This window comes from Zea mays, chromosome 3 (assembly GCF_902167145.1).
Source record: "Zea mays cultivar B73 chromosome 3, Zm-B73-REFERENCE-NAM-5.0, whole genome shotgun sequence".
NCBI lineage: Eukaryota > Viridiplantae > Streptophyta > Magnoliopsida > Poales > Poaceae > Zea > Zea mays.
The window spans coordinates 123,982,740-124,126,918 of NC_050098.1; the positions used below are offsets into that span (position 1 = coordinate 123,982,740).

The window sequence follows — 144,179 nt, forward strand, 5'->3', positions numbered from 1 at the left end:
GTCCTGAGCAGGGCCCAGAGGAAGGAAGTACTACAATGGATCAAGATGTTAATGTTCCCTGATGGGTATGAAGCTAACCTTAGTAGGGGGGTGAACTTATCTACCCTGCGAGTCTTAGGGATGAAGAGTCATGACTTCCACATATGGATTGAACGAATTCTTCCGGCGATGGTTCGAGGCTATGTCCCTGAGCATGTCTGGCTAGCGCTTGCAGAGTTGAGCTATTTCTTCCGCCAGCTTTGTGCAAAAGAGTTAGCTCGGACCATGATTGCAGACTTGGAAAGGATGGCACCCGTGTTACTGTGTAAGCTGGAGAAGATCTTTCCACCCGGCTTCTTCAATCCGATGCAGCATTTGATTATTCATCTCCCGTATGAGGCACGAATGGGGGGGCCCGTGCAGGGACGTTGGTGCTATCCAATCGAGAGATGTCTAAAGAGTATCCGAAAGAAATGTAGAAATAAATGCAAAATCGAGGCTTCCATTGCAGAGGCATACATACTGGAGGAGGTGTCAAACTTCACAACAACTTACTATGGTGACAAACTGCCGAGCGTGCATAATCCACCCCCTCGTTACAATGATGGCGGCAATGAATCGAACCTCAGCATTTTTCGAGGGCAACTCGGAAGCGCGAGTGGTTCGACCACCAAGACCCTGAGACATGAAGAGTGGCGCCATATCATGCTATATGTATTGACCAACCTTGAAGAGGTGACGCCATACATGGAGCAATTTCTTCATGAATTCTGGCGTCGATCAAGGGACCCAACTCCACAGGAATATGATACCCTTCTTAGAAAGGGTGCGGGAAATGGATTGCCCGATTTCATTTCCTGGTTTAAACATAAGGTACGTGCTTAGTTTGTTATTCCAAGTTGCTCTTACGTGCGAATAATATAACAATCTAGCGTGTTTGAACTTGCAGGGCCAAAGAGAGCCGTCTATGAGTGCTGAGTTGAGACAAGTAGCCAATGGCTTTGCCTATAGGGTCAAGAAATTTTCTGGGTATGACGTCAATGGATACCGTTTTCGCACAACAAGCTACGACCAAAGTCGGCCCAATCGAAAAACCACGTGTTCTGGAGTCTTTACGCCCGGGCTTGATGAGGTCGAGTATTATGGAACAATTGAAGAAATATATGAACTCAATTTTTATGGTTCCAAACCTCTTACTCCAGTGATATTCAAATGTCATTGGTTTGACCCTGAAGTTACGAGACGGACACATTCTAATCTTGGGCTAGTCGAAATTCGACAGGATTCCACCTTATCAGGAGACGATGTCTATATTGTGGCCCAACAGGCCACACAAGTGTATTATCTTCCATATGCGTGCCAAACGAAACAACATCTTAAGGGTTGGGATGTGGTGTATAAGGTATCACCGCACGCTAAATTACCTGTTCCAAACGATGAAGATTATAACTTAGACCCGGACACATATGACGGAGAGTTCTTCCAAGAAGATGGGCTCGAAGGGCAATTTGAGATAGACTTAACCGAAGCGATCGGAATGGAAGTAGATATTGAAATGGTTGTTGATGACGAGGATGATGAGGTGCAAAATGAGAATGACTTAGAAATACTTGAAGGCAATGCCAATGACGAAATTACGCCTTCAGATGATGTTGACTATGAAATGGTTCATAGTGATGATGACACTTATGATCCGGCTAACCCGGACACATATGAAGATTATTTTTAATCGATGTAATGCTATATTTCATTTATTTTGCATATGTTTCTAAATACATATTTTTTTATCTGTGCTTAATTGTTTACTCTTAATTGCAGGTTGTTGGACAAAGATGGTGGGCGGTGGGACGAGGACGAGGAGGGGGAGGGGGAGGGGGAGGAGGAGCACCCGTAGGACGGAGGAGGAGGCGCAGCAGGACGACGCCGTACAGCAGCAGGTGGAGCAGCAAGCCGCTGTCGATGCGGCACAGCAGGACGACGACGAACCAGTCCAGCCCTTCGCCGAACCAGTCCAGATGCCCACCTCGTTGATGATCTGTTTTGTGATGATCCAGACTTACCTTTATGAGTGTTGGTGATGTTAGTTAAACTTTATCTTGTGAGATACTTGGTGATGTTAGTGATGACGCAGACTTATATCTGTTTTGTGATGATCCTTACTTATATTTGTGAGACTTTAGTGAGACTTTGTGATATATATGGTGTTCACGATAAATTTGTTCATTCTGTGATGTGATTGATATATAATGTGATGTGAATCATATATATCTTTTGTTTGTTTGGATGGAACAACAAAAGCAAATAAAAAAGGGACATTCTGGTCACTTTGCCGAGTGTAACACTCGGCAAAGGGGCGCTTTGCCGAGTGCTATGACCATGGCACTCGGCAAAGAAGGCAACCTGGGAACCGGTAAAGCCATCTTTGCCGAGTGCTGACAATGGCACTCGGCAAAGAAGGAAACCTGGGAACCGGCAAAGACATCTTTGCCGAGTGCCATTGCCAAGGCACTCGGCAAAGGGACTGGCAAAGGGGCCCACTGGAGGGTTCTTTGCCGAGTACCTGTCCAACAGACACTCGGCAAAGAAGCCTCCTTTGCCGAGTGCCTACTAGAGCTCTCGGCACAGGGACTGGCAGTGGGGCCCACTGGGTCAGTCTTTGCCGAGGGCCTCTCGAGCAAACACTCGGCAACATTAACCTCTTTGCCGAGTGCCACAGACGGCACTCGGCAAAGGATCCGTCACCGTTACTTGGCGCCGTGACGGTGACTTTTCTTTGCCGAGTGCCCGACAAATAGTACTCGGCAAAGAGGTTGTTGCCGATGTACAGTTCACCGAGCGTTCTTTGCCGAGTGTTACACTCGGCAAAGCATTTGCCGAGTGTAAAATTGCCTTTGCCGTGTGTCTGAGACACACGGCAAAGGAGCTGATTCCGGTAGTGCACAGAGCTCTTCCATAGTCGTTTCCAAGTCGCATTATGCTTTCCCCTCTTCGCGGGAGGAGCTCCATCGCTCACAACAAGGGGAGCACATGACACCTCATCTAATGCCACAAAGTAACCTATCTCGCCTTCGATATTCGAAGACTCCTCTAATCAAAAAACTTATAAAGCTCATCGGAGTCCATTGAGGGACTCTGACGATTCAACGGAGAAAACAACTACACATAAAACATCTTCTAGTGCATCAAATGCATTCAAGTCACTGTACCATGTAGCCCCGAGCATCAAAACCTGCGCACGCACCAAATACCATTCAGTATACCTTACACTTTGTATTACCACAACATCAATTCTAGGTAAACAACTTGACCGCCCCTCAATTGTGTCATCTCTTCATTGTGGCGCCACCGAATCACCTCCTTACACATCTATCGTGGGGTCCTCGACCTATGAAGTCATTAGCTTGATAGCCGCATCAAGGTCAATCAGGATCCCAACCTCAGTAGCCCTCCATGCCTAACATAGAAAACAATGTCATCATCACACAACCAAGGTTGGAAATGTTTACACTAAAACCAGACAGACTGCATGCTCCATCCCTTGTCTTGCCCTCTCCCACACGACGGCGAGGCCAAATGATCCCCACATGTGGTCAGAGAGCATTCCAGTGAGCCTTCACAGGGCATGTTGAAAGTTGCCTAGAGGAAGGTGAATGGGCGAAACTTGAAATTGATCACTTAATACAAAAACTTTGATCCCCGGTTAGGTGTTAGAACAAGAGGTAAAGCAATCGAAGTAAGGGAGAGAAGTTATTCTTGCTAATGTTTCTCTTATGATCATGGAATTAACTTGGGAGTAACACAAAATGATTCAGATAACGATCAAGCAAGAGAATTTCGAGAGGAAGAGGGCACACAAATCACAATAAAAAACAACACAAATGACATGACAATTTATTTACCATACTTTGGTTTCCAAATGAAACCTACATCTCCGTTGAGGTGTCCCAAGGGATCGGGTATCTTTCAACCCTCTCAAGTGATTCCATAGATCGAGCTTGGGTCCTCTCTTTACTCAAATGAGAGACAGAAGTCTCTATTAGGATCACACAGTCCAGAGTCACTCGCTAGCTTTACAATGGATGGGAGTAAAAAAATCCAAGCTCAAGAGTACAAGAACACATCACACACTTTGTTTCTAACCGTCACACAAGGCACTACCGCTATCTCAAAATCAACTTGCTTGAATGTGGCACTTGGAAGGCTTTGGAACATAGGAAGTGTTGATCTAGTGATTGGATTTGAATGCTCAACTCTTGTGTTTTGAGTGAGTTGGTTGGGGTTTATTTATAGTCCCCAATCACTCAAATAGCTGTTAGACTTAAATGCTGAAATCTAAAATTTCTGTGTGTGCACCGAACCTTGAACGTAGTTGGTCTGATATGCCACTCGGTCATGTCAGACTGTTGTTGCAGGTAGCCATTTTGATGGGGAGTAGTGTCAGACTCACCAGACTGGTCCAGTGCATAACCGAACCCTACCACAATAGTCGCCACATGAGCTAGCCGTTGGATGTGGAACTTTGATCGTTGAGTCCTGATAGGTCTGGTGTGCCACCGGACTGGTTCAGTGCGCCAGTGTCTTCAGCTCTTCAAAACAACCACTCTAGAATAGTGGTTCAATTTGCCATTGGACTGGTCCAGTGTGCTAGCCAACTAATGCCCATTTTCTGACCTCTCTCTGTACTTGGTCCGGTGCACCACCGAATCGGTCTAGTGTGCGGTAGATAGACTGACTTAACTCTATTTTGAGCAATCTTTTTCAATTTGATTTGTATTTTTTGAGGGTGTGCCTATGACTTAGGCAAACATATCCAAAGACTAGCCAACTAGTCTAAGTCATGGGATTTGATCATTTTAATTTCTCTAACTCATATTTTAATCTAGCTCAAACATAGCTCCAAAAGTAACAAAACTTAAACCTGAGCTTTGCAGCCTCTCTAGTTTTTCAAATATGTTCCCATCCCAGTGGTATTTAGAACTTATGCAAGCTGTTGAACTACCAATAGTTCATCTTCTCCAAAATGTACCCCTTTTCTAGCTAGGTTTGAGCTGTTTCTGACTTAGAATCTCGATTGCTAATCTTATGAACCTATGATCATAAACATAGCAAACTAGTTAGTCCACATATGGTTGTGATGGTCATCAAGCACCAAAACAAATCTAGAGATGGATTAAACCCCATTTCCCTTTCACATGTCCTCCATCATAAACATCACGATCAAAGGTGCACCCAGAAGACCCAAACCACTCAAAGTGGTTGCAGCCAGACATGAAGTAGCCAAGTCTTTGGGAAAGCCCACCGATGCGGCAGCCAAACCAGACTCGTCGCCACCGCACATAGGCCTCACGGGCACAAGAAACTTCAACCATGACTTGGTTTTTATTCACTAGGGGTGCTTTTTGATTAGATGTCCCTTCACCTATGGCACTGCCCTTTGCAACCTCCTTCCCCTTCACTTTCGTGCCCAAGTTTTCATCAACATCATCATTCGCGTCCTCAGGATATAGGCCATAAACTAAAGAATTTAGCTCAAAGTCCCTATTCAGCTGAATATTAGAGCCATAGATATCCATGCTCTTCGGGAGCTCAAGCTTCTTGGCATACTTCCCAATAATCTGGTTAGCCTCCATCTCCACCCAGCTTATGAAATCTACATCATCTCAATCATCTAAATTAATAGCGAAGGCTGGGCTCAACATCATAATATCCTGGTCAAGAATTTCACTCTTAAGTGACATAAGCCTTCGCATAACCTCCCCCACCCGTCCAGCCATGACTTGACAACCACAAGTCATATGCAATAAATTCCTCCACCTGGTCGTGCCCGCTGCTATAAGCCTTCACGTGCCTTAAAGAGACCTCATTGGCATCCCGTTCCTTGACATTGAAACGGGGAAGGCCCTAAAGTTATGTGCCACCATCTCGCTCAAGGGCACCTACGACAAGTCAATCCCCCTCGCTAGGGTTTACAAAGAACCACGAATTGGTCTGATTTCCACACCTATTCTTCACATAGGGCACAATCTCCAGCACCTCGCCTGAAGTCTTACCCATCTTCGACGTAAACGTGCAACTCCCAAATTGATTCACCTTGTCAGCCAGCATCCATATTTGCCAATGCAAGCAATAGTGCTTTGTGAATACCTCGATCGAAGGTTCCCCACCATATGTAGTGGTCACCTACATGAACTTCACTAATGCCACCAAAGCGTTCGGTGTCAACTGATGCAACTGAACACCGAAAAGCTCCATGACATTGATGAAGAATCGATGGCATGGCATTCATACTCTAGCATCGAAGAAAGCTTTGAAGACAACCATCTTCCCCTTAGGATCAGTTGTCACCTTCGATTTAGGGACACAACTAGTCCCTGCCCCAAAAAACCTAACTTGTGGAACTCTTTCACTCATCCCGATGAGACGCTCGATCGCTTGAATTCCATAGTCTCGTCTCATTCCCAACCACTCGTTAGGCGCTTAATCCTCTCGACGGCAACGACAACGCGCTCGCTATTATTTCTGACGGTTTTGATGATCACGTCCCCACCTCACAACTGGACGACGATGAGGAAGAGGATGGCATCATGTACCGACATCGGCAACGAGTAGTCTTCTTGGCCCGAGCCAGCATGTGCCATGACGATGGAGACGGTGGATGACAACTGTGACTGGTGATGAGCAAGTGAGAGAGAGAGTGTGTGTGTGTGAAATGCAGTAGTAGGAAAAGTTAAAAACAACATCGGACAGAAGAAGAAAATACATGCCCCTTTTCCCTTTTATACAAAAAACTCAACACCTCAAAAACACAAAAGTCGCAACAGGAAAAGCCATGTCGATCAAATCAATGACTTTATCACACTGCAATGGTCATTTTTTATCACCCCCGCATGACTCAACTTGTGACAGAGGGCAGCGTTCGTCCAACCCCTTCAAAGACTTCGGGATCGGCTCATCAAGTTGGTGAAAGGGAAATGTGCCCTTGGGCCATTTCTATAATGTTTTGGTGATTAAGTGTCCAACACATAGTAAGTGAGTTGCTATGTGCCAAACAAGCAAGAAGTGCAAATCATATAAAAAGGTATGTTTCTAGACTTAGTAATTGGTTTTTGTATACTAATGTATTTGTCTAAGTGTTAGAAACAGAGCAGAGAAGAAAAGAAACGAATTGCAAAAGACTTGGTTGTGTGCAGCCAAAGTCCAGCTCGGCCTAGCACACTGGATTGTCCGATGGTGCACCGGACAGTGTCCGGTGCGCCAGGCTGGTCTCCGGCGAAATGGCTGCTCTCGAGAATCGACGGCGGTGTACGACTATAATTCACCGGACTGTCCGGTGAGTCATCCACGGCGAACTCGTCGCCCTCGGGAAAAGCAAAGGGGCGACGTGGCTATAATTCACCGGACTGTCCGGTGGTGCACTGGTCTGTCCGGTGAGCCAATGGTCGCCTGCGCCAATGGTCGACCGCGCAATCTTCGCGCGACACGTGGACTGCTCCAATAGTCAGCTGGTGCACCAGACTGTCTGGTGGGCACCGAACAGTGTCCGGTGCGCCAATCAGCCCATTGGAGCAACGGTCGGATATGCCAAATTTAAAAGAAGATCGCGCACCGGACCATCTACAGGACTTGTCCGGTGCGCCACTCGACAAAAGGCAAGGATAGCCTTCCAAGTTGGTCTCCAACGGCTCCTAGCTGCCTTGGGGCTATAAAAGGGACCCCTAGGTGCATGGAGAATATACCCAAGCATTCACTAAGTATTCTCAAGCATCCAGACTCTGCTCCCGCGCATTTGCTTCGTTGTGTTAGAGATTTGAGCTCCATTCGAGTCGCGAACTCCCTGTGTGGTCATTTGAGCTCGAGTCTTCACTTGTGTGCGTGGGTGTGCTGCGTATTTGAGTCTTGTGTGTGTTGCTCTTCCCAACCTTACTCTTGTGCGTTCTTTGTGATCAATATTGTAAGGGTGAGAGGCTCCAACTTGTGGAGATTCCTTGCAAACGGGAAAATACTCTAAGGAAAATACCGTGGTATTCAAGTTGATCATCAGATCACTTGAAAGGGGTTGAGTGCAACCCTCGTCTATTGGGATGCCACAACGTGGAAGTAGGCAAGTGTTACTTGGTCGAACCACGGGATAAAAATCGCATGTCTTGTGTTGATCTCTTTGTGATTGTTTGTGTTCACAAGAACTCGCTTCAAGCTACTTAGCCGTACTAACACTCATAAATAAGTTTTGTGGCTATTAGTGTTTGATTTTTACAGGATCACCTATTCACCCCCCTCTTGGTGCTCTCAATTGGTATCGGAGCTGTACTCTTCACGTAAGGGACTAATCGCCCGAAGAGATGGATCCTAAGGGAAAGGGGATGGTGGTCAACGACAAGGAGAAGGAGTCCATCTTCAACGAGCCAAGAGATGACAAGCCCACTGACTCTGGCTCGAGCCACAAGAAGAAGGATGGGAAGAAGAAGAGGTGCATCAAGAAGATCATCTACTACGACAGCGATGTATCTTCTTCTTCACCAAGAGACGACGACGATGACGATTCTTCATCAAAGAAAAAGACGGTTAATCAAAACTATTCCTTTGATTATTCCCGCATGCCGTACAATTTGAATGCACATTTACTCTCTAATCCTCTAGGAAAACCTCCACACTTTGATGAAGAGGACTACTCATTTTGGAGTCATAAAATGCGTAGTCATCTATTTTCTCTCCATTCTAGCATTTGGGAAATAGTGGAAAATGGAATGCATTTTGATAGTACGGATAACCCTGTGATTATTAATGAGCAAATTCATAAGAATGCACAAGCTACTACTGTGCTGTTAGCATCTCTTTGTAGGGACAAGTATAATAAATTAAGTGGCTTGGACAACGCCAAGCAAATCTGGGACACCCTCAAGATCTCACATGAGGGAAATGATGCTATAATGATTACCAAAATGGAACTGGTGGAAGGCGAGCTAGGGAGATTCGCCATGATCAGGGGAGAAGAGCCAACATAAACCTACAATAGGCTCAAGACCCTGGTCAACAAGATTAGAAGCTATGGAAGCACAAGATGGACGGACCACGACGTCGTCCAACTAATGCTCAGGTCCTTTACGGTTATTGACCTCCATCTTGTGAATCTTATCCGTGAAAATCCCAGGTACACAAAGATGACGCCCGAGGAGATACTCGGAAAATTTGTAAGCGGACGCATGATGGTTAAGGAGGCAAGGTATGTAGATGATGCCTTTAACGGCCCTCTGCCCGTCTACGAGCCGCAGCCCATTGCGCTTAAGGCAACTAGCAGCAAGGAGGCACTACCAAGTAAGGTAGCTCAAGTGGAGGCTGCCGGCCTCAACGAAGATGAGATGGCGCTTATCGTCAAGCGCTTCAAGACCGCACTTAAAGGACGCAAGGAGTACCCCAACAAGAACAAAACAAGGGGAAAGCACTCCTGCTTCAAATGTGGTAAGACTTGTCATTTTATTGTTCAATGTCCCGATAATGAAAATGACTAGGGACAAGAAAGACATGGGAAGAAGGAGAAGAAGAAAAGCTATAGGAAGGCGAAAGGCGAGGCTCATCTTGGAAAAGAATGGGATTCCAACTGCTCCTCATCCGACTCCGACGATGTGGGACTGGCGGCCTCGGCCTTCGACAAGTCTTCGCTCTTCCCCAACGAACGCCACACTTGCCTCATGGCTAAGGAGAAGAAGGTACATGTTCGAGATACCCCTAAGTACACTACTTCTAGCGATGATGATTCTTCCGATGATGAAGTAGATTACTCTAGTTTATTTAAAGGTTTAGATAGAGCCAAAGTAGAGAAATTTAATGAATTAATTGATGCTCTAAATGAAAAGGATAGACTTTTAGAAAAGCAAGAGGATATTTTGTATGAAGAACATGATAAATTTGTTAGTGTTCAAAAATCTCTTGCTCTAGAAATTAAAAGAAATCAAATGCTATCCTTTGAGTTGTCTGCATGCCATGAATCTGTCTCTAGTTTAAAGAATTTAAATGATGAATTAAATGCTAAGCTAGAGGAGGCAAATGCAACTAGATCTTGTGTAGAACATGTAGTGATTTGCAATAGATGCAAGGACTTTGATGTTAATGCTTGTGATGAACATCTTATTACTATGACTAAATTGAATGATGAAGTGGCAAGTCTTAATGCTCAACTTAAGACTTGCAAAAATGATTTTGATAAATTAAAGTTTGCTAGGGATGCCTACACTGTTGGTAGACACCCCTCAATTAAGGATGGACTTGGTTTTCGAAGGGAAACCAAAAACTTAACAAGACAAAAGGCTCCCATTCTCACCAAGGAGAAAGGGAAGGCCCCTATGGCTAGTAGTACTCAAAGGAATCATGCTTTCATTTATAATAGGAAAATTTCTAGTCATTCCAATTATAATAGGAGTTATGATCATGATGCTTTTGATTCAAATGCTATGTTTGCCTCTAGTTCTACTTTTGTTAATGGTAGAAGTAGGCCTAGGAGAAATCATGTTGTGCATCATGTGCCTAGGAAAGTGTGTAATGAATCTACTACTTGTCGGGTACCGTAATTAGGGGTACCCCAAACACTCCTAAACACGGCTGGTAAGCACCCTCAGCACAAACTGCAAAGACTGATGGGCATGGTTCAGGTCAAGGCCTCGTCTACCAAGGGACGCAATCTCGCCTCGCCCGAGCCCGGCCTCGAGCGGGAACAGCAGTACCGGACGAATTCACGCCTCGCCCGAGGGCCTCCTCAGGCAGTGGGCGCACCCTCGGCTCGCCCGAGGCCCAGCTCGGGCAGGCTTCGTCGAGAAGCAACCTTGGCCAAATCGCCTCACCAACTGACCATATCGCAGGCGCATTCAATGCGAGGATCGCCTGACACCTTATCCTGACACGCGTGCCTCAGTCGGCAAGGTCGAAGTGACCGCAGTCACTTCGCCCTTTCACTAACCGATCTGACAGGAAAACAACGTCGCTCACCCCGCTCCGACTGCTGTGCCAGCCACCCGGGCAAGGCTGACAATAGCAAGTTCAGCCTCAGGCGCAACAAGAAGCTCCGCCTCGCCCGACCTTAGGCCTCGGCCTCGAGAGGAGGTCTCCGCCTCGCCCGACCCCAAGACTCGGCCTCAGCCTCAGCCTCGGGAGGAATCGTGTCCTCGCCCGACCCCGGCCTCGGCCTCAGGAGAAGTCTCCGCCTCGCCCGACCTTGGGCTCGGACCGACCGCGCCACAGGGGATACATCATTACCCTACCCCTAGCTAGCTCAGGCTACGAGGGGACAAGACCGGCGTCCCATCTGGCTCGTCCCGGTAACAGGTAATGATGGCTCCCCACGTGCGTCCATGACGACGGTGGTTCTCAGCCCCCTACGGAAGCAAGGAGACGTCAGCAGGATCCCAGCAGCACCACCAGCTGTGTTTTTACAGGGCTCAGGCACTTCTCCGACGGCCACGTTATCGCGTACACAGGGATCTAGCACCTCTCCGACAGCCACGTTGGCATGTACAGGGCTCAGGCACCTCTCTTAGACACGTTAGTGCATAGCTACACCCCCATTGTACACCTGGACCCTCTCCTTGCATCTATAAAAGGGAGGTCCAGGGCCTTCCTGCGGGAGGGTCGCGTGAAGGGACGAGCAAACGAACAGGCTCATTCTCTCTCTCTCGCGAACGCTTGTAACACCTACTACGAGCATCCCCTGGTGCGAGATAACACGAGCCATATTTTCCCCTTGTGTTCCATCTTGCGCCAACCCATCTGGGTAGGGGCATGCAACGACAAATTTACCGGTTGGCTTACGGACCCCCCGGGTCCGAAACGCCGACAGTTGGCGCGCCAGGTAGGGGTCTGCTGCTTGTTAACGAACAACTTCCTGTTGAGTTCCAGATGGGTAGTCTTCAGCAACCTCTTCAGCCCGGGACGGTGCTCCGCTTCGGGAGTCTCGAGTTCATGTCCCTCGACGGCAGCTATGACATGGTACTCCTCCCCCCGCAGCGCGACAGCAACAACGACAGTCGTCCGATTGCCCAGCGGCGGCGAACTCGACGACGTCTTCCCCCCGTGGCGGAAGAGCAGCATCCGGGTTTGCCCTGCCACCCTCCTCGCCGCAGGAGGAGGAGACGGGGCAACCGTGGCCAGGCAGGAGGCGGCACCTCGTCGGCTGTCGAGCGAGTCGACGACGCCGGCACCCCAGCGGGGGACATGTCGGGCGTTGTCCTCGCACCAGAGACAACGACGAATGTCGTTTCCCCGCAACGTGCCAACCCCAAGCGGACAGATGACGCCAGCACTCTCGTGAAGGACTTGCTGGGCATTAGCCTCGTACCTGAGATAACGGTGCAGTCTGTCCCCGACGCGACTTCCCCACCGTCCATCGACCAAGAGGTACCGTCCGCTTTCCACCCTGTGCCTTTTAGATTCAGCTTCGATCCACCAAGCGACCCCGCTTCGGTGAGCGCTTTCGTAAAGGCATACCCTAACCTTCCGGGGTACCACATGTGGTCATACTGGGACCGACTGACGGCCGTCTCAACCTATGGGCCCCCGGGTTCCAAGGAAGAGGACGACCCCGACTCCGGTTGGGATTTCTCCGGGCTTAGTGATCCCAGTGCCATGCGAGACTTCATGACCGCATGTGACTACTGCCTCTTCGGTTGCTCTGATGATGGCCACAGCCTTGACGACGAGGGTTGTGGCCCAGGTCGCGAATGTTTCCACGTCGATCAGGGGGATCACGATGAAGGCAACCACCTTGGTATGCCAGAGGATGACGATCACCCTGTGCCTGCTTCTCGCGTTGACATCCCGTGGGAGCTAGCTGTGGTCCCAGTCCCTGCGGGGGGTCAGGACACACAGCTCGAGCAAATCCACGAGATGCAGGCCAAGCTCGACGAGGAAGCAGGGCAACTTGTGCAGCTCCGGAAAAACATCAAGCAGGATTGGGCAGGCCGAGCACTCACCGGAGAAGCACGTTATCGGGCTCGGGATGTCCAACGCCATATCGTTGACGATGCCAAGGCAAGGCTGCCCCCGGCTTCCAGTGGGGTCAGCCAGAATCTAGCTGCAGCGGCAATACTACTCCGAGCAATACCGGAGCCATCCACCACCGAGGGGCGGCGTATCCAAGCAGAACTTAAGAATCTCCTAGAGGATGCTGCGGTCCAACGGGCCGAAAGCTTTGCCTCCCGAAGGCAAGGGTGCCCCCGGAGCATTGCACAACGACTTCCTGACTCATGCGAGAGGCCTCGGTCCACACCGGGCGCACGAGGGACGCGACGCCTGCAGCCCCGGATCGCCTCGGCAACGAGCACCACCACCACGATCGTTGAGCCCGCCTCGACGAGAAGGTGCTACCACCCTAGGCGCGGAGGACGCTACGACAGCGAGGAGGATCGGAGTCCCTCGCCCGAACCACCAGGTCTGCAAGCCTTAAGCCGGGCCATACGACGGCGCCGTTCCCGGCTAGGTTCTGGGCCCCGACTACCATCACCAAGTATTTGGGGAAAACAAGGCCGGAGTTGTGGCTTGCGGACTACCGGCTGGCCTGCTAGCTGGGAGGAACGGACGACGACAACCTCATCATCCGCAACCTCCCCCTGTTCCTCTCCGACGCTGCCTGGGCCTGGCTGGAGCATCTGTCTCCCGCGCAGATCTCCAACTGGGACGGCCTAGTCAAGGCCTTCGCTGGAAATTTCTAGGGTACGTACGTGCGCCCTAGGAACTCATGGGATCTCCGAAGCTGCCGCCAGCAGCCAGGGGAATCCCTGCGAGAGTACATCCGACGGTTTTCAAAGCAGCGCACCGAGCTGCCCAACATCACCGACTCGGACGTCGTCGGCGCGTTCCTCGCCGGCACCACGTGCCGAGACCTGGTGAGCAAACTGGGGCACAAGACTCCCACCAAGGCGAGCGAGTTGATGGACATCGCCACCAAGTTCGCCTCTGGTCAGGAGGCGGTCGAAGCCTTCTTCCGGAAGGACAAGCAACCTCAGGGACGGCAGCAGGAAGACGTCCCCGAGGCGTCCGCCCAGCGGGGCACGAAGAAGAAGGCCAAGAAGAAGTCGCAAGCGAAACGCGACGCCACTGACGCAGATCATGTCGCTGCTGCCGAGCAAAGGAACCCTCGGAAGCCTCTCAGAGGGGCCAACCTGTTCGACAAGATGCTCAAGGAGTCGTGCCCCTATCACCAGGGTCCCGTCAAGCACAACCTTGAGGAATGCGTCATGCTTCGGCGCTACTTCTATAAGGCCGGGCCCCCGACGGGAGATGGCAAAGGCCAAGACAACAACAAGAAAGAGGGCGACAGGGAAGAGGAGTTCCCCGAGGTCCACGGCTGCTTCATGATCTACGGTGGGCAAGTGGCGAACGCCTCAGCTCGACACCGCAAGCAGGAGCGCCGGGAGGTCTGCTCGGTGAAGATGGCGGCGCCAGTCTACCTAGACTGGTCCGACAAGCCCATCACCTTCAACCAAGGCGACCACCCCGAATGTATGCCGAGCCCAGGAAGGTACCCGCTCGTTGTCGACCCCATCATCGGCAACGCCAGGCTCACCAAGGTCCTCATGGACGGAGGCAGCAGCCTCAACATCATCTACGCCGAGACCCTCGGGCTCTTGGAGATCGATCTGTCCACGATCCGGGCCAGTGCGGCGCCCTTTCACGGGATCGTCCCCGGAAAGTGCGTCCTGCCCCTTGGACGACTTGATTTGCCCGTCTGCTTCGGAACTCCCTCCAACTTCCGAAAAGAAACCCTCACGTTCGAGGTGGTCGGGTTCCGAGGGACCTACCACGCGGTGCTGGGGAGACCGTGCTATGCCAAGTTCATGACCGTCCCCAACTACACGTACCTCAAGCTCAAGATGCCAGGCCCCAACGGGGTCATCACTGTCGGATCCACGTACCGACACGTGTACGAATGCGACGTGGAGTGCATGGAGTACGCTGAGGCCCTCGCCGAGTCCGAGGCCCTCATCGCCGATCCAGAGTGCCTCTCCAAGGAGGTGCCTGATGCGAAGCGCCACGCTGGCAAATTCGAACCGGCTGAGGCGGTTAAGTCTGTCCCTCTCGACCCCAGCAACGACGCCTGCAAGCAAGTCCAGATCGACTCCGAGCTCGACTCCAAATAGGAAGCAGTGCTCGTCGACTTTCTCCGCGCAAATGCCGAAGTTTTTGTGTGGAGTCCCTCGGACATGCCCGGCATACCGAGGGATGTCGCCGAGCACTCACTGGATATCCGAGCCGGTGCCCGACCCGTGAAGCAGCCTCTGCGCCGTTTCGACGAAGAAAAGCGCAGAGCCATAGGCGAGGAGATCCACAAGCTCATGGCTGCAGGGTTCATCAAAGAGGTATTCCATCCCGAATGGTTAGCTAACCTTGTGCTTGTAAAGAAGAAAGGTGGGAAGTGGAGGATGTGCGTAGACTACACTGGTCTAAACAAAGCATGTCCGAAGGTTCCCTACCCTCTGCTTCGCATCAATCAAATTGTGGACTCCACTGCTGGGTGCGAAACCCTGTCATTCCTCGACGCCTATTCAAGTTATCACCAAATCAAGATGAAAAGAGTCTGACCAGCTCGCAACTTCTTTCATCACACCTTTTGGCATGTACTGTTATACTACTATGCCATTTGGCTTGAGGAATGCAGGTGCGACATACAAAGGTGCATGAACCACGTGTTCGGAGAGCACATCGGCCGAATGGTCGAGGCTTACGTCGATGACATCGTGGTCAAGACGAGGAAAGCCTCCGACCTCCTCTCCGACCTTGAAACGACATTCAAGTGTCTGAGGGTGAAAGGCGTGAAACTCAATCCCGAGAAGTGTGTCTTCGGAGTCCCCCAAGGCATGCTCCTGGGGTTCATTGTCTCTAAGTGGGGCATCGAGGCCAACCTGGAGAAAATTGCGGCCATCACCAACATGGGACCTATCAAAGATTTGAAAGGAGTACAAAGGGTTATGGGATGGCTTGCGGCTCTGAGCCGCTTCATCTCGCGCCTCGGCGAGAAAGGATTACCCTTGTACCTCCTCTTAAGGAACGCCGAGCGCTTCACTTGGACCCCTGAGGCCGAGGAAGCCCTCAGAAACTTAAAGGCGCTCCTTACAAACGTGCCCATCTTGGTGCCCCCCGCTGCGGGAGAAGCCCTCTTGATCTACGTAGCCGCAACCACTCAGGTGGTCTGCGCCGCGATCGTAGTCGAGAGACGAGAAGAAGGGCATGCACTGCCCGTCCAGAGGCCGGTCTACTTCATCAGCGAAGTGCTATCCGAGACCAAGATCCGCTACCCACAAATCTAGAAGCTACTGTACGCAGTAATTCTAACACGGCGAAAATTGCGACACTACTTCGAGTCTCATCCGGTGACTGTGGTGTCATCCTTCCCCCTGGGGGAGATCATCCAGTGCCGAGAGGCCTCGGGTAGGATAGCAAAGTGGGCAGTGGAACTCATGGGCGAGACAATCTCGTTCGCTCCTCGGAAGGCCATAAAATCTCAAGTCTTGGCGGACTTCCTGGCTGAATGGGTCGACACCCAATTGCCGACAGCTCCGATCCAACCCGAGCTTTGGACCATGTACTTCGATGGGTCGCTGATGAAAACAGGAGCAGGTGCGGGCCTGCTCTTCATCTCACCCCTCGGGAGACATGTGCGCTACGTGCTGCGCCTCCATTTTCCGGCATCAAACAACGTGGCCGAGTACGAGGCTTTGGTTAATAGGCTGCGCATCGCCGTCGAGGTAGGGGTTCGGCGCCTCGACGCTCATGGCGACTCGTGGCTTGTCATCGACCAAGTCATGAAGAACTCCCACTGCCGCGACCGGAAGATGGAGGCCTACTGCGACGAAGTTCGGTGCCTGGAAGACAAGTTCTACGGGCTGGAGCTCAACCACATCGCTCGACGGTACAACGAGACTGCGGATGAGCTGGCAAAAATAGCCTCAGGGTGGACAACGGTTCCCCCGGACGTCTTCTCTAGAGACATACATCAACCCTCCATCAAGATCGACGACACGTCCGAGCCCGAGGAGGCCTCGGCCGCCGAGGGTGAGGCCCTGTGCGTCAAGGGAGAGCGGAATGGGGTCACGCCAAACCTGAACTGGCAGGCCCCGTACCTGGAATATCTCCTCCGAGGAGAGCTGCCCCTCGACAAAGCCTAAGCTCGGCGACTGGCGCGGCGCACCAAGTCGTTCGTCTTACTGGGGGATGAAAAGGAGCTCTACCACTACAACCCCTCAGGCATTCTCCAACAATGCATATCTGTCGCCGAAGGACAGGAGCTGTTGCAAGAGATACACTCGGGGGCTTGCGGTCACCACGCAGCACCTCGAGCCCTCACGGGAAACGCCTTCTGACAAGGTTTCTACTGGCCGACCACGATGGCCGACGCCACTAGGATTGTACGCTCCTGCCAAGGGTGTCAATTCTACGCAAGACAGACGCACCTGCCCGCTCAGGCCCTACAGACAATACCCATCACCTGGCCGTTTGCCGTGTGGGGTCTGGACCTCATTGGTCCCTTGCAGAAGGCACCCGGGGGCTTCTCGCACCTGCTGGTCGCCATCGACAAATTCTCCAAGTGGATCGAGGTCCGACCCCTAATCAGCATCAGGTCCGAGCAGGCGGTGGCGTTCTTCACAAACATCGCCCATCGCTTTGGGGTCCCGAACTCCATCATCGTCGACAATGGCACGCAGTTCACTGGGAAGAAGTTCCTGGACTTCTGCGAGGACCACCACATCCATGTGGACTAGGCCGCCGTAGCTCACCCCATGACGAATGGGCAGGTGGAGCGTGCCAACAGTATGATTCTGCAGGGACTTAAACCGAGGATCTACAACAACCTCAACAAGTTTGGCAAGCGGTGGATGAAAGAGCTACCCTCGGTGGTCTAGAGTCTGAGGACAACGCCAAGCCGAGCCACGGGTTTCTCGCCGTTCTTTCTAGTCTATGGGGCCGAGGCTATCTTACCCACAGACTTAGAATACGGTTCCCCGAGGACAAAGGCGTATGACGACCGAAGCAACCAGACCAGCCGAGAAGACTCACTAGACCAGCTCGAAGAAGCTCGGGACGTGGCCTTACTACACTCGGCACGGTATCAGCAGTCTCTGCGACGCTACCACGCCCGAAGGGTCCGGTCTCGAGACTTCCAGGTGGGAGACCTGGTACTTCGACTGCGACAAGACGCCCGAGGGCGCCACAAGCTTACTCCTCCCTAGGAAGGGCCGTTCATCATCGCCAAGATTTTGAAGCCCAGAACATACAAGCTGGCCAACGATCAAGGCAAGGTCTACAACAACGCTTGGAACGTCCAACAGCTACGTCGCTTCTACCCTTAAGATGTTTCAAGTCATTCATATACCTCGCTTTCTTTACATACATAAATAAAGTCTAACCGTCAAGGAAGGATCAACCTTGCCTCGGCAAAGCCCGACCCTCCCTTGGGGGCTAGAAGGGGGGAACCCCCTCTGTGTCAAAATTTTCCTCGGAAAAGTCTTTTGCTAGAACGTCTTTCGTGCCGTTTCGACTGCTTCGATAGCAGGGTCCTAAAAACGACGAGAGTACACGTAAGCGGCAAGGCTGACCGAGCCGAGGGACTCCTACGCCTCCGGGATACGGATACCTCACTCATCACCTTCCGCGAAAAGTAACTCACGCTCGGATAAGCAATTCTGCTACCGAACAAGTCCTAATGCTTGAAAACTTTTCTGCCAGAACGACTTTCGTGCCGTTTCGACTGCTTCGATAGCAGAACCCTAAAAACGACGAGAGTACACGTAAGCGGCAAGGCCAACTGAGCCGAGGGACTCCTACGCCTTCGGGATACGGATACCTCACTCATCACCTTTCGCGAAAAGTAACTCACGCTCGGACGAGGGATTCTTCTACCAAACAAGTCCTAACACACGAAACAAGAGGAAAGAAAACGCAGCTTTATAATCCGGCGTTAAAATGTTTAGGCCCCAGCAGCCGCGAAAAACATACGCATACTATAGACAAACTGTTCCTGCAGGTTCAGACATCGGCAGGGGGAGCAGCAGCACCCTCGGCGACGTTTCCACCCTCGGCGGAACCTGGCCCAGCCTCGGACGGCGATACGGGCGGAAGGATCTCCACCCCGAAGGAGGACGCCAACACCGCGCTTGGGCCCTCATAGCTAGGGTCTCCACCAGGGTCCCAGCCCGAGCGGACACCTCGGCTGGCCGCTCTGAAGCCTCAGCCAGCTGTCCTCCGAGGACCTCAGCCCGGCTCACGGCCTCGACAGCGTGACTCCGAGGTTGGTCCCGCTCGTGGATGACCTGGCCAAGCTCCAGTCGCCGCTGCTTCACCTCCTCGGCCTGGGAAGCCACGTGCTCTCGGGCCGACGAAGCCTCTTTTCGAGCCAACTCCGCCTCTGTCCACGCCGACACTGCTGCCTCCGACTTCAGCTCATCGCAGAGCAGCCGATGGTTCTAAAACTGAGCAAGAGAAGCCTTCAGCGGCAAGGCCGACCGAGCCGAGGGACTCCTACGCCTCCGGGATACGGATACCTCACTTGTCACCAGGCAACTCACGCTCGGTTAAGTGGTTCAGCTAGCCGACAGGCAAGTCCTAGTGCTCGAAATGAGGAAGAAACACGGCATCACGCTCAAATGCCCAAATGTTCAGGCCTCAGCGGCCACAATGAACAAACACCCATACTCAGGGTACTATTACAAACGGAACTCCGGTTCCACTCCCGAGGGTACGAACAACCTCTACACCAGAGGGCCTGCGGGACAACAAACTCCAGGTGGCTCGCCGGCGACCGCTCCACCGGCAGCGATAACAACCTCCGCCTCAGGCGGCTAAACAGCAGCAGCGATGACCTCAGGGCAACGGTGCTGTGAAAAGGCCCTCGCCCACGTACCCACCCGAGGGGCGAGGACAAGCCATCAAAGCCAAAGAGCCGGAGGTCCGACCGTAGGTTCCGCCAACGGTCTCGTCGGCGGAGAAACCTCCTCTGGCTACCACCGCCTCAGCACCGACGACAGCGGCCACCTGCCCACCAACACCGCGCCAGCGAGCGGCAGCCACCCCAAAGCGCACCGACAGGTCCTCACTCCCGCTCTTGCCACAAGAACGAGAACAGGACCGTCCTAGAACACGAGTACCGCCCTCGCGGCGTACGACGTGTTGTGCGACCCCCCGGTGCAGCCCACGACCGTCGCCCGGTTGGAAGACGGATAGCTGCACCCTGTCCTAACAGCAGCAATTTGCCTTCCCCCGCGTAGCTGGAGGACGCCTCCTCCGCAGCGCTGCCAGCACCACAGGTGGCGAACACCCTTCTCCCCCGATCACTGAGGGAAGGAGCGGGCCGCTACCCGCGTGGAGGCAGGCCCCAACTCGGTGCGCCCTCCTCCCAAGCCCGGATGATGAACATCCTTGAAGCTGAGGGCAGGAGGGAGGCCACAGCCCGGCTTGCTCTCCCCCACCGCGAAGCTGGTGGTCATCATCTTGGATGACCATTGGTGAGGGACTGCAGTCGGGCTGCATGATGAAAATCCTTGAAGCCGAGCGATGTCTGAAGAGCGCCAACCCCCGCGGGGTCGCGCTCCTCCAACGGCAGCAAGACGAAGGCAACACGGGTGCACCCCATCCGGGGGCTCGGAAGGTGGAAGGGCGCAATGCATGAGGGGAGTGCGGAGGCATGTCTACTGCCCGGGGGATCGATCCCTTTTTAAAGGCGGCTCTCCCCACTCGCATTCTGAGCGCTATGGGCAAAGTCTTCATCGATGAGCTCCAGGGTTCCCACCCTCTGACGTGGGGCTGGGTCCCACATGTCATGCGAGCTGACCGGAAACAGAAGAAGCCAAACTACTGCACGCGAAGCAAGTAACCGCCCCGCGGTTATAAGCGTTCCTCCATCCTCGCCGAAACCAGCGGGCGAAAGGGCGGACCGCTATGCAAGAGGCGTGCAATCGCACCACGGTTGTGCACCCCTTCGGCTTCATCGCATCCGGTGGGTCAGCGTGAAGGCCCGGGCCCGCAGGTCATGCAACGGGCGCAACGGTTACTGCGTGCCAGGAAACCGCACCGCCACTCGCACCAATGCCGCGTCTTCTCGAGTGCGGGACCAGCGCCGCGACTCGAGGCGGCCCTGCGCATGACCCAACAGTGCCAATCGAGCACAACGATCACGGGTCAGTCAGCCGCGGGGGGAGCCGCGACGGTCGATATGGCCAAAAGTCGGCCGGCAGTAATTGCAGCAGCAGACGAGCAGAAGCAGCGGTCAAATCGCCTGCAGGCTCGCGCCCCCTCCTGAAGCGGCAAGAGAGCCCTCTCCCACGGCATGAAGACGACGTGCCCGTGTTCCATTCCTCGAACGACTCGAGCACGTGCAACGGCCGCCCCGCGAATCGCCCGTCCCGTCGCATTAACTCCTCGGCAGGGCAAGCGACACCTTTGGTAGGCGAAGCGGGCGTCGTTTCGCCTCCGCCATGATGACTGCGTCAAAAAAGGTGTGCCACGCCATTTAAATTCGTATCCTTTTCCTCTTCCTCTTTCTCTCTCTTACTACAGGGACCGGGAAAGGGGATATTTTGAAAAGGACCTTCTCGGCGAAGGAAACGGCCCCCCGAGCCCTCCTACTGATCAGGGGTTCGAAGGCTGGCCCCTTGGAAGGGTTCGACAGCCGCCCTAGAGCACTCGGGCTCCGAGCCTATTACTGATCAGGGGTTCGAAGGCTGGCCCCTCGGAAGGGTTCGACAGCTGCCCCAGAGCACTCAGGCTCCGCGCCCATTACTGATCAGGGCTTCGAAGGCTGGCCCCTCGGAAGGGTTCAACAGCCGCCCAGAGCACGCAGAGTGAGGGATGACTCTAGGTACGTCCGTTACATGGCCGAGGCTCGGGCTACGCTCCCGAGGTACCCTAGGACATTTCCGAGACCAGCAGGAGTGATTTTGTAACGGAATCCCACCAGAGGGAGGCATCGAGCCCTCGGACCCTATCGAATGGGTTCGGGTCTGGCAAATCACCTGCAGGTACTTTTGGAGCGCGCCTCTGGGCCACTAGCCGACCCTTATCGAATGGGGCACGGGCGTCCACTCGGATCACCCGTTAGCAACTCACTAGAGACACCATGTTCGGCGCCCTTCGAGGGCAACATGGCGCTTCCCCCCTTCCTCCTTGTGGAAAGGCGACGAAGGGGCGTATAATAAAAGTCGAGACAGTCCTTGATCGTCCTCTCGCTCCGCGCAGAGGCTCGGAGGCTGCTCTCGCAACCCGGCTACGGCCAAACCGTTGACAGCGTCAACAAACCAGCCTAAAAACTCGAAACCTGACCATGCACCCGGGCTACGACCAGGCCGCATGAGGGAACAACAAGGCCGGCCTAGGCATCACAAAAAGCATTAAGACCTCAAATGAGTCAAACCACTCCTCTGAGGCCTCGGGGGCTACACCCGGCGGGTGCGCTCGCGCGCACCCACCGGAGCAAAGTATAACCGAGAAAGGTCGGTCCTGATATGACCACGCCATTAAGCAACATGTTACAACCCCCAAGTCATACTACATCAACTCAAGTACAACCAACATCATCACCAACCCAAGTCTTTGATGGACCAATTACACGTAGCCGAGCTAAGAAGCTACAGCAAGAGGTGCACGCGCTACTTTATGAATTTCATTTAAACACTAATGAGAATTTTATGCTACCTAAGTCGTGTATGTTGATATTACTTAGGTTCACCAAAGAGGAAGGACAAAACATATCAAGGGCGAATCAGCAAGAAGAGCTATGTCCGAGTGAGTCCAGCGCTACAGAACCGTCCAGAAGAAACAGTCATATCTTTTAATTCCCAAAAGCTATGAAGGCCCATAAGTACTTTTTGGAAAGCTCTTGAAGTCTAGTTTCCAATGCTTCTAAAGCCGACTTAACCACATCTACCAGAAAGGCAGCCGACCTACTTTAGTGCCGACTGGTCAGAAGGTCAACAGTCAGCTTGATGACTAAGTTTTTGTATTAAACTGCATCATTCTACGAAGTTTCATTAACCATGCTATATATGGTGAGAAAGCTTATCAAGTTAGCTTTCCAATGCAACCAGTCCCACGTCATTTGAAGATTCCTAGAAGAAGTTATTATCAAAATACTGAAGGCTGCGCAGAAGTCAAACAGCCACACGGAAATCAACTCTGCAGATCTCCCGAAGAGGCTCCTTCACATTAGCTCGTGAAAATACTTTTGTTTTGTGTTTATACCTCGCTAAGGCTGGTTGTTACTAGTATAAATACCCCCCTATGTCTAAGATGTAAGGCAGCTTATGATAATCTAAAACAGAACCCCTTTGTTCAGCTGTGTGCTAACAAATATTGAGAGTGATCTCTACCCCTTTGCTCTTGTGAATTCCTTCGCGGGATTGCAGAAGCGGCGGCTTCATCCGCTCCCAATTGGTGCTCCCACTCCCTTCGAGGTCTCCTCGATTGATTGTAGGCTGTGTTGGTTGGTTCTTTGAGAGTGTGGTTGGGTGAATCCTCGATTCAGGCTGCCGGTTAAAGACGGTGGTTGGCTTCGAGTTTTATTTGTCAGGTTGCACTAGTTATCGCTGCTTGCAGCAAGTTATCTTGGCTTCTTTGAAGCTAGTTATCTGAAGATTGATCTTACGTCGTGAAGATCGGGCATCGTGACGCATCATCTGGTATCAAAGCCTCAGTTGCCACGGTAGGATTCTTTACCCTTAGCTACATATATTTTGTGATCGTCCTATCCACCAAAAAGCCATAAAATATTTTTTGCCATAGCCCTTTGTTTCAATCTGTTGTTCCAGTGAGTTTTGTTAAGTTTCAGTCCTTAGAATCTTTGTTTAGTTGCTGGTCACTCTATCCTTTGTGTTTCCTTTGAGCCTCTTATATATATCTGAAAATATCCACAAAAAGGAAATTCTGGAAAAAAAAACCTCATCATTTCCTTCGCGTTAACTTTGATCCTGTTTAAGTTATAGCTGCTGGTTGAGTTCTTTGTTAATTATTATAAAGTGTGCAATATTCTATCAGATCTCTGTGTTTAGTTCTATAAAAAAAAGTATCAAAAAAAGTGCCAAAAAAAGTGTTGAACAAGATTGTGAAAGAAAAGTAGAACAGTCAATTTGTTTATGTGCACAAGTGCTGAAAGTTTTATCAAGTTGTTCAACCTGTTTGCTATTATCATTTGGTGCAAAATTTTGGTTGGATCTGATTGCAACACTTGCATTCCAATCATACTCCTTGTCTGCATCAAATCTGAAATTTCTTGCACGTGTGTTTGATCTATTTACATCACTCGAATCTTGTGGTCAGCACTAGGCAGGGAACTTCTAGTCGGATGGTTATTTAACTTAACAACAACTAGAATTCAGATTGTATCCCTTGTTTATTAATCCCCACCAAGCTCCACATATAAGTCATCGTAATCGGTACTCTGGTCTTGTATTCGCTTAACCACCACTTTCTTGTTACCACCACACATTTTCTTGCAACCCGCAGGGAACTCATAAGAGCTTTGGTTGGTAAGAGTGGTGAGGTTGTGAGATTCTATATAGCTTCATATTCCACCTATATTTGTTGCCTTGTTGTCACTAACTTCGCAGGAAGATGGATCCCAACGTTGAGATTGAAGAATGTGTCACCCTGATACAATTCAATGAGCTCAAACAAAGCATAGAAGCCAAGCAAGATCTGTTGGCACAAGATCTTCAGACACTTATGGCTGAAATCAGAGGTCGTCGTCGACTCCCCGACGGTGTAAGAAACCATGATGAAGATGGGGAAGAAGATGAAGCAAATTATTCTAGAAGAGCAAGTGAACATGGGAGGAGAAATCAAGGTGCTGCACATAGTAGAGGAAGAGGCCGGAATCGAAGAAATAATGACAATGAAGAATCTGAATTTGGGGATGATGATCAGTCCCGACATCGCTATGGTCGTCGTCATCATAGAGGCGTCAACCAAGAAGATAGATTTGGAAAACTTAAGTTTACCATGCCAAAATTTGATGGTAGATCTGATCCTGAAGATTATTTCACATGGGAATTGAAGGTGGAGAAAATCTTCCGCCTACATAATTATTCAGAGGAGAAGAAACTTGCAATGGCATCTCTTGAGTTTGAAGGATATGCTCTGATTTGGTGGGAGCAACTTCTTCGTGATCGTGAAGAAGATGGAGAGGACCCTATTATTACTTGGCAAGAGATGAAGCGAGAAATGAGAATTCGTTTTGTGCCGAAGCATTATCGGCGTGATCTTTTTGATAAATTGCAGAATTTGAGGCAAGGAAGTTTCTCTGTTGAGGAGTATTATAAGGAGATGGAGAAGGCCATGATTAGAGCCAATGTGTATGAAGACGAAGAGCAAACCATTGCACGTTTCATGGCTGGGTTACACCGCAACATTCAGCGTATTGTTGAGTTTCAGCCGTACCAAAGTCTTATTGATTTGGTACATCAAGCCACCAAAGCTGAACGACAGCTGCAACAAGATGCTAAGAGCAGCAAGCCCTTGTCATATGGTGCACGAACCATGACTGGAGGAAGCAAATCGATCTCAAGGTTTACTGCTGCATCCTCAGCAACAAAAGGTTCAACTGGAGGCTTGCGATCCAATATTCAAGGCAATTCTAGTGGAAAGAACGGTGCTGCTCCAAACACGAGTTATAAACCAGCAGCCTCCACTTCAACATCAGTGGGTTCAACAGCCAAGAGTAGTGGTATTCAGTGTTTCAAGTGTGGAGGTCGTGGTCATGTCATAAAGGAGTGTCCAAATAATCGTGTGATCCTTGTGACTGATGATGGAGAATATACATCAGCTAGTGAAGAGGAAGCTGAAGCAGGAAATGAAGATGACATTGATAAATCTGAAGAACAAACGGGATGTGAATTTGAGCATGGTACTACTCTTGTGGTTACACAAATCTTGAGTGTTCAAATGAAAGAAGCTAAAATTGGACAGCGACATAATCTTTTTCAAACACGAGCAAAAGTGCAAGACAAAGTAGTAAAGGTGATCATTGATGGAGGGAGCTGTCATAATCATGCAAGTCGTGAGATGGTTGAAAAGCTTGGTTTGAAGTTGCAGCGACACCCTCATCCATATCATGTCCAATGGCTGAATGAATCGGGAGATATCAAGATTGGTTATAAAGTGAAAGTTTCGTTCAAGATTGGAGAGTATGTTGACATAGTTGAGTGTGATGTTGCACCCATGTCTGTGTGTCACATGCTGCTAGGAAGACCTTGGCAATATGACCGATATTCTCAGCATTGTGGAAGAACAAATCAATACACGCTAGATCTGAAAGGGAGAAAGTTTGTACTCAAGCCTATGACCCCTCAACAAATCATGGCTGAACATTTACAAAAGAAAACTGAAATTAGTGCAGCAAGTAGAGGAGGAGAAGAGCAAAAGAAATTGAGTGCCATCCACAATTCGGTGAGCGAGTGCTACAAGCCAAATTCAAGAGATAAAAGGAAGGAAGAGGGAGAACATCTAGTTATGCTAGCCACAAAATCTGAGATGAGAGAAGTGAGGAACAACCCAAATCAAGTACTCTTTGTACTTGTGAACAAAGATGTTTTGATTTCTCCTAACGACATAACATCTCTTCCTAGTGTTGTGGCTGATCTTTTGCAGGACTATGAAGACGTATTTCTACAAGAAACACCGGCTGGACTACCTCCAATTCGAGGGATTGAGCATCAAATCGATCTTACTCCAGGGGCTGCACTTCCTAACCGTCCACCATATCGAACCAATCCCGAAGAAACTAAGGAAATACAAAGGCAAGTACAAGAACTTCTTGATAAAGGTTTTGTTCGTGAAAGCTTAAGCCCTTGTGCTGTTCCTGTGATTTTAGTACCTAAGAAAGATGGATCTTGGAGGATGTGTGTTGATTGTAGAGCTATAAATAATATTACCGTTCGCTATCGCCATCCTATTCCACGGCTAGATGATATGCTTGATGAATTAAGTGGTTCCACAATTTTTACTAAAATTGATTTGAGAAGTGGATACCATCAAATAAGAATGAAAACTGGAGATGAATGGAAGACTGCATTTAAAACAAAATTTGGGTTGTATGAATGGTTAGTAATGCCCTTTGGGTTGACTAATGCTCCTAGTACCTTTATGAGATTAATGAACCATGTTTTAAGATCTTTCATTGGAAAATTTGTTGTTGTCTACTTCGACGATATTCTAATTTACAGCAAGTCTTTTGATGAACATGTGAAATACATTCGACAAGTTTTAGATGAGCTAAGAAAGGAGAAATTATTTGCTAATCTTGAGAAGTGCAGTTTTTGCACAGACCATGTTGTGTTTCTTGGCTTTGTTGTTTCAGCAAAAGGAATAGAGGTGGATGAATCCAAGGTGAAAGCCATCAAGGATTGGCCAGCTCCAACGAATGTAAGTCAAGTAAGAAGTTTTCATGGTCTTGCTGGTTTTTATAGAAGATTTGTGCGAGATTTCAGTACCATCGCTTCTCCTTTAAATGAATTGACAAAGAAAGGTGTTGAATTTAAATGGGGAAACTCACAAGAAGATGCTTTTCAAGAATTGAAGAAACGTTTGACTGAAGCACCTGTACTTATTCTTCCTGATTTCACTAAAACTTTTGAAGTAGAATGTGATGCTAGTGGGATTGGGATAGGAGGAGTTTTAATGCAACAAGGAAAACCTATAGCATATTTTAGTGAAAAATTGGGAGGTGCTCAATTAAATTATTCTGTGTATGACAAAGAATTGTATGCTTTGGTCCGAGCGCTTGAAACATGGCAGCACTACTTATGGCCAAAAGAGTTTGTTATTCATTCCGATCATGAAGCTTTGAAGTATTTGAAAGGGCAAGCCAAACTGAACCGTCGCCATGCCAAATGGGTTGAGTTTATCGAAACATTTCCATACATTGTGAAATATAAGAAAGGTAAGGACAATGTGGTCGCTGATGCCTTGTCTCGAAGGAATGTGTTGTTGAATCAACTAGAGGTAAAAGTTTTGGGTCTTGAAAATTTGAAAGAAATGTATAATGATGATCCTGAATTTTCAGAACCATACAATCATTGTAAAGATGGAAAAGGTTGGGAAAAATATCATATACATGATGGATTTTTGTTTAGAGCTAACAAACTTTGTGTACCAAATTCTTCGGTTGGATTGCTTTTATTGCAGGAGTCACATGGAGGCGGTCTAACAGGTCATTTTGGACAAAGGAAGACTTATGAAATGCTCAGTGATCATTTCTATTGGCCCAAGATGAGGAGAGACGTCATCAGATTTGTGGAGCGTTGTGTCACCTGTCACAAAGCTAAGTCAAAATTGAACCCTCATGGTTTATATACTCCTTTACCTGCTCCTAAAATTCCTTGGGAAGACATAAGCATGGATTTTGTTTTAGGACTGTCGATGACTCGAAAAAAGAGAGATTCTATTTTTGTTGTGGTTGATAGATTTTCAAAAATGGCTCATTTTATTCCATGCAACAAGAGCGACGATGCTTCACATGTTGCTAATTTGTTTTTCAGAGAAATCGTGAGACTACATGGAGTGCCCAAGACCATCGTATCTGACCGTGATGTGAAGTTTGTGAGCTATTTTTGGAAGACATTGTGGGCAAAGCTTGGGACTAAACTTTTGTTCTCCACCACATGCCACCCCCAAACTGATGGCCAAACTGAAGTGGTGAATCGTACATTGTCAATGCTGCTGCGAACAATGGTAAAGAAGAACTTGAAGGATTGGGAGGAATGTTTGCCACACGTGGAGTTTGCTTATAACAGGACAGTACATTCTACAACTAATTTATGCCCCTTTGAAATTGTATATGGGTTCAAACCTATTGCTCCCATAGATTTGTTGCCCCTTCCATTGCAGGAAAGAACCAATATGGAAGCTTCCAAGCGTGCTGCATATATAAAAAAGATACATGAGAAGACCAAGGAAGCAATTGAGCTCAAAGCAGTGCGCAAGGCGGCAAGTATGAACAAGCATAGGAAGAAAGTGTTATTTGAGCCGGGGGACTTGGTTTGGATTCACTTGCGCAAGGAGCGTTTTCCTGATCAGCGCAAATCCAAATTGATGCCACGAGGGGATGGTCCATTTCGTGTTCTTGCCAAGATCAATGATAATGCATACAAGATAGATCTTCCACCAAGCTATGGCGTGAGCAACACGTTCAATGTTGCTGACCTCTTACCATATACAAGCGAAGACATTTCAGAGTTGAGGACGACTCCTTTTCAAGGGGAGAAGGATGATATGACCACGCCATTAAGCAACATGTTACAACCCCCAAGTCATACTACATCAACTCAAGTACAACCAACATCATCACCAACCCAAGTCTTTGATGGACCAATTACATGTAGCCGAGCTAAGAAGCTACAGCAAGAGGTGCACGCGCTACTTTATGAATTTCATTTAAACACTAATGAGAATTTTATGCTACCTAAGTCGTGTATGTTGATATTACTTAGGTTCACCCAAGAGGAAGGACAAAACATATCAAGGGCGAATCAGCAAGAAGAGCTATGTCCGAGTGAGTCCAGCGCTACAGAACCGTCCAGAAGAAACAGTCATATCTTTTAATTCCCAAAAGCTATGAAGGCCCATAAGTACTTTTTGGAAAACTCTTGAAGTCTAGTTTCCAATGCTTCTAAAGCCGACTTAACCACATCTACCAGAAAGGCAGCCGACCTACTTTAGTGCCGACTGGTCAGAAGGTCAACAGTCAGCTTGATGACCAAGTTTTTGTATTAAACTGCATCATTCTACGAAGTTTCATTAACCATGCTATATATGGTGAGAAAGCTTATCAAGTTAGCTTTCCAATGCAACCAGTCCCACGTCATTTGAAGATTCCTAGAAGAAGTTATTGTCAAAATACTGAAGGCTGCGCAGAAGTCAAACAGCCACACGGAAATCAACTCTGCAGATCTCCCGAAGAGGCTCCTTCACATTAGCTCGTGAAAATACTTTTGTTTTGTGTTTATACCTTGCTAAGGCTGGTTGTTACTAGTATAAATACCCCCCTACGTCTAAGATGTAAGGCAGCTTATGATAATCTAAAACAGAACCCCTTTGTTCAGCTGTGTGCTAACAAATATTGAGAGTGATCTCTACCCCTTTGCTCTTGTGAATTCCTTCGCGGGATTGCAGAAGCGGCGGCTTCATCCGCTCCCAATTGGTGCTCCCACTCCCTTCGAGGTCTCCTCGATTGATTGTAGGCTGTGTTGGTTGGTTCTTTGAGAGTGTGGTTGGGCGAATCCTCGATTCAGGCTGCCGGTTAAAGACGGTGGTTGGCTTCGAGTTTTATTTGTCAGGTTGCACTAGTTATCGCTGCTTGCAGCAAGTTATCTTGGCTTCTTTGAAGCTAGTTATCTGAAGATTGATCCTACGTCGTGAAGATCGGGCATCGTGACGCATCAGGTCCCCTCACAGAGAAATGCGGCAAAGCCTCCAAGCGAGTACCAACACTCCCTTCGAGGCTCGGGGGCTACTGTCGGGTACCGTAATTAGGGGTACCCCAAACACTCCTAAACACGGCTGGTAAGCACCCTCAGCACAAACTGCAAAGACTGATGGGCACGGTTCAGGTCAAGGCCTCGTCTACCAAGGGACGCAATCTCGCCTCGCCCGAGCCCGGCCTCGGGCGGGAACAGCAGTACCAGACGAATTCACGCCTCGCCCGAGGGCCTCCTCAGGCAGTGGGCGCACCCTCGGCTCGCCCGAGGCCTAGCTCGGGCAGGCTTCATTGAGAAGCAACCTTGGCCAAATCGCCTCACCAACCGACCATATCGCAGGCGCATTCAATGCGAGGATCTCCTGACACCTTATCCTGACACGCGTGCCTCAGTCGGCAAGGTCGAAGTGACCACAGTCACTTCGCCCTTTCACTGACCGATCTGACAGGAAAACAGCGCCGCTCACCCCGCTCCGACTGCTGTGCCAGCCACCCGGGCAAGGCTGACAACAGCAAGTTCAGCCTCGGGCGCAACAGGAAGCTTCGCCTCACCCGACCTTAGGCCTCGGCCTCGGGAGGAGGTCTCCGCCTCGCCTGACCCCAAGACTCGGCCTCAGCCTCGGCCTCGGGAGGAATCGCGTCCTCGCCCGACCCCGGCCTCAGCCTCAGGAGAAGTCTCCGCCTCGCCCTACCTTGGGCTCGGACCGACCGCGCCACAGGGGATACATCATTAGCCTACCCCTAGCTAGCTCAGGCTACGAGGGGATAAGACCGGCGTCCCATCTGGCTCGTCCCGGTAACAGGTAATGATGGCTCCCCGCGTGCGTCCATGACGACGGTGGTTCTCAGCCCCCTACAGAAGCAAGGAGACGTCAGCAGGATCCCAGCAGCACCGCCAGCTGGCACCTCTCCGACAGCCACGTTGGCATGTACACAGGGCTCAGGCACCTCTCTGCCAGACACGTTAGCGCATAGCTACACCTCCCATTGTACACCAGGACCCTCTCCTTGCATCTATAAAAGGGAGGTCCAGGGCCTTCCTGCGGGAGGGTCGCGCGGAGGGACGAGCAAACGAAGAGGTTCATTCTCTCTCTCTCTCTCGCGAACGCTTGTAACCCCTACTACGAGCACCCCTGGTGCGAGATAACACGAGCCGTATTTTCCCCTTGTGTTCCATCTTGCGCCAACCCATCTAGGCAGGGGCACACAGCGACAAATTTACTGTTTGGCTTACGGACCCCCCGGGTCCGAAACGCCGACACTACAGTTTTCCATGCTTGCAACACTTCTTTTGTTCTTTCATGTAAGAATGCATAAGTAGTGGCTAGGAAGTTGGGATCCAAATGCAAGGGAGACAAAACCTGCATATGGGTTCCAAAAACTATTGTGACTAACCTTGTAGGACCCAACAAGAGTTGGGTACCTAAAACCCAAGCTTAAATTCCTTGCAGGTTTATGCATCCGGGGGCTCAAGCTGGATTATCGACAGCGGATGCACAAACCACATGACGGGGGAGAAGAAGATGTTCACCTCCTACGTCAAGAATAAGGATTCCCAGGATATGATTAACTTTGGAGATGGGAATCAAGGCAAGGTCAAGGGTTTGGGAAAGATAGCCATCACCAACGAGCACTCCATATCAAATGTATTTCTAGTAGAGTCACTTGATTACAACCTTTTGTCTGTAAGTCAATTGTGTCACATGGGTTACAATTGTCTTTTTACAAATGTTGATGTATCTGTCTTTAGAAGGAGTGATGGTTCATTAGCTTTTAAGGGTGTATTAGACGACAAACTCTACTTAGTTGATTTTTTGAAAGAGGAGGCCGATCTAGATGCATGCTTAATAGCTAAGACTAGTATGGGCTGGCTATGGCATCACCATCTAGCACATGTTGGGATGAAGAACCTTCATAAACTTCTAAAAGGAGAACATGTGTTAGGTCTAACCAATGTTTGTTTCGAGAAAGATAGACCTTGTGCAGCTTGTCAGGCAGGGAAACAGGTGGGAAGCACTCATCACAACAAGAAAGTGATGACAACATCAAGACCACTGGAGCTTCTTCACATGGACCTCTTCGGACCCGTTGCCTACCTTAGCATCGAGGGAAGTAAGTATGGTCTTGTAATTGTTGATGATTTTTCCTGCTTCACTTGGGTGTTCTTTTTGCAGGATAAATCAGAAACCCAAGGGACCCTAAAGCGCTTTCTAAGGAGGGCTCAAAACGAATTTGAGCTCAAGGTGAAAAAGATAAGAAGCGACAACGGGTCTGAGTTCAAGAATCTGCAAGTGGAGGAGTATTCTTGAGGAAGAAGGCGTCAAGCACGAGTTCTTTGCTCCCTACACACCACAGCAAAACGGTGTGGTAGAGAGGAAGAACAAGACCCTTATCGACATGGCGAGAACGATGCTTGGAGAATTCAAGACGCCCGCGCGGTTTTGGTCGGAAGCTGTGAACACAGCTTGGCACGCCATAAATCGGCTCTACCTACATCGCCTTCTGAAGAAGACCTCGTATGAACTCCTTATCGGTAAGAAACCCAATGTTTCTTACTTTCGTCTATTTGGGAGCAAATGTTACATTCTGGTGAAGAAAGGTATACATTCCAAATTTGCTCCCAAGGCAGTAGAAGGGTTTTTACTAGGGTATGACTCAAATACAAAGGCGTATAGAGTCTTCAACAAATCATCGGGTTTGGTTGAAGTCTATAGCGACGTTGTATTTGATGAGACTAATGGCTCTCCAAGAGAGCAAGTTGATCTTGATGACATAGATGAAGATGATGTTCCGACGACCGCAATGCGCACGATGGTGGGTGATGTGCGACCACATGAACAACAAGAACAAGATCAGCCATCTTCCTCCACAATGGTGCATCCTCCAACTCAAGACAGTGAACAGGTACCTCAAGAAGAGGGACATGATCAAGGAGGAGCACAGGAAGAACAAGTGATAGAGGAAGACGCACCATGGCTCCCTCCAACTCAAGTACGAGCGATGATCCAAAGAAATCACCCCATTGATCAGATTCTGGGTGACATAAGCAAGGGAGTAACAACTCGCTCATGTTTAGCTCATTTTTATGAGCATTACTCGTTTGTCTCTTCTATTGAGCCTTTCAGGGTAGAAGAGGCCTTGCAAGATCCGGACTGGGTGTTGGCCATGCAGGAAGAGCTCAACAACTTCAAGAGGAATGAAGTATGGAGCCTGGTGCCACGTCCAAAGCAAAATGTTGTGGGAACCAAGTGGGTGTTCCGCAACAAGCAAGACGAGCACAGGGTGGTGACAAGAAACAAGGCTCGACTTGTGGCAAAAGGTTATGCCCAAGTCGCAGGTTTGGATTTTGAGGAGACTTTTGCTCCTGTGGCTAGGCTAGAGTCTATTCGAATTTTATTAGCCTATGCCACTCACCACTCTTTTAGTTTGTTTCAAATGGACGTAAAGAGCGCTTTCCTCAACGGGCCAATAAAGGAGGAGGTATACGTGGAACAACCCCTGGCTTTGAGGATGACAGGTACCCCGACCATGTGTTCAAGCTCTCTAAGGCGCACTATGGACTTAAGCAAGCCCCAAGAGCATGGTATGATTGCCTTAGAGATTTCTTAATTGCTAATGCTTTCAAGGTTGGGAAAGCCGATCCCACTCTTTTTACTAAAACTTGTGATGGTGATCTTTTTGTGCGCCAAATTTATGTCGATGACATAATATTTGGTTCTACTAATCAAAAGTCTTGTGAGGAGTTTAGCAGGGTGATGACACAAAAGTTCGAAATGTCGATGATGGGCGAGTTGACCTACTTCCTTGGGTTCCAAGTGAAGCAACTCAAGGACGACACCTTCATCTCTCAAACGAAGTACACACAAGATCTTTTCAAGCAGTTTGGGATGAAGGACGCCAAGCCCGCGAAGACACCTATGGGAACCGATGGGTATGTCGACCTCAACAAAGGAGGTAAGTCCGTTGATCAAAAGGCATACCGGTCTATGATAGGTTCCTTGCTTTATTTATGTGCTAGTAGACCGGACATTATGCTTAGTGTATGCATGTGTGCTAGATATCAATCCGACCCCAAGGAATGTCACCTTGTGGTCGTTAAGCGAATTCTTAGGTATTTAGTTGCTACGCCTTGCTTCGGGATCTGGTATCCAAAGGGGTCTACCTTTGACTTGATTGGATATTCAGACTCCGATTATGCCGGGTGCAAGGTTGATTGGAAGAGCACATCGGGGACGTGCCAATTCCTAGGAAGGTCCCTGGTGTCTTGGAGTTCCAAGAAACAGACATTCGTTGCCCTATCCACCGCTGAGGCCGAGTATGTTGCCGCTGGATAGTGTTGTGCGCAACTACTTTGGATGAGGCAAACTGTGACGGAACCTCCCAAGTCATTAGGCCCACCTACAGTTGTCCTTGTCCAACGGACCTCAGACAACCCTGTAGGTGCCCCTGAATCACTTGACAAGTTCGGTATCTGCTTTTCTTACCTTTCCCAAGAGCGTTTCACCCGTCACGCAGACATTACAAGCATCGGAGTTACGAGAATGCGGAAGCGATTACATGAACTTACCTTTATTTTAAAAGTAAGACGGAGTTATATATTACAGATCAGGATATAACCTATGAGTGCATAGTATTATTATTACACACCAAGGGAGGCAAAAACCCCTCCCGATAAGTTTTAAATAAAAGTTCTTATGGAGGATCCTTTCCTCCCGCAGCTTTAAATAAAAGTTGGTTGCTTCCTCACCTAAAAACGATGGGGAATAAAACCCTAAGTATGGAATTACTCAGCAAGTCTTACCCGACTAAAGAAAAGACTCTCAAGGGTAGCTGGTATAAGGGAGTCAAGGTAAGGTTTCTCAATAATCAAAGACTCTGTTTTGCAGAAATGCTTACTAAAAGTGGATCCTTAAAAATCCAGTTTTATTTGTCAAGTCAAGTAAAATTACCTATAACTAGAATTCTTTCTACCCTAGTTCAATCACTTGACCTGCACTAGCCAATTTCTTAACAACCCATCATCTTTACTAGAGTTCTACGTATAGGGCAGTGACCAAGTCTTCATAACCGAGAAGGTACGGCGATCCGAATCGATTATACTCAGCTGAGGATCTCCGATCACACGACATATGTAGCACTTAACCCTTGCATATGTCAACCCGCCACCGGGGTTCTTAAGACCGGATCAGGTTCACGTCAACCGAGAGCACAGATACACCACCGTCAGCCTCTTGCGGAGGGTACACGCTACTCTCGCCATTGCTCCACTCCCATTGCATGTTATCTTATTCTGGCCTTAGTCTGCCGAGGCAAAGCTTACCCATGACGAGGCATGTGACCAGTTAAATGGTCCTCGGTCAGCAAGCCTACATCGAGACGGTCCTTAATCGACTCAGACGGAGACACTATACCGAGACTCTCTTCTCGTGCAAGTCACCCGCCCAGTCTCAGCTTAATTATTTCAAACCCAAAGTTTGGTACCTGGCAGAGGTACATCTTTTCCGATGTTGAACCCATCATGGCCATGATGGATCCACCATCAAGTTTTATTTTCGAAAACATCCCACCCACCTTCGCCACAACATCTTTTGTAAAAACAAAACATTTTGTTTTTCTAAAGCAAGGCTAAGCATCAAAATCTTTTTGTAAAACAAGGATTTCAAGGAAGGTAATCAAATCCAAGGAAGGTAATGCAGGAAATGTTTTAGCAATCAACTCCTATCACCTAATGCATCAAGCAAGTGAAAAAGATTTTTAAAACACAAGGAGGTGGCAAATGCACCGGGGCTTGCCTTCGTATATAGGTGAGTCAGGCTCGGATCCGCAGATGTCAAAATAAAAACAATTTCCTGCCTGATGTTCCGCAGGTGGTGGTGGTGAAGTCTTCTCTTCTTCTACTTCAACTTCTTCCTCGTTTTCTAAATATAACCACACATATATATATATAAAAGAATGAATGCCATGTAATGCTCATGAAAGTGCAAGAATAGTAAAGGTTTATTTTTAAAATCTTGAATACAACTTTCCTTCACGGAACTCCGAGAACTTAGGGTTTCCGGAGTCAACAGTGAAGTTCAAAGAGCAGGGGGTGGGGGTTTTGGGTTCTAATTATCAAACAAGGTCCAAATCATACCAAAATCTACCCAAGGCTTCTAAATATTATATAAAGGTCATCTAAAAAGTTTGGGGATTTTTGGAATTATTATCTATTTTCTAAAAATCCAGAAACAATGTTTTAGGATATTTTAAATGCTCCAAAATTCCCTATTTGATCTAAAAATCATGAAACTACTTTATTAAAAACCTAGGAAAATTGGTTTGACATTTTTATCACTTTTCTACAATTTTCTGGAATTGTTTTTGTTCTGGTAGAAAAAGAAAAAGAAAAATTGTGAATAGTGCTGGGCTGGAAGTAGCCCAAGTTGGCCCATGGATAGCAGAAGCGCGCGCCCGCGCTTACACCTGCGCAACTTTGCAAAAACGCCCACACGATTTAACTATTTCATTAAGAGTCCTAGATACTATTCCCTGTGTCGCTGACCTTTTCACTTAAACCCTCCGCCTTTCTGTTCTTTACATGCTGAGATCCTCGACGGTGAACCGCGCGGGGAGCCACGCTCCGGCGAGCTAGACTAGGCGGAGCACGCAAGGATTGGTGCTCTCCGACGACTGACTCCAGATTCAGACCTAAACCGAGGTTTCCCCTCATTCAATTTCACGAATGGCTACTAGGTTTGCTCTGGCCGTAGTGATCGTGGACCTTACGGACAGATGAACGCGTTCCCGGCGATTCATGGCGGTCTAGTTCAATCCGAGGGGTCGAAGAGCTTGAGGAGGACCTAAGAACGCTAGAACAAATGATCAAAGCGCTGGGACTGACCTGGAATAAGCTGGCCGCGGTGAGGCTAAACTGAGCGGAGTTCGGAAGTGAATTGGGGAGAATCCAAAATTAGAGTTCTCTGGTGGAGGATTTGAGGTGCGGGTGAGTGTGTTAGCTGCTTGAATACATGGCGGAGCCAAGGGGGTGCTCAATTTATAGGCCTAGTGAGCGGTGGCCGGGAATTTGGGTTGAGCGCGGTGGCGGTCAGAGAAGAAGTGAGTCACCAGCATGGTGATTCGTGGCCCCTTACCGTGGCGGCCCTCCCGGCGATCATCGGACCAGTATGTTACCAGGGTTGCGACGTGGCGTTCGGTCATCGGGCAGCCAACTCCAGTGAGGATAATTTCGACCGACCGCGTGGCAAGTGGGCATGATGGCCGGAATAGTTTACTGGCCGGAGTTATCCACGACGATGATATTTGTGTGACCCTAAGCAAAATCCGAGCATGAATCGCGGCGACGACTGCACGAATTGCGCGCGGCTCGTCGGCGTCGAGCTGAGCTGTTGATCTGATCCTATTCAGAGTACTGTACCATGGTGAGCTGGGTTCAGACAACTGACAGAGCAATTTGCAGGGAGATTTACTCCCAATTTCATGTAGTAACATAATCATCACTCCTTAGCAAAGTTATAGCCCAATGATCCAGCTACAATCCTGTCATAGCAACCATGGCCAAATTCTCATTAGATCAAGATTGAATCTTAGTCCAAAGATGGCTCGGTTACACTATCACACTGGTTTCAGACTAAAGGCAGCCTGACAGCCCGACTTTGGGTGCATTTTTCTTCATATTTTTCATGACAACCATGTTGAACCCCTTAAGCAAAGTTGTTCAACATTGATAGGTCTATAATATTTATGTGGTGACCTAGGGTAAATTCTCAATAGTTTGGAAGATATAGAGCTCCAAAGTTGAGCAAATATCACTAAATTTCAGACTTAGAGTTAGAACTCAAATAGGGTCTTTTTGCAAATAGGTCCAAAATTCAGGGTTTAGCTTGCAAATCTTCATGATTGTGAACCATATGACTTAGGACACTTTATTATCATGGTTTTTGCACTTTAGTCCAAAAGTGGACTAATTTTGCACTTAACCCCCTATGGTTTGGATTTAGGGTTTTCCAGGGTCCTTTTTAGGGTTTTTGGTATTTCAAGGGTGTGAATGTAATGTAAGTCCCTTCTTAGTAACATTTTATGACTATTTTTCTTAAGCTTTAGGGTTTTTCCATTTGGGTGTTGTTTTACCCCTCAGAACCACATTTAAGGTTAAGTACCCTACACTAGGGTTTTATTTGCAAAATGTCATAACAATACAACTTGTTTGAAAATTTTGCCTAGTGAATGCATTCTAGGTGTATCAAACATATGAAATGCTGATGCTTATCATGTTATTCTCAAGTTTTAGTAACAGTAACACCAGGGGTGTTACATCCTTCCCCCCATAAAAGAATCTCGTCCCGAGATTAAAAGTCTTAGGGTAAGTAATGGAAAAGGAAACACGTCATACTTTTATTTCCTTATTTCTGGTACAAAGCTTGGGTGATTTGGGATTTATTCCTTTATTACAGCAACTATACACACTTTACAAATTACATGAGGCAAAAAAGCCTGGGAAGTTCCTTTCTAAAAAATCCTGAGTTTCCCATGTAGCCTCATCTTCGGAATGCTGGTTCCACTGTATCTTGTAAAACTTGAGAGTTTTTCTTCGGGTAACCCTGTCCTTTTGATCCAAGACTCGAATAGGATGCTTAGAATATGTCAAGTTTGGTTCTAGGGCAATATCCGTTACTTCAATGGTTCGATCGGGAACCCGAAGACACTTCTTCAATTGTGACACATGGAACACATTATGTACTGCAGACAAGGTTTCGGGTAACTGAAGTCGATACGCCACGAGCCCATATCTTTCAAGAATAAGGAAATGACCAATGTATCGAGGTGCGAGCTTCCCTTTTACCCCGAAACGTGTTACACCCTTCATTGGGGAGACCTTCATATAGACATAATCTCCAACTAGAAAGTATAAGGGTATCCGGTGTGTGTCTGCGTAACTCTTTTGGCAAGCTTGAGCTTTCTTCAAATGATGAATTATTCTCTGAACTTTTTCTTCGGTCTCTTTCACTATATCAGGCCTAAAGAAGTACCTTTCACCTGGTTCTGACCAATTTAGCGGAGTACGACATCGTCGTCCATACAAGGCTTCAAAAGGTGCCATTTTGATGCTTTCTTGATAGTTATTATTGTATGAGAACTCCGCTAATGGTAAACAATCATCCCATTTTTGGGGAAATTCCAAAGCACAAGCCCGTAACATATCTTCAAGTATTTGATTTACCCTCTCAGTCTGTCCACTGGTTTGAGGATGATAGGCCGAACTATGGAGCAACTTAGTATCCAAAGCCTTGTGAAGTTCTTCCCAAAATTTGGACATGAATTGCGGTCCACGATCCGACACTATAGTCTTCGGAACACCATGCAAACTGAGAATACGAGCAATGTATAAATTCTGCATACTTGGCCACTGTATACTTTACCCTAACTGGAAGGAAGTGGGCAATCTTCGTAAGTCGATCTACGATAATGTCACACCCGGGTTTTGGGGCACCAAGACCCGGGCGCGAACATAATCACCAGGTGTGCTGGGACCAAGTCTCAAACATATGATGAATCATGGCACAGGATCGAATGTCACCTCTTTACTATATAATCGGAGTTATGTACAAAATAAATAAGTAATTACATTATAAGGAGACAACGGTCCAGCAACCTAAAGTTGACTGGGAGACGACGACCTAGACTTCTCACGAACACATCGCAACATCCTCCATGCGCCTCATCCTGTGGTACCTGTTCTTGACCTGTGGGGGGGTGTGAGACAGCAAGAGTGAGCTCACATACGTTCATCGCTCAACAAGTTGTGGGGAATAATGTGCATGAACTCGCCAAAGGTGGGAGCTCATGTGAAGTGTAAGGCTTACCAAAGAGGATGGTTAGAGCTGAGCATTGCTTTTAAAGTTGGTCAAAATTTTATTAGCAGTTACTAAGTATAAGTAAATACCAACCCAATTAAGTAGTAGAACAAAAGTAACAACATCACCTGCGATGCAATGCATATGACAAATTGAATTTAGTTCCATAAATTAATCATCAGAGAGTCCTGAGCTGCTCATGACCGTGAGCTCGGCTAGTATACCAGTTTTACACTCTGCAGAGGTTGTACCCTTTACCCACAAGTCGTGTATCCCATGTCGCCAGGGTTTGCAAGGCCCTTAGACACTACCGAGGTGAATGGCTAGGGATCCACTACGAGGCCTTTACAAAGTTCCACTAGCTTCCAAAAACCCGCTACAGTTTATGGGAAGAGCACTTGCAAGAATCCCCCGTCTGACCGCCATCGCAGCAAAATCAACCCGAGAACCTCCTTGCATGCAATCCCCTACTGCCCTTGCCCCTTTCGGGTAAGGTAGAATTCCACTAGCTTTCCTAATTAGTCAGCCAAGGGCGTCCCATTAATCCCTTGTGGTGGCACGTGTTACTCAAGTTAAGCTCTATGTTCCAATTAACATTAATGATTTTGACATGAACCTAAATAGAATAACAAAAGAATTGAAACATAGATATAATAAATGATTATCCCAAAACCATGTAAAGCAATAGCAAAACTACCCAAGTGATTCATGGGTAAACAAGGTGATGAGATAAACAATCTAGGGTGACCTATCGGGTCCCATCAAAATTAACCTATGCATGGTAGATGATTATAAAGAACATTATTGGGTAACAAAAGTGAATCAAGGGCACAACTCGCCTGGGACTTGAGATTCCAGGTACCAACTTGCTCTTCAGGTGATAAGTGTCCTCACTGCTAAACGTACCAATACAGACAAACATGTATAGGCAAAATTAACATTACATCAAACTGCATAAAATAATCTATGCGACGTTACGAGATCGTAGAAACAAGAACCACTAAATTCGGAGTTGCGGTTACCAAGTTATGAATTTTGGAAATTATTTAGTGCTTAGAATAGATTAATCCAAATGAATAATTTTAATTCAAGTTTCATGGATAAACAGTGTTACTAGTTGGTAGACAATATTAATACAAAATTATTGCAACTGGAATGACTCAATTTGGAGCTAAAATGAATTATATATGAATTATACAAGTTTCTAGTATTGTTTTTGTATTAAAAATCATTTTCTATACTTAATTTTCTATTTTTATTGTTCTCTGGACTTGGCGTATTATTATCAGAAACTCCAGGGGCTAGAGCGCAAAATGATCCAAGACTCAGTGATGCACCTGAGTGGACTGCGGGTTTATTCTGAATAAATCTAGGGGCTCTTATGTAAAAAGGGGTCGGCCGAAGGGGTATTGGAGGATCTGAGCCGTCCGATCAAAATCTGAAGATCCAGATTAGATCGCCATCACACCAAACCGGTATGCGCTCACAACCCTAGGACCACGATCCGACGACGGCGGTTTTAAAGAGGTAAGGAGGGTTCTGGACCGCCCGATCCCATCCAACGACTCACGATCGATCCCGAAGAGAGTATCATCTGCGCGATCACGATTGTCGGCCATCAATCTAATGGTTCAGATTAGGTGCACGAAGGGATGCGTTCAGATCGGATCCTAACCATCGGATAGAGATCTAACGGTTAGAACACCGTCTTCTATCCTGACGTAGCCCCGAGCAGCACGTTCCTAGGGACAGCGGCGCGGTGCTCCGGCGAGCAGCGCCATCCCCGCCTCGGTGACCGATTCGTGACACGACGAGCTGCTACACGAAGCAGAGAATATGGCGAACAGATGGGAGGCAACTCACCGACGCGCGAGGTCAGGACGGTAGTCTGCCATGGCGAGGGCGATCCGCCCGCACTGGTGAGCGCGGCCAGCAGCACCGGGGGGGTGTTTTCTTCCGCCCGACAACACGCTGGGAGCCCTCGCGCGGCACAGGACCTCACGCAATCACGAAACGCGAGCGTAGATCGAAACGCGACGGTGCCAATCTCCCACGGTCCGAGGCTCTTCTCTCTCTCGTGGCCCTCTCTTTCTTGGTGTCGAGGGATCGCTGGTGACGATGCGGGATGTTTGAGCAGGAGGCGGGCTCGGTTTTGTTCTCCAAAGGCGAGGCTAGCGACCCGGTATTGTGATCTGGCCGAGAATCACGGCAGCCCAGGCGGAGTCCGCGCGGCTTCATAGCGCCGGTAGTTCACCCGAGCGCGAGGAAGCAGGAGACCAGTCTGACAGATGGACCCCACGTGACGGTCGCTGATAAGTGGGTCCCGCCCGCGGTGACCAAGGAAGCGCGTCATGAAATCGGAACGGAAGCGTGAGATTCGGAAGGGATAGATCCGACAGGTGGATCCCACTGTGAAGCCACCGCGCACGCTCGGTCGAGTAGCAGGGAGGCTGACTAGGGGGACCCGCGCGTCGGTCAGCAAGGGACGCTTGCCGTTTCCGCGGCCCACGTGGTGAGGAGCGGTCCCGCGGCCCACTCGGCAGAGTGACCGCGCGTGCGGGCGTGGGGGAAGTCGGGCCGAATTACTGCCCAGGGCCCAGGTAAGCTTCCTAACTTCTTTTCTTTTTCCTTTATAATTTCTACTTTACTTCCTTGTATTCAAACTAGATTCAAATCCTTATTTTGAATTTCAGATTCCAAATGTCAACAATTAATAATACTAGTAATATAAACCTTATTGTTTAAGATAATATATTTTTTTATTCATTTCCTTATTATTTATTCATGGGAGGAATGAATAGTTCCATTAAATCCCTTTTTTTATTTGATTTTCATATATACTTTGAGGTCCCAAGTTTAAACTGTGACTCTTTATTAAAATGTTTCACCACATTTTCATAAGAATAAAATAACTATAGTGCATCATTTAATGAAATGAATGGTCATTTGTTTGATTGGAAAACTTTTCTATTGCTTACTTTTCCAAAATAGTTCTTGGTTTTCAAAATTCAGTCCTCAAATTTCAACACTCAAGTAAAATTTGAGATTTCTGAATTTGCTATTTTATTTCTTCATGTATTTTTTTTTCTTATACACATTTTGGGCCTTACAAATCCTACCCCCCTTAACAGAAATCTCGCCCCCGAGATTTTAAGGAAAGGGTGTATAACTAAGTTATCTCAAAACATATGCACAAACAAAAATCTCAGCATGATGTATACTTTATTAGCAACACATGGGGTCAATTAGACCTTATTATTCTCCCTATCATTTTATCATACCGAATACTAACTAAAGTAGCATTTAGATCTTACAAATAGTAATAATATATATTTATATATTTATGTAGCTTGGTGGAGCTGATGGTGGTGGTGGAGGTAGTGGAAGATTGGGAGAGCATAGGTATCCAGCTACTATTTATGTGGGATATAAACTGAACAGGTTGAGGTAAGAAAGATTATGGCAAGGAAAAGACTTTATCCAAAATGTTTAAGTCCTGATTCATCTCGAGATTCGCTTTGACTGTTATACCCTTCCTTATCGATGTTGATATTTTTTTCTCCGGTCTTGGTCTCATTGATTCTAGGTTAGTGTATATTATCGGGGTTGGAAAATATGGTTAAGATAGATAATGAGGTAAACCACGTGATGTAGATCAAAAGTTTGTTTGATGTGAGGTGGGGATAGATAGATTATGCAATCCATCATGACTCTATTAGTTAGATAAGATCTCATGCATGTGGCTGAGTTGGTTTAAGGCACTAGTTTAGTTTTAAGTGCATGAGGGGTATGGCCTTATCTCTAGTTCCAGCATTAAGTAACTTACTCTAGATTAGATCATAATAGATTAGATAAAATCTAGATTAGATTGGATATGACTAGATTATACTAGTTTAAGTTAAATAGATCTATTAGGGTAGGATATATATTATTAGGATATGCTAGAATCCTTTGAGATAGGATGGATTGTACGGTACATGCAGGTCAGAGTCTCTGCTAGGTTAAAACAGAGGGATTATGCAACTATCGGGTGGTTAAGATAGTTGCATATGGCCAGGTTGGACTAAGACTTTAATTCAGGTTAAAACATATCTATAAGAATAGGATCCAATCTTATTTTACCAGTATTGTTTAACATGTTTGTCCATTAGATTAGATCTAATCAGGTTAGATGGGATCGGAATTAATTTGGTGTAATCAGATTAGGCTAGATAAGATCTACTTAATTTATTTTGGAATAGATCATGTTTGTTACACCATTATGAGATAAGCAAGTGGTGGGAATAAGTATGCTTATTAGGACAAGACGAGTCTCGAAGAATAAGATAGAATCTTCTCGAGATAAGATGAATCTATTAAGGTAAGAGAATATCTTTTAAAATAAGATGGATCTATTTAGATAAGAGAGAATCTTGTAAGATAAGATGGATTTATATGAAATAGGTACACTTTAATGGAGGATAATCTAAGTTGTTTAGTTATCTTATGAATTCTATTTATTTATATCTATACGTATAGGTAGATGTAATTGTGGACATTACTCCACGACTAATCACACTCAATCAAAGATCCAAATCAGACAGGTACCATAAGAACAAACACTCAAACGTATAGATACCTATAAAAATAGTTTTTTTCCTAGGAGTAGGTCTCCTATTCCTAAAGGTCACTTTAGGCACAAGATTTTAAGGTGTGAAATCCACATATGTCTTTAGAAGGAAAAGGTAAGAATAATCAGAGCAAGCGGAAATAGATGAGAAAAGGTTAAGATAAGTGTAGAAAAGAATCAGAGTAAGATAAGACGGTAAGGGTTTGTCCATTCTTATCTAGGTTTCGTCCTACAGTCAACATTCCTCTGATACCACTTCTGTCACACCCGGGTTTCGGGCACCAAGACCCGGGCGCGAACATAATCACCAGGTGTGCTGGGACCAAGTCTCACACATATGATGAATCATGGCACAGGATCGAATGTCACCTCTTTACTATATAATCGGAATTATGTACAAAATAAATAATTAATTACATTATAAGGAGACAACGGTCCAGCAACCCAAAGTTGACTGGGAGACGACAACCGAGACCTCTCACGAACACATCGCAGCATCCTCCATGCGCCTCATCCTGTGGTACCTGTTCTTGACCTGTGGGGGGGTGTGAGACAGCAAGAGTGAGCTCACATATGTTCATCGCTCAACAAGTTGTGGGGAATAATGTGCATGAACTCGCCAAAGGTGGGAGCTCATGTGAAGTGTAAGGCTTACCAAAGAGGATGGTTAGAGCTGAGCATTGCTTTTAAAGTTGGTCAAAATTTTATTAGCAGTTACTAAGTATAAGTAAATACCAACCCAATTAAGTAGTAGAACAAAAGTAACAACATCACCTGCGATGCAATGCATATGACAAATTGAATTTAGTTCCATAAATTAATCATCAGAGAGTCCTGAGCTGCTCATGACCGTGAGCTCGGCTAGTATACCAGTTTTACACTCTGCAGAGGTTGTACCCTTTACCCACAAGTCGTGTATCCCATGTCGCCAGGGTTTGCAAGGCCCTTAGACACTACCGAGGTGAATGGCTAGGGATCCACTACGAGGCCTTTACAAAGTTCCACTAGCTTCCGAAAACCCGCTACAGATTATGGGAAGAGCACTTGCAAGAATCCCCCGTCTGACCGCCATCGCAGCAAAATCAACCCGAGAACCTCCTTGCATGCAATCCCCTACTGCCCTTGCCCCTTTCGGGTAAGGTAGTCTTCCACTAGCTTTCCTAATTAGTCAACCAAGGGCGTCCCATTAATCCCTTGTGGGGGCACGTGTTACTCAAGTTAAGCTCTATGTTCCAATTAACATTAATGATCTTGACATGAACATAAATAGAATAACAAAAGAATTGGAACATAGATATAATAAATGATTATCCCAAAACCATGTAAAGCAATAGCAAAACTACCCAAGTGATTCAGGGGTAAACAAGGTGATGAGATAAACAATCTAGGGTGACCTATCGGGTCCCATCAAAATTAACCTATGCATGGTAGATGATTATAAAGAACATTATTGGGTAACAAAAGTGAATCAAGGGCACAACTTGCCTGGGACTTGAGATTCCAGGTACCAACTTGCTCTTCAGGTGATACGTGTCCTCACTGCTAAACGTACCAATACAGACAAACATGTATAGGCAAAATTAACATTACATCAAACTGCATAAAATAATCTACGCGACGTTACGAGATCGTAGAAACAAGAACCACTAAATTCGGAGTTGCGGTTACCAAGTTATGAATTTTGGAAATTATTTAGTGCTTAGAATAGATTAATCCAAATGAATAATTTTAATTCAAGTTTCATGGCTAAACAGTGTTACTAGTTGGTAGACAATATTAATACAAAATTATTGCAACTGGAATGACTCAATTTGGAGCTAAAATGAATTATATATGAATTATACAAGTTTCTAGTATTGTTTTTGTATTAAAAATCATTTTCTATACTTAATTTTCTATTTTATTGTCCTCTGGACTTGGCATATTATTATCAGAAACTCCAGGGGCTAGAGCGCAAAATGATCCAAGACTCAGTGATGCACCTGAGTGGACTGCGGGTTTATTCTGAATAAATCAAGGGTCTCTTATGTAAAAAGGGGTCGGCCAAAGGGGCATTGGAGGATCTGAGCCGTCCGATCAAAATCTAAAGATCCAGATTAGATCGCCATCACACCAAACCGGTATGCGCTCACAACCCTAGGATCACGATCCGACGGCGGCGGTTTTAAAGAGGTAAGGAGGGTTTTGGACCGCCCGATCCCATCCAACGACTCACGATCGATCCCGAAGAGAGTATCATCTGCGCGATCACGATCGTCGGCCATCAATCTAACGGTTCAGATTAGGTGCACGAAGGGATGCGTTCAGATCGGATCCTAACCATCGAATAGAGATCTAACGGTTAGAACACCGTATTCTATCCTGACGTAGCCCCGAGCAGCGCGTTCCCAGGGACGGCGGCGCGGTGCTCCGGCGAGCAGCGCCATCCCCGCCTCGGCGATTCGTGACACGACGAGCTGCTACACGAAGCGGAGAATATGGCGAACAGAGGGGAGGCAACTCATCGACGCGCGAGGTCAGGACGGTAGTCTGCCATGGCGAGGGTGATCCGCCCGCACTGGTGAGCACGGCCAGCAGCACCGGGGGGTGTTTTCTTCCGCCCGACAGCACGCTGGGAGCCCCCTCGCGGCACAGGACCTCACGCAAGCACGAAACGCGAGCGTAGATCGAAACGCGACGGTGCCAATCTCCCACGGTCCGAGGCTCTTCTCTCTCTCGTGGCCCTCTCTTTCTTGGTGTTGAGGGATCGCTAGTGACGATGCGGGATGTTTGAGCAGGAGGCGGGCTCGGTTTTGTTCTCCACAGGCGAGGCTAGCGACCCGGTATTGCGATCTGGCCGAGAATCACGGCAGCCCAGGCGGAGTCCACGCGGCTTCATAGCGCCGGTAGTTCACCCGAGCGCGAGGAAGCAGGAGACCAGTCCGACAGATGGACCCCACGTGACGGTGGCTGATAAGTGGGTCCCGCCCGTGGTGACCTAGGAAGCGCGCCATGAAATCGAAACGGAAGCGTGAGATTCGGAGGGGATAGATCCGACAGGTGGATCCCACCATGAAGCCACCGCGCACGCTCGGTCGAGTAGCAGGGAGGCTGACTAGGGGGACCCGCGCGTCGGTCAGCAAGGGACGCTTGCCGTTTCCGCGGCCCACGTGGTGAGGAGCGGTCCCGCGGCCCACTCGGCAGAGTGACCGCGCGTGCGGGCGTGGGGGAAGTCGGGCCGAATTAGCGCCCAGGGCCCAGGTAAGCTTCCTAACTTCTTTTCTTTTTCCTTTATAATTTCTACTTTACTTCCTAGTATTCAAACTAGATTCAAATCCTTATTTTGAATTTCAGATTCCAAATGTCAACAATTAATAATACTAGTAATATAAACCTTATTGTTTAAGATAATATTTTTTTATTCATTTCCTTATTATTTATTCATGGGAGGAATGAATAGTTCCATTAAATCCCTTTTTTTATTTGATTTTCATATATACTTTGAGGTCCCAAGTTTAAACTGTGACTCTTTATTTAAAAATTTCACCACATTTTCATAAGAATAAAATAACTATAGTGCATCATTTAATGAAATGAATGGTCATTTATTTGATTGGAAAACTTTTCTATTGCTTACTTTTCCAAAATAGTTCTTTGTTTTCAAAATTCAGTCCTCAAATTTCAACACTCAAGTATAATTTGAGATTTCTGAATTTGCTATTTTATTTCTTCATGTATTTATTTTATTATCTATTTTTTTTCTTATACACATTTTGGACCTTACAGATAACCCAGATAAAATTATACCCTTTGGCGGTCCTGGGTAATCCCACAATAAAGTCCATACTAATATCCTCCCATTTCCATGTTGGAATCGGTAATGATTGCAATGGCCCAGCAACCTTCAGGTGTATGGCCTTGACACGTCTGCAGGTGTCACACCTTGCCACATAGCATGCGATTTCAATTTTCATTTTTGTCCACCAATAATGTTGCTTTAGATCATGATACATCTTAGTGCTTCCGGGATGAATAGAATAGCGACTAAGATGTGCTTCATCTAATATTTGTTGGCGGATTTCTTCATTCTTCGGCACAACTATGCGGTTGTTGAACCATACAACACCTTGATCGTCTTCTCGGAAGCAATTGGCTTTTCCAGCCCTTATCTTCTCATGTATATGTTTCATACCCTCATCATTTTTCTGTGCGTCAATTATCCTTTGTAAGATGACTGACTCCAGCTTCAAGTGATTTGAAGTCCCATGCTGAATCATTTCCAGGTTTAACTTCTCCATCTCCTGGCATAGTGTATTGTCAGAGGTCTTCACCGTAAGACAGTGATAGGAAACCTTACGGCTAAGTGCATCTGCCACTACATTGGCCTTGCCTGGGTGATAATGGATCTCCAGTTTATAATCCTTGATCAGCTCGAGCCATCGCCTTTGTCTCATGTTCAACTCTGACTGGGTGAAGATATACTTCAAGCTTTTATGATCTGTATAAATGTGACAGATATTACCCACCAGATAATGACGCTAGATCTTTAGGGCATGAACCACTGCAGCTAGCTCCAGATCATGAGTGGGATAATGCTCCTCATGTCGGTGTAACTGCCTTGAAGCATACGCTATTACTCGGCCTTCTTGCATTAATACACAGCCGAGACCACTGCCTGATGCATCGCAATACACATCAAGGGGCTTATTAATGTCTGGTTGAGCCAATACCAGAGCAGTGGTTAATAATATCTTCAATTTCCCAAAGGCTTCAATACATTCCGAAGACCAATTGAATTTAGTCTCATTCTTCAATAGACTTGTGATTGGCTTCACAAGCTTAGAAAAATCTGGTATAAATTGGCGGTAATAGCCAGCTAGTCTAAGGAAACTTCGGACTTGATGAACAGTGGTTGGGGGTTTCCACTCCAAAATATCCTGGACCTTGCTGGGATCTACCGCAATTCCCTTGGCAGATAACACATGTCCCAGAAATTGGATTTCTTCCAGCCAGAACGCGCATTTACTGAACTTAGCATATAATTGATGTTCCCTTAAGCGCATCAATACGATTCGTAAGTGTTGAGCATGCTCCTCTTCATTCTTGGAATATATTAAGATATCATCTATGAAGACCACCATGAATTTGTCCAACTCGGGCATGAATACCGAGTTCATCAGATAAGTGAAGTGGGCAGGAGCATTTGTCAGTCCGAAAGACATTACCAAGTATTCAAATAATCCATACCGCATAGTGAATGCGGTCTTTGGTATATCCTCGGGCCGAATACAGATCTGATGATAGCCCGATCTGAGATCATATCTTGGAGAATACCCTCGCTCCAGTCAGTTGATCAAATAAAATGTCAATCCGCGGAAGAGGGTACTTGTTCTTGATAGTGACCTCATTCAGGGGTCGATAATCCACGCACATCCGTAATGTTTGATCCTTCTTGACGAATATGGCTGGACAACCCCATGGTGATGAGCTTGGTCGGATGAATCCCTTTTCAAGTAAATCTTGCAATTGAATCTTGAGTTCTGCCAGCTCATTTGGAGGCATTCGGTACGATCTTCTAGAAATGGGAGCCGTACCGGGCTTCAACTCAATTACAAATTCTACATCCCTTTCAGGTGGCAATCCAGGCAAATCTTCTGGAAAGACATCTGGGAACTCACATACTACCGGAATATCCTTGATCTCCGGTATAATGGCTTCATATATTCTGCCAGTAGTTTTAGCTGGAATTGGGATAGACAAATGGATTTCCTCTTGGTTATGACTCAACCTGATGGTTCTCTGATCAGTGTTGAGGGTTGCTTTATGTTGGGTCAACCAATTCATGCCCAAGATTACATCTATGTCTTGGCCTTTCAGAACAATCATATTAGTAGGAAAGTCTCGTCTGACCAATGTTACGGGCACTTGGTAAGCCACTTCTTTGGTAAAGAGTTGTCCCCCAAGCGAATGTATTTTAAACCCTTCCCTTGATTCATGGTATGGAATGCAATGTTGCTCCACAAATTTCTTGCTTATGAATGTATGTGAAGCACCGGAATCAAAAAGAATAATTGCGGGATGATTGGCCACAAGGAACGTACCCATCATTACCGGTTCACCGTCCGGTGTGGTGGCCACTTGAGTGTAATAAATTTGTCCCGTCTTCTTTATGTTCTTGCTCGCATTTCCCTTAGCTTTAGAAGAAATCCTAGTACCTTGTTGATTGTTTGAGCGATTCTGCTTCGGGTAGGGGCAATCCTTAATAAAGTGCCCAGATTTTCCGTAATTGAAGCAGCCTGTTGATGAACTGGGAAGGGCAGGGAAACAAGTGCCAGGGGCACCTGGCTGACTTGTTGTAGTGGGGGCAGCATTGGGACGGATGAACACTGGTTGTTTGAATGGGAAGGAGGGTGGGTGTGATGAAGAACGACCCTGATTAAAAGGCCGGATAACTAACCGTTGCCTTTTCTCGGGGCCCTGATTAGGCATGTTACCTTCAAAACCCTTGGACTTTCCAGAACTTGTATATTTAGATTCAACTGCCAGCGCTGTGCTGACAGCCCTTCCATATGTGAGGTCGATGCAGGTAGCCATTTTCCTTTGCATCCAATCATTTAAACCCCTCATGAAACAGTTCTTCTTTTTTATGTCGGTGTTGACTTGGTCAATTGCATACTGAGATAAGTGATTAAATTTATTGAGATATTGGGTGACAGTATCTTCGCCTTGCTTCAACTTCATGAATTCCTCCTTTTTCATGTGGAGTACCCCTTCAGGTATGTAATGCTCTCTGAAGGCCAGCTTGAATTCATCCCAGGTTACTTGATGACCAGTCGGTTGTACGGCAACAAAGTTCCCCCACCAGGTGTTGGCAGGGCCACACAATTGCTGAGCTGCGAATAGGGGCTTCTGAGTTTCGAAACACCGAAGAAGTCCAAATTTCTGCTCAATGACGTGGATCCATTCATCTGCCTCGAAAGGGTCTTCTGCCTTGACGAACAACGGGGGGCGCGTCTCGGAGAAGTCCAAATAAGATGTCTCACGGGGGCCTTACGGATAGCCCCGCCCGCCTTGTTGTTGGAGTTGTTGACCTGCCATCTCCCGTAGGAAACGGGTATTATCTGCTGTAGCGTTTACCAAGGCAGCGATGGCCTCGGCAAGTGTCGGGGGTACTAGAGGTGGGTTTGGTGTTGCCTCCCTCCCACGGGAGGTACTAGCCCCATCCTGAGCACGAGTCCGGGAAGGCATCTGTGGCAACAAACATTTGAAAACAATATAATATGCCAAAGAAAACCATCCATTTTACATTACTAAAAAGAGTAATGTTACAGACTCGAATTTTACAACAGGATTACACTACCTATTATACATCACTACTATTTCTACTATTACACTATACTACTCCTGCTTCCTGTTGCTCCGGGTAGCCTCGTTGTCGGGCATAGGAGACCACTCATCGACCAACTTCATAGAGGGAGGGGCCTGAAAAGGTCTAATTCGCCACCAAAAGCTTCTCCCGCTACATGAGAAGGTCCGGCTTCTGTCCCGACAGGATCCGCAGGTACATTGGGGTGCAATTGTGAATACAGTACATGAACTTCTTCATGTAGAGTATTGCAATAAGCCTGCAGGTTATCAATGGCTGAGCTAAGCTCTTCTACTCGGGCTCGAGCTTTTGCCTCCTTAGCCCAAGCAAGCGAACGAGAATGAACCGCCCAGTCGAGCGCTAAATCTCGATCCGCGAGTTGATCTCGCAGGCGGCGGACGTCACTTCTCAATTCATTGATTCTGTCGCCATCCGCGACCCATATGTCAATCCTGCGTTGGAGTTCTGTTTGAAGCTGATTAACTTTTGCTTCAAGATCCCCAATCGGATCATTACTCCCACTACTGCTATCCTCGTGTCTTGGGGCAAGTTGATGACGTGGCACACCAATTGGGCCAGTATGCTTGCGTGGAGTTCCCCTCGTGCGCGGCGGCATTTTTCTAAGGGGGAAAATTTTATTAGCATAGTTCTTAGCATGATGCATGTGTAATTACAGAATCAACCTTAGTTGATTCACACCTTCTATATGTTGCACTCTTACTATCTGGTCTTTAAGATAAATTCTTCAGAAATACTTAGGTAAGAAGGGAAGAGATTTTCTAGATAAGTCTTTAGAAAATCCTTTTGAAGATGCCTCATAATATCTGCAGAGAAAGGCTTCGCTCCGATACCAGCTGTGACGGAACCTCCCAAGTCATTAGGCCCACCTACAGTTGTCCTTGTCCAACAGACCTCAGACAACCCTGTAGGTGCCCCTGAATCACTTGACAAGTTCGGTATCTACTTTTATTACCTTTCCCAAGAGTGTTTCACCCGTCACGCAGACATTACAAGCATCAGAGTTACGAGAATGCGGAAGCGATTACATGAACTTACCTTTATTTTAAAAGTAAGACGAAGTTATATATTACAGACCAGAATATAACTATGAGTGCATAGTATTATTATTACACACCAAGGGAGGCAAAAACCCCTCCCGATAAGTTTTAAACAAAAGTTCTTATGGAGGATCCTTTCCTCCCGCAGCTTTACTCCTGGTGTTCTTCCTTCGGTACCACCTTAGAACAGAAGCAACAAAAGTTGGTTGCTTCCTCACCTAAAAACAACGGGGAATAAAACCCTCAGTATGGAATTACTCAGCAAGTCTTACCCGACTAAAGAAAAGACTCTCAAGGGTATGCTGGTATAAGAGAGTCAAGGTAAGGTTTCTCAATAATCAAAGACTCTGTTTTACAGAAATGCTTACTAAAAGTGGATCCTTAAAAATCCAGTTATTTGTCAAGTCAAGTAAAATTACCTATAACTAGAGTTCTTTCTACCCTAGTTCAATCACTTGACCTGCACTAGCCAATTTCTTAACAACCCATCATCTTTACTGGAGTTCTACGTATAGGGCAGTGACCAAGTCTTCATAACCGCGAAGGTACGGTGATCCGAATCGATTATACTCAGGTGAGGATCTCCGATCACACGACATATGTAGCACTTAACCCTTGCATATGTCAACCCGCCACCGGGGTTCTTAAGACCAGATCAGGTTCACGTCAACCGAGAGCACAGATACACCACCGTCCAGCCTCTTGCGGAGGGTACACGCTACTCTCGCCATCGCTCCACTCCCATTGCATGTTATCTTATTCTGGCCTTAGTCTGCCCGAGGCAAAGTGAAAGTCGCCTAGAGGGGGGTGAATAGGGCGAAACTGAAATTTACAAATATAAACACAACTACAAGCCGGGTTAGCGTTAGAGATATAAACGAGTCCGCGAGAGAGGGCGCAAAACAAATCGCAAGCAAATGAAGAGTGTGACACGCGGATTTGTTTTACCGAGGTTCGGTTCTCGCAAACCTACTCCCCGTTGAGGAGGCCACAAAGGCCGGGTCTCTTTCAACCCTTCCCTCTCTCAAACGATCCCTCGGATCGAGTGAGCTTTCTCTTCTCAATCACTTGGAACACAAAGTTCCCACAAGGACCACCACAAGTTTGGTGTCTCTTGTCTCAATTACAAGTGAGTTTGATCGCAATGAAAGAATCAAGAAAGAAGAAAGCAATCCAAGCGCAAGAGCTCGAAAGAACACAAGCAAATCTCTCTCTCTAGTCACTAGGGCGTTGTGTGGAATTTGGAGAGGATTTGATCTCTTTGGTGTGTCTAGAATTGAATACTAGAGCTCTTGTAGTAGTTGGGAAGTGGAAAACTTGGATGCAATGAATGGTGGGGTGGTTGGGGTATTTATAGCCCCAACCACCAAAAGTGGCCGTTGGGAGGCTGTCTGTTCGATGGCGCACCGGACAGTCCGGTGCCCCCGCCACGTCATCACTGCCGTTGGATTCTGACCGTTGGAGCTTCTGACTTCTGGGCCCGCCTGGATGTCCGGTGCACACCGGACATGCACTGTTCCTTGTCCGGTGCGCCAGTATGGGCGCGCCTGCCATCTGCGCGCGCAGAGCGCGCATTAAATGCGCCGCAGGTAGCCGTTGGCGCCGAAATAGTCGTTGCTCCGCTGGTACACCGGACAGTCCGGTGCACACCGGACAGTCCGGTGAATTATAGCGGAGCGGCTGAAGTGAAATCCCGAGGCTGGCGAGTTCCGGAGGCCGCGCTTCCTTGGAGCACCGGACAGTCCGGTGAATTATAGCGCGCCGGCCTGAGAAATTCCCGAAGGTGACAAGTTCGAGTGGGAGTCCTCTGGTGCACCGGACACTGTCCGGTGTACACCGGACAGTCCGGTGCCTTCGGTTGCCTTTTTGCTCCTTTGTTGAATCCAAAACTTGATCTTTTTATTGGCTGAGTGTAAACCTTTTACACTTGTATAATCTATACACTTGGGCAAACTAGTTAGTCCAATTATTTGTGTTGGGCAATTCAACCACCAAAATTAATTAGGGACTAGGTGTAAGCCTAATTCCCTTTCAATCTCCCCCTTTTTGGTGATTGATGCCAACATAAACCAAAGCAAATATAGAAGTGTATAATTGAACTAGTTTGCATAATGTAAGTGCAAAGTTTGCTTGGAATTGAGCCAATATAAATACTTACAAGATATGCATGGATTGTTTCTTTCTTATATAACATTTTGGACCACGTTTGCACCACATGTTTTGTTTTTGCAAATTCTTTTGTAAATCTATTTCAAAGTTCTTTTGCAAATAGTCAAAGGTAAATGAATAAGATTTTACAAGGCATTTTCAAGATTTGAAATTTACTCCCCTTGTTTCAAATGCTTTTCCTTTGACTAAACAAAACTCCCCCTAAATGAGATCCTCCTCTTAGTGTTCAAGAGGGTTTTGATATATCATTTTTGAAATACTACTTTCTCCCCCTTTTGAACATAATTGGATACCAATTGATAAAATTCTCGGAAACACGAAGTTTTTGAAATTGGTGGTGGTGCGGTCCTTTTGCTTTGGGCTCTTACTTTCTCCCCCTTTGGCATGAATCGCCAAAAACGGAATCATTAGAGCCCTCGAGATACATTCTCCCTCTTTGGTCAAAACAAATGAGTAAAGATTATAGCAAAGATGGAGTCCTTTTGCTTAGTGCTCATGCTTTCTCCCCAAGAATGGAGAGTTGCTTGGAGTGACGGCGAAGGATGAGTTACGTAGTGGAAGCCTTTGTCTTCGCCGAAGACTTCAATTCCCTTTCAATACACCTATGACTTGGTTTGAAATAGACTTGAAAAACACATTAGTCATAGCATATGAAAGAGACATGATCGAAGGTATATAAAAGAGCTATGAGTGCAAGTTAACAAAAGAAATTCCTAGAATCAAGAATATTTAGCTCATGCCTAAGTTTGTTAAAAGTTTGTTCATCAGGAGGCTTGGTAAAGATATCGGCTAGTTGATCTTTAGTGTTAATGTAAGAAATCTCGATATCTCCCTTTTGTTGGTGATCCCTAAGAAAATGATACCGAATGGCTATGTGTTTAGTGCGGCTATGTTCGACGGGATTGTCGGCCATTTTGATTGCACTCTCATTATCACATAGCAAAGGGACTTTGGTTAATTTGTAACCGTAGTCCCGCAGGGTTTGCCTCATCCAAAGCAGTTGCGCGCAACAGTGACCTGCGACAATGTACTCGGCTTCGGCGGTGGAAAGAGCGACCGAATTTTGCTTCTTTGAAGCCCAAGACACCAAGGATCTTCCCAAGAACTGGCAAGTCCCCGATGTGCTCTTCCTATTGATTTTACACCCCGCCCAATCGGCATCCGAATATCCAATTAAATCAAACGTGGATCCCCTAGGATACCAAAGCCCAAACTTAGGAGTATAAGCCAAATATCTCAAGATTCGTTTTACGACCGTAAGGTGAGCTTCCTTAGGGTCGGCTTGGAATCTTGCACACATGCATACGGAAAGCATAATATCCGGTCGAGATGCACATAAATAGAGTAAGGAGCCTATCATCGACCGGTATACCTTTTGATCTACGGACTTACCTCCCGTGTCGAGGTCGAGATGCCCATTGGTTCCCATGGGTGTCTTGATGGGTTTGGCATCCTTCATCCCAAACTTGTTTAGAATGTCTTGAGTGTACTTTGTTTGGCCAATGAAGGTGCCTTCTTGGAGTTGCTTTACTTGAAATCCTAGAAAATTGTAATACCCAAAATGTATACAGGGAAACTATATTGGATATTCTTATTTTATGTGCCACATTTGCATCATAAAAAGAGCATGCATATAATTGAGAGTGATTAATTAAAACAAATAATACTAAAACAAAATAAAGTGCATCTTGTTGGAGTTTTATATGTTTGTGCATTAAATGAAACAATAAGAATAATGATAATAATAAGAAGTTAATAAACCTAAAAGTTGGATTAAATCCTAAATTGAAATTAGGGTTTTGAAAATAAGAAGAAGAGGAAGGATATAAAAATATAAATAATATAAATATCCTTAAACTTATTACTTATAACTGCACAAATATAGTGTAAATGATGAGCCACAAAGTTTGAATTTAAACTTGAATTCAAATTTGGATTAGAAAATGGTGGAAAAGGAATGGAAAATAAAAGAATAAAACAAAACCCAGCTAAATGGGCCTCGTACCTGAAATCGGCCCACCAGAGATTTCCCCTCCCGCGCAACCCATGGCCCCTTTCCGCGCGGGCGCGCGCTGACAGCCGTGACCCATCCCCCAGTCAACCGTGCGTCTGCGCTCCTCACTGGTCGTCACTTACGCGTTGGGCCCACATGTCATCCCCAATCTCCGGTAGATTCGAGCCGCGCCTGAACAGAACTCCGATGTTGCCTCGCGCCCGGGGATCTCGCGGACGGTTCGTGCTCGACCTCTGCCCGAGCTTCTCGGCAACGGACTCTATCAACCGGGGGCATATAAACCCGCCCCTGCGGTCTTCCCTGAACCATTGGCGCGCTGAAGAACACAGAGAGCCGTGAGGGAGAAGCAGTGCACCGCCGCGGTAGATCTTCGCGGGCATCAACGTCCAGTCTCGTTTTGGGTCTCGGCGTGCTACCAATCGAGTCGCCTTCGTGAATTGAAACCTCCGGTATCATCTTCCGGGCACGCGGTCTCTCCGGTCATCTCTAATTTCTCATCGGCGCGTCGCGGTCACCGCAATCCGCGCAACTCCGTGGGTGGAGACCATCACGACCCAATCGCTGGTAAGGACTACCTCAACCTTCTCACCATCCGACTAGCTTCGTGTAGCTCTGTTTAATTTGATGATGAAGCTCGGGGGAGGCCGATTGGTGGCACAGTCGTTCTTCCCCATCGCGCGGTCACGGCGGAGGCGCCCCTGCTTGGTTGGCGGGGGAAGATGAACGTAGACCGTTGGTCTGGCCTGGGCGGCTGAGATTAAAACACCGTGTAACCCTTCGCCGCATTAGATCTGGAGCGTGAAAATGGGATCGGATGGTAGGGGGCTTGGGCGATGGCTGGCCATGGATCTCAGATCCAGCGGGCAGGATCGCATCCCGGCTCACTTGCGGCGATCTAATCTAGGCCATAGACTTTAGATCGTGCGGCTCACAATAAATCTTACCCCTTCGCCGTGCACTTTTCTTAAAGAGCCCCTGCGTTTTATGGAAAATAACCCGCCGTCCAATATACAGAAACCTGAGTCTCGGCAATTTTAGTATATTAGCCCCTGTGCTTCCCAGTATTTGAGGCGCCGTCCAGGTATTAAATAAAACAGGAAAAATAGATTTAGAAATTGATTTTGTGTATAAAAATAATTGTAAAACTTGTATAATTCATAGAAAAATTATATGAACTCTAAATTGATCCATTTCAGTTCCTATAATTTTGTAATAATATTGTTTATCATCCTGTGTCTCTGTTTTAACATGAAAATGGTATTAAAATTTATTTCTTAATTAACCACGTATCAAATACATAAAACCTTAGGAAATTCGTATCTCCTCCGTTTTAACGCCGATTTGATCCGTTCAAGTTCCGTTAGTCTCGTAGAAACGCGTAGATTATTATTATTCAGTTGTTCTTATGTTTGGTGTGATGTTAATTTTGCCTATACCATGTGTGTTTGTATTACTACGACTAGCAGTGAGGTCACGAGAATCTGAAGATCATCCTGGTACCTGGAATCTCAAGTCCCAGGCAAGTTGTGCCCTTGATCACTTCTTTTACCCACTCATGTTCTAATTAATCATAATGATCTGCATAGGTTAATTTTGATGGGACCCAATAGGTCACCCTAGTTTGTTTATCCTGAATACCTTGTTTACCCCTGAATCACTTGGGTAGTTCTGCTACTGCTTTATATGGTTTTGGGTTAATATTTCATTATATCTATGTTCCATTTATGTTGTTATTTTATTTATGTTCATGACAAGATCATTAAATGTTAATTGGAACATAGAGCTTAACTTGAGAAACACGTGCCACCACAAGGGTTTATGGACGCCCTTGGCTGACTAATTAGGAAAGCTAGTGGAGGACTACCTTACCCGAAAGGGGCAAGGGCAGTAGGGGAGTGGTCAGTGTAGGGAGGCCCTCAGGAGGATTTTGCTGCGATGGCGGTCCTGCAAGGGATTCCTGCATTGGAACTTCCTATAAACTGTAGCGGGTTTTCTGAAGCTAGTGGAACTTTGTAAAGGCCTCGTAGTGTTACCCTGCCTCGCCTCCTCGGTAGAGGTGTATGGGAAGTCGCGATCCCTTGGCAGATGGGTAACATGACTTGTGGGTAAAGGGTACCACCTCTGCAGAGTGTAAAACTGGTATACTAGCCGAGCTCACGGTCATGAGCAGCTCAGGACTCTCTGATGATTAAATTATGAAACTTAAATTCAATTTGTCATATGCATTGCATCACAGGTGATGTTGTCACTTTTGTTCTACTACTTAATTGGGTTGGTATTTACTTATACTTAGTAATTGCTAATAAAATTTTGACCAACTTTAAAAGCAATGCTCAGCTCTAACCATCCTCTTTGGTAAGCCTTACACTTCACATGAGCTCCCACCTTTGGCGAGTTCATTCACATTATTCCCCACAACTTGTTGAGCGATGAACGTATGTGAGCTCACTCTTGCTGTCTCACACCCCCCCCCACAGGTCAAGAACAGGTACCGCAGGATGAGGCGCTTGGAGGATGCTGCGATGTGTTCGTGAGAAGTCTAGGTCGTCGTCTCCCAGTCAACTTTGGGTTGCTGGACCGTTGTCTCCTTATAATGTAATTATCTATTTATTTTGTATAGAACTCCTGTTATGTAGTAAAGATGTGACATTCGATCCTGTGCCATGAATCATCATATGTGTGAGACTTGGTCCCAGCACACCTGGTGTTTATGTTCGCGCCCGGGCTTTGGACCCCTAAAATCCGGGTGTGACAGAAGTGGTATCAGAGGAATGTTGACTGTAGGACGAAACCTAGATAGAACTGGACAACCATTGTCTACTTACCTCTGCTACTCTGATTCTTTCTAAACTCATCTTAATCTTTTCTCGTCTATTTCCGCTTTACTCTGATTATTCTTACCTGTTCCTTCTAAAGACAAACTTGAATTTCACACTTTGAAATCATGTTCTTAAAGTGACTGTTATGAATAGGAGACCTACTCTTAGGAAAAAAACTATTTTTTTGTATCTATATGCTTGAATGCTTGTTCTTATGATACATGTCTGATTTGGATCTTTGATTGAGTGTGATGAGTTGTGGAGTAATGTCCACGATTACATCTGCATATACAGAATGCTTATAAAACTAACTACACAAACTAGATTATCCCTCATTAAAGTATCTAACCTAACAATATCCATCTCATCTTAAAAGATTCTATCCTACACTCATAGATCCATCTTATCTTAAAAATATTCTTTCTTATCTTAATAGATCCATCTTATCTCGAAAAGATTCTATCCTATCCTAATAGATCTGACCAATCTGAGAAGATTCTATCTTACCCTTGGATATTCACCTTATACGATTGGCTACCCCAATCTGGACATAAAACAAAGATTAAGCCCTACTAAAGAATCTTCAGATTATAACCAGCTACTAGCTTATTCATTCCGCTTATTGAATAATTTCCTTTGCAAAACTATTACCATATGCTTCTAACTTTCATGGTCAATACCAGGAAAGGAAAGATTATCATGCAACAACAAATAGAAATGAATCCTCCAAATCCTCCACCTGTTGAAATCGATCAAGTGGTTGCTGCCCAAAGACTGGTAATACAACAATTAACAGACCTGGTGACCGAGATGCAAAATCAGATAAGACAAGAACGAGAGGAAATACGTCAGGTCCGCCAAGAAATAAGGCAAGTGCGGTTGGAGAGACAACAACAACAACAACCTCCACCACCACCACCAGCTCCACCAAGCTACATAAACATATATATAAATTACTACTATTTGTAAGATCTAGATGTTGCTTAGGTTAGTAGATGATATGATATTATTTTAGAAGGAATAATAAGGTCTAATCGACCCCATGTGTTGCTAATAAAGTATGCATCATGATGAGATTTTGTTTGTGCATATGTGTTAAAAAAAAGCTACATCCCTTTTCTTACAAATCTCGAGGACGAGATTATTTTTAAGGGGGGTAGGATTTGTAATACCCAAAATGTATACAGGGAAACTATATTGGATATTCTTATTTTATGTGCCACATTTGCATCATAAAAAGAGCATGCATATAATTGAGAGTGATTAATTAAAACAAATAATACTAAAACAAAATAAAGTGCATCTTGTTGGAGTTTTATATGTTTGTGCATTAAATGAAACAATAAGAATAATGATAATAATAAGAAGTTAATAAACCTAAAAGTTGGATTAAATCCTAAATTGAAATTAGGGTTTTGAAAATAAGAAGAAGAGGAAGGATATAAAAATATAAATAATATAAATATCCTTAAACTTATTACTTATAACTGCACAAATATAGTGTAAATGATGAGCCACAAAGTTTGAATTTAAACTTGAATTCAAATTTGGATTAGAAAATGGTGGAAAAGGAATGGAAAATAAAAGAATAAAACAAAACCCAGCTAAATGGGCCTCGTACCTGAAATCGGCCCACCAGAGATTTCCCCTCCCGCGCAACCCATGGCCCCTTTCCGCGCGGGCGCGCGCTGACAGCCGTGACCCATCCCCTAGTCAACCGTGCGTCTGCGCTCCTCACTGGTCGTCACTTACGCGTTGGGCCCACATGTCATCCCCAATCTCCGGTAGATTCGCGCCGCGCCTGAACAGAACTCCGATGTTGCCGCGCGCCCGGGGATCTCGCGGACGGTTCGTGCTCGACCTCTGCCCGAGCTTCTCGGCAACGGACTCTATCAACCGCGGGCATATAAACCCGCCCCTGCGGTCTTCCCTGAACCATTGGCGCGCTGAAGAACACAGAGCGCCGTGAGGGAGAAGCAGTGCACCGCCGCGGTAGATCTTCGCGGGCATCAACGTCCAGTCTCGTTTTGGGTCTCGGCGTGCTACCAATCGGGTCGCCTTCGTGAATTGAAACCTCCGGTATCATCTTCCGGGCACGCGGTCTCTCCGGTCATCTCTAATTTCTCATCGGCGCGTCGCGGTCACCGCAATCCGCGCAACTCCGTGGGTGGAGACCATCACGACCCAATCGCTGGTAAGGACTACCTCAACCTTCTCACCATCCGACTAGCTTCGTGTAGCTCTGTTTAATTTGATGATGAAGCTCGGGGGAGGCCGATTGGTGGCACAGTCGTTCTTCCCCATCGCGCGGTCACGGCGGAGGCGCCCTTGCTTGGTTGGCGGGGGAAGATGAACGTAGACCGTTGGTCTGGCCTGGGCGGCTGAGATTAAAACACCGTGTAACCCTTCGCCGCATTAGATCTGGAGCGTCAAAATGGGATCGGATGGTAGGGGGCTTGGGCGATGGCTGGCCATGGATCTCAGATCCAGCGGGCAGGATCGCATCCCGGCTCACTTGCGGCGATCTAATCTAGGCCATAGACTTTAGATCGTGCGGCTCACAATAAATCTTACCCCTTCGCCGTGCACTTTCCTTAAAGAGCCCCTGCGTTTTATGGAAAATAACCCGCCGTCCAATATACAGAAACCTGAGTCTCGGCAATTTTAGTATATTAGCCCCTGTGCTTCCCAGTATTTGAGGCGCCGTCCAGGTATTAAATAAAACAGGAAAAATAGATTTAGAAATTGATTTTGTGTATAAAAATAATTGTAAAACTTGTATAATTCATAGAAAAATTATATGAACTCTAAATTGATCCATTTCAGTTCCTATAATTTTGTAATAATATTGTTTATCACCCTGTGTCTCTGTTTTAACATGAAAATGGTATTAAAATTTATTTCTTAATTAACCACGTATCAAATACATAAAACCTTAGGAAATTCGTATCTCCTCCGTTTTAACGCCGATTTGATCCGTTCAAGTTCCGTTAGTCTCGTAGCAACGCGTAGATTATTATTATTCAGTTGTTCTTATGTTTGGTGTGATGTTAATTTTGCCTATACCATGTGTGTTTGTATTACTACGACTAGCAGTGAGGTCACGAGAATCTGAAGATCATCCTGGTACCTGGAATCTCAAGTCCCAGGCAAGTTGTGCCCTTGATCACTTCTTTTACCCACTCATGTTCTAATTAATCATAATGATCTGCATAGGTTAATTTTGATGGGACCCAATAGGTCACCCTAGTTTGTTTATCCTGAATACCTTGTTTACCCCTGAATCACTTGGGTAGTTCTGCTACTGCTTTATATGGTTTTGGGTTAATATTTCATTATATCTATGTTCCAGTTATGTTGTTATTTTATTTATGTTCATGACAAGATCATTAAATATTAATTGGAACATAGAGCTTAACTTGAGAAACACGTGCCACCACAAGGGTTTATGGACGCCCTTGGCTGACTAATTAGGAAAGCTAGTGGAGGACTACCTTACCCGAAAGGGGCAAGGGCAGTAGGGGAGTTGTCAGTGTAGGGAGGCCCTCGGGAGGATTTTGCTGCGATGGCGGTCCTGCAAGGGATTCCTGCATTGGAACTTCCTATAAACTGTAGCGGGTTTTCTGAAGCTAGTGGAACTTTGTAAAGGCCTCGTAGTGTTACCCTGCCTCGCCTCCTCGGTAGAGGTGTATGGGAAGTCGCGATCCCTTGGCAGATGGGTAACATGACTTGTGGGTAAAGGGTACCACCTCTGCAGAGTGTAAAACTGGTATACTAGCCGAGCTCACGGTCATGAGCAGCTCAGGACTCTCTGATGATTAAATTATGAAACTTAAATTCAATTTGTCATATGCATTGCATCGCAGGTGATGTTGTCACTTTTGTTCTACTACTTAATTGGGTTGGTATTTACTTATACTTAGTAATTGCTAATAAAATTTTGACCAACTTTAAAAGCAATGCTCAGCTCTAACCATCCTCTTTGGTAAGCCTTACACTTCACATGAGCTCCCACCTTTGGCGAGTTCATTCACATTATTCCCCACAACTTGTTGAGCGATGAACGTATGTGGGCTCACTCTTGCTGTCTCACACCCCCCCCCACAGGTCAAGAACAGGTACCGCAGGATGAGGCGCTTGGAGGATGCTGCGATGTGTTCGTGAGAAGTCTAGGTCGTCGTCTCCCAGTCAACTTTGGGTTGCTGGACCGTTGTCTCCTTATAATGTAATTATCTATTTATTTTGTATAGAACTCCTGTTATGTAGTAAAGATGTGACATTCGATCCTGTGCCATGAATCATCATATGTGTGAGACTTGGTCCCAGCACACCTGGTGTTTATGTTCGCGCCCGGGCTTTGGACCCCTAAAATCCGGGTGTGACAAAAATACTTCAACTCCCCCATCATAGACATCTCGAACTTTTGTGTCATGATCCTACTAAACTCTTCACATGTAGACTCGTTAGTAGACCCAAATATAATATCATCAACATAAATTTGGCATACAAATAAGTCATTTTCAAGAGTTTTAGTAAAGAGTGTAGGATCGGCTTTTCCGACTTTGAATTCATTTGCACTAAGAAAATCTCTAAGGCATTCATACCATGCTCTTGGGGCTTGCTTGAGCCCATAAAGCGCCTTAGAGAGCTTATAGACATGGTTAGGATACTCACTGTCTTCAAAGCCGGGAGGTTGCTCAACATAGACCTCTTTTTTGATTGGTTCATTGAGGAAGGCACTCTTCACATCCATTTGATAAAGCTTGAAGCCATGGTAAGTAGCATAGGCTAATAATATACGAATTGACTCAAGCCTAGCTACGGGTGCATAGGTTTCACCGAAATCCAAACCTTCGACTTGGGAGTATCCCTTGGCCACAAGTCGAGCTTTGTTCCTTGTCACCACACCATGCTCGTCTTGCTTGTTGCGGAAAACTCATTTGGTTCCTACAACATTTTGGTTAGGACGTGGAACTAAATGCCATACCTCATTCCTAGTGAAGTTGTTGAGCTCCTCTTGCATCGCCACCACACAATCCGAATCTTGTAGTGCTTCCTCTACCCTGTGTGGCTCAATAGAGGAAACAAACGAGTAATGTTCACAAAAATGTGCAACACGAGATCTAGGGGTTACCCCCTTATGAATGTCGCCGATGATGGTGTCGACGGGGTGATCTCGTTGGATTGCTTGGTGGACTCTTGGGTGTGGCGGCCTTGGTTCTTCATCCTCCTTGTCTTGATCATTTGCATCTCCCCCTTGATCTATGTCGTTATCTTGAGGTGGCTCATTTGATTGATCTTCTTCTTTATCAACTTGAGCTTCATCCTCATTTTGAGTCGGTGGAGATGCTTGCGTGGAGGAGGACGGTTGATCTTGTGCATTTGGAGGCTCTTCGGATTCCTTAGGACACACATCCCCAATGGACATGTTCCTTAGCGCGATGCACGGAGCCTCTTCAATACCTGTCTCATCAAGATCAACTTGCTCTACTTGAGAGCCGTTAGTCTCATCAAACACAACGTCACATGAGACTTCAACTAGTCCAGTGGACTGGTTAAAGACCCTATATACCCTTGTGTTTGAGTCATAACCAAGTAAAAAGCCTTCTACAGTCTTAGGAGCAAATTTAGATTTTCTACCTCTTTTAACAAGAATAAAGCATTTTCTACCAAAGACTCTAAAATATGAAATGTTGGGCTTTTTACCGGTTAGGAGTTCATATGATGTCTTCTTGAGGATTCGGTGTAGATATAACCTGTTGATGGCGTAGCAGGCGGTGTTGACTGCCTTGGCCCAAAACCGATCCGAAGTCTTGTATTCATCAAGCATGGTCCTTGCCATGTCCAATAGAGTTCTATTCTTCCTCTCCACTACACCATTTTGTTGTGGCGTGTAGGGAGAAGAGAACTCATGCTTGATGCCCTCCTCCTCAAGGAAGCCTTCGATTTGACAGTTCTTGAACTCCGTCCCGTTGTCGCTTCTAATTTTCTTGATCCTTAAGGCGAACTCATTTTGAGCCCGTCTCAAAAATCCCTTTAAGGTCTCTTGGGTTTGAGATTTTTCCTGTAAAAAGAATACCCAAGTGAAGCGAGAATAATCATCCACAATAACTAGACAGTACTTACTCCCGCCGATGCTTATATAAGCAATCGGGCCGAATAGATCCATGTGCAGGAGCTCCAGTGGCCTGTCGGTCGTCATTATGTTCTTATGCGGATGATGAGACCCAACTTGCTTCCCTGCCTGGCATGCGCTACAAATCCTGTCTTTCTCAAAATGAACATTTGTTAATCCTAAATGTGTTCTCCCTTTAGAAGCTTATGAAGATTCTTCATCCCATCATGAGCTAGTCGGCGGTGCCAGAGCCAACCCATGTTAGTCTTAGCAATTAAGCAAGTGTCGAGTTCAGCTCTATCAAAATCTACCAAGTATAGCTGACCCTCTAACACTCCCTTAAATGCTATTGAATCATCACTTCTTCTAAAGACAGTGACACCTACATCAGTGAATAGACAGTTGTAGCCCATTTGACATAATTGAGAAACAGAAAGCAAGTTGTAATCTAATGAATCAACAAGAAAAACATTTGAAATGGAATGGTCAGGTGAAATAGCAATTTTACCCAAACCTTTGACCAAACCTTGATTTCCATCCCCGAATGTGATAGCTCGTTGGGGATCTTGGTTTTTCTCGTAGGAGGAGAACATTTTCTTCTCCCCTGTCATGTGGTTCGTGCACCCGCTGTCGAGTATCCAACTTGAGCCCCCGGATGCATAAACCTACAAAACAAGTTTAGTTCTTGACTTTAGGTACCCAAATGGTTTTGGGTCCTTTGGCATTAGACACAAGAACTTTGGGTACCCAAACACAGGTCTTTGACCCCTTGTGCTTGCCCCCAACATATTTGGCAACTACTTTGCCGGATTTGTTAGTCAACACATAAGATGCATCAAAAGTTTTAAATGAAATGCTATGTTCATTTGATGCATTAGGATTTTTCTTCTTAGGCAACTTAGCACGGGTTGGTTGCCTGGAGCTAGATGTCTCACTCTTATACATAAAAGCATGGTTAGAACCAGAGTGAGACTTCCTAGAATGAATTTTCCTAATTTTGTCCTCAGGATAACCAGCAGGGTATAAAATGTAACCCTCGTTATCCTAAGGCATGGGAGCCTTGCCCTTAACAAAGTTAGACAATATTTTAGAAGGGGCATTAAGTTTGACATTGTCTCCCCTTTGGAAGCCAATGCCATCCTTGATGCCAGGGCGTCTCCCATTATAAAGCATGCTTCTAGCAAATTTAAATTTTTCATTTTCTAAGTTATGCTCGGCAATTTTAGCATCTAATATTGCTATATGATCATTTTGTTGTTTAATTAAAGCCATATGATCATGAATAGCATCAATGTTAACATCTCTACATCTAGTACAAATAGAAGTGTGCTCAACGGTAGATGTAGAGGGTTTGCAAGATTTTAGTTCTACAACTTTAGCATGCAATATTTCATTTTTACTTCTAAGGTCGGAAATAGTAGCATTGCAAACATCAAAATCTTTAGCCTTAGCAAGTAATTTTTCATTTTCATTTCTAAGGCTAGCAAGAGATATGTTCATTTCTTCAATCTTAGCAAGCAAATCATCATTATCATCTCTAAGATTGGGAATTGAAACATTACAAGCATTTGAATCAACCTTAGCTAACAAATTTGCATTTTCATTCCTAAGGTTGTCAATAGTTTCATGGCAAGAGCTTAGCTCACTAGAAAGTTTTTCACATTTTTCTACTTCTAGAGCGTAAGCATTTTGGACCTTAACATGCTTCTTATTTTCTTTAATAAGAAAGTCCTCTTGGGTGTCCAAGAGATCATCCTTTTCATGAATGGCACTAATCAATTCATTAAGTTTTTCTTTTTGTTGCATGTTGAGGTTGGCAAAAAGAGAGCGCAAATTATCTTCCTCATCACTAGCATTATCATCACTAGAGGATTCATATCTAGTGGAGGATTTAGATTTAACCTTCTTTTTGCCGTCCTTTGCCATGAGGCACTTGTGGCCGACGTTGGGGAAGAGGAGTCCCTTGGTGACGGCGATGTTGGCGGCGTCCTCGTCGTCGGAGAAGTTGCTAGAGCTTTCGTCGGAATCCCACTCCCGACAAACATGGGCATCGCCGCCCCTCTTCTTGTAGTACTTCTTCTTTTCTCTCCTCTTTCCCTTCTTGTCGTTATCCCTGTCACTGTCACTTGATAATGGACATTTAGCAATAAAGTGACCGGGCTTACCACACTTGTAGCAAACCTTCTTGGAGCGGGACTTGTAGTCTTTCCCCCTCCTTTGTTTGAGGATTTGGCGGAAGCTCTTGATGACGAGCGCCATCTCCTCATTGTCAAGCTTGGAGGCGTCGATTGGTTGTCTACTTGGTGTAGACTCCTCCTTCGTTTCCTCCGTCGCCTTGAATGCGACGGGTTGAGCTTCGGATGTGGTGGGATCATCAAGCTCGTTGATCTTCCTCGAGCCTTCGATCATGCACTCAAAACTTACAAAATTCCCGATAACTTCCTCGGGGGTCATTTTAGTATATCTAGGATTACCACGAATTAATTGAACTTGAGTGGGGTTAAGGAAAATGAGAGATCTTAGAATAACCTTAACCATTTCGTGGTCGTCCCACTTCTTGCTCCCGAGGTTGCGCACTTGGTTCACCAAGGTCTTGAGCCGGTTGTACATGTGTTGTGGCTCTTCCCCTTTGCGAAGCCGGAACCGACCGAGCTCCCCCTCGATCGTTTCCCGCTTGGTGATCTTTGTGAGGTCATCTCCCTCGTGCGCGGTTTTGAGCACATCCCAAACCTCCTTGGCGCTCTTCAACCCTTGAACTTTGTTATACTCCTCTCTACTTAAAGAGGCGAGGAGTATTGTTGTTGCTTGAGAGTTGAAGTGCTCGATTTGGGCCACCTCATCCTCATCATAATCCTTATCCCCTATGGATGGTACCTGTGCTCCAAACTCAACAACATTCCATATACTTTTGTGGAGTGAGGTTAGATGGAATTTCATTAAATCACTCCACCTAGCATAATCTTCACCGTCAAAAGTTGGCGGTTTGCCTAATGGAACGGAAAGTAATGGAGTATGTCTAGATGTACGAGGGTAGTGTAAGGGGATCTTACTAAACTTCTTACGCTCTTGGCGTTTAGAAGTTACGGAGGGCGCATCGGAGCCGGAGGTCGATGTTGATGAAGTGTCGGTCTCGTAGTAGACCACTTTCCTCATCCTCTTTGGCTTGTCCTTACTCCGATGTGGCTTGTAGGAAGAAGATTTTTCCTTCTTCTCTTTGTGGTGAGAAGAAGATTTCTTCTCCTTCCCTTTGTTGGAGGAGCTCTTCTTATTCTCCCTCCTCTTGGTGTGGGACTCTTCCGATGAAGTGCTCCCGTGGCTTGTAGTGGGCTTTTCGCCGGTTTCCATCTCCTTCTTGGCGTGATCTCCCGACATCACTTCGAGCGGTTAGGCTCTAATGAAGCACCGGGCTTTGATACCAATTGAAAGTCGCCTAGAGGGGGGGGGGGTGAATAGGGCGAAACTGAAATTTACAAATATAAACACAACTACAAGCCGGGTTAGCGTTAGAGATATAAACGAGTCCGCGAGAGAGGGCGCAAAACAAATCGCAAGCAAATGAAGAGTGTGACACGTGGATTTGTTTTACCGAGGTTCGGTTCTCGCAAACCTACTCCCCGTTGAGGAGGCCACAAAGGCCGGGTCTCTTTCAACCCTTCCCTCTCTCAAACGATCCCTTGGATCGAGTGAGCTTTCTCTTCTCAATCACTTGGAACACAAAGTTCCCACAAGGACCACCACAAGTTTGGTGTCTCTTGTCTCAATTACAAGTGAGTTTGATCGCAATGAAAGAATCAAGAAAGAAGAAAGCAATCCAAGCGCAAGAGCTCGAAAGAACACAAGCAAATCTCTCTCTCTAGTCACTAGGGCGTTGTGTGGAATTTGGAGAGGATTTGATCTCTTTGGTGTGTCTAGAATTGAATACTAGAGCTCTTGTAGTAGTTGGGAAGTGGAAAACTTGGATGCAATGAATGGTGGGGTGGTTGGGGTATTTATAGCCCCAACCACCAAAAGTGGCCGTTGGGAGGCTGTCTGTTCGATGGCGCACCGGACAGTCCGGTGCACACCGGACATGTCCGGTGCCCCCGCCACGTCATCACTGCCGTTGGATTCTGACCGTTGGAGCTTCTGACTTCTGGGCCCGCCTGGATGTCCGGTGCACACCGGACATGCACTTTTCCTTGTCCGGTGCGCCAGTATGGGCGCGCCTGCCATCTGCGCGCGCAGAGCGCGCATTAAATGCGCCGCAGGTAGCCGTTGGCGCCGAAATAGCCGTTGCTCCGCTGGTACACCAGACAGTCCGGTGCACACCGGACAGTCCAGTGAATTATAGCGGAGCGGCTGAAGTGAAATCCCGAGGCTGGCGAGTTCCGGAGGCCGCGCTTCCTTGGAGCACCGGACACTGTCCGGTGTACACCGGACAGTCCGGTGAATTATAGCGCGCCGGCCTGAGAAATTCCCGAAGGTGACAAGTTCGAGTGGGAGTCCTCTGGTGCACCGGACACTGTCCGGTGGTGCACCAGACACTGTCCGGTGTACACCGGACAGTCCGGTGCCTCCAGACCAGAGGTGCCTTCGGTTGCCTTTTTGCTCCTTTGTTGAATCCAAAACTTGATCTTTTTATTGGCTGAGTGTGAACCTTTTACACTTGTATAATCTATACACTTGGGCAAACTAGTTAGTCCAATTATTTGTGTTGGGCAATTCAACCACCAAAATTAATTAGGGACTAGGCGTAAGCCTAATTCCCTTTCACAAATCTTACCCATGACGAGGCATGTGACCAGTTAAAGGGTCCTCGGTCAGCAAGCCTACATCGAGACGGTCCTTAATCGACTCAGACGGAGACACTACACCGAGACTCTCTTCTCGTGCAAGTCACCCGCCCGGTCTCAGCTTAATTATTTCAAACCCAAAGTTTGGTACCTGGCAGAGGTACATCTTTTCCGATGTTGAACCCATCATGGCCATGATGGATCCACCATCAAGTTTTATTTTCGAAAACATCCCACCCACCTTTGCCACAACATCTTTTGTAAAAACAAAACATTTTGTTTTTCTAAAGCAAGGCTAAGCATCAAAATCTTTTTGTAAAACAGGGATTTCAAGGAAGGTAATCAAATCCAAGGAAGGTAATGCAGGAATTGTTTTAGCAATCAACTCCTATCACCTAATGCATCAAGCAAGTGAAAAAGATTTTTAAAACACAAGGAGGTGGCAAATGCACCGGGGCTTGCCTTCGTTTATAGGTGAGTCAGGCTTGGATCCGCAGATGTCAAAATAAAAACAATTTTCTGCCTGATGTTCCGCAGGTGGTGGTGGTGAAGTCTTCTCTTCTTCTACTTCAACTTTTTCTTCGTTTTCTAAATATAACCATATACATATATATAAGAATGAATGCCATGTAATGCTCATGAAAGTGCAAGAATAGTAAAGGTTTATTTTTAAAATCTTGAATACAACTTTCCTTCACGGAACTCCGAGAACTTAGGGTTTCCGGAGTCAACAGTGAAGTTCAAAGAGCAGGGGGGTGGGGGTTTTGGGTTCTAATTATCAAACAAGGTCCAAATCATACCAAAATCTACCGAAGGCTTCTAAATATTATATGAAGGTCATCTAAAAAGTTTGGGGTTTTTTGGAATTATTATCTATTTTCTAAAAATCCAGAAACAAGATTTTAGGATATTTTAAATGCTCCAAAATTCCCTATTTGATCTAAAAATCATGAAACTGTTTTTATTAAATTCTATGGAAAATTAGGAACCTAGGAAAATTGGTTTGAAATTTTTATCACTTTTCTACACTTTTCTAGAATTGTTTTAGTTCTGGTAGAAAAAGAAAAATTGTGAATAGTGCTGGGCTGGAAGCAGCCCAAGTCGGCCCATGGATAGCAGAAGCGCGCGCCCGCGCTTACGCCTGCGCAACTTTGCAAAAACGCCCACACGATTTAACTATTTCATTAAGAGTCCTAGATACTATTCCCTCTGTCGCTGACCTTTTCACTTAAACCCTCCGCCTTTCTGTTCTTTACATGCCGAGATCCTCGATGGTGAACCACGCGGGGAGCCGTGCTTCGGCGAGCTAGTCTGGGCGGAGCACGCAAGGATTGGTGCTCTCCGACGACTGACTCCAGATTAAGACTTAAACTGAGGTTTCCCCTCATTCAATTTCACGAATGGCTACTAGGTTTGCTCTGGCCGCAGTGACCGTGGACCTTGCGGACAGATGAACGCGTTCTCGGTGATTCATGGCGGTCTAGTTCAATCCGAGGGGTCGAAGAGCTTGAGGAGGACCTAAGAACGCTAGAACAAATGATCAAAGAGCTGGGACTGACCTGGAATAAGCTGGCCGCGGTGAGGCTAAACTGAGCGGAGTTCGGAAGTGAATTGGGGAGAATCCAAAATTAGAGTTCTCTGATGGAGGATTTGAGGTGCGGGTGAGTGCGTTAGCTGCTTGAATACATGGAGGAGCCGAGGGGGTGCTCAATTTATAGGCCTAGTGAGCGGTGGCCGGGAATTTGGGTTGAGCGCGGTGGCGGTCAGAGAAGAAGTGAGTCACCATCATGGCGATTCGTGGCCCCTTACCGTGGCGACCCTCCTGGCGATCATCAGACCAGTATGGCACCAGGGTTGCGACGTGGTGACTACGGAGGCACGTGGCGTTCGGTCGTTGGGCAGCCAACTCCGGCGAGGATAATTTCGACCGACCACGCGACAAGTGGGCATGATGGCCGGAATAGTTTATTGGCCGGAGTTATCCACGACGATGATATTTGTGTGACCCAAAGCGCTATCCAAACAATCCGAGCACGAATCGCGGCGACGACTGCACGAATCGCGCGCGGCTCGTCGGCGGCGAGCTGAGCTGTTGATCTGATCCTATTCAGAATACTGTACCATGGTGAGCTAGGTTCAGACAGCTGACAGAGCGATTTGCAGGGAGATTTACTCCCAATTTCATGTAGTAACATGATCATCACTCCTTAGCAAAGTTATAGCCCAATGATCCAGCTACAATCCTGTCATAGCAACCATGGCCAAATTCTCATTAGATCAAGGTTGAATCTTAGTCCAAAGATGGCTCGGTTACATTGTCAGACTGGTTTTAGACTAAAGGCAGCCCGACAGCCTGACTTTGGGTGCATTTTTCTTCATATTTTTCATGACAACCATGTTGAACCTCTTAAGCAAAGTTGTTCACCTTTGATAGGTCTATAATATTGATGTGGTGACCTAGGGTAAATTCTCAATAGTTTGGAAGATATAGAGCTCCAAAGTTGAGCCAATATCACTGAATTTCACACTTAGGGTTAGAACTCAAATAGGGTCTTTTTGCAAATAGGTCCAAAATTCAGGGTTTAGCTTGCAAATCTTCATGATTGTGAACCATATGACTTAGGACACTTTATTATCATGGTTTTTGCACTTTAGTTCAAAAGTGGACTAATTTTGCACTTAACCCCCTATGGTTTGGATTTAGGGTTTTCCAGGGTCCTTTTTAGGGTTTTTGGTATTTCAAGGGTGTGAATGTAACGTAAGTCCCTTCTTAGTAACATTTTATGACTATTTTTCTTAAGCTTTAGGGTTTTCTCCATTTGGGTGTTGTTTTACCCCTCAGAACCATATTTAAGGTTAAGTACCCTACACTAGGGTTTTATTTGCAAAATGTCATAACAATACAACTTGTTTGAAAATTTTGCCTAGTGAATGCATTCTAGGTGTATCAAACATATGAAATGCTGATGCTTATGATGTTATGCTCAAGTTTTAGTAACAGTAACACCAAGGGTGTTACACGAACCCTCTGGGACTTTGGCTACAATCGGAGCAAAGTACCACTCCTATGTGACAATGAGAGTGCAATCTGCATGGCGGATAATCCTATTGAACACAGCCGCACTAAGCACATAGACATCCGGCATCACTTTCTGAGGGACCACCAGCAAAAGGGAGATATCGAGGTGTACCACATTAGCACCGAGAACCAGCTAGTCGATATCTTTACCAAGCCATTAGATGAGAAAACCTTTTGCAGGTTGCGTAGTGAGCTAAATGTCTTATATTCGCGTAACTTCGATTGATCTATAGCATACATGTAGTCTATGCCTTTGATCATGTTACTTTGAGCATTTACATGATTTGTTGCTTATTTATGGTGCTCAAGTTGTGCAAGGGATCCCCGGACCACACAAGTCCATGTGTGAATGATGCACATATTTAGGGGGAGATGTGCTACAACTTGACCCTTTAAGACTAATCTGTTTGTTTGAGTATCCTTGATGTAGTCCTAAAGGTGCATTGAAAGGGAAATATGGACTTGGACGATGCAAAGACTTCCACTGCACTCCGGTATTAGTGTAATTAATTCCAAGTTCATTCTTATGCTCTATTTGCCTTTTTGCTCTTAATTGACATTTTTGGTGAGGCAATGGGGTTAAAGGGCCAAGAATGATCCCGTTTTGGTGCTTAATGCCAAAGGGGGAGAAATTAAGGCCAAAGCAAATGGATCAGCTACCACTTGTGAATTTCAAAAATAATAGAGTTAGAATTTTTGACTTATCCAAAATGCTCTTATTGCAAAATTTGGTCTCCTGTGGGGGAGAATGTTGATTATGGGAAAAGGGGGAGTTTTTGGCACTTGATCAATTTTACTCTTGGAATAACTCTTTATGTGACCAAACAAGTGTGTTTGACTTAGAGATAGGAAAATGAATTTGATTTGCAAAAACAAACCAAGTGGTGGCAAATAATGATCCAAATATGCCAAATTATAGTAAAAACAATTTGGTCCTCATTTGCATTGATGTTGCACTTATTTTGGTTGCTTTTTGATGTGTTGGCATAAATCACCAAAAAGGGAGAGATTGAAAGGGAAATGTGCCCTTGGGCCATTTCTATAATGTTTTGGTGATTAAGTGTCCAACACATAGTAAGTGAGTTGCTATGTGCCAAACAAGCAAGAAGTGCAAATCATATAAAAAGGTATGTTTCTAGACTTAGTAATTGGTTTTTTGTATACTAATGTATTTGTCTAAGTGTTAGAAACAGAGCAGAGAAGAAAAGAAACGAATTGCAAAAGAGTTGGCTGTGTGCAGCTAAAGTCCAGCTCGGCCTGGCACACCGGACTGTCCGGTGGTGCACCGGACAGCGTCCGCTGCGCCAGGCTGGTCTCCAGCGAAATGGCTGCTCTCAGGAATCGACAATGGTGTACGGATATAATTCATCGGACTGTCCGGTGAGTCATCCTCGACGAACTCGTCGCCCTCGGGAAAAGCAAAGGGGCGACGTGGCTATAATTCACCGGACTGTCCGGTGAGCCAACGGTCGCCTGCGCCAACGGTCGACCGCACAATCTTCGCGCGACACGTGGACTGCTCCAACGGTCAGCTGGTGCACCGGACTGTCTGGTGGGCACCGAACAGTGTCCGGTGCGCCAATCAGCCCAGTGGAGCAACGGTCGAATATGCCAAATTTGGAAGGAGATCGCGCACCGGACCGTCTACAGGACCTGTCTGGTGCGCCACTCGACAGAAGGCAAGGATAGCCTTCCAAGTTGGTCTCCAACGACTCCTAGCTGCCTTGGGGCTATAAAAGGGACCCCTAGGCGCATGGAGAAGATACCCAAGCATTCATTAAGTATTCTCAAGCATCCAGACTCTGCTCCCGCGCATTTGCTTCATTGTGTTAGACATTTGAGCTCCATTCGAGTCGTGAACTCCCTGTGTGGTCATTTAAGCTCGAGTCTTCACTTGTGTGTGTGGGTGTGCTGCGTATTTGAGTCTTGTGTGTGTTGCTCTTCCCAACCTTACTCTTGTGCGTTCTTTGTGATCAATATTGTAAGGGCGAGAGGCTCCAACTTATGGAGATTCCTCGCAAACGGGAAAATACTCTAAGGAAAATATCGTGGTATTCAAGTTGATCATCGGATCACTTGAAAGGGGTTGAGTGCAACCCTCGTCCATTAGGACGCTACAACGTGGAAGTAGGCAAGTGTTACTTAGCCGAACCACGCTACAAGAACTCGCTTCAAGCTACTTAGCCGTACTAACACTCATAACTAAGTTTTGTGGCTATTAGTGTTTGATTTTTACAGGATCACCTATTCACTCCCCTCTAGGTGCTCTCAGTTGGCCCCATCCCTTGGTGGGCTACTGTTGGGGCAAAGGTCGAACCCGACCTTGATCATGTTTATTACTAACTCCACCTCTGGTTGTAGGGCATCATCGTTGTGTAGATAAGCCCTAGTGGTGAAAATTATAGCAAAAGATTGAGGCCCCTTTATTTAGTGAAGGCACCCCTCAAACTCGGCCGCCCCTGGTGGACAACAGGGGCTCGACCTCTCCCTGTGAAGATGAACCAAAATGGGTTAAAGGCCCCCTGGCCCATGTTCCCTTTGACTCCAGCACTTAGGTGCTAGGCCTAGGTCAAGACGAGGGCATTGCAAGGCCAAAGGGCAACCGCTTCCCAACGACATTGTTCGCAGGGAAAAAGGAAGGTGTCAAAGACCTTGAGGCGAATTCCTCAAGGACCCAAAGCCTAGGGGTCAAGCATGGCTATCCTCGACGTTTGATGGCCCCCTCTAGCGGGACGGGCCCACCTATCAGTCTCCGCGGCGTGCACAGAACTCTGTACAACTAGACCTTGGACGTTACTGTCTCGTAATTACCCCGTTATACATTATATTTAGGGAATGTAGCAGGTAACTAAGGGCATAAATGTACTTTAGTTCTGAGGACTCTAGTTACCCTATAAATACCCTCGTTCCATCTGCGGATGGGACACACTTGACAAGACATTTGAGCCCTGAGACATCCGTTTTGTCGTGCATTACGTCTCACCTACTCCCGAGTGCTAGAGACCACGTGTTAGGTCCCAACAAATTATTGAAAGTTTGTATATCTATAGGTTCACCTGAAATATATGTTTACGACAAAATTTATATCAAATTCTAGAGGAAAACTCATCATTTCCTTACTATGAGGATCACTCTAACATAACCAATGATGAGATCAAGAACGAAGGCTTAATAAATACCATATAACATTACAATGCAGATCAATTGAGCGAGCAGTCGTGTGATCGCTAGCTTAAAAAACTGATTTGCTCCAACTGATACAATTTCTTCAGCAAAGCATGATTTTAGAGATACTATTTGTCTCTTCCCCTGCACCGTCATCACGCTGGTGTTAGAAAGGAGGGAGCCTAAGGTTGATCAACACCGAGAAACATATAGTTTTCTTGCCAAAATGTTGTAGATAGTTATTTCTCTTTTGTTTAGGAGGTGCAGTGGGTGTCCTCCTAATTTATAGTCGAGTGGCTTCAAGATAAACTCACGCAAAAAGGAAAAAAACGACTCACCTAGGTATCTAAGGTCTGATTGGTTCGGTTCCGAACTTAACATGCAATATATAGGCAAAATTAAAGTAGAATTTATGCATAATTTTAGCTTTTTAGCATTTAAATGTGGGGATGACGATGACGGTAAAAACTATGAAAACGAATGTTTTATATAGTAGAGACTCGCAAAAAATAGAGACAAAAAATTAAACTAGAAATTGACATAAAATAGATACCAAAACAACATGGGTATTCACGTATAGTTTATTTTCTCATGTCTCTATTCAATTTGTTGCAAGAAGCAAGCTATTTAAGTGGGCGCTGTCTTCATCTGGTATTAAACTTCCCATCATGCCACAAGATGAGTGGACCTTTAAGATTTACTCAGAATTTATTATAAAACTAATGAGTGTTAGCCCAAGTAGTTAAACCTTTATATCCTTGACCATTGATATATATATAGTAAGCCTAGTCCAGTCAATGTGTTATATATATATATAGACACACACATTTGTGCCGTGAGATTTATGTTTTTGAATTTACCATGAGAAATTTTTTTGTGGTATATAATTCATATGTTCTGAAATGGTAAGATTTTTTAAATGTATGGTCAAACATAGTGGTAATATATAATGTTTACCTTAGTATAAACCAAATGTGGCATGTAAAAAAGAAAAAAATGTGAACAATTACGCGCATGTGCTTTTTTCCATTTAAATGTGTGTGTGTGAGAGAGAGAGGGAGAGGGAGCTAGAGAGAGAGAGAGAGAGAGAGAGGGAGAGAGAGAGAGGGAGAGAGAGAGAGAGAGAGAATGTGGTCAAGCGCCGTGACAACGAGCCAAACAAGCCGGAATGAGGACAATGTCGTCACGAATGCGGCGGTTTCGGACTTTAATCTTGTACGCTACGTGCCCTACTACAGCTCTACCTGAGTGACTTCGCTGACATCTGATCAAGTTTTGCTTTCATTAATTTTAGCGATCGACCAAGACATGGGTGCGTGAGTACATGTGTGTGTGCGGCGTGAATGCATGCATATCATGGTGCAGATCGACCCCGCGCAGTGCTGCAAACACATGTTGGCGTGCAACGCAGCTACAAACGAGACGACAGCTAGCAACAACGTCCGCATGCATGTCGTATTTGCTCTCTGGCCAATAATGATCGAAATAATCCAGTTGGCATGCATGCGTGTGTGTTCTGATCGACGCGATGATATCATATATATCCAGTCGATCGAGCAGTTGGAGGAACGGAGGAGCACGAGACAGTGACACTTGACGGCGTGTATTATACAATAATACAATAATACTGAGTGCGTGCATGCATTGTTTTGTCGTTCTCTCATATAAGAAAAAAAGTGAGTGCATTATTGTTGCATATACAACAACGTGCCACGAGCTGTACAACGGCAGCCACGCACAGCACCAGCTACTGCATACCGCGAATACCATTTGACTGCACTGCTGCAGCCTGCAGATGCGTACACAACGCTAGCTACTTCCTACACTACACAACATAAATGACAACATAAATGGTAACAATAATGATTCTCACTCGATTAATAAGTTTAAATAGGACAATATTAGTTTTTAGTGTAACTGAGATTGCACCATATTATAACTTTAGGGTCCTATTTAAACTTGTTAATCGAGTGAGAATCATTATTGTTACCATTTATGTTGTGTAGTGTAGGAAGTAGCTAGCGTTGTTTACGCATCTGCAGGCTGCAGCAGTGCAGCCAAATGGTATTCGCGGTATGCAGTAGCTGGTGCTGTGCGTTGAAAACTACGTGCAAGCATGCGCAAGAAGCCATTATTGAGATCTTTTGCGTATTCCAACTGCAGTATTTCTTTAAGGCAGCCTGTCCATTCTCGAGAGATTACTGAACAGCATCGTGTCGTCAGAAGTTTAATGTTTCTTTCTTTCTTTCTTTCAGGAACACGGGATCGAATAGTGTACACGCAAACCGTTTTAGTGTCAGATCTGACCATGTTAGATTCTATGGTGCCTATAGGATCGATTTCTAAGCGTCTAGAGTACCAATCCATATCTACAATACCTCGATGATGAGTAGATCTATTTTACTGAGGGATATTGGTACACAAACATTCATTGTTATTCCTAGCCATCATCGTGGCGGCGTCTTGAACCAAAGTACCGCCTCCTCCTCCTTCCCGATGGGATGATGGGGATCTGAGACATAGTCACAGCTCTTCCAGTCACTTCGAGCGTCTAGGGGATCGGTTCCTCTCATTATGTCGATTACGGTTTTGTGGTCGAGCGATTAACGTTGGCTAAACCCGTCGGCCCCCTTAATCTATTTATATGGCGTCGTGTGACTGGGGCTGCAACCAAAAGTTAGGATAGCACCCCCGATCAGGGTCACGTTTGACGGTTAGGATTAACCCTACCTCGGTTACTGTTAACCGACTAGTGTAGAGGACACATCCTAACAATCTCCCCTTTGTTCTCTACATACCTCTCACTCAAAAATTTATGAATTCTATTATTTGACAAGTTTACACATAGAGACCAATGCGTGACAATGATCTATTAAGTATTGCCGCACGCATTGACTACATCATGCTCCCCTGCTTTAGAACGAAAAAACTTTACTAGGTTACAATCTGTAACCCCTGTGATTCAGGATCATAGGTACTCCCTTAATCGCATGTCAGCTGCGTGCTTACTAAACAAGCTAGGTGGAAGACCTTTTGTGAGCAGATCCACAAGCATCTGATAGGTTCTTATATGCTCAACTTCAATTGTGTGATCCAGAATATTTTCCTTAACAATATAATACTTAATGTCAATATACTTGGAAGAACCACTTGACTTATTGTTATGGGAGAAAAATACCGCTGGCTCATTGTCGCAGTAAATTCTCAGTTGTCGCTCTATGCTATCAACCACTCTTAATCCGGGTACGAATTTCTTTATCCATATCGCCTGTCCAGTTGCCTCATATGTAGCTACAAACTCAGCGTGCATTGTCGACAATGCTCTCGCTGACTGTTTCCAACTCTTCCAAGAAATAGCTCCCCAGAGAGCATAAATATATACCGTGAAGTGGACTTCAGTGTATCTCTACACCCTTCCCAGTCGGCATCTGCATAGCCAATTATTTGTAGGGGACTAAATCTTCTGTACGTAAGCATGAAACCTTTAGTACCTAGAAGGTACCTTAGAGCCTTCTTGATTGCTTTTCAGTGATCTATGCCTGGATTTTTCTGATAGTGTCCAAGCATCCCGGTGGTAAAAGCTAAGTCAGGACAAGTACATTCTTGAGCATACATAATGCTTCCGATAGCTGAAGCATATGGTACTGACTTCATCTTGTTTTTCTCATACTGATTCTTGGGACACTGATATTCCCCAAACTTATCACCCTTGACTATTGGACCAGGCGAGGCATTACACTTATGCATATTATACCTCTTTAATACATTTTCTATATATGACTTCTATGAGAGTCCTAATACTCCTTTTTGTCTGTCTCTGTAAATTTCTATTCCAAGAACATAAGAGGCTTCTCCCATGTCTTTCATATCAAAGTTCGAGGAAAGAAACTTTTTTGTTTCCTCTAGTAGACCCTTATCACAACAAGCTAAGAGTATGTCAACGACATACAGAACAAGGAAGATATACTTTCCTTTCCTAAATTTTACATAAATGCAATTGTCTTCCTTGTTTTCTTCGAAACCAAACTTTCTGATAGTCTAATCAAACTTGATGTACCACTGTCTAGAGGCTTGTTTTACTCCATAAATGGACCTCCTAAAGTGACATCCCATGTGTCCTTTACCGCTCATAACAAAACCCTTTGGTTGTGCCATGAACACATTTTCTACTAACTCTCCATTTATGAATGATGCTTTACATCCATCTGATGGAGCTCTAGATCAAAATGAGCAAGAAGTGCCATGATGATCCTGAATGAATCTTTTGTTGAGACAGGTGAGAAGGTTTTATGGTAGTCAATGCCTTTTCTCTGTGTGAACCCTTTGGCCACAATTCTAGCCTTGTATCTTTCTACATTCCCTCTGGAGTCACGCTTGGTCTTGTAGACTAACTTACAGCCTACTGTTTGGCTCCTTGGGGAATGGCTTCTAAGTCCCAAACTTTGTTCTTTCTCATGGATTCTAATTCATCTTCCATGGTCGATAACCATTTGGATGAATTTGCGCTTCTCATAGCAGCTTCATATGTTGTGGGATCACCTTCTATATCAATGTCCTCACTCATATAAATCTCATCACTTCATGTGTCTTCTGTTGCATAGACTTCATAGCCATCAGGGATTGCAGATTTTCTGTGCCTCTGTGACCTCATGAGACTTGGTTCTGGTTTAGGTTCACCTGGTTCTCCTGCAATGGTGCGTCACTTGGCGCAACACTACCACTATCTTTTGATATTTCCTGAGCAACTGGCTCAGGGCAGTCCAAGATGCGCAGAAGGTGAAGCTACTTGCTCTGTAGTAGTTGCACTAGGTGATGCCACATTTGCAGCAGGGGTTTCACCCACAGTCGGTATGATTGTTGGTGGAATCACAGTGGGTATCGAGAAGTATGGTTCTTCAACCATCGGAAACGGGACATACGTCCTCTTTTCCTGAAGGTCAACCTCTTTGAGTACCTAACTCCCCTTGATCATGTCATCCTCTAAGAAAATGCAATGTCTGGTTTCTATAAACTTGGTTTATCTGTCTAGGCAGTAGAATCTATAACCCTTCGATCTATCAGGGTAGCCAATAAAATGGCAGCTAGTGGTTCTCTCTTCTAGAATTCCTTGTCTAGCATTAAATATTATAGCTTCTGCTGGACAACCCCATATGCGGAAGTAGTTGAGCGTGGGCTTTCTGCCAGTCCACAACTCATATGGAGTTTTAGCCACTGATTTACTAGGAACTCTGTTGAGTATATGCATAGCGGTTTTTAAATCCTTCATCCATAGACCCAATGGTAAGTTAGAGTAATTAAGCATACTCCTTACCATATCTATTAGTGTTCTGTTATGCCTTTCGGCAACCCCATTCTGTTGCGGTTCGCCAGGGGTTGAATACTGAGCAACAATACCGTTTTGAGTTAGGAACCTCGCGAAAGGCCCTAGGACCTAGCCATACTCAGTATGGCACCCATAGTACTACCCCCACGATCTGATATGACAATCTTTATCTTCAAATTGTGTTGATTTTCTACTTCAGCCTTGAACTGTTTAAACTTGTCTAAAGCTTTTGATCTTTCCTTAATGGGATAAATATAATCATAGCGAGAGTAGTCATCTGTGAAGGTTATGAACGAGTTAAACTCATCTACTGTCCTAATTAGAAAAGGACCACATATATCTATATGAATAATTTCTAACACTCTCGTACTGTGCTTAGCATTTTTCTTGATCTGCTTCGCAAATTTACCCTTAATGCAATCTCTACATTGCTCTAAGTCTGTGTGTCTAGGGGATGGAGAATATGTTCCTTAACAAGACGTTCTATTCTCCCCCTCAAAATATGTCCCAAACGATAGTGCCATAATTTCGATGAGGTTTCTCCATCATTTCGTTTTCTTTTCCTGCCACTGCTAGCTGGATCGTTTTCTGGTGTATCTAATACATTAACAACATCATTGTGCAAAAGTAAATAAAGCATATCTCGTCGGATGGAGAGACCAACATCTCAATTATTAAACTGAATAACACATTGTCTATCGCCAAAATGACAATGAATTTGCTAATCATCAAATCTAGAAACTAAAATAAGGTTTCTTCGCAAGGAAGGTACATAGAGTAAGTCTCTCAACAACAGTAAAAATCCATTAGGTCAACTAAGATGTAGATCTCTAATGGCCTTGACTGCTGCTTCGACTCCATTTGCCATTCTAATTGTTCTTCGGCCCTTTGGGAGCCTTTGGCTTTAATGGAGTCTCTGTAGAGAGTTGACAACATGAACAGTTGCACCTAAATCAACCCACCAAGAATAACTGGGATATTCTAAGTATAAAGACTCATTTATAAAAGTAACTTGGTCCTTACCACTCTCTAGAAGAAACTGCAAGAATTCAGGGCACTTCCTCTTGTAATGACCTATCTTCTTGCAATAGAGGCGGGTATGAGGGGGAACTAAGAAGTTGCCTCCTTGTTTTGGCTGATTATTGTTGCTAGAAGAAGCCTGGTTATACTGCTTACCATGCTTCTTGAACTTCTTCTTTGAGTTCTTATTCTGTTTAGAGATATTGCCTTTTATGAAGTTGACAGAGTCTCCAGTCTGCTTCAACCTCTCTTCCTTCTAGACACATTGTGCCAAAAGTTGATCTATGTTCCACTTATCAGTGACAGTGGTGTTATACTGGATGTGAAAGGTCTCAAACTCCTTGGGCAGAGACTTCATTATAATAAACACCACAAAATCCTCATGTGAAGGAGACCTGAGGTATTTGTTTATCTTAGCAACGATGGATATCATTTTCTGGATAAATGGTCTGACACCATTTCCATCGTATTTTGCGTTGATAAACTTGGTCATTAGAGAGCAAGCATATGCCTTAAAGGACCCTTTATGATGAGAGGCTACCCTCTCAAGGTACTCCTTGGTAGTCTCACACTCTAGTATGGAACTTGTCGGAGGGAAAATCCTCCGGCCGGGTGGCGGAATGCACCCGCCCTAATCCTAAGATGAGGAGGGGGCCTAAGCGTTTTGCCTGTTTGGTGGATTTCGCGTGAACACAAGAGGACTCAAGGGATTATAGTGGTTCAGGCCGCCGGAGCGTAATACCCTACCTCCACTATGTGTAAGTTGTATTGAGTGTGTGTTTGAGCGTGTCCTTTGTAATGCTGTGTGCCTTCCCTTTTATAGTTTAAGGGAGGCACATACAAGGATGCTGAGCCCCGACATGCAGGCCCAGGAGCATAATGAAGAAATATATTATGTGAATAACTAATGTTGACAGAGTAATGCATAAGTAATCAGCGGGAGTCATGATGACTGTAGTCCATGCAGCATTGATAGGTAGTAACCCTTTTCTTGGAAACGTACGAGTAATGGTGAGTAACTGCACGGGCCACGTATCGTGGACTGAGCACGCCGCCTGTCAGTGGAATGGACAGGTGCATGTCTTATCCGTAATGAATGCGAAGGCGCGCGTAGCCTAGAGGCATCATGCCAGGTTCCGCCCGTTGGCTTATGTCGTGCGTAGTATGCCACGTGTTGGGGGCCTTCGTCCTCCGAAGGTCCTCAAAAACGTGATTTAACAATATCTTCCAAGTGTGACATATGAACAGTGTCACATCCGGGTTTCGGGGCACCAAGACCCGGGCGCGAACATAATCACCAGGTGTGCTGGGACCAAGTCTCACACATATGATGAATCATGGCACATGATCGAATGTCACATCTTTACTATATAATAGGAGTTCTATACAAAATAAATAAATAATTACATCAAAAGGAGACAACGGTCCAGCAACCCAAAGTTGACTGGGAGACGACGGCCTAGACCTCTCACGAACACATCGCAGCATCCTCCATGCACCTCATCCTGTGGTACCTGTTCTTGACCTGTGGGGGGGTGTGAGACAGCAAGAGTGAGCTCACATACGTTCATCGCTCAACAAGTTGTGGGGAATAATGTGCATGAACTCGCCAAAGGTGGGAGCTCACGTGAAGTGTAAGGCTTACCAACGGAGATGGTTGAAGCTGAGCATTGCTTTTAAAGTTGGTCAAAATTTTATTAGCAATTACTAAGTATAAGTAAATACCAACCCAATTAAATAGTAGAACAAAAGTAATAACAACACCTGCAATGCAATGCATATGACAAATTGAATTTAGTTCCATAGATTAATCATGTGAGTGTCCGAGCTGCTCATGACCGTGAGCACGGCTAGTATACCAGTTTTACACTCTGCAGAGGTTGCGCATCTTTACCCACAAGTCATGTTACCCATCTGCCAAGAGACGGCCAATCCCATACACCTCTACCGAGGAGGCGAGGCAGGGTAACACTACGAGGCCTTTACAAAGTTCCACTAGCTTCAGAAAACCCGCTACAGTTTATAGGAAGCTCCAATGCAGGAATCCCTCACATGACCGCCATCGTAGCAAAATCATCCCAAGGGCCTCCCTACACTGACCACTCCCCTACTGCCCTTGCCCCTTTCGGGTAAGGTAGTCATCCACTAGCTTTCCTAATTAATCAGCCAAGGGCGTCCATAAACCCTTGTGGTAGCACTGTTTTCCCGGGTGGTTCTCCATGTTCCAATTAACATAATGATCTTATCATGAACAGTAAATAACAACTGATAACAAAAGTGTAATCATGAATAATGTATCTCCATACCCAAAACCACATATAGCACTAGCAAGTACTACCCAGAAAGTTCAGTGGTAAACAAGGTATAAAGATAGACAAACTAGGGTATCCTATTGGGTCCCATCAAAATTAACCTATACAAATCATTATGATTAATTAGAACATGAGTGGGTAAAAAGAAGTGATCAAGGGCACAACTTGCCTGGCACTTGAGATTCCAGGTACCAACTTGCTCTTCAGATGACACGTGTCCTCACTGCTAAACGTAGCAATACATACAAACATGTATAGGCAAAATTAACATCACACCAAACATAAGAATAAACTACGTAATAATAATCTACGCGTCGTAACGAGATCGTAGGAACATGAATTATTAATTTTGGAGTTATAGATTTTAAGTTATGAATTTCCAAAGGTCTGGGTGCTAGGTATAAGATTAATTAGGAGATTAATTTCATTATGGTTTTCATGTCAAAACAGAGACACTAGTTGATAAACAATAATATTACAAAACTATAGAAACTGGAATGGATCAATTTGGACTTAATATGAATTTTATATGAATTAAACAAGTTCTAGCATTTATTTTCACACTAAAAATCATTTTCTAATTACTTTTACTGGATTTTCTAATTCTCTGGACTGGGCACACAAAACCAGAGGAGCACAGGGTTTAATCTATAAGATTTCCTAGACTCAGAATTCACCCGCGTGGACGGCGGGTTGAATCTAGAAAACCAGAGGGTCTCTTTTGCATAATCGCACATCCGAAAGGGTATCTTGTGTTTTGAGCCGTTGGATGAAATTCTGAGGGCCACGATTAGATCCACATAAGTCCGAACCGGTATGCTCTATCAATCGTTGGATCAAAAACCGTTGGCCCAGATTTTAATGTACTGCGATCAGTTTAATACGTGCGATCTCGATCCAACGGCTCATGCATTGGTTATCCCTAGATCTAATCCGGTGCGCACAACACGGATCTAACGGCCAAAGGGATTTCTTCCCAACCAGCTGGACAACCACGGCGACGGTAGTCTTCTTCACCAGGCTTCCACACACGCTACACCGCGGTGGCGGCCAGGGCGCATAAGGCCGAGCCCCAATCCCCCGAGCGGCGCCCAATGCTTTCGTGCTCCAACCCGAATCCCGATTGTTACTACACATAGAGGAGGATATTGAGATCTCGGCAGAGGTATTCTTACCGAGGACGACGCATCCAGGAGATCCCCCGCGACAGATTTGACGACGGTGAGCAATCACCGCCCATCTCGGTTGCTGGTCTCTAGCGGCAGATAATGGAGCACGGCCACGGTCGGTGTGATAGGAGAACCGAGCAGAGGATAACTCGAGCTCGAAGGACAGGGCGGAAGGCCGGAAGCGAGACCACCGACGACGCAGTCAAGCTCCGTTTTCCAACAATGGCGGCTCCAGTTCTTCATCCAATGCGCACAGCCCTGCACCTAGCCGACAATGCTCCCAGGCACGCGAGATATGGATGAGGAAGGTGCGCCAGGTACAGCGCGATAAACGGGGAAGGCATCGCGGCCCCCCCACATTTATACTCTGGAACGCTGCTTGGATCCCAGTGGCAATCACGTGATTCACGGATGTCGTTGCGCTGCGACGGAGTTCGGTGATGGGGTTTGGCTGCAGCAGCGGGGTTCGCGGAGGATCCCAACCTCCCGCCGAAGCCGCGGTCTCCGATCCGTAAGCATCGGTGTTCGTCTCAACAGGGAAGAAGACCAGACAAGTAGGACCCGACTGCAGTGGCCCAAACATGCACTGCTGAGGAGAAAACGGCTGACAAGCGAGTCCCTCGTGGAAGCGGCAGGAGGTGGGCTGCATGGTGGCCGAGTTGGGCTGCGCAGCGGAGTGACCAATTGGGATGGGTGGGAGGCGAGTAAGTGGGCCGCGAGGGAGTGGAGTCGGCCCAAACGTAGGAATGTCCTTATCTCTTTTTTTCTCTATTTTCTATTTCTATTTATTTTGAGATTTTCAAATTCAAATTTGACTCTATTTTCACATTTACTCTTCAAAAAGTACAATCAAAATCCAACATGCGATGCAGGATTATTTTATTTATTTATTTGTTTATTATCCTACATAAGTACATACTTTTGGATATGTTACTCCACCTAATTATTTTGTGAACAATATTTTTGATTGTATAATCTCGATTAAACGAAGCTCTATTATTTATCCTTATAATACCTATAAACTTCAACAAAGAATAACTTATAGAAGAATCTTTTTATTGAATATTTACTATAAAACTTTTATTTTATGAGATGTAACTTCAAAAGTTATGAAAAAAAACTAATTCAAGATCTTTGGAAAATTTGTACATAATTCTCAAAATGAGATTTTGAGGTGTTACAAACAGGTACCTTCGGACTCAGGCTAAAAGCATGTACGATATAAAAAGCATGATCGTGACGAAGGTTGGAGTTGCTCCGAAGCTACGCGCAGGGGAGCTTCGGCTAAATGGCGGAAAAAGGATCCGACTTAAAGGGGAAAATGTTATCTAGTCCTCATAGAATTGTCTATAAGTCAATAATAAATGTAAAGGGCATGAATGTAATTTCTCACAGGCTGCGTCCTGTGCTTATAAATAGATGAACAGTACCCCCGTACTGTTCACGCTGACTTGTATTTACTTTTGCGTCACGCTTGTACTTTCACTTTCCATCAAGCCGAAGGTACCTTTTATAATTCAATATTGTTTCTGTCTTTCCAGAATAATATAATGATAATGAATTAATAATGTTATATGATTGTATATGTTGCCTCTTATATTTCATATACTTCTACTTATATTAACATATATCACATTTATGAAGGTATGTCCCTCCATAACCTTCATCTGAAGATCATTATATCGTAAGGGAAATAATGCTTCGAAGGACGAAGGACATTAACATTTAATATTTTGTGTTGCTTTGTTCTTAACTCATAGCATTTGAGAACAAGTCTCCAACATTGGCGCCCACCTCCAGTGAACTCATTCGACCACCTTCGGCAAGCACTGACCTTCGTCATGCCGCCGAATAAAGCTTCAGCAACAGGGACTGCTGCATTGCAGCCACTGGACCCAAACCAGGAAACTCTTTCTCTCCGAGAAGCTCGAAGCCAGAAGTGGAAAGCCACCAGTCCAACACTCCAGGAGGAGTTGGACCAAGAAATCTGGGACATGGAAATCATCCATCAGCAAGTACAAAGGAAGAAGGAGAAGATGACACGACTGGCTGATCTTCAAAAGAAGATCGATGAAGCTACTGAAGAAGTGCGTTATCTTGCTCAAGATGAACAAGATCGAAGGCCCCAACACAGGGAGCTTCGTTAAGAAGGCTTATTCAATGAAGATGGATGGTATGATGACTTTAATCATGATGCCTTTACTTTTGATGATGCTTCTCCCTTGGCAGCAGAACTGCAGGCTTCCCCATGGCCCCCGTCATACAAGCCACCTTAGCTTCCCATGTATGATGGGCACTCAGATCCAAAGCAGTTTCTGATGAGCTACGAAGCAACTATATCTTTGTATGGGGGCAATACTGCAGTCATGGCGAAGTCCTTCATCATGGCAGTCCGAAATGTAGCCCAAACATGGTATTCTTCTCTTCGGCCAGGGACTATCACGTCGTGGCAGAAGCTTAAGGACATGCTGGTGACCAGTTTCCAAGTCTTTCAGACAAAGCCAGTCATAGCTCAGGCCCTGTTCCAATGCACGCAAGACCATGAGGAATACCTCCAGGCGTATGTCTAAAGGTTCTTGCGACTGAGGGCACAAGCTCCTACAGTGCCCAATGAGATTGTCATTGAGGCCATGATCAAGGTTCTTCGGCCAGGACCTACTACTCAATATTTCGCCAGAAAACCCCCACAGACTCTGGAGAAGATGCTTCAAAAAATGGATGAGTACATCCGGGCTGACAATGACTTCCGCCAAAGAAGGGAGGAAGCTTACAAATTCTCTAAGATGACCAGGGGCTTCGGAGGACGAATTCATTCGAGGCATGTCAGGTCGATCCATAGCTCCAGCCAGAGCGATGACAAGGGAAGCCAGCCCCAGAGGTCACAGTACACCTCACAATCTTTGGGGCAATAGCAAAGCTCCTTCAGGCCGCCGGCTCCAAGAGGCAGAGGCGCTACGGGCTTCGGAGGAAGATTTAGGGATCAGCCCAGGAAAATTTATTGCTTATTCTGTGGTGAAGACAAGGGCCACACTACAAGAATGTGTCGAATCACCATTCAGAAGCAGAAGGAGATAGCAGAAGCCGAAGCTCGGCAGAACCAGCCAAAGCAGGTCTTGCACACTCCTTCGTGCCACTCTCCCTACATACCAGAATATGTGGGTAATCATCTTGCAGCTTCTGTTGCTTCGGCTAGCCATTCACAGGCTTCCTGGCCACAACTCCCACCCCCACCACCGCTACAGCCGACCTACTCTCGAAGCCAGCCAGAAGGGCGCCAGTATTCTCAGCAGCAACGTGAAGTCAGGGAGGAATCCGAAGCTCGCACAGTCAATAGTACTGTGCCAGAATCAAAGCACATTTATTGAGCGATATCCTACCCCTGAAGTACTTTTATGTTCTGTGTCATTTTGTTTTTCAATAAGGAACAAACAATACAGAACTAGTTTTAATTTCTTGTAATAGTTTCACTTTTATCAGAATGAAATATATCTTCTTCAAATATTTACGAAGCTCAAAAATTGCTGAAGCTCAAAAGACGTTCCTAAGGGAATGCAGAGCTAAAAATCGCAACCAAAGTTTAGCCGAAGCTACAAAAAGCCGTTCCTAAAGGAGCGCAGCGTAAGTTTTGCCAAAGCTACAAAAAGTCGTTCCTAAGGGAGCATAGTGTAAGTTTTCTGCTCAAAAGTCGTTCCAAAGGGAATGCAGAGCCAAATACCGCTGAAATATAAGGCGAAGAATTTCAAAAGACGTTCCTAAGGGAATACAGAACTTACACCAAAAGTCAACGGTGATACCGCCGAAATAGAAGGCGAAGAAGTTCAAAAGACGTTCCTAAGGGGATGCAGAACTTACACCGAAAAATAAGCAGTGAAGCCGAAAAATAAACGGCAAAGAGATCTCGATCGTTCCTAAGGGGACGCAGAGATGGTGTGTTCCAGTGTGGGCGTGTGGGTGCGTATCTTCGGCATTAGCATCATCCTTCGCATCATATCATCACATCATCCCGCATAGCATCACATCATACATCATATTGCACCGATGACACGAATTGGATACGAAGTCGACCTTCGGAGACTGCTTTATAAAAAATAAAAATGTGCTAAGGCACAAGGTTAGCTGAGAAATACAACTTCGTCAGCTCTATTGCAAAAGAAGGGATCCTTTGTTTACGAAGCTGGGATGTTTTTACGAAGCACGGTTATTTTCACGAAGCACGGTTTTCTTCTTTGAAAAGCATGAAAAGAAGGGAAGGTGTTTTTTTGCCGAAGGCTCAAAAACGGTATGTATATAAAGTTTCATGTATCGTAAAGAACTGAACTACAAATAATTTACATATTAGATTAAAAAATATGCACATCGAATATTACAGTCTTGATACAACAAAGCTACATTGATCATCTAAAAATGTTTTTACAATAAGTATCAGTCCTCTTTCAGGACCTTTTCCGCAATTTCATTTAACAACTTGTTAACAACTTCGTCAACAATAGATTCGACTATATTGATGATCTCTATTGCTTTCTTCGTTTTTGGGTCGGCCAGGGGGTCGAACGGTTCCGGTGGAGGAGACAGTTCAGCTGCAGTAGAAAAAAAATTAGTCAGTTCGAAGTCACGAAAACAAACGACGAAGCTAAAGGCCATAAAACGATACCTATCCGTCTCTCGCGTTCTGCAGCTTCCTCAGCTTTTTTTCGCTGCTTCTCGAGCGTCATGAATATCTTTTTCACTTTTCTTCATTATTTCGTGAGCCATTTCTCGGCCGCCATTTGCCCAGATGTCAGTGTAAAATTTTCCGCCCATTAAACTTGCTTCGGCTGATGGATCCTTTGTGTCATCCACGGAGAAGGCAGCTTCGGCCTGGGCCAGGGTTTTGACATGATCGCAACCCGCCTTCTCCAAGATGGCTGAAATTCCTCTTGCACCAGAGAACGCGCAGACATCCCCGTGATCACTTAAAATTTCTTCAAAAGCTTCAGCCTCTCCGCTTATCCATTCGATAACGCCTTCAGGGTCGCCTCATATAAAGTTGTCTTCGTTGGAATAGGCGCCCACGTTGGCGAAGCTAGCCTTTATCTTCTCCACGCAGCCCAGGGATTTTTTGAAGCATCTTTCTTTGGATGCGCGAAGTTCTTCAACTGTTTTTTCTAAATAATTTCTCCAATATTCACTAATATCTCGGTTGGCCTCTGCGAGACCACATTTTTCTTTGGCTTCGGCCAGCTGTTTCCGAAGGTCTTCGATCTCATTCTTTTGAATTTCAGCTTGAGCCTTAAAACTAGTTTCATCTTCTTTTACTTTGTCCACTAATGAAAGTAGAATTTTGTCTTTTTCCGTGGCTTCGTTTCTCAGCTTGATAACCTCTGTTCGAAGGTTGTTGAGAGCTATAGTGCAGCTCTCGTCTTTAGCATTCTTTTGCGCCCTTAGGGCATTGCTAAGTATTAAGCCATGCAAGAAAGAATAAAAGGATTAACATGAGAATAAAATGCTTCATTCTAGAGTTCATAAGCTTCAAAATTCACAATTTCTGTACCTTCAGACTGTTGTATGCAAGACTATCTGCGAGATCGGCCTTCGTCATGGCGCAAAGGCTAGCTTTGAGCTTTGGAAAACCCATACTTCTGCCCATCTCCCGGCAGACGGATAATTCTTTGTTGTCCGGGAGGCAATACAAAAAGTCATCCTCGGTTGTACCATTAAATACCAGGGCTCCCTTCGGATACTGCAATTCCCGGGCATAATGTTTGGCTTTAGAAATTTCTTCTTCGGATAGTTTTTTTCCGAAGCATGACTAACAATATAATCAAAACCTTCGGAGGGTGCTTCGGGAGTAAGGGATTCGGCTTCTTTGGCCACACTTTTCTCAAAAGCTATATTAGTATCTGGAGTTATTCCTTCGCCCCCCTGCTCGGTTGGGGCAAGCTTCGTATCCGTAGGCACTGTGGGCCCAGCCTCGGTTTCAGCCTGGGTTATTGTAGCTTCAACTTCTACTTGCTTAGATCAGCTTTGGGTTGCATTTTGTCAGCTTCGGCAACCTTCCCTGTGGGAGCAGGGCTTATGGAATCGCTTGTTTCCAAAATATCTAATACATTTACCATCCTCCTCTTAGGAGTTATGGCAGAACTCTTTTCTGCCTTCAGCGCTGTCGCTTCTGTTGAAGGACTTAAAATCCCTGGCATCTTTGATACTTCTTCAGTTTTTGATCTTTCAGCTTTATCTTTGTCAACGTTCGTTTCAACTAACTCAACCGAAGCTGCCTTCGGCATTATAGCCGGCTCTTCAGTCCTCTGCATGGGAGGAACAAGTTCTCTTAATTCAGCAGCTGAAGAGGCCTCCCCACCAAACTTAGGCACCACAGCCGGTTCAATGTAACGCGGCCGGTGGGTAAGTACCTTCATCTTTTTGTCCATAGCCTTCGGTACAGGTTCAGCTGGGGCGGCCAAGGCAGCAGCTTTTCTCTTCTTCCCCTATCCCCGCAGCGGGTAGTGGTAGTCGGGGTAGACGAAGCCGATGGCGTCAAAAACTCTATTTATTCTCTTTTTTCCCCGACCTCCGAAGGCTGTAGATAGTGCATTATCTTCTGCCTTGGAATAAGCTCCAAGCAGCTCATCACTTGTAACTTCGATGCATTTTAGCCAGTCATCAGTTGGTTCATCGAATTTATCCCCATATCTGAATGTATACTTCAGTCGGACCAGTTCACCTTCGCTAGACTTGGTAATGGTCTCCTTCGGCATTTCCCAGCTCTCTACAAGTGGCCATACTCTGAATGCTATATGCTCTTGAATTAAATCTCTTGTACCAATGAAGAAGCAGACAGTACCAAACGCCTTCTGACACGCTTCAGCGGCGTCATCAATTTCAACCTTCGGTTTTTGGAGACCGAAGCGGGACCATATGGGGCGCATAATAACCTCATTGATGTCCTCCCTCATTGTCAAGTCGTTCTTCACATAAAACCATTCTTCCATCCAATTTCCGGGCCATCTCTTCCATCCAATTTCCGGGCCATCTCTTCACATAATAACCTCATTGTAACTGGGTGGCTTGCGTTGGGACGGGCGATAAATCCATAACAACCGAAGTTGTTGTGATACTGTTCTTTCCCTGTGGCCTTCGTCTCATACAGAAGTTCGTGCATGCTGCAGAAGCATTTTGCGCTTGGCTCTATCCCTTGGCTTCTTACTACCCAGACGAAGACTCCCATCCTCAATATGGCTTCGGGGATCAACTGATGAAGGAAGATTTGGTAGGTTTTCAGCACTTCAACTACAAACCTGCTCAGTGGGAACCGAAGCCCAGCTTTGAAGAAGCTTCGAAAAATCACAACTTCGTTCTCCTCAGGCGCTGGAACGTTGTTGTCTCCGCCAGCCCTCACAATAGACATATCCCGAAAGTACCTTCCCCTCATATTTTCGAGGTAACTATGCTTGATGGTCGATTTTCGGAAAATTGCATGACTTGGTCTCCAGGGTCGATCCTCAGAATCTTCGCCTCCACTTTTCGCATCATAACTGTCATTGTCACCAGTATGTTCAGACAGGCCCTCCAGTATCTCCTTAGTAATCTTCTCTGTATTTGATTTTGCCATTGACTTGATAAATCCAGCAATGTAAGGATTCACAGCCTTCTTCTCCTCAAAAAGCTTCTCCTCTTCAGTTAGCTTCGTCTCAGCAGCAACCTTCTTGTCTTGAGACATTTTTCCTTCAGAGATGATGAAAATGTGTCTTTCTAACCGAAGCTCAGAAAGCTTCAGAAACTAGCAAGCATTAGTGAGCAAGAGCTATGAAATTGCGAAAATAAAGCAAATGGCACAAGCAGCGTACCAAATGTGGTTGGTGCGAGTTCTTATTTATACGCTCGGCACGCTCCAAATCGGGGGCCCCCGTCCGTCATTGACTGTTGCTATTCTAGCAAAGGGAAGGTGTTTTTCGGACCTTCGGCTTAAGGCCATCATCCATGTCGCAGTCTGAATTCGTTATCTTAAACAAATTAATACGGCGAGGGGCTACTGTTGGGGGCCTTCGTCCTCCGAAGGTCCTCAAAAACGTGATTTAACAATATCTTCCAAGTGTGACATATGAACAGGTACCTTCGGACTCGGGCTAAAAGCATGTATGATGTAAAAAGCATGATCGTGACGAAGGTTGGAGTTGCTCCGAAGCTACGCGCAGGGGAGCTTCGGCTAAATGGCGGAAAAAGGAACCGACTTAAAGGGGAAAAGGCTATCTAGTCCTCATAGAATTGTCTATAAGTCAATAATAAATGTAAAGGGCATGTATATAATTTCTCACATGCTACGTCCTGTGCCTATAAATAGATGAACAGTACCCCCGTACTGTTCACGTTGACTTGTATTCACTTTTGCGTCACGCTTGTACTTTCACTTTCCATCAAGCCGAAGGTACCTTTTGTAATTCAATATTGTTTCTGTCTTTCCAGAATAATATAATGATAATGAATTAATAATGTTATATGATTATATTTGTTGCCTCTTATATTTCATATACTTCTACTTATATTAACATATATCACATTTATGAAGGTATGTCCCTCCATAACCTCCGTCTGAAGATCATTATATCCTAAGGGAAATAATGCTTCGAAGGACGAAGGACATTAACATTTAATATTTTGTATTGCCTTGTTCTTAACTCATAGCATTTGAGAACAAGTCCCCAACACCACGTGGCAGCATCGGGTCTCCGCCTGGGCGGGTAGCAGGAGTGTATGCAGATAGGTCCGGATCCCACCAGACCAGGTCTGGACACATGTCGGCACCGGACCCCGCCTGGGCCCTGATTAAGGCCCGGGTGTGTTCTGTCCTGGGTCCTTGGGACCCTACTATGGGCGGCCCGGACCCCATACGCGGGGGGGGGGGGGGGGGGCCCGGGTCCCATTCTAGGGGTCCGGTCCGTAAACGTGGGGGTCCTGGACCAAACTTGGAGGTCCGGACTGTATATCCAGGGGCCCGGCACTTTCCCATGGGGGTCCGGACTCACTGTTGATGTCTTGGAGTATATCACTTTCTCTGGACACGTGACGGCCCCAGACCCGCCCATGTGGTGGGGTCAGGCGTTGTTGCTAACCCAGAGTAGTCGCCCAAGGCTAGGGCGAGTCATGGCCTGGTCCCACATACAGCTCGTTTACCACGCGACTAAGAGTAGTCGCATGGGTACTGTGCTTTGATACAACAGTAAGGGGTACCCTAGTTTCAGGGTACCGACAGTGGCTCCCGGGCCCACCTCAGGGGAGGATACGAGCCTGCAGGCGGGGCTAAAGCTTGTACTTTGCCTTGACATGGCCTGATTGGTGATTGGTGCGCCGTTTCAGCGTGTCTGCTGACGCACCTGCTGTCAATCCACCTTCAGTCATGTCAACTGACATATCTGTCCCCGCGGTTGACTAACCCACGGCCCCCACGCCTGGTGGTTTTGTCGGGTCACGCGCGGGGCGCCTCGTTGCCGCTGCCTTGGTTTACAAGATAACCTTTTGTCTTCTACAGCGGCCCCAAGGCGGTGCACTATCGCGTGCGGCGGTTCGCCCTTTCCGCACCCGAAATCTGGCACACAAACCGTATGACTTGTGGACCTGGGCCCCCGTGTCATAGACTGGGTTGCCTTGGTCCTTGGTGCCCGTCGAGCGGGATTTCCTGCAGCGATTCAGGGGCGCGCGGAAGGGTTTCCCTGAACAAGGATTTAGGTTTCCTTGAAAAAGGATTCCCCCCGCATGCAGCAGTTACCTTTTCGCATTCTCTCCCAATCGGTTGCGCCCCTTTGCCTTCGTGCTCCCCTGCTTTACACCCGCGCCGCCGCACTCGCCATGGCTTCGCTTGGTCATCCTGACCGCTTTCAGTCTGAGGAAGCACTTAACCTGGTGCGTGGCCTACTTGGGTGGAGCGCACCAGGGCTCACTGGAAGAATCCGTGCCGGCGCTTCCCCCTCGGTGATCTCGCCACCGGGGAGTTCGTGCTGTTCACCTCCTACATCTCTTGCGGATTGGCGCTGCCGATTTCGCCTTTCTTTCTGCTGCTGCTGGAGGAGTTCGGGCTTCAGCTTCAACACCTCACGCCCCACTTCGTCCTCCAGGCAGCCATCTTCGTCCACCTCTGTGACATGTTCGTAGGTGTGGCTCCCTGCACTTCCCTCTTCTGCTACTTCTTCGTGCTGGTCAAGTCCGGGAAGACCAGGGACCACATCGGGGCCTACTACTTCCAGACGAGGCCAGATCCGGCTGTAGTCTACATCCCCACCTTTGGTGGAGAGAGGTGGGAAAACTGGCGCAACGACTGGGTGATTACCAGCACCGAGGCCAACGACCGCCTCGTCCTGCTGTCCAATGGGCTAGCACTCGACCGCAAGCAATGGAGGAGCATGCCCTCCCTCTCGCCAGAGTTCCTGCCCATATTGGACAGGATCAAGGTCTTGGCCACGTGCGGCCTGACATCAATGCACGTGATCGGCGACCTCCTGAAGCGCCAAATCATGCCGCTACAGAGGAGGCCACGCCTATGCTGCTGGTTCACCAGCCCGAACGACATCGGCAGGATCCAGCGCGGGCCGGGCACCGATCTGTCCTGGGACGAGCTGGCAGTCCTAATGGGAGGGATTACTGGGAAAACTTTTGTCCCTGAGTCCCTGATACTCCCCCAGAACATCCCGGCGCTCTGCGACGACCCAGGCCCGAGGACGGCGATCTTGGCCACGCTGCCGACCCTCGATGACAGTGGTGTGGCAGTTCGCCAGACCTGCGGTCGGGACCCCCTCCGCGGGATCCGGATCTCTGATGCACCATCTGGAGGTCCCTAGCCCGCCTGGGCGGCTCCCAGCGCCAACCCCACCGTTGCCCCCAGCCCCTTGGACAAAGGCAAAGGGGTTGCAAGTAGTGCCTCCGCCCAGGTAGCTCCAGGGGGGTCGGAGGAGGAGAGGCGACGCAGGCTACGTCGCGCTGACGGGTCGCTCGTTTCGGTGCCCCCTAGAAGCGTTAGAGGACTGCAGGTGGGACCGAGGAGGCCAGCTCCTAGGCCCACGGTACGCAGAGGCGCATCAGTCCTCCGGTCCCGCCGCCACCACCACCATCTGGGGGTGATCACCCCCAGGGGCACCAGCAGCAACAACAACAGCAGCAGCAGGAGTAGCAGCAGCAGGAGGAGCGATTGCCCCGCTTCCAGGGTCACTGGAAAGTCCAGGGCCCCAAGTAAGTGTAGCCCCTTTTTCCATGAGTCTAATCATCATGCCGACCAGTCTTAACCCATCATCTGTTCGCTAGGGCTTCTTCCTCCACCGCTCCCAAGGTCATGCCTCCTCCACCAGATACCAGGCCCACCGACAGGTCTGGCTCTCAGCAGTAGGAATCTGCTGAGAGTGGTGCCGGCGGTCCGCCCCAGCTGCTGCCAAGACAGCACCAGCGGCTTCTCATACCCTAGCCGGGGGTCCGACGGTAGCGGCGCCAGCGTCAGGCAGCGTCGCAGTGGCGGGTGAGGTCCCAGCTGGGGGATCCGCGCCCACTCCGGACACTGGAGGTGACGCTGGAGGCGCGTCCAACTCCAACCCCCCGCCTGCTCCGGAGGAGATGGAGGTGGTGTTTGGGCGGTGACTCCGGTCGAGTGCCGAGCAAGAAGCTACGCCAATCCCCTCCCCCGCATGCTGTCTGGTGCCCACCAGGTCCTTAGTGACACTGGGGCAGCAATCTTGTGGGAGTGGGAGGCGCTTGAGGCTGAGCACCAGCGCCTCAGTGACTGGCGCACCCAACTGGAAAAGCGCACCAAGACGGCGTCCGGACATTTCAAGAGGGACCTCTATAGGGTGTGCGCCAGGGAGCTGGAGGCGTCCCGGAGGGAGAAGAAGGTGATCAGGAGGGAGGAGGCCATGACCCAGAGGGAGGCCCTCACAATAGAGTACCAGGCCAAGCTGAGCGCCCTGGACCAGACTCTGGAAGCCCAGCAGGCCCAACAGGTCAAGGCCGTGGAGAGGCTGCAAAAGTGGCAGCAAGAGCTCGAGGGCAAGGCCAGCGACGCCGCCCTCGCCGAGGAAAATCTTAAGGCGAAGGAGCAGTCCTTGGACCGGCAGGAGACGGACCTCGCCAGGCGAGAGACGGATCTCAGCTTCAGGGAAGAAATGCTAACCCGGTGAGGCGAGTTGCTGGCCGAGCATGAGCTCGAGGCAGAGGAGAAAGAGAGGAAGCTAGAGGAGCAGATCCGCCAGTTCAATGCAGCACAGGCGGCGCTGGGTCCCCAAGCGATGGAGGCCACCAGGAAGGCCCTTGAAGATCTCCAAGAGGAGCACCGCGCCGGGGTCTAGCGCATTGCCGCGTGGGCCGGCGAGGCAAGCACGACACTGGTGCCGCTAGGGATGAGCCCCATCCTAGTGTTGGAGTTGCCAACATTGATCTCCGGTGCGCTCCCGGTGTTGGACTCTGCCACCGATCGCCTCCGGTTCCTGGATCAGATCCTCGGGGCCTGCCTAGAGGCAGAGGGCGGCAAGCTCTGCCGGGCGGTGGTTGAATATGTCCTGACGTGGTTCCGAAGTCACGACCCTGCCATATCCTTGGCGTCGGTGATCGCTGATCCGGTAGCCGCCACAGAAGATGCCGCCCGAGAGAGTGTACAAGATGCCGTGGAGCTGGTGGCTGAGCTCTTCCAGCGCGATCCTGCTGACGACCTGTAGAGACAAAGCAAGGGTTTCGCTGGGAAGAGGCTGTAATAACTTTTGGCCATGAAACATACTTTAAGAACCGTTAATCAAACGACAGTGGAACTTATCTATATGTTACTTGCCCTTGTTATGTGTAGCGTCATCAACTTCCACCTGGTACTTGGCCCCCCCCCTGGGAGGTAGGCTCGACGTGTCGAGGCTGGATACTAGTATACCAAAGAAAAAAATTGATGACCCGGCCCCTAGGAGGTAGTCTCTACAGTTTGAGACTACCTACCTCTGGACTGGGACCTGGACCTGCACATAGCTTCGACTTTGAAGTGTTAGGAGCACACTCATAGGACCTATCGTTTGGTATCTACCATCCTTTGATTCATGCAACAGGACCTGCAGGATTTAGCCTGGGGAGCCAAGCCGTATGCCCGGACCCATAGGATCACAGTTCCAAATACTAGGGTACCCGTTGCAGAGTGGTGGAGCGTGCAGGCTTAGGGTACGGAACCATGCTAAGCAGCTACACAACTCCGGACCCCTCCAGGAGGCGAGCGCCCATTCTCTAGAACTGGTCCGCAGGTTGCCAGACCCCCTGTAGCAGTAAAGGGGTCTTGAACTGCATGCCTGGCTACTCAATTCGGATGTCATCATACCAGCAAGGGTGTGAAACTGTATGGGTGGGTTAGATAAAAAAATAATGCATGTAAACCGAAGTAGAATAAAACCATCACAAAAGCACATCCAGGGGGTAAATCCTTTCCTTATAACTCGATATACATGGGTGTAGACCAACAGACAGGCTTATGAGGGCGGGCCTCATCGAATTGACGTACACATATGTGTAACCTAGTTACAAAGGAAGAAAACTCAGCCCCCCAGTTTTGCTATTATGGATAGAACTTACGGAGATGCTCTATATTCTAGGGATTGGGAAGAGGTACTCCTTTTATTGTGGCAAGGCGGACACACCCGGGTCTGCATATTTCCGTCACCATGAAGGGTCCTTCCCAACTGGGGGAGAGTTTATGGAGCCCTTCTCGGTTCAGTACTCGCCTTAGGACTAGGTCCCCGACCCTGAGCTCCCTACTATGCACAAACCGTTGGTGGTAGCGCTTGAGCGCTTGGTTGTACCGTGCATTTTTGATCGCCGCTTGACATCTGCGTTCTTCGATGAAGTCCACGTCCTCATGCCCTAGCTGTTCCTGCATAGACTCATCGAAAGACTGGACTCGTGGGGAGCCCATAATGATTTCCGGGGGAAGGCAGGCTTCGGCCCCGTAGACCAGGAAGAACGGGGTCTCCCCAGTAGCTCGGCTGGGTGTGGTCCGGTTCCCCCATAGTACAGACAGAAGCTCGTTGACCCAATTTGCACCATGCTGTTTTAAGCAGTCATAGGTGCGTATCTTGAGTCCCCTGAGGATTTCTGTGTTTGCCCTCTCAGCCTGGCCGTTGCTCCTAGGATGAGTCACAGACGCAAAGCAGAGCTGGGTGTCGATGCCCTCGCAATACTCTTGGAAGAGCCAACTTTTGAACTGGGTCCTGTTGTTCATAATGATACGGCTTGGGACCCCAAATCTGCAGATAATCGACTTGAGGAAGGCAACAGCAACACCCTGGGTGATACTAACCACAGGGGTGGCCTCTGGCCACTTTGTGAATTTGTCGATAGCGACGAAGAGGAAACGGTACCCGCCGACAGCCCTGGGGAATGGTCCTAGGATATCCACCCCCATACGGCGAATGGCCAGGATGGTGGAATCATTTGCAGAGCCTAAGCTGGTGTGTGTATCTGCTTTGCATGGAACTGACATGCTTTGCAGGACTTTACCAACTCAGCTGCATCCTGGAGAGCGGTTGGCTAGTAGAAACCGTGCCGGAAGGCCTTACCAACCAGTGTGCGGGATGACGAATGACTTACGCACTCACCTCCATGGATCTCCGCGAGCAACTCATGACCCTCCTCCTGGGTGATGCCCCGCATGAGAATGCCGTTGGCGCCAAAAGCGGTATAGATCCCCTTCTACCATCGTGTATCGTTTAGCCAACCGCACTATGCGCTCTGCGGACACATGATCTTCAGGAAGGATATTTTCTTTCAGGTAGTCCCGGATCTCAGAGATCCATGCATCGAGACCACTCTGAGATACTGGCTGTGGCGCTAAGAGGTTGGCAGGACCCTCTGTAGCACACACAATCCTTGGTGGGTTCTGCAGATGGAACACCACCGGGACCGCTAGCTTCGAGGTGCTAGTCTCGCCCCCTTCACCGGATTCGGCAGGCTGGGCGGTAGGTCTCAGCAGCCGTCTTTCGAAGACGCCCTCGGGCACGGGTGCCCAAGTTGATGCCCTCGTGGAGAGTTCATCTGCCGCTGAGTTATTAGCCTGAGGAACATGTTGCAGTTCCAAGGTAATGAAGTCCTTTTCCAGCTTCCTTACGTGGAGGAGGTAAGCTGCGAGCCTGGGCTCGTTGCAACTACATTCTCCGTGGACCTGCTTGATAATCAGCTGGGAGTCCCCCTTCACGAGGAGCTGGCGGATCCCTAGGGATAGGGCCGCAGACAAACCAAAGATCAGTGCTTCATACTCTACCATGTTGGTGGTGGCCTTGAACTCAAGGTGCACCATGTACTTCACTTGATCTCCGCTTGGGTCAATGAGGACCACTCCAGCGCCGCCACCCTGCTGGCGGATGGATCCATCGAAGAAGAGCGTCCAGTGGGGCTCGGTGAAGACCGGAGCCCTGGGCTTCGCAGGTCTGGGATTCGAATTGGGATCCGGACCCCTAGGAGCGCTCGGGGATGGGGTCCATTCCACGATGAAGTCAGCTAGGACCTGACTCTTGACAGCGTGGTGAGGCTAGAAGTCCAGTTGGAACTCAGCAAGCTCCACAGCCCACTTGGCAATGTTGCCTATGGCGTTAGAGTTGTGGAGAATGGCCCTTAACGGGTAGGAGGTCACCACCACAACCCTGTGTGCCTGAAAATAGTGGCGCAACTTCCTAGACGGAACAAGTACATCATAGATAAGCTTGTGCATCTCAAGGTACCTAGCCTTTGCCTCGCGGAGGACCTCGCTGACGTAGTATACCGGCTTTTGGATGGTTCGGACCCCTGCGGTTGGTCCCGAGTCCTCAAACTCCTGGCCTTCCGTCAACATCGTGGTGGTTGGACCACCACCTTCTCCTAGGGGAACTTTCTGACTCCCATAGGGATGTTGTGCCGTCTTTTCGGCGACCAGCACCATGCTCACCGCCTCTGTAGCCGCTGCAATGTATAAGTACAACGGCTCCCCTGGCTCTGGAGCTACCAGTATTGGTAGGGACACAAGGTGCTGCTTCAACTCTTGAAAGGCTCGTTCTGCCTCTTTGGTCCAAGAGAATGGCCTGGACTTCCGCAATAGCTTGAAGAAGGGTAGCGCCCTCTCAGCCAGTCTTGAGATGAAGCGGCTAAGGGCTGCCAGTGACCCCATAAGCTTCTGGACGTCCTTGATGCAGGCCAGAGGCCTCATTGTCTCAATTGCCTTGATCTTCTCTGGGTTTGTTTCAATGCCCCGGTGCGAAACCAGGAATCCCAGCAACTTTCCTGCAGATACACCAAAGACGCACCTGTCCGGGTTCAGCTTCGTGCGTGTTGCACGCAGCTTGTCAAAGACTAGGGTTAAGTCTTCCACCAGGGTCGACCCTCTCTTAGTCTTGACCACGATGTCATCAACGTATACCTCCACCCTGTCCCTAATCAGGTCACCAAAAGTCTTACTCATCGCCCGTACAAATGTTGGCAAGGCGTTTTTCAGACCGTAAGGCATTACAACATAACAGTAAATCCCATCCACAGTTACAAAAGTGGTATGCTTCCTATCTTGCCTAGACATCTGGATCTGGTGAAAACCAGAGTAAGCATCTAGGAAGGACAGGAGGTCGCACCCGGAGGTAGAATCCACGATTTGATCTATTCGTGGAACTGGATATGGGTCCTTGGGACGGGCCTAATTGAGGTTGGTGTAGTCGATGCACATCCGAAGCTTCCCGTTAGCCTTGGGAACGATGACTGGATTGGCCAGCCATACTGGGTGATGGACCTCTTCGATGAAGCCAGCATCCAGCAGCTTCCGGACCTCCTCACGGATGAAATCCTACAGCTCAATGGACTGTCTTCGAGGTTTATGACTCACCGGTTTGGCGTCAGGGTGGATCTTCTGATGGTGCTCGATCACCTCCCTTGGGATCCCAGGCATATGCGACAGTTCTCATGCGAATACGTCGGCATTTGCCTGGAGGAAGGCGATGGGCGCGATTTCCTATTTCTCCTCCAGATCGCCCGTGATGCGAGTGGTCTGGGAGGAATCCCCATTGAGCCGGATGGTCTGGACAGGGATGTCGTCTGCTCTAGATGGTTGCACCTTAGGCACCTTAGCAGACGCCTTGGTAGAGGAAGTCGAGGGGTCCCTCCCCTCGTCATCTGGGCGAGCGGCTTCTGCCGCCAAGGCATGCAACTTCTCGACAGCTGCAAGCGCAGTGGGGCGGTCGCCCCGCACGGTGAGGACCACAGCAGGGGACGACATCTTTGTAGCATCCCAAAAATTCAAATCCTGAAATTTTCTCAAACTCGCTCTAAATTCAAAATGAATTTTAAATTTAATTTCAAAATGTTTGTTTGCGAGTTGATATCAGCAAATAAAATATAGTGGTCTATATTCCCTCCAAAATCCTCCTCAAAATATCCTACAAATATTTCCCCAGTGATCCCCCTGAAATTGTTTCCAGAAATACTGCCCAGATATTTCCCTAGTGATCCCCTTCAAGTTCTTTCCAGAAATACTGTCCAAATATTCCACCGATATATCTCCAAGTATTTTCTTCCTGAGAAATACCTTCAGAATCATTTTTCAAGTCACTACAAATATTTTCTTCATAACTTTTCTCATGCTCATACGTATATGTATGCCTCCAGTGTCATACGGTGAGCTCTACAAGCTAATCTCACTTATACAAGACAAATACATGCTAATCTCCCACTAATCTTCTCATCCTCCCACTAATCCTCTCATCCCTCCCCCTAATCCCCCACCATGGCTATAAATAGAGGGGCAAGGGCCTCCTCTCATCCCACCCCAAGCCATTTCATGGCAACTCTCTTCCCCCCCCACACACCCACTCCATGTTGCACACAAGCACACACTAGCACAAGGATCATTCGGTCGTTCTTCGATCGTTCGTCCCCCTGTTCTTAGTTTGTTCGTTCGTTCGTCCGATCATTCGGTCGTTCGTCCGATCGTTCATGGTTCGTTCGTCCGTTCGTCCGATCGTTCGATCGTTCATCCGTTTGTTCGTCCAAATAATCTTTTTCCTGCTGTTGTGCTGCCGAAATTCCGATCGTTCGTTCGTTCGATCATTCGGTCGTTCATCGTTCGTTCATAGTTCCTATTCATCGTTTATCGTTAGTTCATAGTCCCTATTCATTGTTCTTCCACATAATCTTTCTCCTGCCGTTATGCTGCCGAAATTCCGATCGTTCGTTCGTCCGATCATTCGATCGTTCGTCCGTTCGTTCGTCCAAATAATCTTTGTTCAGCCGTTATGCTGCCAAAATTCCGATCGTTCGTTCGTTCGATCATTCGATCATTCATCGTTCGTTCATAGTTCCTATTCATCGTTCATCGTTTGTTTATAGTCCCTATTTATCGTTCGTCCAGATAATCTTTGTCCTATCATTATGCTGCCGAAATTCCGATCGTTCGATCATTCGATTGTTCGTTCGTTCGTCCGTTTGTTCATAGTTCCTATTCATCATTCATCGTTCGTTCATCGTCACTATTCATCGTTCATCGTTTGTTCATACGACTATTCACCATCATTACTATTTGTCGTTACTATTCGTCGACACTATTCATCATTGTTACTATTCATCATCGTTACTATTTATCATCGTTACTATTCATCGATGATATCTTTGGTACTTTTTCGTCGTTACTATTCGTCGTTACTATTCATCGATAATCCCATCACCCTAAATTTCAACTACTCATCCATCATGTTGTCCAGTCCACCTAAGACCAGCCAGACCCATATTCCAGTCATACGAACTCCGGTGACTGTGATTTTCCTTCCAGTAGGGAACTTCCCATCTGGTCACCCATCCTAGGTTTCTCCAAGTTGAGCATGCTTAACTTTGAGATTCCTTTGAACCAGGCTTCCAAACTCAGATTCCAATAATTCTTGTTTCTAAATTCTTATCAAACTATTCCCTATCCAACCATGTCATCCCTTAAACATGGTCCATATTCCAGAAAACTCCCAAAATACTCTTGTCCCATATTCTGCCTATAACTCTTCTGTTCACACTAAGTCAGACGATTCATTCGTCACTATTCTCACTGTTGGGGAAGTTCACTGTGCTACACCGCATACACCCAGCTATAAATACACCCAGCTACCCTCTCACTCTCCACACACACTCAACACCCTCAGCCAAGGCAAACACCCCACCCACTCAGTTACTCCGCTCTGCCGGCTACACGCATAGTGTCGCTTTGCCTCTAGTCCACCCTCCTGGTAAGCACCTCCCCTCCACCACTAGTAGTATCTCAACACCACATGCCACAGATTCAACTCAAGAATCTACCCATCCATGTATCGCTATTCTGACCACTATACTAAATATTTGTTGGTATACTTGCTGGTTTGTATGTTTGCTTGTTCATGTTGCATAGTTATCGGAGCGTTCGTGTCGTCTCGTGGAGGCCAAATCTGCAAGTCTACGCCAGGCGGTGGAGCCAGAAGCAAGTTCCGCGAGCTCTCCTTCCCCCTTCGCCGGATAAGCACGACAAGCTCACTGGATCCCTTTGATGCATAAATTACCTATGATTTTTCAACCACAACCCTCAACCTGTTATTTTATGCATGATATGATTTTGAGACAAGTTATTATGGCCACCCAGCCGCTTGCCGCAATCAATCCTTGATATATTTGTTACAAATGATTTGAGAAAATGTGTGAGTTTTCAAAAGAAAATGCTTTTCAAAATGTGTATGATGAAGGGTTTTCACCCTTATCACGTTTGAATAGGGATGATCAGGGACTCCCTGGTTTAGGGGAGGGCCTAAGGTGATGGCTCAGCTGGTTTAGGCCTGAGCAGAAGGATTGTCCCCTCATATAAGGACCGGTTTGTCATCCTTCACTACTTGTACTCATGATAAGTACAACCACTCGAGACTGTGTGGGCAGTCACTCAATCTGAACTTGTACGGTCCAACCCCAGGGTTATGAAGGCTGGGGAGCACCGGGAGGATAAGGAGGGGGAATTTTTTGTCCGGTTTGGACATGGCGGTGGCCTGACTGCTTCCGGTATAACCGTTAAGGTTAGGATGTGCGAGGAAAGAAATAGATTCGGATTCGGATCTCATTGGCCATGAGATCGCAGAGCCAGACTAGTGGGCAAAGTGTACCCCTCTACGCAGAGTTCAAACCTATTCGAATAGTTTGTGTCCACAGGAATGACGAGTTTGGTGTGGTATGGCAATTAGTGTTTTGTTTTCAAAAAAAGAGGTGCATTTGAGAAAAGTGGTTTTTAAAAGGTCCGGCGGTTGAGCCGTGAGCTAAGGTGGACGGGAAGCCCAGTAGTTGTTTTTGAAAATGAAAACCAGTGGGAAACTGCTGAGATACCTGGATGGTTTAGTCTAGGGGATTTTGTTCTAATATTGAAAAACTTCCTGCTCCTTTGGGAGAGGATGCGCTTTGAAAAATACAAAATGTTTTACAAAACAACCCTGCATAAAATATTGCTATTTCTGCAAAATATCCTGAGCTCCACATATTCCATGCATTATATTTGATTTCCTCATTCCGCAGGTGAAGGTGGGCTGCTGAGTACGTTTGTACTCACCCTTGCTTATTTGTTGTTTTTCAAAAAAAGGAGATCGGGTAAGAGTTGCGACTGTTCCCAACCTTGTCTATGGCTGTTGGACCGCTGATTTGCTTCGCTGCGTATATCGGGCTGCTCCAGCCCCACTCTGATGATATGTCCCGAGTTGTGGACCAACTCTTAAAGTTGATCGCCACCTTTATAGGTTTGTCTCGTTTAAGCAGATCTGGAATCATCTGATGTATAATGTGTTTACTAGCCTCCTGGGACTAGTAATTGTATGACATTTGAGTCCCAGAGGATTGGGGAAGCTTCAGGTGGTATCAAAGCTGTTAGGTTGGCCGCAGGACGTAACCCTTAGCCTGATCCAAAAGTTTTTGAGTCAAAACTATTTTCTTAAAAAAAATCTTGCTCTCATCCCTTCATTTCAAAAATGCTTTCCCCCTTTCCTTCTTTCAGAAGTCAGATGGAGGTTCAATGCCAAACCAGCTTTTGCCAGAATGAAGATGGTTTTCCCAAGTTGCTGAGAGCATGCACAGTTCGCCTCGGAATTAGGAGTCAGCTAGAGTATGATGGTCGTGAATTCGTCGAGCATGGCACAGAGAAGTGTGTCGTGACTGTATACATTGGATCCAGTCTGCACCATGTGGAATGGAGTGTCACCGCTGCTGGGCACAGATTCAAAGACACCTGCCAAGTCGTCGCTCGCAAGGCATTGAGGGCCCTGTGTCAGATCTATGAAGAAGAAGTGGCCGACACACCGCTCAGATTCTTTCCTCCCTTTCAGAGAGACTGTCCAGTTTGGATGGCCAGGATGCGTGCATTGGAAGGGAAGCAGCTGCTTGAGGATGACCCCACAGTCATGTACCTCACCGCATACCTGCTCACCCTGGATGCCCAGTATGATTTCTTGGCTCGGCACCACCGTCAGATGATTGCTCGAGTAGAAGATGTAGAGAAGCGCAACCGTTAGCTCCATGTGGATCTCACCACAGCTCAAGCCCGTGCAACTGCATTGGAAAGTCATGAAGTCATTGCTGTTGAAGCCCTGAAGCAAGCCAAGGATGAGCACGTCCAGAAGTTGATGGAGGCCTACTTGGTAACCCATAACCAACGTAGAGCCCAGCGAATCCAAGAGCCCTCTTCATCCAACCCAGTTCAACCTAGGAGAGCTAAAGATCCCCAGATTCTTGAAGGTCACCTGGTCTCTACCAGAGGAAAGAAGAAGGCTTGGGAACTCCCGGATGGAGCCATAGTCTTGGAAGGAATTCCAGTCTTCTCTCAGGCTATGGATAAGCAAGAGCACCCTGAATCCTCCCAAGATCCCCCGCCGGAGTTGTTTGAGCCCCTCACCATGAAGAAGATTCCAGCACCACCGCTCTCTGAGGAGCTACAAGAGCCAGTCCCGCTTGAAGAAGAGTTCAACCCCATCTTGCCATCTCAGTCGCCCCCAGAAGAAGTCATCAACATCAGCTCCCTCTTGACCCATCCAGGAGATGTCTCAGATTGAAGTTGTGAGCCAGCCTTGCCAGAAGAGAAGCTGCCAGATCTGAGTTAGTTATGCTCAATCCTCTGCATGCACTGGGTAGTGAAGTTTTTTCTTCACTTTGGCTAGAGCCCTGCATGTATGAGAGGTAACCGTGTAGCCTCGTGTTTTGAAAACTCTATTTGTGTGGCCCCCTAGGGCATTTCAAAATGAATTTCGCTTGATGTTTTCTCCCCTTTTTAGTGCATATGTGATGCTTTAACGTTAGTGCTCATAAGTCCTGGTTAGCATAGTTCTCAATTCAGGAGCCGAGCAATAGTAGTTATGCTTAGCCCCCGAATCTGAGTAGTCCGTGCTTTGGAAAAACTCTATTCTTCCCTTATTCAAAACATTTGATTTGTTTGTGCTTATCATTGCTGAGCTTGTGTGTTTTCTTTCTTTTTAAGAAAGGTTTTCTCTAAAAACATAGATCACAAATTAGAGCTAATCCTCAACTTATGCTTTCATTCTCATCTTAACCCATCTCAAGAGAAAAGAACCTTACCCAAGAAGATACCGGGAAGCTTACCCTTGAAGCATGGAATAAGCTACAGAGGAACCTATCCAGTCGCTCAGTCAAAAGGACTGACTTGAGAATCAAAGCACTGCCCCTGAGTCAAAGTAAACAGGAAAAGAGGACAGAAGAAGTTATTACCATACAGAGAGGCAAAGATTCTTGGAACCAGAGAGCACAAACATCAGGGTCATTGACCCCACCACTCACCCGTGCCCCTCGCACGCGTGCCCGCCTCCATGCGCACTACCACCGCCCCACGCCCCCTTTGCAGCGCACTACCGCCACCCATGCCCCCTTTGCAGCGCACTACCGCCACCCACGCCCCCTTTTGCAGCGCACCCACCGCCATCGTCGCCGGCAACAGGCCCCCTTCCCCTTGTCGCACCTCTTGCCTCGTGTCACCTGCTCCATCACTACCACTCCACACCCCCCGAGCACCCCCGCTTGCCTATAAAACCCCCCACTAGCTCCCTCAACTCCCATCTCGCTCAAAGCAAAGCACACTCCAGATAAATCCCCTCTGCCAAATCGCAAGCAACTCCATTTTCAACTCCCTCGCCCCTAAGATCACAATGCTTGGTGATTCTTGGGTTGAAGACTGTTGCACATGGTTCATAGTCTTTGGTTTCCTCCAGTGTATGATGGTAATACTCTTTGACAGAATCCTGTAGTGGGAAGAGCAAAGAGAAAGAAAGATGCAGTGAAAAGTGAAAAGTGAGAAGAGAAAAGAAGATAATGAAGAGAAGATGAGAAAAAGGTTCTCCCAAAATCAACCCTGTGTCAGTCATTTCTCCGCAGCCTGCTCAAGCAGCAACAGCAGAAGAAGGACCCGTAACACTCTTGTTATTAGGTACTTCAAGGAGTTCAAATCCCCAAGATTCAAGAGTTCTACCCTCATTCATTTTAAGTGGGGTAGTGTTCCAGTAAAGTTCCTGCTGTGGAGAAAAAGAAGAAGGCCTATAGCAAGCTTGTGGAGGACCAGATCATCGAAGCTTATAAGTTTCTAGATGAGAAGTGGTCACCCAAGTTTTATTGATGAAGCACCAAAAGACCAATCAAGGAAGGAATCTATGTGGGAGTTCGCAAGAGAAAGGTTTGTGTGTTGGCATCGATGCTTCCTCAATAAGCTAGCTGCCAAGCGAAACCTAGAAGCCTGAGGATGATCTTTGAGTAGCCAGAATCAGCGTTGCCATCGGCAACCAGATGCTCCTGAAAGGCTAGATTTTGTTGAAGTTCCATCTCCTCGAAGAGTTTGCAAAGTGAAGATATGTAGCTGAAGTAAACCTATACCCATAACCCTTCTAAGCCAAATCTCGAGGACAAGATTCCATTTAAGTGGGGTAGATTTGTAGCATCCCAAAAATTCAAATCCTGAAATTTTCTCAAACTCGCTCTAAATTCAAAATGAATTTTAAATTTAATTTCAAAATGTTTGTTTGCGAGTTGATATCAGCAAATAAAATATAGTGGTCTATATTCCCTCCAAAATCCTCTTCAAAATATCCTACAAATATTTCCCCAGTGATCCCCCTCAAATTGTTTCCAGAAATACTGCCCAAATATTTCCCTAGTTATCCCCTTCAAGTTCTTTCCAGAAATACTGTCCAAATGTTCCACCGATACATCTCCAAGTACTTTCTTCCTCAGAAATACCTTCAGAATCATTTTTCAAGTCACTACAAATATTTTCTTCATAACTTTTCTCATGCTCATACGTATACGTATGCATCCAGTGTCATACGGTGAGCTCTACAAGCTAATCTCACTTATACAAGACAAATACATGCTAATCTCCCACTAATCCTCTCATCCTCCCACTAATCCTCTCATCCCACCCCCTAATCCCCCACCATGGCTATAAATAGAGGGGCAAGGGCCTCCTCTCATCCCACCTCAAGCCATTTCATGGCAACTCTCTTACCCCCCACACACCCACTCCATGTTCCACACAAGCACACACTAGCACAAGGATCGTTCGGTCGTTCTTCGATCGTTCGTCCCCCTGTTCTTAGTTTGTTCGTTCGTTCGTCTGATCGTTCGATCGTTCGTCCGATCATTCATGGTTCGTTCGTCCGTTCGTTAGATCGTTCGATCGTTCGTCCGTTCGTTCGTCCAAATAATCTTTTTCCTGCCGTTATGCTGCCGAAATTCCGATCGTTCGTTCGATCATCCGATCGTTCATCGTTCGTTCATAGTTCCTATTCATCGTTCATCGTTCGTTCATAGTCCCTATTCATTGTTCTTCCAGATAATCTTTGTCCTGCCGTTATGCTGTCGAAATTCCGATCGTTCATTCGTCCGATCATTCGATCGTTCGTTCGTTCGTTCGTCCAAATAATCTTTGTTCAGCCGTTATGCTGCCGAAATTCCGATCGTTCGTTCGTTCGATCATTCGATCGTTCATCGTTCGTTCATAGTTCCTATTCATCGTTCATCGTTTGTTCATAGTCCCTATTCATCGTTCGTCCAGATAATCTTTGTCCTATCGTTATGCTGTCAAAATTCCGATCGTTCGATCATTCGATCGTTCGTTCGTTCGTTCGTCCGATCATTCGATCGTTCGTCCGTTTGTTCATAGTTCCTATTCATCATTCATCGTTCGTTCATCGTCACTATTCATCGTTCATCGTTCGTTCATACGAACTATGCACCATCACTATTCATCGTACTATTCACCATCGTTACTATTTATCGTTACTATTCGCCGACACTATTTGTCATTGTTACTATTCATCGATGATATCTATGGTAACTTTTTTGTCGTCACTATTCATCGTTACTATTCATCAATCATCCGATCACCCCAAATTTCAACTACTCATCCATCATGCTGTCTAGTCCACCTAAGACCAGCCAGACCCATATTCCAGTCATACGAACTCCGGTGACTGTGATTTTCCTTCGAGTAGGGAACTTCCCATCTGGTCACCCATCCTAGGCTTCCAAACTCAGATTCCAATAATTCTTGTTTCTAAATTCTTATCAAACTATTCCCTATCCAACCATGTCATCCCTTAAACATGGTCCATATTCCAGAAAACTCCCAAAATACTCTTGTCCCATATTCTGCCTATAACTCTCCTGTTCACACTAAGTCAGACGATTCATTCGTCACTATTCTCACTGTTGGGGAACTTCACTGTGCTACACCGCATACACCTAGCTATAAATACACCCAGCTACCCTCTCCCTCTCCACACACACTCAACACCCTCAGCCAAGGCAAACACCCCACCCACTCAGTTACTCCGCTCTGCCGGCTACACTCATAGTGTCGCTTCGCATCCAATCCACCCTCCTGGTAAGCACCTCCGCTCCACCACTAGTAGTATCTCAACACCACATGCCACAGATTCTACTCAAGACTCTACCCATCCATGTATCGCTATTCTGACCACTATACTAAATATTTGTTGGTATACTTGCTGGTTTGTATGTTTGCTTGTTAATGTTGCATAGTTATTGGAGCGTTCGTGTCGTCTCGTGGAGGCTAGATCTGCAAGTCTACGCCAGGCGGTGGAGCCAGAAGCAAGTTCCATGAGCTCTCATTCCCCCTTCGTCGGATAAGCACGGCAAGCTCACTGGATCCCTTTGATGCATAAATTACCTATGATTTTTCAACCACAACCCTCAGCCTGGTATTTTATGCATGATATGATTTTGAGACAAGTTATTATGGCCACCTAGCCGCTTGCCGCAATCAATCCTTGATATATTTGTTACAAATGCTTTTCAAAATGTGTATGATGAAGGGTTTTCACCCTTATCACCTTTGAGTAGGGATGATCAGGGACTCTCTGGTTTAGGGGAGGGCCTAAGGTGATGGCTCAGCTGGTTTAGGCGTGAGCAGAAGGATTGTCCCCTCATATAAGGACCAGTTTGTCATCCTTCACTACCTGTACTCATGATAAGTACATCCACTCGAGACTGTGTGGGCAGTCACTCAATCTGAACTCGTACGGTCCAACCCCAGGGTTATGAAGGCTGGGGAGCACCGGGAGGATAAGGAGGGGGAATGTTTTGTCCGGTTTGGACATGGCGGTGGCCTGACTCCTTCCGGTATAACCGTTAAGGTTAGGACGTGCGAGGAAAGAAAGAGATTCGGATTCGGATCTCATTGGCCATGAGATCGCAGAGCCGGACTAGTGGGTAAAGTGTACCCCTCTGCGCAGAGTTCAAACCTATTCGAATAGTCTATGTCCACAGGAATGGACGAGTCTGGTGTGGTATGGCAATTCGTGTTTTGTTTTCAAAAAAAAGAGGTGCATTTGATAAAAGTGGTTTTTAAAAGGTCCGGCGGTTGAGCCGTGAGCTATGGTGGACGTGAAGTCCAGTAGCTGTTTTTGAAAATGAAAACCAGTGGGAAACTGCTGAGATACCTGGATGGTTTAGTCCAGGGGATTTTGTTCTAATATTGAAAAACTTCGTGCTCCTTTGGGAGAGGATGCGCTTTGAAAAATACAAAATGTTTTACAAAACAACCCTGCATAAAATATTGCTATTTCTGCAAAATATCCTGAGTTCCACATATTCCATGCATTATATCTGATTTCCCCATTCCGCGGGTGAAGGTGGGCTGCTGAGTACGTTTGTACTCACCCTTGCTTATTTGTTGTTTTTCAGAAAAAAGGAGATCGGGTAAGAGTTACGACTGTTCCCAACCTTGCCTGTGGCTGTTGGACCGCTGATTTGCTTCGCTGCGTATATTGGGCTGCTCCAGCCCCACTCTGATAATATGTCCCGAGTTGTGGACCAACTCTTAAAGTTGATCGCCACCTTTATAGGTTTGTCTCGTTTAAGCAGATCTGGAATCATTTGTTGTATAATGTGTTTACTAGCCTCCTGGGACTAGTAATTGTATCACATTTGAGTCCGAGAGGATTGGGGACGCTTCAATCTTGAGGACCAAGTACCCGTAATGGGCAATGACCATGAACCGGTATAGGGCCGGCCTGTCAATGATGGCATTAAAAGGGAGGTTAACCTCCGCAATGTCGAACTGGACGTTCTCAGTGCGGAGGTTTTCCTCAGTCCCGAATGTAACCGGGAGTGTGATGCTCCCAAGGGGATACACCGGTTGAGGGCCCACTCCGGAGAACGGGCGAGAGGGTCCCAGTCAGGATCCTAGGATCTGCAGCTGCTTGAACGCAGCATGGCTGATGACGTTGAGCCCTGGCGCGCCAAATGTCGGAGGGAAAATCCTCCGGTCGGGTGGCGGAATGCACCCGCCCTAATCCTAAGATGAGGAGGGGGCCTAAGCGTTTTGCCTGTTTGGTGGATTTCACGTGAACACAAGAGGACTCGAGGGATTATAGTGGTTCAGGCCGCCGGAGCGTAATACCCTACCTCCATTGTGTGTAAGTTGTATTGAGTGTGTGTTTGAGCGTGTCCTTTGTAACGCTGTGTGCCTTCCCTTTTATAGTTTAAGGGACGCATATACAAGGATGCTGAGCTCTGACATGCGGGCCCAGGAGCATAATGAAGAAATACATTATGTGAATAACTAATGTTGACAGAGTAACGCATGAGTAATCAGCAGGAGTCATGATGACTGCAGTCCATGCAACATTGATAGGCAGTAACCCTTTTCTTGGAAACGTACGAGTAATGGTGAGTAACTGCACGACCCACGTATCATGGACTGAGCACGCCGCCTATCAGTGGAGTGGACAGGCGCACGTCTTATCCGTAATGAATGCGAAGGCGCACGTAGCCCAGAGGCGTCATGCTAGGTTCCACCCGTTGGCTTATGCCACGTGGCAGCATCGGGTCTCCGCCTGGGCGGGGAGCAGGAGTGTATGCGGATAGGTCCGGATCCCACCAGACCAGGTCTAGACACGTGTCGGCACCGGACCCCCGCCTAGGCCCTGATTAAGGCCCGGGTGTGTTCTGTCCTGGGACCTTGGGACCCTACTGTGGGCGGCCCGGACCCCATACGGGGGGGGGTCCGAGTCCCATTCTAGGGGTCCAGTCTGTACACGTGGGGGTCCTGGACCAAACTTGGAGGTCCGGACTGTATATCCAGGGGTCCGGCACTTTCCCATGGGGGTCTGGACTCACTGTTGATGCCTTGGAGTATATCACTTTCTCTGGACACGTGGCGGCCCCGGACCCGCCCATGTGGTGGGGTCAGGCGTTGTTGCTAACCCAAAGTAGTCGCCTGAGGCTAGGGCGAGTCATGGCCTGGTCCCACATACAGCTCTTTTACCACGCGACTAAGAGTAGTCGCGTGGGTACTGTGCTTTTATACAGCAGTAAGGGGTACCCTAGTTTCAAGGTACCGACAGAACTCTTAAGAGGCTCATTGATGCTCCTCTTAAGAATAATCATACATTTATCATTTGACCTCTCCCACTTGACCTTGTTGATGCTGTATTGCATCCACCTGTGATCATAGTTGGGAGTGCCCACTTTGTGCTCTGTTGGTTTATCAAACCGCATTGCATAATCTATTTCACCCACTGTGGTTATCATGTCAATACCCGCTCGCCAAGAATGGTAATTACTACCATCTAGCGGTTTCATCTGAGCAATCTAGCTAATCAGCATAGCAGTATGTGCACCTTTGCAAAATTAAAACAGAAAATATTTGAGACATCTAAAATAAATACTAAATCATAGAACATGCATGAATTAAATATTCAACTTTGGTCAAATAATAACCATGCCACATCTAAGAAAATTTCTAGTCACAAAAATTCAAAACCATCATTGGTTGATCTAGAAAACATAAACTTGTATAAAATTGTGGTAACAATATCCAATATTGGTTAAAATATTCAATCACCACAAAAGTTTCTGAATTCTATGCAATTCAAACAATAATTAATCCATGTTGGTTTCATAATCCACTGAAAATTGCATAAAATATAAATAAAAAGTACCAAAGTATGCAACGGAATAAAATGGTCCATAAATATATGTGTAATTTTCTATAACTGAGAAAAAAATTTCTAAAATTTTCTTTACTGTTTTTCTAATTTCTTTTCTATTCTCTAATTTCATAAAATAAAACAGTAAAATTCGCTGGAAAAATGAAAAAAAATGTCATGGCTGGCCATTTGGCGCAACCGTGCGCTGGCGGCCCGCTCCGCCTGCTGGAGAAGGGCATCGACACGCGCAGGCCGCAACCTAGGCCTGGGCCGTGCATTCGGCCCAACACACGGCTTCCACTCGCCTGCATGATCCAGAGCCGTTAGATTCGATCGGATGGCTCTGGTGGCTCTTTGCACTGTAGCGCGGAGAATTTAAACCAAAAATGTCAGGGGAAGGAGGAACCCTAGCTCATGTCCTCCTTCTACAGTCGCAACCCTCGTGCCGTTCTCACGACCGTCCTCATGGACACTCTCACGGACGCCCTAGCCGACGACGCTTGGCACTTGCGCCGAATGCCTGTGCCCTATGTCTTCAGGCCGCTGACGCCTTTTCTTTTTTTGGTTCTCTCTCTCTGTTTCTTCTTTGTATTCGGCCGGCGTCCGACTGGACCCTCAGTGTCCGGCTTGGTCGGCACTGTGCTTGGCGAAGTGGGGCCACGCAGGCTCTCCCGCCGACGGGCCCGTCTCCACGGGGGGGGGGGGGGGTTGCCGTCGGTAGAGTCGGCTGAAGGTGGTCCTGGTGAGCCGGTGAGGTTTTAGCCATCGTTGGCCATTTTTTTGACTCTAGCACCCGGATCTATCTCCATTAACTCGAACCCCTTCTCTGTGATGAATGCATGTAAGAAACAAACACTGATGTAATGGTGGGGTTGAGTTTTGGAGACACTTATGCGTGCATCCGGGTCTCCTTCGGGGTTTTAATGAACCTGTGCGGTTCCTTTTTTCTTCTTTAAACTTGTTTCTTGGCCGCAGATTCACAGATCCAGAGCCCTTGACCGATCTGACCAATTTATGTGATTCGATCTGTGAACTAGGGTTAGGTAATAAAACCCTAACTCTATACCATCGATGGCCGAGACCCTGTGTCTCTTTACTGTTGCCGAAACCCTAGATTTAGGGTTAGAAAAACCCTAACCCGAGAGATCTAAAACTACTTTCTACTCTAATCTATCTGTACTCGGGTGATGAACGATAAAAAATGAGTTCAATCACATTGATCCGAGACCTTTATATGATCTCAAAACCGAATGTGGATTATGAGATCTAGGGGATTTAGGACGGCTCATATACCATCGTTAGATTCTATGGTGCCTAGGATAGATTCCTAAGCCCCTAAAATAGCAATCTGTATCTACAATACATCGATGATGAATAGATCTATTCTACTAAGGGGTATAAGGTACACATACCTTGTTGTTCTTAGCCATCATCGTGGTGGTGTCTTGTAGCGAAGTCCCACCTCCTCCTCCTCGATCTCCGCCCTGCGTTTGGCGAGGAGATTGGTTCCCATCGTTGATCGGCAGTGGATCAACTCCTGCGGTGTCGCCTGCAGGGGGAATATCAGATCCCGATGGGATGATGGGGATCTGAGACATAGTCACAGCTCTTCTAGTCTCTCCGAGCGCCTAGGAGATCGGTTCCTTTCAGAATGTCGATTAGGGTTTCATGGTCAAGTGATTAACATTGGCTAAACCCGTCAGCTCCCTTAATCTATTTATATGGCGTCGTGTGACCGGGGGCTGCAACCAACTGTTAGGGCTAGTTTGGAAACTCAAATTCCCTTCGGGATTGAAGGGGATTGGAGAAGAAATTAGTTCATTTTCACCTCAATCCCCTCCAATCTCAAAGGGGATTTGAGGTTTCCAAAGTAGCCCTTAGGATAACCCCCCATTATGCACTACCGGAATTCGGCTCTTTGCCGAGTGCCGGCGGCTTTGCCGAGTGCTTTTTATCGGGCACTCGGCAAAGTCGACTTTGCCGAGGGCCGCTCTCGGCAGAGTCCTGCGCTCGGTAAAGATCTTGTTTACCGAGTGCAGGGCACTCGGCACAGCCAAGCACTCGGCAAAGACTGTTTTGCCGAGCGTCAAGCACTCGGCAAATATGGCTCTCGGCAAAGGGCCGTTAGCGGCCGTCTACAACTGACGGCCGTCAGTCTTTGCCGAGTGTCAAATATCTGGCACTCGGCAAAGAGAGTCTTTGCCGAGTGTCCTATGTAGACACTCGGCAAAGCATATTTTTATTTTTTTTATTTTGGTCACCAAACTTTTTGTGGTATGTTCCTACACTATGTAGACCTAAATGTACCATTGTGGGACGATTATAACAGTGTTTTCTATAGCTAGTACATTTAGTTTGTTTATTTGAATTTCTTCGGAAAATTCAGATTTGAACTGCAGGTCACTCGAAACTTGGAAAACCGTGCATGCAAAAATGATATCCATACTACTTAGCACAAGTTACGACCGATTTCAGGAGCGGACCGGAAACTTCGAGCAACATGCTCACTCAACATGACCGTAAACTTTCCATCTAGGTGTTTAAAAAATTGTATAAAACAGAAACAAAGTCAGAAAATCATGAAACCTGTCCACGTGTCATGATATCATATGTAGAGGCTGTGATAAAAATTTGAAAAAGTTTCGAGAAAGCTGTAACGCACTATGTGTACAAACCTAAGAGATCCACATTGAAACTCTATGATTTCATGTGTGGTTCTCTTAGGTTTCTACACATAATGTCTCACAACTTTCTCCAAATATTCTAAATTTTTTATCACATACTCTACATATTATATTATGACATGTGGACAAGTTTCATGATTTTCTAAGTTTGTTTGCGTTTTATAAATTTTTTAAACAGCTGTGTGGCAAGTTCACGGCCATGTTGAGTTAGCATGGTGCTCGAAGTTTCCGGTCCGATCCTGAAATCGGTCGTAACTTGTGCTAAGTAGAATGGATATTATTTTTGCATGCATAGTTTTCCAAGTTTCGAGAGACCTGCAGTTCAAATGTGAGTTTTCCGAAGAAATTCAAATAAAAAAACTAAATGTATTAGCTATAGAAAACATTGTTCTAATTATCTCAAAATGGTACATGTAGGTCTATATAGTGTAGGAACATACCACAAAAAATTTAGTAGGGAAAATAAAAAAAAAATTAAAAAGTGTTTTGCCGAGTGTCCACAAATGACACTCGGCAAAGCATGCTTTGCCGAGTGCCAGCGGGGCGACACTCGGCAAAGGTTTGTAAAAGATTCTTTGCCGAGTGTCATCCAGCTAGCACTCGGCAAAGAACACTTTGCCGAGTGCCAGCGATCTGGCACTCGGCAAAGAATATTTTAATATTTTTAAAAAATCTTTGCCGAGTGCCAGATCGCGGGCACTCGGCAAAGTCAGGAAATAAACAACCGGCCGTTCTTCTTTCTCCTTTCTCTTCTCTCACGCTCTCTTCTTTCTCTTTTTTCCCCGCCACCACGCCGTCTCCCGCCGCCACGCCCTCTGCCCGCTGCCGCGCCGTCTCCCGCCGCCGCCCCGTCACGCCGCTCGCCGCGCCGGGCCCTCCCCACTCGCCGCGTCGGGCCCTCCCGCCGCCGCGCCGGCTGCCCCTCCCCACGCCGGCACGCCGCGGCCCCCTGCCCCACTCAGGCGCCCGCCCGCCTGCTCGCCGCGGCGGCCACTCGCCGCGTCGGGCCCCCTCCCCACGGTCGTGCCCGCCACGCCCGCCGCACACGCCTCGCCGCACCGTCGCGAGCACCGTCGTTAGCATTTTTGTTAGGTATGTTAGTTTTGTTGCTATAATTAGTTGTTTGTTAGTTTTGTTAGCATTTTTGGTAGGTATGAATATCGTGAATATGAATGTGATAAAAGTGAATTTGATCGGATGTGATGAATGTGAGTTGAATATGCAGGTTTTAGTATCCTCCCCGTGCAGGGGAGGTGCTGTCAAAATTTATACTTAGTTATTTAGTAGTTAGTGGGTAGTATTAGGTGGTTAGTATTTAGTCGATTGTGGTTATACTTATAGTTATCTATCTAGTTATTAGTGGGTTGTGGTTAAGCAATAACCATCCATAGTGGACATTGAATATTTAATTCGTGTTTCAAATACTTGTGTTAACATACTTGTGATTTTTTTTACAGAGAAGATACTTGCCTTCCTAGCCGCTGCGGGTCTGCCTGCACCACGTCGTGTCGCCACTGCACCGACCCGCCATAGCCCTACTAGACTGACTCCACCGCCACCCTAGGTATAACCTCTATTTCCGCATCAAGGTCGTAGATCACGTAACCCAGTTAGGCGTCTCCCGTTCGAAAGAGATTCGGTGTAGATATGCAGATCTTTGCATATCTACAAATGTATCAGTTTCGGATTGTCCACGTTTTTTGGACAGCCCGCGGTTGCGTAGATGGTGTTAGTTTCATGCTCTACTCCGGTCCGAGATAGAGTTTCGGCGTCACCTCCCTGTTGTTCTCCGGACAGTACACTCTCCCTGTCAGGACGTGTATCCGGAGAACAGCGGGGAGGTGCTGCCAAAATTCTATCTCGGATCGGAGTAGAGCATGGAAACTAACTCCATCTACGCAACCGCGGGTGGGATTAGGACCTATCATCACCTATTAGAAGGTAGGAACGTAGTGTACATGCATTACATGTCTATATTAAACTATACTCGGTTATATATGTTAGAGGATGGAGGACCGTGAGTGGATGTACACGGGCCGCGTTCGACGTAATGATGTCACCCCAGAATGGATTAGGAAGACCGATGCTTTCGTGGAACGGGCATATGGCGAAGCTGCTAAAGGAGCTAGCCTAGTCCCTTGTCCGTGCAGCAAATGTGACAACCGGAAAAGAAAACCAAAGAAGGCCATGGTAGAACATATTTGGAAGAATGGATTTACGCCGGACTATACTCGGTGGATCTTCCATGGTGAAGCGCATCGCACGAGAGAGGAGGTGGTGAGACAACGTGTCGAGGATTACGATGCTGATGCCGGGGTAGCGGACATGTTGAACGACTATCACGAGGCACAGTTCGCCGAAGGATGTACGGAGGACGAGCCAGAGGCGACCGCAAAGGCATTCTACGACATGTTTGACGTGGCACAGAAACCCCTTCACGGCAAGACAAAGGTTTCTCAACTGGATGCCATTGGGCGTATAATGGCGTTCAAGTCGCAGTATAGCATGAGTCGAGACGCCTTCGATGGTTTGTTGACAGTTATTGGCAGCCTGCTTCCGGAGGATCACGTTCTCCCAAAGAGCATGTACGAGGCACAGAAACTCCTTCGTGCACTCAAGATGACGTATGAGCAGATACATGCTTGTCCGAAGGGCTGCGTCCTATTTAGGAAAGAACACACTGAGGCAAAGTACTGTCCGAAGTGTAAATCGTCTAGGTTCATGGAGGTAGACTCTGGTGATGGACAGAAGAGGCAGCTCGACATCCCCGTGACAATCCTACGCCACCTTCCGTTCATACCGAGGATCCAGCGTCTATACATGACAGAGGAATCCGCGAAACAGATGACATGGCACAAAAAAGGAAAACGATACAATCCTGACAAGATGGTTCATGCATCCGATGGTGAAGCATGGACCCACTTTGATGTCATTCACCATGAGAAAGCTAAAGAGGCTCGTAATGTTCGTGTTGCGCTGGCCACAGATGGGTTCAATCCCTATGGAATGACCGCTGCCCCATACACATGTTGGCCTGTGTTCGTTATCCCAATCAAGCTCCCCCCGGCGTATGCTTTCAAAGACAGAACATATTCGTGTCGTTGATAATTCCTGGACACCCGGGGAATAAAATGGGCGTGTACATGGAGCCTTTGATTGATGAATTGGTCCGTGCTTGGGAGGAAGGGGTATGGACGTACGACCGAGCTACGAAGACAAACTTCAAAATGCATGTTTGGTACCAGTACTCCTTGCATGACTTTCCGGCGTACGAGCTATTTTGCGCCTGGTGTGTTCACGGTAAGTTCCCATGCCCAGTTTGCAAGGAAGCTCTTAGGTTCATTTGGTTGAAGAAGGGTGGCAAATATTCGTCATTCGATAAACATCGACAATTTCTCCCTCCTGACCATGCATTCTGACTAGACATCAAGAACTTTACGAAAGGTGTCGTGGTGACAGACCGCCCACCTGCAATGATGACTGGTGCCGAAGTTCACGAACAGATAGATGGTCTCGTGGCCAACCCAGAAGGTGGTTTTGTGGGATATGGTGAGCAACATATGTGGACACATAAGTCGGGCTTGACTCGGCTCCCCTATTATGATGACCTGCTCCTTCCACACAACATTGACGTGATGCACACTGAAAAGAATGTCGCCGAGGCACTTTGGGCGTCAATTATGGAGATTCCTGATAAGTCAAAGGATAACGTAAAGGCAAGAGTGGATCTGGCAGAGTTATGTGATAGACCAAACCAAGAGATGAAGCCGCCTAGTGGTGGTAAGACATGGAGAAGGCCTAAGGCCGATTTCGTCCTGAGCAGGGCCCAGAGGAAGGAAGTACTACAATGGATCAAGATGTTAATGTTCCCTGATGGGTATGCAGCTAACCTTAGTAGGGGGGTGAACTTATCTACTCTGCGAGTCTTAGGGATGAAGAGTCATGACTTCCACATATGGATTGAACGAATTCTTCCGGCGATGGTTCGAGGCTATGTCCCTGAGCATGTCTGGCTAGCGCTTGCAGAGTTGAGCTATTTCTTCCGCCAGCTTTGTGCAAAAGAGTTAGCTCGGACCATGATTGCAGACTTGGAAAGGATGGCACCCGTGTTACTGTGTAAGCTGGAGAAGATCTTTCCACCCGGCTTCTTCAATCCGATGCAGCATTTGATTATTCATCTCCCGTATGAGGCACGAATGGGGGGGCCCGTGCAGGGACGTTGGTGCTATCCAATCGAGAGATGTCTAAAGAGTATCCGAAAGAAATGTAGAAATAAATGCAAAATCGAGGCTTCCATTGCAGAGGCATACATACTGGAGGAGGTGTCAAACTTCATAACAAATTACTATGGTGACAAACTGTCGAGCGTGCATAATCCACCCCCTCGTTACAATGATGGCGGCAATGAATCGAACCTCAGCATTTTTCGAGGGCAACTCGGAAGCGCGAGTGGTTCGACCACCAAGACCCTGAGACATGAAGAGTGGCGCCATATCATGCTATATGTATTGACCAACCTTGAAGAGGTGACGCCATACATGGAGCAATTTCTTCATGAATTCTGGCGTCGATCAAGGGTGCGGGAAATGGATTGCCCGATTTCATTTCCTGGTTTAAACATAAGGTACGTGCTTAGTTTGTTATTCCAAGTTGCTCTTACGTACGAATAATATAACAATCTAGCGTGTTTGAACTTGCAGGGCCAAAGAGAGCCGTCTATGAGTGCCGAGTTGAGACAAGTAGCCAATGGCTTTGCCTATAGGGTCAGGAAATTTTCTGGGTATGACGTCAATGGATACCGTTTTCGCACAACAAGCTACGACCAAAGTCGGCCCAATCGAAAAACCACGTGTTCTGGAGTCTTTACGCCCGGGCTTGACGAGGTCGAGTATTATGGAAGAATTGAAGAAATATATGAACTCAATTTTTATGGTTCCAAACCTCTTACTCCAGTGATATTCAAATGTCATTGGTTTGACCCTGAAGTTACGAGACATACACATTCTAATCTTGGGCTAGTCGAAATTCGACAGGATTCCACCTTACCAGGAGACGATGTCTATATTGTGGCCCAACAGGCCACACAAGTGTATTATCTTCCATATGCGTGCCAAACGAAACAACATCTTAAGGGTTGGGATGTTGTGTATAAGGTATCACCGCACGCTAAATTACCTGTTCCAAACGATGAAGATTATAACTTAGACCCGGACACATATGACGGAGAGTTCTTCCAAGAAGATGGGCTCGAAGGGCAATTTGAGATAGACTTAACCGAAGCGATCGGAATGGAAGTAGATATTGAAATGGTTGTTGATGACGAGGATGATGAGGTGCATAATGAGAATGACTTAGAAATACTTGAAGGCAATGCCAATGACGAAATTGCGCCTTCAGATGATGTTGACTATGAAATGGTTGATAGTGATGATGACACTTATGATCCGGCTAACCCGGACACATATGAAGATTATTTTTAATCGATGTAATGCTATATTTCATTTATTTTGCATATGTTTCTAAATACATATTTTTTTATCTGTGCTTAATTGTTTACTCTTAATTGCAGGTTGTCGGACAAAGATGGTGGGCGGTGGGACGAGGACGAGGAGGGGGAGGGGGAGGGGGAGGAGGAGCACCCGTAGGACGGAGGAGGAGGCGCAGCAGGACGACGCCGTACAACAGCAGGTGGAGCAGCAAGCCGCTGTCGATGCGGCACAGCAGGACGACGACGATGCGGCGCAGCAGGACGACGACGACGACGCCGCCGCTCAGCAGGACGTCTCAGGTTCTGGCTCCTCAGGTTCGAGGAGTATCTACCTGCGAGGTCCCGCGAGCCTACCTAAGCGACCCATACTTCGTGACAGACGTCCGCTGATACGACCCGATGGAGAGAGGTAGGTAACTTTAGATGTTGTTGCTGCTTTTTCATATTATATGTTCAAATTAATAATAGAAACTAATACTTCATCTTAATCACTTCGACAGGTCTTGGATGGTTTTGGAGACTGCAGGGGGTCACGGCCGCAACCCCAATGGCATCCTCGGCCTTCTATGCCGGGAACACTTCCCTGGACTTATCGAGTACGCCGGAGTGACGAGCCCAGCATACACCTTCGACCACTACGTCGTCGCCCCCGATGCAGTAGATCGGGACGGCAGACAATTCAACAACAAGGCGGAGCGGGTGAAGCAAGAGCTGTGGGTAAGTCTTCCTCGCACTATATTGTTTAATAAGTCGCATTTGTTGCATATTCTTGAAATAATGTATGGATACATCGTCTTTGTATGTAGGATTTCTTCAGGTGCGATGCTGGATACGAGGCCAGGGCGGATGTGGTGTCTACGACGTGCTGTAAGAAGCTCGTCGTGGACATGCACTATGAGGCGCGCATCCAGGCCATCGTCACTTACCACGGCTCCGTCCTTGGGGAGAAGGTGAACAAGAAGGACGCCCGAACCATGTCATTGACTGCGGACCAGTACTTGCAGGTAAATACAAAACTTTATTATTGGTACTAAATATGCTTATTCTTATCTTCTGATATGGGGTGTACTTATATTTTTTTAGATGATTCCTCATTGGTGTGCCGCGCATCCTGAGTGCTGGGAGCAGATGGTGCAGAGGTGGTGCTCAGCTGAGTGGGATGAGGCGCACAACGCTAGCCGGGAACGGCGTTTGCTGATGCAAGATCCCTCCCACCATCAAGGCAGCCGCAGCCTGGGCAAATACGCGGAAGCATGGGTACGCGCTCTTTTTTATTTAGGTATATAACTTTCGATTAGACATGATTTCTAACCATCTCGTTGGTTTTCTCGCAGTCGGCGGCACATGGTGGCGCGCCTTGCTCCACGTTCTTGGCATATGCCATGGCCCACAAGGGGAAGGCGACGTCCGACGTCACCTACAACCCGGATGACGGGCCCGAGGCGTACACCAACCCCGCCATCCACAGCCGACTCAGTGAGTACACCGCCATGGCCAAGGAGGTCCATGGGCCAGATTACGATCCGAGGACCGAGGACATCGACGGAGATGTCCTCATGAGGGTCGGAGGAGGCAAGAGGCATGGACGGTACTGGATTGCCGACGGGGCAATCGACTCGTCCTCCACTCCCACTCTCTCTCAAGTGCGAGCAAGGAGCACGAGCGCGAGCCCAGCCATACGACCTCGGCAGGACACCTCACAGCATCGTATCCAGCAACTCTAGGTTATTCCTTATCTATTCATCGTTTATTGATTTTTATATATCTTCTCTTTGCATTATCGTAACATTAGGGCGAAATATTACAGACTCAGCTAGATGATGAGAGGAGGCAACGTGAGGAGCTGGAGAAGAGGATGGCGGAGATGTTCGCGTACATGCAGAGCCTTGGCGCCGCACAGGGTCATGCTCCACCACCTCGGTTGTTCCCTGCAGCTGACCCTACAGAGTTCACTACTCCTGTGAGTATCAAAATTTTAGTTCTGCATGATATTTATTCATATGTTCTCACACATACAATCTCTTCTCTGTGCAGGGTCAATCGGCGGCGTCGAACAACCCTCATGCTTCGTCCAGCCCTTCGCCGAACCAGTCCAGATGCCCACCTCGTTGATGATCTGTTTTGTGATGATCCAAACTTACCTTTATGAGTGTTGGTGATGTTAGTTAAACTTTATCTTGTGAGATACTTGGTGATGTTAGTGATGACGCAGACTTATATCTGTTTTGTGATGATCCTTACTTATATTTGTGAGACTTTAGTGAGACTTTGTGATATATATGGTGTTGATGATAAATGTGTTCATTCTGTGATGTGATTGATATATAATGTGATGTGAATCATATATATCTTTTGTTTGTTTGGATGGAACAACAAAAGCAAATAAAAAAGGGACATTCTGGTCACTTTGCCGAGTGTAACACTCGGCAAAGGGGCGCTTTGCCGAGTGCTATGACTATGGCACTCGGCAAAGAAGGCAACCTGGGAACCGGTAAAGCCATCTTTGCCGAGTGCTGACAGTGACACTCGGCAAAGAAGGAAACCTGGGAACCGACAAAGACATCTTTGCCGAGTGCTGTTGCCAAGGCACTCGGCAAAGGGACTGGCAAAGGGGCCCACTGGAGGGTTCTTTGCCGAGTACCTGTCCAACAGACACTCGGCAAAGAAGCCTCCTTTGTCGAGTGCCTACTAGAGCTCTCGGCACAGGGACTGGCGGTGGGACCCACTGGATCAGTCTTTGCCGAGGGCCTCTCGAGCAAACACTCGGCAAAATGGACCTCTTTGCCGAGTGCCACAGAAGGCACTCGGCAAAGGATCCGTCACCGTTACTTGGCGCCGTGACGGTGACTTTTCTTTGCCGAGTGCCATTTGGTACTCGGCAAAGTCTTTGCCGAGTGCCCGACAAATAGTACTCGATAAAGAGGCTGCTGCCGATGTACAGTGCGCCGAGCGTTCTTTGCCGAGTGTTACACTCGGCAAAGCATTTGCCGAGTGTAAAATTGTCTTTGCCGTGTGTCTGAGACACACGGCAAAGGAGCTGATTCCGGTAGTGATGGACACGGTTAGACGGTTAGGTCTAACCTTACCCCAGTTATTGTTAACTGGCTAGTGTAGAGGACAATAATTGACTAGTGTAGAGGACATATCTTAACAGACCAGTGTGTTTGTGCTGAACTGCTGATCCTGTACATATATAATATATACGTTTGTGCTGAACTGCTGATCCTGTACATATATAATATATACGTACGTGCAGCAGCTCAATGATTCAGACGGCCGGTCCCGATACGAATATATATACGATCCTTGCTGTACATATGACAGTATAATTTTCTGTCCAACACAAGCTTATTATATTAGATTAATTAACTATAAAGAAGACTTGATTTCTGTAGTTTCTCTATACAATTAATTTAATACGCTGAGAGTTGATTTGGTGACAAGGAAATCACGGGAGGATTGGAGAGGATTGAAGGGGAAATGAACTAATTTCCCATTTAATCCCCTCAATCCTCAGGTGATTCCGGGTCATACACCTCGTTTTCTGTCGACGTCGTGCAGCATGCATGTCTGCCTGTGCCGTCCCCGTCGCAGTGTCTATTCGCTGACGGCTGACGCCATTTTTCTCCCCATCTTCAGCAAGGGCGATCCTGACATGCATCTCCACGATGTGTGCATGTATAAACACACAGATGCCTCCACTTCTTGTCACATGAGCCATGGCTCACAAACCACAAGTCTGATAAGGCCTTGTTTGGTAGGATGTCGCTAGGCATTACAATCATTATGATGGACCTCCAAGTCTGATATGGAGTTTGTCTTTTCTTTCTTTTTAGAAAGAAAAAGTAATAATTACAAACAGCTAAAGGGATACTGAATGCATTCATGTGAATGGACACTGAGGTGTGAGGCACCACTTATGCATGCAGGTGGGGAGAGGAGCAACCGTGGATGCAATGCAGACACCAGCGATCTAGCATCTGGTTGTTACTCTCTCCATCTCCATCTATAGAAGAATCTATCATCTGCTGGTCGATATCTCTCCATCTCCATCTAGCTAGAATGGTGGCCATGTTATATATATATATATATATATATATATAGAGTATGCAATGCATGGTTAGTTTCTAGCTGATCTCTCTGCGGTGTTAATTCCTGCTTGACCTTGACCTTTCCGGTGGTTAGGGTGTCATGGTGTCTGAGAAAAAGAGCATGTCGTGCATCATGCATGTCAATGCAAGCTCCTGTCCGGGAGATAGGAAATGAGGTCACAAGGAAACTCTCGAGCATACAGGGAGATGATAGAATATGTGTATCCACCTGGATTGAATGGCGTAGCAGCAGTGAACTGCACCTATGGCGATGCATCATAAATATGTGTATCCACCTCGATGGAGATGCAGACGCAGTTCAGCATTCTCCCGGTAGCAGCAGTAGCGGTGCCATCGCAGCATGCAGCCATGTCCCGTTCCCCTGCTGGTGAGAGTATCGAAAACCGGAGTTTTGTTATGTCATTGTTCTAGTGTATTGAACTAGCGTCATTGTTCTTGTTTATCTTCGTTATAGAGTTTATGTTTCCCACACGTATGGTGCATAACATAGAGTCACGTCTCGCCAACAAGTAGAATATACGGTACCAAAAATGTCGTCACTCAAAGCGATTGGATTTAGGGCTATTTTAACAAGGGCACCCATCATTCTTGAGCTTAACAATAAACACTATTTTTTGTATAGGTATAGTGCATTATGGATGACAATTTTAACCGCGTGTTCGAACACTAAATTTGACCCGCGGGTCTAGCCTACACCTGACACATGATAAAATCGGACCGGGTACGAGTTTCACCTTTCACCCGGGTCCCTAGCGGATATCCAGAATTAGATTTTAGTCCAAAAGTGGGAGGTCTGACACCATGACGAACCGACCCATCCAAAGTCCATTGCGACATTAACCCTAGGAATGCTCGACAGGGCGTGGCTAGGTCTCGAACTCTCGCCACTCTCGTCTCCCACGTCCAGCCGCCACCTCGGTCCGGCAGGACCACATGTGCCCACGCTCTGGCTCCGGTGATCCTCGTCCACACTCCAGCTCCGATGATCCACGTCCGCCATCCTCTTTGTCTGCCACACCCGGATTTAAGGACAAATCCAGATATATCTCATATGTGTGCCAGGATCAAGTTTCACACATATGACGACTTAATGTATAGAAACCAGTGTAACAAACTTTATTATATAAATAAATTGTATTTAAATAAATAAATAATAGAAACCAAACAACGACGGCGAGAACAACGACGATCTTGATAATGAGCCAAAGGTAGGTTGATCGGACCGATGACGACCTTGATCTCATCGAACACTACATAGTAGTCTTCCACTTGATGACCTGATTCTGAGCAACAAATACCGCAAGGGCGAGCTCACTTACGATGGGGGCCTAGCAAGTGTGTAGAAAAATGTGTAGTGTAAGGCTTACTAAGGAATAGTATGAAAACTATGCATGCAAAAATGATATCCATGCTATTTAGCACAAGTTACGACCCATTTTAGGAGCGGACCGGAAACTTCGAGCACCATGCTCACTAAACATGGTCGTGAACTTGACATCCAGCTGTTTAAAAATTGTATAAAACACAAACAAAGTGAGAAAATCATGAAACTTGTCCACATGTCATGATATCATATGTATAGGTTGTGATAAAAAATTGAGAATGTTTCGAGAAAGTTGTGACGCACTATGTGTAGAAACCTAAGAGATCGACACATGAAATCATAGAGTTCCAATGTCGTTCTCTTAGGTTTCTACGAAGGAAGGGGTATAGACATATGACCGAGCTACGAAGACAAACTTCAGAATGCATGTTTGGTACCAGTACTCCATGCATGACTTACTGGCGTATGGGCTATTCTGCGCCTGGTGTGTTCACGGTAAGTTTCCATGCCCAGTTTGCAAGGAAGCTCTTAGGTTCATTTGGTTGAAAAAGGGTGGCAAATATTCGTCCTTTGATAAACATTGACAATTTCTCCCTCCTGACCATCCATTCCGCCTAGACATCAAGAACTTTACGAAAGGTGTTGTAGTGACAGACCGCCCACCTGCAGCGATAACTGGTGCCAAAATTCGTGAACAGATAGATGGGCTTGTGGCCAATATAGAAGGTGGTTTTGTGGGATATGGTGAGCAGCATATGTGGACACATAAGTCGGGCTTGACTCAGCTCCCCTATTATGACGACCTGCTCCTTCCACACAACATTGACGTGATGCACACTGAAAAAATGTTGTCGAGGCACTTTGGGCAACAATTATGGACATTCCTGATAAGTCAAATGATAACGTAAAGGCAAGAGTGGATCTGGCAGCGTTATGTGATAGACCAAACCAAGAGATGAAGCCACCAAGTGGTGGAAAGACATGGAGAAGGCCTAAGGCCGATTTCGTCGTAAGTAGAGCCCAGAGGAAGGAAGTACTTCAGTGGATCAAGATGTTGATGTTCCCGATGGGTATGCGGCTAACCTAAGTAGGGGGGTGAACTTATCTACTTTGCGAGTCTTAGGGATGAAGAGTCATGACTTCCACATATGGATTGAATGGATTCTTCCTGCTATGGTTCGAGGCTATGTCCCTGAGCATATCTGGCTAGCGCTTTCAGAGTTGAGCTATTTCTTCTGTCGGCTTTGTGCAAAAGAGTTATCTTGGACCGTGGTTGCAGACTTGGAAAGATTGGCACCCATGTTACTGTGGAAGCTTGAGAAGATATTTCCACCTGGCTTCTTCAATCCAATGCAGCATTTGATTCTTCATCTCCCCTATGAGGCACGAATGGGGGGGGGCGTGCAGGGATGTTGGTGCTATCCAATCGAGAGATGTCTAAAGACTATTCGAAAGAAATGTAGAAATAAATGCAAAATTGAGGCTTCCATTACAGAGGCATACATTCTAGAGGAGGTGTCAAACTTCACAACAACTTACTATGGTGACAAACTGTCGAGCGTGCATAATCCACCCCCTCGTTACAATGATGGCGACAATGAATCGAACCTCATCATATTTTGAGGCCAACTCGGAAGCGCAAGTGGCTCGACCACCAAGACCCTGACACATGAAGAGTGGCGGCATATCATGCTATATGTATTGACCAACCTTGAAGAGGTGACGCCATACATGGAACAATTTCTTCATGAATTCTGGCGTCGATCAAGGGACCCAAATCTGCACGAATATGATACTCTACTTAGAAAGGGTGCGAGAAATGGATTGCCCGATTTCATTTCCTGGTTCAAACGTAAGGTACGTGCTTAGTTTGTCAAAGAGATCCGTCTATGAACTCAATTTAGCGTCTTTTAACTTGCGAATACTTGCAGGGCCAAAGAGATCTGTCTATGAGTACCGAGTTGAGACAAGTAGCCAACGACTTTGCTTATAGGGTCAAGAAATATTCTGGGTATGACGTCAATGGATACCGTTTTCGCACAACAAAACTACGACCAAAGTCGGCCCAATCGAAAAACAACGTGTTCTGTAGTCTTTACGCCTGGCCTTGACGATGTCGATTATTTTGGACGAATCGAAGAAATATATGAACTCAATTTTATGGTTCCAAACCTCTTACTCCAGTGATATTCAAATGTAATTGGTTTGACCCTCAAGTGACGAGACGGACACATTCTAATCTTGGGATAGTCGAAATTCGACAAGATTCCACCTTATCAGGAGACGATGTCTATATCGTGGCCCAACAGGCCACACAAGTGTATTATCTCCCATATGCGTGCCAAACGAAAGAACATCTTAAGGGTTGGGATGTTGTTTATAAGGTATCGCCGCACGAGAGATTACCTGTTCCTATCAATGAAGATTATAACTTAGATCTAGACACATATGATGGAGAGTTCTTCCAAGAAGATGGGCTAGAAGGGCGATTTTAGATAGACTTAACCGAAGCTATCGGAATGAACGTAAATATTGAAATGGTTGTTGATGAGGAGGATGATGAGGTGCAAAATGAGAATGACTTAGTAATCCTTAAAGGCAATGACATTAATGACAAACTTGCGCCTTCAGATGGTGTTGACTATGAAATGGTTGATAGTGATGATGAGAGTTATGATCCGGCTAACCCGACACATATGAAGATTATTTTTAATCGATGTAATGCTATATAACTTTTTATTTCGCACCTGTTTTTAATACATCTTTTTATATGTGCTTATTTGTTTACTCTTAATTGCAGGTTGTTGGACAAAGATGGTGGGTGGTTGGCTGAGGAGGAGGAAAGGGAGGAGGAGCAGGACGGCGGACGAGGCACAGCAGGCGGCGCAGTAGGATGACCTTGTCCAGCAGCAGGCGGCGTAGCAGGACGACGACAACCAGCAGCAGGACGACGATGAAGCTCAGTAGGACACCTCAGGTTCTCGCACCTCAGTTTCGAGGAGCGTTTACCAATGAGGTCCCGCGAGTCTCCCTCAGCGTCCCATAATTCGGGACAGGCGGCCGTTGATTCGACCGGATGGGGAGAGGCATGTAACTTTATGTTCTTCATTCTTGTTCATATTATGTGTTCAAAATCATAATATAAACTAATACTTTTTATTTATCACTTAGACAGGTCTTGGACGGTTGTGGAGAATTTTGGGGTCATCGTCGCAACCCCAATGGCATCCTCGGCCTGCTGTGCAGGGAACACTTCCCTAGACTGGTTGAGTACGCCGGAGTGACAGGCCCAGCCTACACCTTCGACCAATACGCCGTCGGCCCTGATGCAGTAGACCGGGATGGCCGAGAATTCAATAACAAGGCGGAGCGGGTGAAGCAAGAGCTGTGGGTAAGTCTTTGTATAATGTAAAATATGTCGCATTTGTTGCACATTCTTGAAATAATGTATGGATACATCGTTTTTGTATGCAGGATTTGTATAGATGCAAGGCTGGATACGAGGCTAGGGCGGATGTGGTGGCCACCACGAGCTGTAAGAAGCTCGTCGTGGACATGCACTATGAGGCCCAAATCCAGGCCATCGTCAGCTACCACGGCTCCGTCCTTTGGGAGAAGGTGACCAAGCAGCAAGCCCGAACCATGTCGTTGACCAGGGACCAGTACCTGCAGGTAAAGTCATGCATGTTTGGTACCAGTACTCCATGCATGAATTTAATTTTATCTTCTGATATGCAATTTACGTTTTTACTTTGTAGATGATTCCATATTGGTGCGCCACACATCCTCTGTGCTGGGAGCAGATGGTGGATAGGTGGTGCTTGCCTGAGTGGGACGAGGCACATAACGCTAGCCGGGAACGGCGTCTGATGATGCAAGGTCCCTCGCACCACCAAGGCAGTCGCAGCCTCGACAAATATGCAGAAGCATGTGTACACCCTCTTTTTTATTTAGGTATATAACACTGGATTAGATATTATTTCTAACTATCTCGTTGGTTTTCTTGTAGTCGGCGTCACATGGTGGCCAGCCTTGCTCCATCTTCTCGGCCTATGTTATGGCCCATAAGGGCAAGGCGACGCCCGACGTCACCTACAACCCAAACGACGGGCCCGAGGCATACAACAACCCCGCCATCTACAGTCGCCTTCATGATTACACCGCCATGGCGCAGGAGGTCCATGGCCCAGAATACGATCTGAGGACCGAGGAGATCGACCCTGATGTGCTCATGAGGGTCGGAGGAGGCAAGATACATGGTCGGTACTGGATTGCCGACGGGGCAATCGACTCGTCATCCCCGGCCCTCCCACTCTGACTCAGGTGCGAGCAAGGAGCACGGGCTCGAGTCCAGCTATACGACCTCGACACGACAGCTCACAACATCGCATACAACAACTCGAGGTTAGTGCTTCTGTAACTCGTCGTTACTTGAGTTATATACCTTCTCTTTGAGTTACTATAACATTGGCTTGTAATATTACAGACCCAGCTAGAAGAAGAGAGGAGGGAACGTCACGAGATGGAGGCGAGGATGATGGCGGAGCGGGAGGCGGAGCGGGTGGCTCGCCTGACAGATCAGCAGAGGATGGCGGAGATGTTCCAATACATGCAGAGCCTTGGCGCTGCACAGGGTTTCGCTCCGCCACCTCCATTGTTCCCTACAATTGACCCTGCTCTGTTCCATACTCCCGTGAGTATCAAAATTGTAGTTAGATGTTGGTAATGCATCTGGTATAACACATGCAATCTCTTCTCTGTGTGGAGCCAATCTGGGGCGGCATCCAACAACCCTCATGAAGCGCCTAGCCCATCGCAGCACCAGTCCAACCGCTCACCTCGATGAGAGTTATGTTTTTAGTGTTCAGACTTCAGAACTTATGTTGAATACTTATGTCAGAGCTTGAGACTTATGTGTTGATACTTCTGAACTTGTGTTGATACTTATGTTTGTGTTGAGAACTTGTATATTAATGTTTGTGTTGGATATTTATGTCTTTGATGTATATATGTGATATATGTGATGATATCTGTGATGTATCTTTTGTTTGTTTGGATGGAATAGAAAAAACAAATTTAAATAGTGTGTACTGGTCACTTTGTCGAGTGTTACACTCGGCAAAGAGGGGATTTGCCGAGTGTCAGGGTCATAGCACTCGGCAAAGAACCAAGACCTGGGCACCGGTATAGCTTCTTTGCCGAGTGTGGTGGCCCTGGCACTCGGCAAAGAGGCACGCTTTTCCGAGTGCCATACACAACACTCGGTAAAGAACCTAACAAAGTGACCCGCTGATGGATTCTTTGCCGAGTGTATTAGGAGACACTCGGCAAAGGTAACTTCTTTGTCGAGTGTCACCTAGAACACTCAGCAAAGACGCCGTCTCCGTCACCCCGGCGCCGTGACGACGACTTTTCTTTGCCGAGTATCGTCTGACACTCGGTAAAGTCTGTGTCGAGTGGCCTATAAAAAGTACTCGGCAAAGAAGCCTTTGCCGATGTACTATTCGTCGAGCCCTCTTTGCCGAGTGCGACACTCGGCAAAGACTTTGCCGAGTGTTTTTCAGGCTTTACCGAGTGCTTCAGGCACTCGGCAAAGCGGCCAATTCCGGTAGTGGTTGCACTGTTTTCTTGGGTGGTCGCTCCATATTCTAATTAAATAAAGTGAACTTATCATGCATAAGTAAACCAATAATAATAAATTATGATCAATGTTGCATATGTAACATTATCCCATAACCAAATAAAGCAATAGGAAGACTACCAATAATAAGTAAAAACTAGATATTAACAAGGTATAGGGAAAACAAATCTAGGTAACCTATTATGTCTCATCAGGTTAACCTAACTGTGCAATGCATAGCTAAGAACATCAAAACAATGTGATCAAGGACACACATGCCTTTCTTAACAAACTCCTGCTGCTCAGATGCTTCTGTAGGTTGGGTTCTCGACACAAGATTTAGGTTGGTTCAGGCTCTCGTCGTGAGATAATAACTAGTGTCTAGTGTTTTGGTGGATACTAATCTATTATGATTTGATCTGCTCTCTCGAGGCTCCCCACCTCTCCTTGTATAGTCTAAGGAGGTGGACGGTGAATAAGAGTCCTATAAATATCCAACTCTGTATAATTACAAGCGTGATTTTCTTATTCGTTACAATCATATCCTACCTCCTTAGGAATCTATCTTGTAGGACTCAGTGTTTGCGCGAAAAAATAATGTAGTCCCGATCCAACTTGGGGAAGATGGTACTAATGACCGAGGTCAGAAAATCAGCCTGCGAACTAGAGAAAAAGAACAAAAACCTTTTTGAATTTATAAAAAAGATATTAAATCCAAATTCAAAATTTTAGGAGCAAATTTGAATTAACACACGCAAAAATAATGCTCTACCATGTAGTGCATAAATAAATAATTTATTTTAAGAGACTACCCTTTTAAATGTATAATCCATATAAAAGTCCTCTGATTCAAATAAATCTAGGGTGTATTTTTATTTAAAATTTAAATTAGAATTTTAGGTGTTACACATGAGTTGAAAGGAGGATTTTCTTAAATACCTTGTTGAGATATCCTCGTTTGAATTGACTCTGCTTAGGTGACATTTCATACAAACAGGCAAGACAAACAGTCAAGCATACTGAGAGCATCTAGAGGGGGGTGAATAGGTGATCCTGTAAAATCAAATACTAAATAGCCACAAACTTGGTTATTAAAGTGTTAGCACGACTAAGTAGCTTTGAAGCGAGTTCTTGTTAACACAATAATCGCAGAGAAAGCGACACAAGAGACACGCGATTTTTATCCCGTGGTTCGGCCAAGTAACACTTGCCTACTTCCACGTTGTGGCGTCCCAATGGACGAGAGTTGCACTCAACCCTTTAAAGTGATCCGATGATCAACTTGAATACCACGGTCTTTTCCTTTAGAGTGTTTTTCCGTTTGCGAGGAATCTCCACAATTTGGAGCCTCTCACCCTTACAAAGTTATGATCACAAAGAAAGCACAAGAGTAAGGATGGGAGAGCAACACACACAATACTCAAATCCGCAACACAACCACGCACACAAGCCAAGACTTGAGCTCGAAACACAACACAGGGAGTTCGCAACTCAAACGGAGCTCAAATCACTAGCACAATCGATCAAATGCGTGGAGCTTAAGTCTGGGAGTCTTAGAATGTTTCTTGTAAGCTTGGTGTTCTGCTCCATGTGCCTAGGGGTCCCTTTTATAGCCCCAAGGAAGCTAGAAGCCGTTGGAGGTCAATTTGGAAGGCCATTCTTGCCTTCTGTCGAGTGGTGCACCGGACAGTCCGGTGCACACACGACAACCACTGTTCATGTCCAGTGCGCGAGCTCCTTCCATATCGGGTGCAGCCGACCATTGCTCCTCGGGGCCGGTTGGCACCCAGCCGACCGTTGGAGCCGGCCACGTTTCGCGCGTTGATCACGCGGACGATCGTTGGCCGCTGGCGCTGTTGGCTCACCGGACAGTCCTGTGCACCACCGGACAGTCCGGTGAATTATAGTTGTACGCCTCTGTCATTTTCCTGAGAGCAGCCAGTTCACCGTCGGCCAGTCTGGTGTGCCAGGCCCAAGCTGATGTTGGCTGCTCACAGCCAATCCTTTTCCAAATTTGTTTCTATTTTCTCTGCACTGTTTCTAGTACTTGGACAAACATGTTAGTACTTAAAAACCAATTTACTGAGTCTAGAAACATACCTTTATCTTTGATTTGCACTTCTCACTTATTTAGCACATAAGACCTTCATCAATATGTGTTGGACATTTAATCACCAAAACATTATAGAAATGACCCAAGGGCACATTTCCCTTTCAATCTCCCCCCTTTTTGGTGACTTATGTCAACACAACAAAAAGCAACAAGAGAAGTGCAACATCAATACAAAATGAAGACTAAATTGTTTTTGCTTATGAATTGGCATATTTGGATCACTCTTTGCCACCACTTGGTTTGCTTTTGCAAATCAAACTCTTTTTCCTATCTCTAAGTCAAACACACTTGTTTGGGCAAATGGAGAGATATCCCAAGAGCGAAATTGATCAAGTACAAAAAACTCCACCTTTTCCCATAATTAAAATTCTCCCCCATAAGAGACCAAATTTTGCAATAAGAGTGTTTTGGACAAATTTCAAATTCTAACTCTATTATTTTCAAAATTCTCAAGTGGTTGGCTGATCCATTTGCTTTGGCCTTAATTTCTCCCCCTTTGGCATTAAGCACCAAAACAGGATTATTTTTGGCCCTTTAACCCCATTGCGTCACCAAAAAATGTCAATTAAGAGCAAAAAGGGCAATGAGAGCATAAGTATGAACTTGAATTAAATACACTAATACCAGAGTGCAGTGGAAGTCTTTGCGGCGTCCAAGTTCATTTTTCCTTTCAATGCACCTTTGAGACTACATCAGGTGAACTTAACCAAACAAATTAGTCTCAAAGGGATCAAGTTGTAACACATCTCCCCCTAAACATGTGCATCATTTGCGTATGGACTTGTGAGGTCCGGGGATCACTTGTACAACTTGAGCACCATAACAAATGATGTAAATGCATAAAGTAACATGATTAAAGTCATAGAACACATGTATGCTATAGATCAATCCAAGTTACGCGAATCTAAGACATTTAGCTCACTACGCAACCTGCAAAATGTTTTCTCATCCAACGGCTTGGTGAAGATATCGGCTAGCTGGTTCTCGGTGCTAATATGATAAATATCGATATCTCCCTTTTGCTGGTGGTCTCTCAGGAAGTGATGCCGGATGTCTATGTGCTTAGTGCGGTTGTGTTCAACAGGATTATCCGACAAGCGGATTGCACTCTCATTGTCACATAGGAGTGGGACTTTGCTCAGATTGTAGCCAAAGTCCCAGAGGGTTTGCCTCATCCAAAGTAGTTGCATGCAACACTGTCCTGCGGCAACATACTCGGCCTCAGCGGTGGATAGGGCAACAGAGGTTTGTTTCTTGGAACTCCAAGACACCAGGGACCTTTCTAGAAATTGGCACGTTCCTGATGTACTCTTCCTATCAACCTTGCACCCGGCATAGTCGGAGTCTGAGTATCCAATCAAGTCAAAGGTAGACCCCTTTGGATACCAGATCCCGAAGCAAGGCGTAGAAACTAAATACCTAAAAATTCGCTTAACGGCCACAAGGTGACACTTCTTGGGGTCGGATTGATATCTTGCACACATGCATACAGTAAGCATAATGTCTGGTCTACTAGCATAAAGATAAAGTAATGAACCTATCGTGGACCGGTATGCCTTTTGATCAACGGACTTACCTCCTTTGTTGAGGTCAACATGTCCGTCAGTTCCCATCGATGTCTTCGTGGGCTTGGCGTCCTTCATCCCAAACCTCTTGAGAAGATCCTGAGTGTACTTCGTTTGGGATATGAAGGTGCCGTCTTTGAGTTGCTTCACTTGGAACCCAAGGAAGTATGTCAACTCGCCCATCATCAACATCTCGAACTTTTGCGTCATCACCCTGCTAAACTCCTCACAAGACTTTTGATTAGTAGAACCAAATATTATGTCATCGACATAAATTTGGCAAACAAAGAGATCACCATTACATGTCTTTGTGAAAAGAGTGGGATCGGCTTTCCCAACCTTGAAAGCATTAGAAATAAGGAAGTCTCTAAGGCATTCATACCATGCTCTTGGGGCTTGCTTAAGTCCATAGAGCGCCTTAGAGAGCTTGTACACATGGTCGGGATACCTGTCATCCTCAAAGCCAGGGGGTTGTTCCACGTACACCTCCTCCTTGATTGGCCCATTGAGGAAAGCACTCTTTACGTCCATTTGAAATAGCCTAAAAGAATGGTGAGCGACATAGGCTAATAAAATTCGAATTGACTCTAGCCTAGCCACAGGAGCAAAAGTCTCCTCGAAATCCAAACCTACGACTTGGGCATAACCTTTTGCCACAAGTCGAGCCTTGTTTCTTGTCACCACTCCGTGCTCGTCATGCTTATTGCGGAACACCCACTTGGTTCCCACAACGTTTTGCTTTGGACGTGGCACCAGGCTCCAGACTTCATTTCTCTTGAAGTTGTTGAGCTCTTCCTGCATGGCCAACACCCAGTCCGGATCCTGCAAGGCCTCTTCTACCCTGAAAGGCTCAATAGAAGAGATAAATGAGTAATGCTCACAAAAATTAGCTAAACGTGAGCGAGTAGTTACTCCCTTGCTGATATCACCCAGAATTTGATCGTCGGGGTGATGTCTTTGGATCGATGCTCGGACTTGAGTTGGAGGGGCCTGAGGTGCTTCTTCCTCCATCATTAGATCTTCCTGTGCTCCCCCTTGATCCTTCCCTTCTTCTTGAGGTACCTGTACATCGTCTTGAGTTGGGGGAAGCACCATTGTTGAGGAAGATGGTTGATCTTCTTCATGTGGTTCCTGTGGTCGCACATCGCCTATCGCCATCATGCGCATTGCGGCCGTCGGAATTTCATCTTCATCTATGTCATCAAGATCAACTTGCTCTCTTGGAGAGCCATTAGTCTCATCAAATACAACATCGCTAGAGACTTCAACTAATCCTGATGATTTATTGAAGACCCTATATGCCTTTGTATTTGAGTCATACCCTAGTAAAAACCCTTCTACTGCCTTGGGAGCAAATTTAGAGTGTCTACCTTTCTTCACTAGAATGTAGCATTTGCTCCCAAATACACGAAAGTAAGAGACATTGGGTTTGTTACCGGTATTGAGTTCGTAGGAGGTCTTCTTGAGGAGGCGATGCAGATAGAACCGGTTTATGGCGTGGCAGGCTGTGTTCATAGCTTCTGACCAAAACCGCTCAGACGTCTTGTACTCTCCAAGCATTGTTCTCGCCATGTCAATCAACGTCCTGTTCTTCCTCTCTACCACACCATTTTGTTGTGGTGTGTAGGGAGCGGAGAACTCGTGCTTGATGCCTTCCTCCTCAAGAAACTCTTCGACTTGTATATTCTTGAACTCGGACCCGTTGTCGCTCCTTATCTTTTTCACCTTTAGCTCAAATTCATTTTGAGCCCTCCTTAGAAAGCGCTTTAGGGTCCCTTGAGTTTCTGATTTTTCCTGCAAAAAGAACACCCAAGTGAAGCGGGAAAAATCATCAACAATTACAAGGCCATACTTACTTCCCCCGATGCTTAGATAGGCAATGGGTCCGAAGAAATCCATATGAAGGAGCTCCAGTGGTCTTGATGTTGTCATCACATTCTTGCCGTGATGAGTGCTTCCCACCTGTTTCCCTGCGTGACATGCTGCACAAGGTCTGTCTTTCACAGACATCGGTTAGTCCTAACACATGATCTCCCTTTAGAAGCTTATGAAGGTTCTTCATCCCAACATGTGCTAGACGGCAATGCCAAAGCCAGCCCATGTTTGTCTTAGCTATTAAGCATGCATCTAGACCGGCATTCTCTTTCAAAAAATCAACTAAGTAGAGCTTGCCGTCTAATACACCCTTAAAAGCTAATGAACCATCACTTCTTCTAAAGACAGATACATCAACATTTGTAAACAAGCAATTGTAACCCATGTGACACAATTGACTTACAGACAGAAGATTGTATCCAAGCGACTCTACTAGAAATACATTCGATATTGAGTGCTTGTTAGTGATGGCTATCTTGCCCAAGCCTTTGACCTTACCTTAGTTCCCATCTCCAAAGATGATCGTATCCTGGGAATCCTTGTTCTTGACATAGGAGGTGAACATCTTCTTCTCCCCCGTCATGTGGTTTGTGCATTCGCTGTCAATTATCCAGCTAGAGCCCCTGGATGCATAAACCTGCAAGGAATTTAAGCTTGGGTTTTAGGTACCCAACTCTTGTTGGGGCCTACAAGGTTAGTCACAATAGTTTTTGAACCCAAATACAAGTCTTGTCTCCCTTGCATTTGGATCCCAACTTCTTAGCAACTACTTTTGCATTTTACATGAAAGTACAAAAGAAGTATTGCAAGCATGATAAACAGTAGAAGGTCAATTGCACATTCTCCTAGGCACATGAGGCACAACATGATTTCTCCTAGGCCTACTTCTACCATGAACAAAAGTAGAACTAGAGGCAAACATAGCATGTGAATTATAAGAAGCATGATCATAACTCCTATTATAATGAGCACGACTAGCAATTTTCCTATCATAAGTAAAGGCATGGTTTCTTTGAGGACTACTAGCCATAGGGGCCTTCCCTTTCTCCTTGTTGAGAACGGGAGTCCTTTGGCTTGTTAAGTTCTTGGTTTCCTTTCGAAAACCAAGTCCATCCTTAATTGAGGGGTGTCTACCAATAGTGTAGGCATCCCTAGCAAATTTTAATTTATCAAAATCAACTTTGCAAGTCTTAAGCTGAGCATTAAGACTTGCCACCTCATTGTTTAATTTAGCAATAGAAGTAAGATGTTTATCACATGCATCAACATCAAAGTCCTTACATCTATTACAAATAATAACATGCTCTACACATGAACTAGTTTTACTAACTTCCTCTAGCTTAGCATTTAATTCATCATTTAAATTCTTTAAACTAGAGACTTATTCATGGCAGGTAGATAACTCAGAGGATAGCATTTCATTTCTTTTAATTTCTAGAGCAAGAGATTTTAGAACACTAACAAATTAATCATGTTCTTCATACAAAATGTCCTCTTGCTTTTCTAAAAGTCTATCCTTTTCATTTAGACCGTCAATTAATTCATTAATTTTCTCTACTTTGGCTCTATCTAACCCTTTAAACAAACCAGAGTAATCTACTTCATCGTCGGAAGATTCCTCATTGCTAGAAGAAGAATACTTGGGGGTATCTCGAATACGTACCTTCTTCTCCTTAGCCATAAGACAAGTATGGCGTTCATTGGGGAAGAGCGAGGATTTGTTGAAGGCCGAGGCAGCTAGTCCTTCATCCTCAGAGTCGGAGGAGGAGCAGTCGGAGTCCCATTCCTTCTCGATGTGTGCCTCGCCCTTGGCCTTCCTGTAGTTCTTCTTCTCTCTTTTCCCATGCTTCTCTTGTGCCTGGTCATTATCGTTATCGGGGAATTGAGCAATAAAGTGACCAGTCTTACCGCATTTGAAGCAGGAGCGCTTTCCCTTTGTTTTATTCTTGTTGGGGTACTCTTTACGTCCTTTGAGTGCGGTCTTGAAGCATTTGATAATGAGTGTCATCTCATCTTCATTTAGCCCGGCAACCTCCACTTTTGCCACCTTGCTTGGTAGCGCCTCCCTGCTGCTTGTTGCTTTGAGAGCAACGGGTTGTGGCTCGTAGACGGGTAGTGGACCATTTAGTGCATCGTCCACATATCGGGCCTCCTTCACCATCATGCACCCGCTCACAAATTTTCCAAGGATCTCCTCGGGCGTCATCTTGGTGTACCTAGGGTTTTCACGAATAAGACTGACAAGATGTGGGTCAATTACAGTGAATGACCTTAGCATGAGTCGGACGACATCATGATCTATCCATCTTGTGCTTCCATAGCTTCAGATCTTGTTGACCAGAGTCTTGAGCCTGTTGTAGGTCTAAGCTGGCTCCTCTCCCCTAATCATCGCGAACCTCCCTAGCTCGCCTTGCACTAGTTCCATCTTTGTGATCATAGTGGCGTCGTTTCCCTCATGAGATATCTTGAGGGTGTCCCAGATTTGCTTAGCGTTGTCCAAGCCACTCACTTTATTATATTCATCCCTGCAGAGTGAAGCTAGCAAGACAGTAGTAGCTTGGGCATTCTTACGAATTTGTTCATTACTGATCACAGGATTATCAGTGCTATCGAAATGCATCCCATTTTCTACAATTTCCCATATGCTAGGATGGAGAGAAAATAAATGACTACGCATTTTATGACTCCAAAATGAATAGTCCTCTCCATCAAAGTGTAGACGTTTTTCGAGGGGAATCGAAAG

The 144,179-nt window shown here is 46.5% G+C and overlaps 1 protein-coding gene across 1 annotated transcript; it reads left to right on the forward strand.

Annotated features, from left to right (window-relative positions):
- Nucleotides 1-25,035: 25,035 nt before the first annotated feature.
- LOC109945085 (uncharacterized) lies at nt 25,036-98,715 on the forward strand (the record flags this gene model as incomplete). Its single annotated transcript, XM_020550882.1, has 8 exons — nt 25,036-25,511; nt 25,614-26,210; nt 26,589-26,854; nt 27,302-27,922; nt 28,058-28,823; nt 28,977-29,097; nt 97,411-98,035; nt 98,504-98,715. Coding segments are annotated over 8 exons (3,684 nt in total), but the record flags the coding sequence as incomplete, so codon positions are not given.
- Nucleotides 98,716-144,179: the final 45,464 nt, after the last annotated feature.